We start from the raw sequence: 144179 nt of genomic DNA on the forward strand, positions 1-144179 counted from the left end.
AGCTCCAGGTTTGGTCTGTGTTTGTGACCAACTGGCTGTCAATTGGGATTCCCATGACCCACTCCTCAGGCTTGATGTTTTGCTGGACAGCTCACAGAGCTCAGGGAAACACTCTACTTACATTTACCTCTTATAATGGGAAACGTTACAAAGAAAAATTTTAAAGCAAGTTTTCAGCCCCAGTGCTGAGTTTAGATCCTGCAAGGGATAGGGACATAGTTTGAAGAACATTGCTGAAACAGATACACTCAACGTTCCCTAAGCAAGGATTCCCTCGTGGAAGGGAAGGCAAAGAATATTAAGCGATGTTTCTTTATTCTCCCCTTGGATTTCTTGAAATTTGCTCCCTGCTCATTGCTCCTGCATTCCACATTTTTTCCCTGCCTTTGGGTAGAAGAGCTAATATAAATGAAGCTGAGGGCATGTCAATTCACCCAGCACACTCAGGCCTCTCCTTATTTTAAATGCTTTTCTCTACTCTGCTCCCCACCCCCACCCCCTTTACCTGCTTTGCATGGTCACAGAATGACACAGTGAGAATCAAGGCAGTAAATGCAGTGATAAGAAAGGCACTCTGTAGTCACAGCTGTCCCTTTATTTCCTCCTCCTGCTCCTGGGAGAGGACCACTTATAGGCCACTTAATGCATCCAGGCTCCCTGCGAGCACAGAGCAGCCAAGCGGCAGGAAGTGCTTCCTCTCCAGCTGGCAGAGGGCAGCGGGTCTGCACCCCCGGTCTGCACCCCCGTTGCCTAATAGCCTGCCTTCTTTCTGCCTGGCCCTGTCCACTTGCTGACTGAGGATTAACAAGGCCAGATATCCTGACATTAAGAGCAGCACAAGCCCCCTGAAGGAAGCCAGGGCAGAAGGTCACAGACAGTTGCCCATGGATGGGAACTGCAGGGAAGAGAAAGCAACCAGCAGAGAATTCCCTCTAGGACCACTGGCGAAAGAACAGGAGTTGGGACCTGGGTGGTCTGGTACAAGCATTTTGGATGAGGAATGTTCTGCCTATACTAAAACGCAGAATTTGTTAGCAATAATTAATTTTAGTAGAAATAAGAGAATACTATCACAATAATGCAAGCATCATCCCATGAATAAAGATAGATATTAAAATGATTTGTCTTAAAGTTTATTATAACTTTGTTCATATTTGATTGAAATAAATTTAACCTTTAAAACAAAAACTGAGACGCTGAATGATTTATTGTTCAGAGAAATGTTAATGAGCTGTTCAAGAGAAAAAAACCCAAGAAACTAGATGGGAAAGGCAAGACATGTAGATGGGGGTAAGAGGAAAATGGAGTGAGCAGTGAACCGTTGAGAGGGTGGCCATCACACATGGTCTAAGACTGCCAGGTTGGGGTGGAGGAGAAGTGAGAGTTAATGAATGGCTATTATGTGTAGATTCTTTAGCTTTGCTTATCTTTTATCCCTCCCAAGATCTGTGGGAGATAGGGGGCATTCTGTCCACATTACAGATGAGGATGTTGAGGCACATTCATTGTGGTGGCCTAAATGTGTTTCCACTCCCCCAACACGTGTTGAAAACCCAGCCCTCTGAGGTGATGGTATCAGGAAGTGGAGCCTTTGGGAAGTAATTAGGTCATGAGGGTAGAGACCTAATGAATAGGATTGGTATCTTTTCAGAGAATTTCCAAAAAGATCCCTTCCCTTCTCCCTCCTCCCTTGCCCCCCCGACGGTTAAAATTGAGAATTTGATTGGATTGAGAAAGGCCTAGGAGATTAGTAAAGCTCACTTCTGGGTATGTGAAGGCCTTTCCCAAGAGGAGTAACTAAAAGAGGGAGGACTCCTCCCTGAATGTGGGTTTGCCAATCCATAGGCTGGGGACCTGGATAGAATAAAGGGAAAAGGAGAAAGCCAGCTAGCACAAACACTTGCTCTCTTCTCTTTCTCTCTCTCTCCTTCCTCGCTGGCATGACACGAGTCGCTTTGCTCTCCCACACCCTCCCTGTCATGATGGACTAAAACCTCTGAAATGGTGAGCTAAAGTAAATCTTCCCTCCCTTCATTTGGTTTTCTCAGGTATTTGGTCACAGTGATGATAAAACCAACACAGCCCATCTACCATATGAAGACAACTGTCTATGAATCAGGGTGAAAGCCCTCACCAGACAAGAAATATGACAAGATCTTCATCTTGCACTCCCCAGACTCTAGAACTGTGAGAGATGAATTTGTTGTTTTTAAGCCACCCAGCCTGTCATAGCAGTTCAAACTCACCATGACATTAATGTTGAAGACTGTGGCCAAGTAGCCCAGCTAACAAAAGAATTTTACCTGTCTAATTGTGAAAGTCAGGCCTCTTCCCCTCTATTTAGGTGAATGACCTTCCTGCCAAAAGCGTAGCCACTTCCAACCTGGACCCTCTACTTCCAGCCCTACTTTTTTAGATCTCCAGGGAGCTAGGACTAAAGAACTGACAGCTTACTACAGAGTAAAGCAAGCTCTCTGGTATTCAGGAAAGATAAGTTGACCTCAGCTCGTGTTACTCAGGATGATGAAATGCATACTACTCCAACAATTTCAGACCAAAGAGGATTTCGTGGTCCCTAGAAGTTCTACTTTCAGAACATCGAGGGAATTTCTGCTTTTTAACAAAGAGGACTGAGAGTCCTGATCGGTCTGATAGTGTCTTTGCAGGGTGGTCTGAGGAGTCCCTTTCCACTCTGCAGAGCAGCGCAGAAGTCAGAGTCAGTTCCTCTTCTAAGATTCCTCCAGGACTTCCAAACCAAATCATATCCAAAAACTAGATGCTTCAAAGCCTTATGCCTTTCTCTGGAATTTCTAAAGTAAGCAGGAATCCAGGGAATCCTTGCATGTTCCAGGATTCCCCAGGCATATCCCTTTAGTCCAGTGTTGATGACAGTAATGTTTGAACAGTGTTTGGCGATTTGGGGTCCAGATTCAGATTCAACTAACATTTCTGCACAAGGAGAGTAACTAGCTGAGGGACCTTCACTATATTATCACCATCCTAACCTTACTAGACACTGAAAAGCTCACAATAGCACGATAAAGGAAAGGTAAGATGCATTCACCTTGCTAAGATTTCAAGCTTAAGTATGGCTTGTAATCCTCACCAGTGGTTAATAGATGGACATTCATGTGCATAATCCCCAGCCCAGATGTAAAGCTCTGATATAGTCCAGCTTCTCATAAGCACACAGTGGCTATGTACACAATGTTCGCTCCAGTTACTCCCTCAATCTTTTGATATGACAAGATTCCTTTGAGATTAATCCAATGGAACCTGTAATATTAAAGAGTATGTCAAGAACTGTTTCATTCCTGCTGATTGTCACAATCTTCAGTAATTCTAGTCCCTTAAATTGAAAGATGATTCATATTAACAAATTTCTGAACAGGGAGCCATATATATAAATATACACACACACACACACACACGCACATACATATATACATATGTTTACATATGTGCTTGATCCCTATCTGAGAAAACTTCATAAAACAATAAAATTCAAATTATTGAAATATTAGCTGAACTCCGCTGTTTTTAATCTCAATTTTCTCTAGAGCATCTGGCCACCAGATGACATGATTTTCCAGTTTTGTTCAAGCACTTGTGAGGTAGATTATTAACCAGTTAACAAACTCAATCTGACCCAGCAGCATTATTGTCCAGCTGTGTGATCCAGCTTGACCATTCCAGAAATGCACTGAAAGATGGCATACCCCTCTTTGGGAAGATCTCATTGGCTCAAAAGGCCCTAAGTTATCACTCCAGCTCCTTGGTGATCATGAGGTAGAATAATTAGTGGAGTAAATGCAAACATCACTCCCTGCTGACCAGTAAGCAATTGTTCCATAATACTCAGTGAAAACCATAGAGAAGCCTTTAGTACTTTTCTGCTGATATATATTAATATACATAAGCAACATATTTAATCCATAATTAAACATATCAGCTCCATTTATATTCAGTTTATAAATATGTTTAAGTATTTAAATATATAAATGCTTTTTATTATATATTATATATGAATGTATTCTTTTATACATTTATATTGTCAGTCACAATGAGTTATCATAGGAACAGCTAATAGATTTGTGAAGACAAAACCAATAATCTATATATGATAATGGTTACTAATCTATGCAAAATAAAGAAAACTTGAATTAATTTAAGAAAAACAAACAAAAAGCTTAGTATTTTCTCTTTAAAATTTAGTCAAAAACCAACATAAATAATGTTAGCAATAGATTTTCAAGCTCTTTGCCATTTATATAATAAGACTTATATGGTTTAACTCTTTCAGAAGGTGTAGTCCAAAACGCTGTCACCTTAGTGTAAGTTCTTGCTTGTCACTCCTGGCACACTTACACCTTCAGTTGTGTGGCTGATGCTGCCAGTTCATAGTGATATTTGTGGCATACGTGGGGAGTAAGAACAGAACAATAAAGATAATGAATTTAAACAAACTGGGCACCAAAGATAACCATTAATGTTTTCTTTGCCAAAAGAAGGGAAACAAACTGTGAACAGATCTCATGCAGAGTGTTGCCAAAGAACTTGAAGTGGGGAGGGGCAGTACTGTTACAATCAGTTGGGAAACCAAGGCAGCGGCTTGGGCCTCTGGTGTTGCCACTCATGAGAATGTCGAACAATGTGCCATCAGCCAGGCCCAAGGTCACAAGCAGGATTAGGCCTTGTAAGCCACAATGAACAATGGTGCCCATCAAAGCCTTACATAAGCCACATTCAGCAGAGGGTCGTGGATTGATTTTGAAGAATTGCTTCCACTTTGTGGGGCTCAACAAAATCAGGAGCCTTCTGCTCTGATCTAAACTTCTCTTTGTTCAATTCAGAGGAAAACCAATGCCTCATGATTCCCAAGACTGTGAAAGTGACATTGGCAAGAGGCTTGTTTGTAATTAATGTCGAATTCCTTTCCATTGACATTGTCAAAGTTCAGTGAAGCCTTTGTCTTTCAAGAGTGAAAAAAGAGCTTCTCAAAGGTTTTTAAAAATTCATATGAAGGTTAAGAATGGGCTAGGGTAAGGAAGTCCTTATCATCTTGGCAAATGTCACAGATCGCACCTATACAAGGCGAACCATATGGTGGAAAAGAAGAAATTAGGTCTCCCAGATGTTTTATCTGCACACCAAGCAAACTTCTTTGATTGAATTTTTTACTTTTCATTCACGTGTTTGATGTTAAAGACAAAGTCACAAATATGAGACTATGAGAAGAAAATGAAAGGTGTGCAGAAATACATCATCAAGGATGCTTTTTGATGATAATAAAGTTCCCCTTTAACATTTTAGAGATTTCTCCCAAGCGAGATTTGAAGGCTTTCATATTTATATAGGACATATATTAGCATGTTTGGGGCCTTGCAAAGCTGCTGATCTCAGTGTTTAAAAATCAAAAAGGAGAGAACCACTGACTGAAGTTTGGAATGTCTTCATCATGAAAAGCTTCTTCCTCGTGATTATTTTTGAAAAGTAGTAGTTAAACCAAAGTTGAAGCTAATGCAGAAAAACTAAGATTAAAGAGGAAAAATCACAAAGTCAGAGGAAATGCAAATACCAGAGGTGGCAGAAGTGGCAACCAGAGAAACACAAACGTGGTGCCTTGACAAATCTGTAAGTTTGAGCCCTTCATGTGGAGAAATGTGAATGCCAGACTGAGGGGAAAGCATTTATTTCATGAGGCATGAGGAGCCAGTCAATATTAATTTTAAAAAATTTTTTGGTTTATTAGTTGCTAACAAGAGAAACAACTCTACCTAGTTTAAGCTGAAAGAAAAATGAATGAACAACATAGGCAGCTTTCAGACTCTTCAGCTAAACAGTCAGGTTCTGAGGCTACATCACAAGAGCTGCTATGGTTAAAACATTGGCCTTGGCCACATCTGAGAATCCAAAAACTTCCCACACTGCATTTGACAGAAGAATGGATGTCTGTGTACAGCCACCTCCTTGTGTGACTCACTGTTGGTTCCACATCTCTTGCAGGGATTTCAGTTATCGGTGATTCACAGAACCGGAGTCATACGCCTGAGCTCTAGCTGCAAGGGAGTCTATAATATGAAGCTTTTACTTTAGGAAGGAATGACCCAGACTATGTGAGGATGTTAGGCAATGCTGGACAGCCAAGAAGAACAAATGTCCACTACTAGAGTGATATGACTGATTGTGTTTTAGGAAAAGTAATTTGGCAGATTTGTGTAGAAAGAATTGGCGTGAGGAAAGGCTGGATGTGAGAACACAGGTAGGTGCTGATTGGAACTGTCAAGGAAAGTGGTGTGGGGGAACACAAGAGAGAGGGAAGATTCTGGAATCACTAAAGAGCTAGAATGACAACATCTAGCAATGATGATTCATACCACTTGCAGAGAAAGTTGAGGGTGCCATTCTGAAGGGGACTTGAGTCCAATCTTGACCATACTTAGGGGGCAGCAGGATCCACAAGGGACAAAGCCAGCACACCATTGTAAAGGTAGCTCTGTATCTCTGGAGAGAGGATCTGGATCTCTGGAGAGAGGTATTAGAGTCACCTACAAAGAAGTGGTAGTTGAAAGAACAGGATTGGGACGGTAAAGTTTAAAGTTTCTGTTTTCAGCTAGGCACAGGTGTCTCACACCTGTAATCCTACTTGGGAGGCTGAGATTGGGAGGGTTGCAGTTCAAGGCCAACCTGGGCAAAAAGTTGGAGAGATTCCATCTCAACCAATAGCTGGGCTTGGTGATACCATGCCTGTCACCCCAGCTATGCAGGAGGCTGAAACTTGGAGGACTGTGGTCCAGGTCAGCCTGGGCAAAAGTGAGACCCTATCTCAAAGATAAGCACAGCAAAAAGGGCTGGAGGCGTGGCTCAAAGTGGTAGAGCACAAGCCTACTTTCTCTTGGAAATTGGTTTATTTTTGCATTGATGTCCCTAGTGATCATCTTATTATAATTTTGTAGAACTCAGCCCAGTCTTATTTTCTCCCCCAGCCAAAAAGTACCAGTTGAAATTTTACTATTATTTTGGTGTACTGGTGTTTGAACTCAGGGCCTTGTGCTTGTTACACAGGTGCTCTACCACTTGAGCTACCCCACCAGCTCTTTTTGCTTTAGCTGTTTTTCAAATAGTGTCTCTCTGTCTTGCCCAGACCTGAGCTCTACCTCCTCAGTAGCTGGGATTATAGGATGAGGGACTGTGCCTGGCCTAAAATTTCACTCTTATCCAAGTAACCCATTCTTTTCTGTTTTGAAGACCTTACCACCTGTCTTGAAAACACTCTCCTTTTCTTTATACAACTGTCTTGGAGGGTCAGAGATTTGTGTCTGAGGGTGAGGAACATAGACAATTTCAGTCATTTGTCATCTAAGACAGCATTCAAGGCACAGTTGGTGACCTAGAGAGACCACATCATAGAGGGAAAAGTTTGTGTAACTCTGACCTGAGCAATTCTCTGTCTAAAGGAGAGGGAGGGGCTGTCTCCCAGGTACTATGATGCCGACAGCAAGGCCTCCCAGAACTGCCTCTCTCTGTCTTCTAACACAAGGCCCCAGAGAGAGGGACCCCCCCACCCCAGATAGTGAATGAGAGGTTTGTTATCCACAAAGAGAAAATAAAATTGGGACCAGCATTTCCTTTTAAATCAAGGGACACTTTTGTCCTGAAGGATAAAATTGTGTCAGAGCAGCCCGAACTGCTGCACAGGGAAGGAGCCTAAATCACCTCCTCCCCTCTGGTCAAGATGGCAGGACTCAGCTGGGACTGATCATAGCTGGGGTCATCGGCCCCTGGAAGGACACTGAAGCCAACACCACTCTGGAAAATGGAAGCAATGAGCTGCTCCAAACCAGTGACGTGCCTCAACGTCACAGTCGCCCGCCTTCCTCCGAGAACTCACCTGCTAACGTGGAATCCTCCTTGAAGATGCCAGAAAGAGAACAAGGTGCACATGCAAATGGAGGTCCTGTTACAGGAGCCATGAAAAGAGTCTCTGTAGTCCCCTAGCAGGAAGGAAAGCGTTGACACCAGGCCAGCCAAGCGGCTTTGTCTGAGGCACTCTCTGGTCCCCTCCATGCGAGTTTGCTGGGCACTGGCTGAGCCCTCTTCAGAACTCCCAGAGAGCAGTGGGAGCGCAAGGCAGCAGGGCACAGTCACTTAACGCCCTGGAGCACCATAGCGTGCGTCCTTCTCAGCAGTGCCACCTGACCCAAAGACCATACAACAGCTCGGGCCAGGCCGGGCAGGGGTCAGAGGCTCCCTCAGGCTACAGGTGCCTGCCATCAAGGTTCAGGGCCAGGGTTGGCATCTTGAGATTGGCTAAGATCTGGAATACACTCCTTAAGTCACAAAGCGTTAAGGACTGCTTGAAACCTGGCTTTCAAGAATGGGCATGCACAGAAGCAGCCAGCTCGCCAGGTCAGTGAACTCTTGATGTCACAACCTCAAAATCCTCCAAACAGGACGTGATAACTCCTTCCAAAAGAGCCACCTGTGAAGAGGAGGATGACTGCAACTCATGAGCAGAACCTACTTCTTACTATCCAGTCAACAAACAGCTTCTCTTTCCCTCTCTATAAAGTACTCATACCAACTGATCTGGGAGGCCGATTTAAGGGACTTTTTTATGTTTAAATAGCTCCTGGCCTCCTTTCTAGTGAATGTTGCAGTAAAGTCCTTTCATTTTGCAAAAAGAATTGGTGTCATAGTTTTGGCTTCTATGCACCTCCACAGTGAGTCCTTGCTGGGGTATCAATCTGTACTCTGCTGAAACCTATATTTTACACTCGTCTGTACAAAGGGAACATTTTGCTGTCAAAGGTTTTATGAATGGCTCTAGGTGTGGCAACAAATTATTATTTTTTGGCAGTACAGGGTTTTGAACTCAGGTCCTTACACTGGCAAAGCTTACCCTTTGAAGTGTGGATCTGGGTTTTAGATTTTTGCAAATGTAATTTGAGACCAGAAGAGCACACAGAGACACTGGAAGAGAGATGTGCTCTGGGTCAGTCTTCAAGGCGGATGGCCAGAGGGGCAGAGCCCCAAACATATGGGACTGGGCACAAGGAAGATATCATTAGGAGTGCTGGAATCAGCATGGATCATTTAATTTCCTCTCAAACTAGAGTGTCTTTTCAGTCACTTTTCTGGGGCCCCTGGGAGTCCCAGCAGCAGCTGCCCTTACATGTTGGCCCTGATGGTGCACTTGGGGCTCAGCCTCACAGGGCGTCTGCCCAAAAAAGCTGTGATAGAGAAAGCACCTGACATTTGCTGCGGAAACCTGCAAAGTCTCCCAGCAGTGGCAGTGCCAAGTCTGGGGTCAGCTTTTCTGCACCTTGGTACGACACAGGCCTCAGGAAGGAGTGGGTGACTCATACTCCTGCAGTTCAAAAAGTGTTCCAAGTGTACCTGGCTGCATGATAAAGGAAAAGTCAAGATGACAAGGAGGCAGAAAGTGTAAGAGGAAAAGTCTCAACTCCCTGCTTGTTCTAGGATTGTGTAAGATAAAAAAGCAAAAGGAAAAGGGGATTCTGGGGGTGGAGGAGCCGCTCCAGGTGGCTAACCCTGGGGGCCAGGCTTCACTCCAGCTAGAATTACACAAAGCTGTCCTTTACTGCCAGTCTTTGAGCAAATGTCCCTTCTTGGGTGGTCTAATCCAGTCCCTAGGTGGAGGTGGAGAGCATTAGACAAAGGACAGGATGACCTGAGCCAATGACCTTTCACCTTGTCACACATTCCAGGGTGGTCTCATTCCCACTGGGCCAAACAGCTATCTCAGCACTTCTCTCCCCATCTTGGAAGGTTGCAAGCATGGCCCTAATACCTGTCTCTATTTCTTCTGACAGGCAGTTGATAAGAGCGTCCTTACCTAGAAAGAGTCTTTAACAGACCACACCACACATACCTGTTAATCTTCACCTCACCCCAGGGACCAGTTATCATTGTTCCTGCTGTGGCCTGAGATTCAGAAAGATGAAGAGGTTATTTGCTCAACACCAGTCTACTAAAAATTTTTTTGCTGGTTAGGCACCAGTGACTCATCCCTGTAATCCTAGCTACTGAGGAGACAAAGATCAGGAGGATCACAGTTCGAAGCCAGCCCGGGCAAATAGTTGACAAGACCCTATCTCAAAAGTACCCAACATTAAAAAAGGGCTGCTGGAGTGGCTCAACTGGTAGAGTGCCTATATAGCAAGCATGAGGCCCTGAGTTCAAATTCCAGTACTACCAAAAAAAAAAAAAACCTTGTGTAGGCATCCAGCATGAACAGAACACTTTCCTGCCTTCAAGTGAAGTCTTCTTGGAATTTATTTTTTCACCTTTGTAGCAACCCAGTGTTACAGGTGCATTATTGTCCTTGGTGTGCCAATGAGGAAGCTGAAAGGCTTGCATCTTGCTCACCAGCATCAATAAAGTGTGAAACAGGAAGTCTATCTAGCTTCACAGTCCTCCTTATTGGTCATAGGGACATGTTTCTGCCACAGCTGGAAACTGATAGAGGCAGAATTTGAATGTTGGTCCAAGACCACCTTTCCCATCAGACCAGCATTTCTTGACATTGAATGTGCATAGGAATCACCATCCGGATAAGATGCAGTCTCACCCCACAGCATATGGCTCAGGGCTCTGTGCATACACATGTGTATGTGTGGGGGGGGGGGGCTGGGAATTAAACCCAGGCCTCATGCATGCTAAGCATGCACTGTATCACTGAGTCACATTCCCAGCCCAGGTTCTGCATTTTTTTAAAGCAGATGGGCTGCAGATCCCATCATGAGTGATGACATTCTACAGTACAGCCTCTTCTTCTTGTTATCTCTGACTGCACAGTTACCCCCAACCCCTCTCCTGCACACATCACTGCCATACTAAGGCACCTTTCTCTGCAAATCCGACCTGTTCCATTCATCAGGGCAGTGGCCCTTTACCAAGCAGTCTATACAGTCATTTTGTGATCTCACCTCAATTGTGGAAATTCTGATTCAATATTTTGGGAGTGGATTTGAAAGTCAACATAGAGTGGTCTCTGCTCTTTCCAGTATAAATCAACCTATCTTTTTTCTGATCCTTTCAATTTGCCCATTAACTCAAGAAATCCACCTAACAAGACCCAAGAAATGGGTTAGCAAAATCGAAATTCTACTAGGTGGTGGATACTTAGCCTAATTTGGGCCACTATAATACCTGGATAGGTCAACTTCTCTGCTTTCTTTCCTACAGCTCATTCCCAGTGACACAACTTCTAGTTGCTATTCTCCTGCCATGTGTAGACTTGGCCCATAGGCATAAATCTGAGCCTCTGTGGGAAGGATCAAAGTCACTTCCAATCTAACAGTGTAAGAGTGAAGTTGCATTAATGTTTTTCTCTTCCCAAGTGCTGAACCCCAGTAATATAGCTGTTTTGAGCCTTGGCTGAGAAATAAGAATTCTTCAAGTGGTCTCTTTTTGCTTTAAGGATTTTCAGAGACTAGTTCCTTGTGTGGTTATGTTTTTCCTGACATTTTTTTTCTGCAGTTCCAAAGAAAGCCTCACATTGAGAAGAACCAGAAAGGAACGATTCAGTGATGTCAAACGCTCTCTGGATTCCCTCCTTCCAAAGGCTTTGTTAATTGTAGCCAGCATCTATAGTGATAAATTTAAAGACACACGAAGCAGTGGGATTCCAAAGACACTAGACCATTGTATTGGCCATTAAGTTAGAACAATGAGCAGAGTCTGGAGTCTGTCTCCAGGGCAACAGAAAATGCCAGTCACAGTCAGGTGGGACTTGCTGACGATTTTGCTAAAATAGTTTCACTTGCTTTGTTATTTTAAAGATGGGAAAGTTAATTCAGAAATATTTAGATAAAATTGCAAATTCTTTGAGCTGAAATATCTTTGATTTCATTGCAAGGTTGACTGATGGCAAAATAAAAATTTCTCATATGAGGAGGGAAAAAAAAAGACCTCATTGAAAAACCAAAAAAGCAGTGTACAATTGGTCCTCCGTATCCACCGGTTCTACATCTGTGAATTCAATCAACTGCAGATCAAAAATACTTTTAAAAAATTGTGTGTGCCAAGCATGTATGGATTTGTTTTTTTTTTCTTATTATTCTCCAAATAATATAGTATAACAACTATTTACATAACATTTGCATGGTATTAGGTATTATAATTCATCTAAAGACAAAGTGTACAGGAGGATGTGCTCAGGTTCTGTGCAAACACTATGTCATTTTATACAAGGGATGTGAGCATCCACAGGTTTTGGTGTCCTGGAAGTAGTGTCCTGGAACCCCTGTGGATATTTTGTATTAGCAAAAGTGAAAAAAAAATTTAAACATCAATTTTTAGTATTTAAATATCAACAGGTCTGTTGGCAAAATACTAGTGAAACTGGAGGTTTAGGATCCTGGTCCAAACTCCTATTCCACATGTCAGGTCTGGCCCATTCAGCCCTGTCCACCAAATAGACGGTGAAGAGCAGAGAGAGATGACCCAGAACATGCCACGGGAAGAGGCAAAGTGAGCATTCAGCCTGTCTTTGGGGTACAGACCTGGGCTTTACCTCTAAATAAACAAAGAATTGGGAGTAAGGGGAGAGAGGAATGCATAATTAGTAGAGTCCTGGTCACAGGTGTGGCCTGGTTAGTCATTATCTCAGTCCTCTTTTCGGGAGAGATTCCCCAAAAAATTGTGATCGCTGTTATCACTAGCCAGGATAAACAAGTCATTTTTGCCTAGCAGGTGGTCTGTTCTGGGGTCTCTGCTGTTTTTCTCAGGGCTCAGTTTTCACCATCTCTCCTTATAAAGATGTTATGATCAGTCCTATCCTTCCTTGATTCCAAGATGGCTTAGAACAAGAAACACAGATACAAAAATGGAGGCAGAGAAGAAGCCAAGCTTTCCTACATTTAGTTACCTTGAGGGCCCAAGTAAGGAGTCAATGCTTTTTAGCAAAAAAAAAAAAAAGCCGCTTATAGTATAACCTGCTAGGCATTCTGATATGTGGTCTTAAAAGTTCTGTCATCTGCCATCAAGCTACTTCATTTTGCTCTGAATTTTTTTTTTTTTTTCAGTACTAGGGCTTGAACTCAGGATCTTCACCTTGAACCAACCTTGTTTTGTGTGTGTGAAGGGTATTTTCGAGATGAGGTCTCGAGAACTATTTGCCTGGGCTAGCTTTGAACCATGATCCTTCTGATCTCTGCCACCTGAGTAGCTAGGATTACAGGTTTGAGACTGTAATCTGTTGAGAGGGTTCCAGGGTGATGGGTAAAGAAAATTTAGATTCAGGAAGTCAGAGAAGTATGAGAAGAGACTGTAGAGACCCAAGCAAGGTTCCACTGTCCCGTGCACACATAAAAGCCAATTCCATGGCACTGTGATTTGCAAAAAGAAAAGGCTTTATTGCACCGTCACCTGGCAAGAAAGTCTGAAAGTGTAAGCTCTGATCTGCCTCTGGGGTATGTTAGTAGCCGCAGACTACTAACATAAGGGAGAGAGGAGAAGTTACAGGTTTCTTGGATGGCAAAAAGGGGGAGTTTCAGGCATTGCAGTCATTCTTCCCTTCACAGGATGCTCCCATGTTTCTTTTCAAAGGATTTTGAGCTTGTGACATCAAGAGTTCATTGACCTGGGGAACTGACTTCTTCTGCACATGTCCATTCCATTCTTGAAAAGTTGGTTTCAAGCTTTCCTTGAGTGGAATCAGGAAAAACAACCTAAGTATTTTGTTATCTAAAGAATTTATGTCAAGTGTGTCTAGACTCCAACTGATTTCAGTAAGAACCACTTTCATTATGGCACATGTAGACAGAGCCAGACTAAATTAGTTGGCTGCTACCACTAGAGATTCACTCCTTTGGTATCTTCTTTATTCTTCACACTGGAAAAGAGTACATAGATTATAATGGGGGGGAGGGTGCAGAAAAAGAATTGTAGGGTGTGGAGATACAGGTTGTCAATACTGTCATTTGACTTGCTATCTCCCCCTCAAACAACTCCGTGGGCAAGAAAGAGGAAGAATAAGGCCCAAGAGCCCCTCACCATGTATCATATATCATAAGAAGTACCAGAATATTTTAAAACATTACCTATTATAGACCTAATATAGTGTTGAGTCCACATACCAACACTGTTGGGTTATTTATAGATACCTGGTTTTAAGAAGAGTTTCAAGGCCAGGTATGGTGGCTCACTCTGTAATCCTAACTACTAGGGAGGCAGAGATCGGGAGGCAAGAGGTCCAAAGCCAGTGTCATCCCAGTGATGCAAAAAGCATAAATAGGCAGGTGTAGGCACAAATGGGAGACAGTATTAGAAAAATAACTAAAGCAGAAAGGGCTGGGGCATGGCTCAAATGGTAGAACACTCAAATGGAGAAAGATAGAGGGAGTGAATCTTACTGAGATATATTCTAAGCACTTTTGTAAATGTCATAATGTACCCTTAGTACAACTATAATATGCTAATAAATAAATAAAAGAAAAAATAATATTCTAATGTGTCAGAATTAGAATTGAATACATTTGAATTACTCTGAAGTGTGTTCATCCGTCATGAATTTAAAATGAATTTGGAGGCTAGTGGTATCGCTCAGTGTTAGAACACTTGCCTAGAATGAATGAGCCCTAGGTTTGGTCTCCAACACTAAAAGTAACAATAATAAGCTGGACACTGGTGGCTCATGCCTGCAATCCTGGCTACTCTGAAAGCAGAGATGGAGACAGTCACAGTTTGAGGTCAGCCTTGGCAAATAGTTTGAGAGACCCTATCTTGAAAATACGCAACACAACAAAATAAAAGAAAAAAAAAAGAAAATATCCAACACAAAAAACAGAGCTAGCAGAGTGGCTCAAGTAGTTGAGCCTAGCAGACATGAGATCCTGAATTCAAACCCCAGTACCACCAAAATAATCATAATAATTTTTTAAATATCCAAAGCAAATTTTCTCAGGCATTTTTGGCTTAATAAGCAAACCCTATCACTCCGAGAAAAACTTTTCTTTTCCTTCCTTCTTCCTTCCTTCCTTCCTTCCTTCCTTCCTTCCTTTGTCTTTATCTTCTTTTTTCAGATGAGGTCTCACTATGTTACCCAGGCTGATCTTAGATTCCTTGGCTCAGTGATCCTTCTGCCTCAGCCTCCACGAATGGCAGTCACATGCTGCTACACCCAGCTGACATCATCTTATCCACTTGTTTTTTTATTCATTCAATAGCTGCTTTTATGTGCCCACATAAGGATTATCTAGTCTTTGAAGAGGAAACAGTCTGTAAGCTTGGTCTGTAAGTTTGACAGGTGCAATTCCAGCATTGGACCTGCACCTTCTAGAAGACTCCTGGCCCTCCCTGGCTCTGATTCGTGTCCTCCTGCTGAATCCAATCAGTCAGAATTTATTTTGCATGCCTGCCATGATCTGACTATCCCTCCTTACAAACTCGTCAATGTTATGGTACTGAGAGGGGATTTTAAGAGATGATCTGTCCAAGAAGGCTCTGCCCTCATGAATATGTCAGTCAGACTTTTTTTCTCTGTTACAAACATCTGAACTTAAGGGAGGAAGGATTTCTTTTGGCCCATACTTTCAGAAGGTTCAAGTCCATGGTGAGCTGGCTCTATTGCTGTGGCCCTTTGGTGAGGCAGAACATGATGGTTGCAAGAACGTGTGGCAAAGCAAAGTTGCTCCCTTCATGGTGGCCAGGAAGCAGAGACAGACAGAGATGGGCCCATAACAAGATGTGATCCCCAAAGACACAGTCCCAGTCACCTACTTCCTCCAAAAGTTTCCACCACTCCCAAGAATACCATCAAATTATGAATCCACCCAAAATCTGTCCAGTGATTAGGTCAGAGCCCTCAGGATCCAATCACCTCCTAAAAGCCCATCAGCTGCCAACCATGCCTTTAACACATGAGCTTTTTTTGGAAGATACTTCCTGTCTACAGCATAACGAATGCTGTTATCACAGGAGTGGGTGCCTAATAAGTGAATGAGGTCATCCCCTCCTCTCTCTCTTTCTCATGTGTGTGTACACACATGTACGCAAACACATGATCAGGGCCACCTCAGCCATGTGAGGATGCAGCATACAGGTCCTCACCAGATGCATCACCGTGCTGTTGGAACCAGGAGCCAAGTTCTCTATAGCATATATCTCTATAACTCAGTCTCTGAATTCTGTTACAACAGAAGAAAACAGACAAAGACAGTGCTTGATTGAGGAAGCCCTAAGCAATAATGTTCCACAGACAGAACTTCCCTTGTCTCTGGGGAAAAGACAGAGCTGGTTTCTGAAACCCCCATGGAGGCCCTGATCCTCTGGAACCTCTTATTGCTTCACCAACCTAGTGTATCACTTCATGATCTAAGGTCTGCATTCCAGAAGACAGAGAAGGAAAGGGGGAAGAGCATTCCCTCCCCCTTTTAGGAGGCTTCCTCTTCTCATTGGGCAGAGCCTCATCACAAGGCTACACCCAGTGGCAAGAGAGGTTGAGAAATCTCATCCTTTTCCCTTCCGACTGCTGGTGCAGATGTAAAGGTTTAGAAAAGACAGAGGGCAGACATCCAGCAGTCTCTGCCACCTACCAAGTACTGGGCCCAGAGCACCATCCTAGACTAAATACATTACCTTCCAATGCAAAAGCAGTAGCCCCTGCTTTCTGAGAACAGAAACAGAGCTGTTCAGCTGGAATGATTTTATTCACATCACTGACACTCCATCACAGTGCTAATTTATCTTTTCAATGGTTACTTTTTAGTATAAAGTAGGAGTAAAATTGGTATCAGTGGGCATGACCATTAAAGCATTCTGATATATTAAGACAAAGTCCTTGCCAATGCACTAACAATGCCACAAAGCACTAAAAGTGGTAGAATTAGAACATCTAAGTTTTTACACATCTAAAAAACAGTAAATCAGTCATATTGACTGTGTTTTAAATTTCCAATTATCCTGCTAATTGCAAAATCTTAGACTAGGACACAGAAAGTGGGGAAATAAATTGATGTTGCCATGAAAACCCTAATTTTTTAGAGCATAATTTTGAAATAACCCCATGTTTTTAGTTTTATTAATAGAGAGAAAAGGGGGAGCAGAGTGGAAAATGCCTGTGTGTATGTATGACACACCCAGTGACCAAGACCAGGGAGGCTTGGATGTTGATGCCTGACACAGTTAGGGAAGAACCAGCTCATTCCTCACTTGCTGCTAACACTCCATCTGGGATAAATAAACCACCATTGGGCATTCCAAACAGAGAGCAGACACATTTTCTCACAGGTGTTCTGCCCAAATCATACCCCAAACATATGCAAAGATCTTTAAATTATGACTTGTTAAAGGTAACTGTCTATGTCCAATGTTTTACTTGCTTTCACCTGGATGACTAATGTCAGATCCTGATCTGAAACAAAGTCTCCTTTTCCCATTCCTAAATGTTTCTTAATTCCCATTGAAAAGTCTGCTCAAATTTCAAGTGATGGCTGCCATGTTGTTTCTTTTCTCAGCCTCCCTCCCCCATAGGCTGCTGCATGTGCCCTGGCTGCCTGTGGCACCTGGCCAACTCTGCTGGCTCCCCAGTCTCTTACCTCATTGACAAAAATCATACATAGACTTCTGGCCCAGACTGCCTATAAAATCAGTAGGAACAGTGGGGCATGAGGGAACCCCACAGCTTAGATGGGTCGGGTAATTCTGAGGCAGACTCCCGTCTCCCTGTAACAGAACCCATAATTTTAGCTGTGCACTTGGCTATCTCAAATAAAAACCAGTTTCTAGTTTCTCCCACAGTTAAATGCAAAAGTGCATGTCTAAGTCTGACCATGCAACATAAATAGAAACAGAAACAAAGTGGTATGTGCTCCCTCCCCTGTTTCTCCTTTCTGTTGGTGAGAATGTAAATGCAAAGTCTGGAGCTTCAGTGGCTAATTTGGGTTGTAAAATAACCTGGGGAATGGAAAGTATGAGTGAGGTAGAAAAAAAAAAAGGCTGGGTTCTCCTGATACTATGGGATTCACCTGCTTCAGGACTGACTGCGCTAGATTGATAGAACATGGGAGAAACTGTTATCTTTATTGCTTAAGCCACTGTTAGTTACAGCTACATTTAATCCTAGCTATCTGCCAAGAATACAGAGGTAGGCAGAGTCCAAAGAGTGACTAGGTGAATTGATTTCTCATCCTCTAGGTTTCTTTTTATGATCCTTCTCCACAACCAATCCTCAGATGTCATCTGCATGGATGCCTTCCAGTGCAGCTCCTAAGCCCTGCAATTTTGGGGGTACTGGGGATTAAACAGAGCCTTACACATAGTAGGCACACTCTGCAATTTAAAATATTTATTTATTTATTTTTGAGACATGGTCTAGCCACGTAGGCCAAGCTGACCTTGAGCTTTCGATCCTCCTGCCCTAGCCTCCTGAGTGCTGGGCTGACAGGTGTGTACCACCATGCCTGGCTCCTCTGAAAAATTTTAATCATCGATCTCGTATCCAGATTTACCCATTATATATGTAATTCCCTCAGGAGCTGAAAGGTAACTGGCTAGGTGAGGATGTGGTGATAAAAATCTACCCTAAATTATTAATGGAAAATAATGAATATTCTTATTCCCATATAGCATGATCACAGGGGCTTGGGTGACTAGGCCCAAGGAGTGACTAACACAGGCACCTGGCAGGTAATTGCGGTAGGGATTTTCAGGCAGACAAGCTTTTGACAACTGATATGAGAAATACAGTTGGGCAGACTGTCAGGGGCTCTGAGTGTACATGCATAGCCTGTCAGACTCAATTAGGATTGCCAGGTACTCATCTCAACTTTCTTCTTACCCTCTCCTAGTCCCAAATCATACGAATGCCGTTCAAAGTAGAATACACGGACTATGGTATGAGGAAGAAAGGAAGCTGACAGTGGGAAAACTTCAAGTTTCCAGAAATGATATTATTGTTTTGGTTTTGCTACTATACAAATTTGAGACAGTGTTTGAAAAAAATCCCCACGTCTAACACAATATGTGTTGGAGAGTCTTAGGATCTCCCATGACCCCCAACACTCCAAATGAGCTTCCAACCTAAGTAAAAACTGCTCTGTATGGAAACAAGACTCCAGACAAGTTGCTTGACTCCTGTTCCTCTGAGAACATGGTGAGCCCAGGGCCCTTCCATTTAGAAGTTGTGGGTGAGGCACTGTGCCAATTTTCTTACTACTTCAAATCATCCACACCAAACCTACTTGGATGGAGCAGTGAGTGTTACGGTTTTGGTATCTTGCATCCATGGGCTTTTCTTGAACATCACAACGCCTGGATAGCTACCAGGGAAATACACAATAAAGCAAATACTGGGTCATCAAATACTGTTTGGATCAACAACCACTTTCCTTAGCCTCATCGGCATCACTTCTAGGAGAAATATTGTAATTTGAGCCTGTGTCTCAGACCCCAAAACAGCAGCTTCTGAAAGACATGTAATTGTAAACCAACTTCCTTAAAGATAGCAGTGCCCTGCAATGCAGGGCTGACCTTTGAAACCAGGAAAGTAAGTTACCTCCTGTTAAGCCTTCCTGCCTTCCTGGCTTCCTGCGTCCTTATCTGACCATTATCTTCTCATTGCCCCTCTTTTTCATCTGGTCACAAAAAGGAATGCCCTGCAGGAAATACGTTTTTTAAAAAACCTTTCAAAATAAATTATTATCCACTAAATATGTACTCTCTTTCTCTCCATGTATGTATGTATATATCATGTATCATATATATATCATCCTGTCTTTTATGCACATATATGTATATGTATGCACACATATATGTATATGTGTATATATCTTTAAGAAAAAAACATATATATATATTTAAGAAATGTCCCTTAGTATATAATTTGTGTTGTTTTAAGCCCTTATCTCTGGAGCTCAGCAAGTTAGAACACCCTTTTCTTGAGATCAAAGTCCCTGGGCACACACAAATGAGAGCTGGAAGCAGGGCTGTTGGCTGTCAGCATACTCCTAGGCATCGTGGGGGAGGATAAGGTATCTTGTGTGGTGTGACGGTCACAATGAACAGACAGTCTTGTGGGAGACAAGGCAGAAGGGATGAAACAACCACAGAGCAATGCTGATTGAAGGTAATGAGCAATGATGTCATGATATAAATTGGTTCTTGAAATCATGTCCTATGTGCCTAAAAATAGATCCCAGGTGAGTAAGGAGCTAGGTGGGCAGAGAGGTATAAAAAAAGGAATGGCTCCATCAGGGAGAGGTGAGCCAGGCCTACCTCAAGGCCTGTTTAGTTGTCATGAATCCCTTGACAGGTTTTTTTGTGAGTTTTCATGTTGCAGGCATTCATCACTGATTAAGAAGTCTCTGATGTGGGGCCCTTCTTCCTTCTGTAGGAGTAGGAAAGCCACTCAGGTAAAAGCATAGGAATGTCCCTTCAACCTTTTCTATACCCACCTGGAAAAGGGCTTGGGGTGTTCTTGTGCAAAATCCTTTGAGATGCAAGGAAAGGACAGAAAGAGAGACACTTCCACTAAAAACTAGAGAGAAAGAAGGGAAGAGGAAATGAGGATTCAATCTTACTTCCAAACCCTCTTCTGCATAATAATGTCTAATTCTAATCCTTTTGTAAAATGAGCAATAATTTAGATGCTCTAAAGTCAATATTTAATTACCCGTGAATTGAAAATAATTTGTCCCTGTGCTAATGTAAAGTCTTTGCCATTAGAAGGAAAAACCCAGTGTAAAAGGACTAAGATTTTGCTCTAATTCTAGATTTAAATAAAGATCGTTTTAATGTGGTTTAAGTTATGGGCTCATCAGTTCCTGGTTTTGTGTTGAATAAGATAGAAAATGCCCGGCTGGCTGCAAAGTACAGGGCTTTTGTTATTTTTTAACAAAACTATGTAATTAAACTACAAAGTGCAGTGGTACAAGTTTATTGAGCATTCCAAATTTTTCATTAGCTCTCACCTCCCATGTTTCTCCATTTGAAAGAATTGAAACTGCACAACGGGAACTACTTGAAAATGGTTGGTTTTTAAATTGTCCTGCACACTCCTGATAATGTCCCCTATCAAGATTCTGTGTTGGAACTGTCTCCTTCATGTAGCTGGATTTTATCTTCGCCAAGATCTCTGCTCTGTACCTGGTAATGATCTCACCACATCTAACAGGTCGCATTAGCTGTCAAGCCACTGTGCTCCTGCAAAGTGGAGGTGTTGTAGCACACTGATTGTCTGTCTGTCCTTCATTTTTAAAGAAATTGCTGTGGCCCCATTGATGTCTGCAGTAGTTGTGACCACCTGTGATCTTCAGCCTTTCTTTACCTTGGCTATTTGCAGGACGGTACAGGCTCTACCTAATAGAAGGGCTCTCGGCAAATGTAGGTAAAACCCAATTATTCTAAATGCAATGGAGCTTTCAAAGCAAATCCTCTAGTTGCTTCTTTGTGAAGTGAAGGATTCTCTTACAAAGCCATTAATTACTTCCTAATGCATGGGGTTTGCAAATCTGAAATTTAATCCATCAGCTTTGCTTAAAACAGGTATCTGCTAATCTGAAGGTTGGTCTTTGGGTTTAATTTTAATTTAAAGAATGGAAGAATCAAGGGGAGATTGCTCTCTTTGTACTCTTCTTTTGGCAGAGTTGATGATTGCTGGGTAGAGAGAAATGTGATGCAAATGGAAGGGAGGGGAATACCAGGAGGTGAGTGGGTCAGAGCAAAATGGCCAAGATCACAGAACAGCCAGGATGGGAATAGTAGTGTTTTTTTTTCCTCTTTACATTTACCGGTCGTACAGGAGATGACACCCTATAAAAACAAACAAAACCCGCAATATTCCACATCCACAAAAGAGCAAGGATAAGTCTGCAGCCAATTCTGTTCAGAGTGGTAGCAATAAGGGCTAATGAATCTATCACAAGGAGCTACTGAGGCAGAGCAAGCAAGAATCTGAGTGGATGATGTCCATCAAAGTCACCAGGGTGGAAAAAGACCCAATTAGTTGGAAAGGCATGTTTTCCTACCTTGTAGAGTGTAAAACTAAAAATATGCGCTCCTTCCTATCAAGAAAGGTGGACTGTGCCCTCTAAACATACCCTCTCTGCCCCCCATTCACAGACTTCTATCCAGTCTGGCTGCCATCTGATCCTCCAGGGAGGGAAAAAAATCTTGCTTTGTCCCTGCCAGACCTTCAAAGCCAACATAGCCCTTTGTTTCAGAGCTCTTTCTCCTTCACAAAGTGCTGATGGTGGGAGTGGGGGCAGGTTGAGCAAAACAAGAATTTTCCTTCCTGCCACCAAAATAGGATGCATTTAAAGTTATCTCCCGAGGAATCAAGACCCTCTGGTCTATGCCAAGCAGTGTAGAAATTGGGAGAGGGCAGAGAAAATTGATGCTACCTAAACACTCTTCCCCTCTTGCTGTCTAAATTTGTCCCAAGATTTTTAGCTGAATGTTCTGTAAGGTGATGCATTTTTCAAAGGAAACCTCGGATTCTGGCTGCTCAGCTCAATCAACCTCTTTGAACCTTCCTTTCGGGTTTGCTAAATCCCCAGTGTGCTTGGCTGCTTGAAGGTGAGCAGGAGACCATTTCAGGAGATCAATCAAAGATAATAGAAGACTCTGGAGCTTTTCTAGTATAAAAGAATGCTGTCTTTCAGAAATTGTGAACAAGAGGACTATTATGACCATTTGATTATTTCTATGAATATATTACAAACTCCTCCATCACTAGAATGTCATAACTAAAATCTGTCTGATAATGGAATTTAAATGAATTTCATTCCATGGAAATGAGACTTAAAAACAAAGCAGGCAATCAATGTTTCCTCCCCTGTTGGTTTCTGAAAACTGTTGTGCCACCAAAACAGAGTAGGAATGTGTCCCTGATAAGAATGACATGCTGTAAACATAAGTAGCATACCAACTTTCAGACTCCAGTTCCATAATATTCTAGGGCACTTCCAACTACTTAAGAATATTGTGAAATCCCTTTTTAAAAAAATCCTAACTAAAGCTAAACATACTTCAGATAAAAAATGCAGATACATGGCATGTAGGCTTTTTAAAGGAAGAAGTACACATCACCAGTTATATAAATTTAATTGTTCTACAATGTACATACTCAAAATAGAACTTTGTCAAGAGCCCAAAAACCTGGGGTCTTTTTTTATTTTTGCATATCAAAAATAAAGTAAATGAAATTTCAAATACACTCACAACTTTATTATTTATGCAATTTTTTGGACCTTTCCTTTTTCTTCTTAATTAGACTTGAATTTTGGTCAATTGTTTCTTAGGATTTTTCTAGAAGGTTGGTTTGGTAACAGAGAGATTTGGAAGTCCTATTCAAGTATCTGTTCCAGCTCAGAGAAAAATGTTTAAAGGGGAAGTATATTTTTCAAAATATTTATGTTGCAACATGGCCTTATAATGGAAAGATGTTCAGCCATTCATGACCCTGGCAGTGTTTATGGGGTGAAAAAAGGCAAGACAGTAAGTTTTACATACAGCATGAGCTCGAATAGTTAAAAGAAATGTAGAAGCTAAGAATAAAGACTGGGGTAGGTGGGACTGGGGTTCAGGGTAGGGTTTGTTTTTTCTGGCTCTATGTCATTTCACATTTTTCTAATGAGAATGAGAATGTATTACTTTTGTACTTGTGATTTTTAACCAAGTTTTAAAGGACAAATTCATTTCTATGCCTTTTACGGACTGACGAGTTCTAACTCATCCTTTTGTTATTTTTGCAAATGTTAGAAATAAAGCCCTTTAGGAATTGTCATGGAGATTCCCTCAAGAACAACAGTGGTCACAGATCACACAGAGTGGATCCAAAGGCTAGCTAGGGCAGGTTTCTGTCTAGACACAACACATCACGCATCTCATAGCCACATTCCAGTCAATGATGCACTGCATCCATGACGGTGGTCCCATAGGATTACATCACCTAGTGACATAATTGTTACGAGGTGCCATGTCACTAGGTGCCGTCTCAGTTTATGTAACTGCACTCTATGACGTTTGCACACTGACAAAATGACCTAACAGTGCGTTTCTCAGGACAAGCCCTGTCAGTAAGTGACACCTGACTATACATTTGTATACATGTAAAATGAATGTCACTGGTGATTAAGGGTTATACCTTAAAGGATAAACAAAAGACACTTTTTTATTCCTCCAGGAAAAAGCAGATGGCTTAGAGCCCAACAAACAACAGCTCAAAAGGGAATACAGACAGGAAAGAGAGGACACTTCCTAAGGAGAGGCTTACTTATTTTTGTGGAGGCTGAGCCCCGGAAGAGACCTCTTTTTTGGGTCAGGGACTTGAACCAGGGGCAATGCAGGAGCAACAATGCTAATTACATTGGTGTTCCCTGCCACCACTGCAGGGGCTCCTAGGAAACAGTCTTTTCTTTTCTTTTTCTTTTTTTGGCGGTACTGGATTTTGAACTCAGGGCCTCATGCTTGCTAGGCAGGAGCTCTGTCACTGCGGCCATGCCCCAGCCCTTTTTTGCTTTCATTATTTTTTCAGATAGAGCTGGCTTCAGACTATGATCTTCCTACCTATACCTCCTGAGTACTGGGATTACAAATATGTACCACCATACCTGCCTAAGAAATAGTTTTATACATTTCAACATGTAAGCCTGTGAGTGATATCACTACTGTCTTTTCTGTGCTCTTTGCACTTGTATGCTCTCCTGCTATGACTATTGTAGGGGCAATTTGGCTGGTCCTATTGCCTCTACCTTAAACATACCAAGAATCCAACCACCTGTCCTCATCTGTTCCCTCCCACCCAGATAGTCAAAGTCATCATCATTTCTTTTTGTAAAAAAAAAAAAAAAAATTTAATTAAGCTGGGCATAGTGGCTCATGCCTGTAATCCCAGGTACTTGCGAAACTGAAATCTTGGAGGATTGCAGTTTGGAGCCAGCTGGATGAAAAGGTTTGGGAAACCCCATCTCAATGAAAAAAAGATGGATGTGATGGTGCACATCTGTCATCCCAGCAATGGTGGGAAGCTTGAAATAGGATTGTAGTCCAGGTAGCCCTGGGCCATAAGGGAGATCCTATCTCCAAAATAATCAGAGTAAAAAGGGCTGGAGGCATGGATCAAGTGGTGAAGCACCTGCCTGGCAAGCATGAAGCCCTGAGTTCAAACCCTAGTATTGCCCCACCCCCCAAAATAATTGACAAATAAAAATTGAACATATTCAATGTGTACAACTTGACAACTTGACACATGTACACACTGTGTAATGATCATCACCATCCAACTAATTAACACATACGTCACCCCGGGCATTTACCTTAGACACTTGGGATTTGTTCATTTTACAAATGAAAGTTGGTGCCCTCAGACCAGCATGTGCTCATCCCTCCCAGTCCCTGTCAACCACCATTCTACTGTGCTTCTATAAGTAGATAAACTGACATCATTTCTTACCTAGATTATAGTAGAAATTCCCAGGTGATCTCCTTGCATCTTTTAATGTCTTTCTATAATCCATTCTTCATGCAGCAGTCAGGGTGACTTATATAAAATGTAAGTCACATGTTGATTCTGCCATACTGCTTTAGTTGAATCTGGGATGTCCTGCGAAGGCCCATGTATTAAAGGCCCTAGTGTGGCACTGTTGCGGAGTGGTGGGACGTTTAAGAAGTACAGCCTAGTGAAAGATTTTAGGTCACTGGGGGTGTGCATATTGGGACTCTGGTCCTTTCTCTTTTCCCTTTTTTGCTTTCCAGCCATGAGATAAGCAATATTGCTCCCCCATGTGCTCCTGCCATGGTGTGCTGCCTTGCCACAGGCCCATAGCAATAGACTGTGGATTGAAACCTCTGAAACCACGAGCCAAAATAAACCTTTCCTCCTCATAAATCGATTATCTCAGGAATTGTTACAGTGATGGAAAGCCGACTAACACACCTGCTTAAACTCTGTAAGGTTTCCCTGTGCGCAAACATCAACCTAGACCTTGGTTGTGTCTCCAAGGACCTACATGACCTACTCAATTCTGACCTTTCTGAAGTCATCCCAAGTCATTCCCTCCCACACCTGTCACACCCACACTGCTCCAATCCTTCACCTCTTATTGAACCCACCAAGACTGCCAATCTCAGGGGTGCAGCACTTCCTGGTGGCTTTGCTGGTAAAACTCTTACCCCTGCTCTTTTTTTTTTTTTTAAAGCTGTGATTTTTGTCATATATACATTTTTTTTAATTGTAGGTTTTTGAAGACAATGACCATATTTCAACACTTTGAAAAATCCCAACATTGTGCTAACTAAAGTGATCACAGTGCATTTGCAACCATGTTGAAGCCTAGAAGCACAGATCATGAGGCAGGGGTCTTGCTTGGGGAAGAACACATCTGATAGCCCCCAACAGGCTTCTTGGGTGACAACTTCTCAGCAACATTACCAAAATCCAGGTTCTGGACCTCAGTTCTTCTTTTAATCTGGACATGTCTCCTTTCAGTCAGTGATCAGCGTAAGTGGCCAGCCTCAGAGAAGCCACCCCAGCCACCCCATCCCATCATGCCTGTCTTCCCATGTCATGCTTTTCACACACTCAGCACGATGTGAAGTCGCTGTGTTTTTGTTCTTTTTCAGTTGTTCATTTGGAAACAACCCAAATCCAGAATCAACCCAATTCCAGATTTGCTAAAGCAGGATCATTGCTTTTGTTTGCTGCCGTAACCCACACACCCAGGACTAAATCTTCACAGGTAATGCCAAGGGTTGGTACTAAAGCTTTCAACAGTCAATAGCTTTGCATTTTTAAAATTACCTTTCCCCAGTCTACCCCATTTGACCAAAATATTTCCTCAACTGCATTGATAAAGTTTTCCCTAATAGATTTTTCCTATGAAATGGTTCATGCCGTTGTATTTCAGTCCAAAGTCCAAGAAATTTGATGCTTGAGCTCCTTCAACTGTCTTATCAGTCATAGATCTACAAATCCTATTAACTTTTTTTTTTTAAAGTGTTGACAGTATTTCAAGCATTCCCCCTTGCTCTCTTTTCAGATCCCTGGTGTCAACAAATCCAAGCTGGAAATGTCGGATATTAACTGTGAAGTACTTTGCCACTCCAGAGCCTATGATTCCATGGGGCTGTAAAACTAGCATCTGCTAGCTGATCAAAAACTGCAAATGTCACCCTTTATCCAGGAGCATGCTTCTTTTTACTTTTCTATATGGATAAAGTGAATTTAAAATCCACAGCCAGTTGGGTTAGCTGAACTAAAAACAAAGGCTAATACAAATGAAAAACCCAAGGTCTATCCATTTAACTAAAGAACCCATGGCAAATCATACCGTACACATAATCCATTCCAAAAACGGTCCATCCCTATTCTTGATATGAAAGTTTTGTCATATCTTGCAGTCAGCACAAAGTTTTTACAAGAATGAAAATAAACACATCCGTGGTGCTCTAAACAAAGGGTGTACAGTGAGCCAGCTCAAAGGCATAGCAGCACTACCCAAAGGGTCACCGAGCAGCTGTTCAGAGTCACAGCTTGCCCGGACGATGGTTTATAATGAAGAATTTTAATTTTATACTTGGCTTCATAAGAATCATCACTCATATGATTTGTTTGTTAACTTGAGCCTTTGCACATCTGATTTACCACAGAAACAGAAACAAAATAGCACGTGCCTATACTCAACTCTAATTGGAGTTTAATATTTTGAAAAGAAAAACACCTCTAACAATAACAACAAAACCTCCCCAAAGAACTGTTACAAGTGCTAGTTGGCATATTCCAAAGGAGTGGACTGACTTAGAACAAGCTAGTCTGCTAATTTAACTACCCCGCAGTCTTAAGCCCAGTAGAACCAGCAGGTGGAAGGTGAAACATACTCAGGCTTCCGACTAAATCATCATTCATTTGGTTCAGTGAGCAGCCTGGAAGGGAATTTGAATTTGAAAATTAACAAGCACTTCTTTAGAACACTTTAGAAAAAGAGCTTTGAGCCACTTGCTTGTGTCCTAACAGAAGGCAGCTGGCAAGAAGAAAGAATAAAAAGTTGTCACTAAACTTGTTCAGTCCTCCAAACATTTTATAGTGTCAGGAGACATGTCGAAACTTGCCATTGCTTTATCCTAATGAATGTGAGTGCTGTGGTTAATTCTAAAATAAACAAAAATTTGACTTCTTTTCTTTCTTTTTCTTTTTAACTAGTTTATGATGAAGAGCTGTGGTTAGTAGTTTTATTCGTGGGGGCACTTTTTCAAAGAGAAGAGTGGATTTGATGAATAGATGGTAGCCTTAAGAGAAAGCAAACTCAAAGACCAGCATTTTATTAAACTAATAACTTATTTCTGGGTTCCTGAAGCAACTTGCCTCTTTTTTCTGTTCATGGAAGAAAAGCATATGAGTGAAGGAGAGGGAAGTTCACATTCTTCTGAGGTTTTAACTCAACTCTGTATTAGTGACTGAGGGCAAATTGCCATGTCACCTTTTTAAACTGTCCCCTTCCCTTCTCCTTAATCCTTCTCAGAGTGAAACAGACCTGAGTATGAACCCCAGGGACTGTAAGAAAATTATTTAACTTCTTAGTCTCTTTTCCTCACCTGTAAAAAGGGGCACAATGATGTGATTTATGGGGTTGTTAAAATGATTGCATAAATAATGTTTGTAAAGCACCAGACAGTGCCTGACACATGGAGGTTCTCTGGGGACCCTCCCTTTCTTCCTATTCTTCTCCTGTCTTATGCTCATTTTATCCTCACCTTCTACATCCTTAAAATGACAGATGTGTGGTAGAGGACAGGAACGTGAGGGGCATAGTCTGTGTTCTTTCCCTCTTCTGCCTGATTGAAGTCCCAAAGAAGAAAAAAAAATTGGCTGGGGCGTGGCTCAAACAGTAGAGTGCTTGCATAGCAAGCACAGGCCCTGAGTTCAAACCCCAATACCACCAAAGAATGAAAAATTGCCAGTAGAAGACTGTCACCTATCCATTCATTTCCATGCCCTTAGGATGGGTGCTTTTCCTTTTGGACAAGGTAACTAATAGATCAGGTACTGTGTACAAATGCAGGAGTTGAGAACTAGGGTGATGGAGAGGCCACACTTGCCCTGATTCCTCAGAAGAAAAGCAAGACAGGCAAAAGGAGTCCCAGTCCTCCTCTGCCTCTTGCACAGAGCACAGTGTCTGCTTACTGCTGCTGTTTTCCAGGGGGAGACTCTTTTGAAAACTTTATGCTTCTCATTCTTCCATTTCCCTTCTGTGAATGTCCAGCCTGCATACTTTGTAGCACCCATAAGTTTCTGGAGTAAAGTGTGCTCTAATCTCCCCAAGATCTAGGGAAAAGACAATTTGTAAATAGACAACCAACAATGGAAATTCTGATCAGTAATGGCTAACATAAGGCAATTTAAATCTTCAGACTAACATCTAACATCACCCAGTGTATCTGTGTGCAAATTGCTGCTGCTTTGAAGCAGTTACAAAATAAAATGCTTTATGAAAATTCTTCCTATTAGGTTTTCTTGACTTGCAAGCTGATTTAAAACCTGTGTGTCTTTTAATTTTCAAGCTATTTCTGTTCTGTTTAAATACAGCAGGACTTGCATTTCACTAAGTAGAACTGTAAAATGTGCTTCTGGGACTTTGAAAAAAAAATAAAATTGCTTTGTTAACAATTTCTTCCATAAGAGCCTGACCTCACTGAAGTACTTTTAGTTCTACTTTAATGTCACTTGGGTATAAGAGCAGGGATGGACAAGTGACAATAGGGAAAATAGCATACAGAGGAAAACTTCATGAAAAAGTATCCACAAAGACAAAATAGTAAATTCCTCTCTAAGTCCCTAAATAGCCTTGAAACTCTCAGAACTGGGCCTACTCAGAGTAGAGGCAAGCTTTGCTTACAAGTCACAAACAGCAGCTCCAATGGCTGTTTTCCTTAGTTACCGGGAACAATCCAGTGAGTCTCAGGAAGCAGTCCATTCCCAATGCGGGATGTTAGGAGAACCCTAAGAGAGAAAGATCCAAATAAAGAAACTTCCTCTTTGGCAGCTTAGCAATCCAATTCACAAGCATTTACTGAGCAACTATTATTCTTTTTTCTGATACCAGACAGCATACCAGGTAAAGGGAGGATTTTAGATGCTTGTGTAGAATACTTTCTTTTGGGTGGTGAGGGGAGGGGCAACACTGGGGTTTGAACGCAGGACCTCACACTTGGTAGGCAAATATATATATATATATTTTATAGTACTGGAGCTTGAACTCAGGGTCTTCACCTTGAGCCACTCCACCAGCCTTATTTTTGTGAAAGGTTTTTCAAGATAGGACCTCACGGAACTATTTGCCCAGGCTGGCTTTGAACCTCCATCCTCCTGATCTCTGCCTCCTGAGTAGCTAGGATTACAGGCGTGAGCCACTGGTGCCAGGTAGAAAATACTTTCTGTAGGTGACAAATATCTGGAAATTTCTGCCCCTTAGCTCTTTATTAGGCAGGATTTTTCTTTTAATTCTGCACATTCCATTCTGCACAAATATCTTTTCCAAGAACTTCTCATCTACCACCCCCACCCATCACTCTTCATATCATTAACCCATTTTATTTTATTTATAAACCTGACTACCTAAAATTATCTTGCATATTTATTTATGTACTTGTTGGATTTATTAGCTGTCTCCCTCTAAAATGCAAGCTGCATGACAGCTGGACCTTACCTGTCCTGTTCTGTGTACTCACTAGGTGCCTGACACACAGGAGACACAGATGAAAAGCAGGGTCACACATGAAGCCATGGTCCTTTAGAGTATGAAACTACAATTGATCAAGGTTTGGGGGAGGTGGCTACTTTCTTGAGGGCATTGAGGTCCAGAAGATTGGGCAAGACTTACCCAGGTGACCAAGCAGGGAGAAGATACCCCAGGCAGAGAGAACAGCTCATAAAAACACATGATCACTTGCTTGAAAGAATTTAGCATTCTTAGATTTGTAAATTTTTGGGTGTAACTGAAGCAGTCATCAAAGGGTAAAAAATTAAGTGAAAGAGAGTGACAGAAAGATAGACAGACAGAGGAGGCTTAAGAGATATTTGGGATGTGATTAAAGATCTTTAAGCAAGAAGCAGTGAACAAAGTGGTAAACAACAATCCATGGCTTTTGAGTCAGTCAGAATGGGGTCTAAGTCCCGGTTCCACTACTTACAAGCCATGTAACCCGCAGTCTGTGTCTCAGTTTCACCATCTGCAAAGTGGGGATAATGACAGAACAAATATGTGACGAATCACATATTTGTTCTAAAGATTCATGCTTGCAAAGCTATTTAGTCCTGTGTTAGGCTTAGAAAAGTATGTGACTGCTTTTAGTTTTAATCATTATTATTGGGGAGAACATAATTGGCTTACACTTTAAAAAGAACCTCTAACACAAGTGCAAAGCAGATACAGATTTTATAACTAGAACAACAGGTTAAAAAAGACTTTATTGAAGTTTAATTGATCAGTCATAGACACACATGTCATGTTTAAGTACACAATTTGATAAAACTTTTTTGGAGACCAAAATTTTATTATGGTCCTCTCCCAGATGACCGCAAGGCTGCCATCATGGAACCTAATGGAGCCCATGAAGCCAGGGTCTCCAAGCCACCAGTCAGGACCTGCTAACGGACAACACGCACACAGGTGCATGTGGAATTTGTAGACTAAAAAGCTGCTCCATATCCACAAGGTGATGCTCATCCCAGTGAAGCCAGAGTGAGAGGTGGGAGGCTGCACTGCACTTGTTGCTGGGTCCTCAGTATCGACCACTTGGCCCACTGGATGATCTGTGACTGTCAAATAATGCATTTGTACTGTGTGTAAATAATACATATATTAATATACATAATAAAGATGATCATTTTCAAAAAACATTTTAACATCAGAAAAGTAAGGAGTATTTTATTTTTAAACAAAGAGTGAGTTTTGTTTTAGCAGTACGGGGTTTTGAACTCAAGGCTTCACACTTACCAGAGAGAAACTCAACTGTTGAGCCCAACCTCCAGCCCTTTTTGCTCTGGATATTCTGGAGACAGTCTCAAATTTTGCCCAGGATGACCTGGACCTCCATCTTCCTATTTTATGTTTCCCACTGTAGCTGGAATGGCAAGAATGAACCACCATGCTCTGCTTCTTTTCAGTTGAGATGGAGCCTTGCAAACTTTCCTTTTGCCAGAGCAGGCCCCAGAACCATGATCCTCTCTATCTTAGCCTCCTGCATAGCTTGGGATGACAGGTCACTTGTCTCAAATATTTAAATTGAAAAAAATGGGTCATGCAAAACATTGCATTATTTTCAACTTTTTCCCCCTAATTAGTGAAAACCCTACCTGAGTTTGGTGTTTGGGAACAGCTAATGCTCAGACTTTATATCAGAGTATGAACCTGCAGGCAGAGAGGCAGCAGGGATGACAATTGGTCCCAGGAAGAACTGTGAAGAAGTGACTAAGGTTAAGGAAATAGGTTAAGACATGTGGGTGATCAACTGAAGAAGGTAAGCTCAGTAGAGCATGGATATTAGGGCTGAGTGATGAAGGAGGAACAGCAAGAAGGAGGAGTGTGGGGGCAGGCACGTGATGTGGTTTGTAATGTGTTGGCTTTGGAGTTCCAGCTGGACAACCCCATAAAGTCTAGTGGGAAGTGGGACGCGTGGTCTGGAGGCCCAGGGAACAGTCTATGCCTGTGATGCAAAGTTGGACCTCACCAGCTTCAGTGAGGAGTTGGCAGCCAATGGAGTGGAGGGCATGCAGACTGAGAGGAGAGAAGGGAAGGATGAGCAGGGGATGAAAAAGAGACCTAAGCTACCACTGCGAGAACATTAACACTTAAGGGTTAGATGCACTATAGACATTAGTGATGGAGATGGAGAGGGGACTGAGAAGAGGCCAGGAAACCTGGAAAAGGTGCTCTTGTAGGGAATTGTGTCATTTTTAGAAACACAATGATCTCGAGCATTTCTGGGGCACTATCTATCCGGCACTATGCCAAGCACTTTCCAAAGTCTTATATCCTCTGGCCCTCACGATCACACAGATACTGTTAGTCATATTTTACAACTGAGATGCTCAATTTTACCCAGATTAACTAAACGTGCCCAGGGTGCTAGTGAGTGCTAGAGCTGGAATCCAGTCTGACTCCAGAGCCCATGCAAGGGAGAGGGAGTGACCTATGATGACAAGGAACCAGAGCATTGGTCAAGGGTGACAAGGCCTCAAAGGTGTCTGTGGTATTTGGCAATTGAAAAATTCAACTTGAGAGCGGGGAGTGTAAGACAGAGGCAGGACACCTCTTTGAGAAGAAGAGGGTCCCCATGTGTGACCTTGACAATGGGCGTGGCATGGCTCCAGGGAGGTACCATTTACATGGATGACAACATGACCCATTGCTAGGGTTGTGTGGTGTACAGCCTGCAGGCCCTATGCAGCAACCTTGCATGAGGGCTACGTGAATGCATGAGAAACACTGCTATACATATCCACGGGGATTGGTGCCAGCACCCCCACAGACACCAGAATCAGCACTTGTTCAAGCCCATTACTGTAAGATGGTATAGTATTTGCTTAGAACCTACACACATCCTCCTAGCTTATTTATAATACCTAATGCAAAGCAAATGCTATGTAAATGATGCTGTATGACAAGGAAAAAGTCCGCATGTGTTCATTTTTTTTTCAAATATTTTCCACCCGCAATTAGTTGAATCCATGGAAAAGGATCCCACAGTTACAGACGGCAGCTGAACTTGAAGGATGCTTGATGTTAAAGGAAGGAATAAGAGAAGGAAGGAGTTGGAGAAGAGCACCTACAACTTAAGACAGCCAGTCTTTTGTTGTCGTTTGTTTGTTTTTGTCTTTTGGTGGCACTGGGATTTGAACTCAGGGCTTCATGCTTGGTAGGCAGGCTCTCTTACCTCTTGAGCCATTCTACCACCCGATTTTTTTGAGATGGGTTTTTTCCGGATAGGGTCTCTTTGAACTATTTTCCCAGGGCTGGCTTTGAACTGTGATCCTCCTGATCTCTGCCTCTTGAGTAGCTAGGATTATAGGCGTGAGCCACTGGCATCCGGCTTATTTCTTTTTTTAATAGATGAGGAAAACAACCAACTTACCCAAGCATCTAATAAATGTTATAGTCAGGATTTGAATCCAGGGCCCACTCTGGATGCTATGTGATTTTTCTCTTTCTCCATTTCAGGTATTCTCTTTTCTTTGTAGCATTAAGTCAAAAGTCAGCATTGTGATAAACTAATCATGTCCAAATCTTCTAAAAAAGATGAGTTGCTAATCTGATATGCAGGTTCCTGGCATGCCAGAGTAGATGCCAAGCGAAGGAAGACGATGAGTTCTCATATTCTTGCCACCTCTGCCAGACAGTGAGGCTGGGTTCTTTCCTGAAATCTGTGGTCAGTGTGCTGCAGGAGACACATGCTAACTGGATTATTCAGTTTAGGAAACACAGCCATGAAATCCAACCATGTGGGCTTTTGTCCATTAAGGCTGGCCCAAGAACTGAATCAGCAGTCACACAGGTCATCTCTGGTTGCTGCCATTCTCCAATGATGGCCACCTCTCTCAACATGGAAGCCTTGGAGAACAAGCTCAAGACTTGGAGAAACTTCTCCTTAATTCTTGATGCTGATCTGGTAAGTATTAACATAATGCCCCATACATTTGTTGATAGTGTTGTTATTTTCCTTGGTGAATACAGAAAGATACAAGTTGAATATGTGGGATCATTTCACTTGATTGTCCAATCAAAAAACTTGTGTCAAAAAACGATATTCCATGGCCATGCTAGAGTTTATAAGGGCACAAGAGAAATAGAATTTATAGTTCCCGACATGAAATTAGTGTTAAAGAGAATTCATTCCCTTGCCCACACTGAGGGGAATATAAGGCTTAAATAGAATTTAAAAAAATTTAATAGAGCTTCATTACTTTTGACATTAAATTTTTTTCGCTGAATAGCCCCATATTGTTCGCTGATTTCTATTACAATGAAAACCAGAAATACTTACTATGCTTTTAAGATACCAATTTGGTAATAAGTTCTATACTTTTTTTGGCATATTTGTCATGTTTTAACTTAAAATTATATAATAATTCAACATTACATAACGCCACTAGGAATCATTCTGCTTTTGTTTCCTGGACATCTTAGAGGAAATGCATTCTCAGGTACATTTGAAAATGACAAAGAAAACGTGGCCACTTCTCAAGAAGTCATTCCTTCCTCATTTGTTAAAAAGAAAAGGATGGAGATGATATCACTTTTGAGCTTCCTTCCTCTCCAGCACTAGAGGATTCAATGAACCTGGTGACCCCACAGTGTGGGCAAAAGTGGTGTCAGGTCAGGAAGAAAGGCATTGTTGGGGATCAGCAGGAGACAAAACAGAAACAATCCATTTCTGCGACCTATGGATTCTTAGACTGTCTAATTTACACTATTGTTAGAGTGACCTGTGGTCACAGACTCCATGCTTTAAGTGATAATCACACTGTTCTCTCCCCACCACCACGTCACTGTATCCATTTAGTAACTAAGACATTGAGCTCTCCCTGTTGCAATCTAAGTTTCTGTCCCAAGATGTCCCTCCTACCTTTGCTGAGAGTCTAGTAAGAGACATCAAGAAGTAAGGTGAAAATTAAAATTCCAAACAGTGCACAAATAAATATTACCACCAGGATAAGTACTGGGCATTTTGAAAGCTCATATGAAAAAAACCAAGGTCAGCCTTGAGGTGTGTGGAGTGTGAGCAGGTGAAGGCCAGGTGAACAGGTGGAGTTATCAGGAAAGGACTATCTGGGCCCAGAGGCCAAAGGATGTGGGAGGGGAGGTGGCTGGAGCTCAGGTTGCTGATGGGACTGGGATAGTCCTGGGAGTCAGAAAAGGGCAGAAGAAAACTGGAGGCAAATCACCAAAGGCTTTGTGATTTAGGCAGAACAGGATTTACTCTGATAGCAATGGAAGTCATTACAAAGTTTTGATCTAGGGACTGTCCCGATAAAGCTTGTTTTCCTAACAGCATGGTAAATGGCTTCTGAACTCTATTTTTTTGTCTGCATGTTCAAGTGAGTTGTCTTGTTGCCTGAGTGTAGTATGATTTTACAAAGAAAATTTTTTTTTCTTGTACTAAGCTTTGAACTCAGGGCCTCATACTTGCTAGGCAGGCATTCTACCAATTAAGTCACACTCTGAGCCCTATACAAGAACCTTTGAAGTGACTCTTAAACTGGCTGAAATCAGAGAGGAGACCTAGCTGAAGAAGCACTTTAGATATGGCCCTGGCCTCTGTGACTCATAGGGTCCCAACTGCTGTTCAATGGGAAATTCATGAGGTTCTGGGTAACTCCAGACCATATCACCTTTGGCAAAACCAGTTAGAGTTGAGCAAGGCTCAGATCCCTGACTCCACCAGCCCCCCTTCCCACACCAGGCATCGTAGTAGCCTTTCTCTGCTTCTTGTGTCATTGTCTTACTCTCTGATGGTTTTGTAAGTGACAACAAATGGCATAATAAGATAATTGAATTGACTGAGGAAATACCTGATGAGTGGTTACGGGTCTCATTGAAAGTAATGCTTCCGTCTGTATTTATTTATTTATTTATTTATTTACAGCACTGGGGTTTCAACTCAGGGTCTCACACTTGCTAGGCAGGTGCTTATGCCAGCTTTCCATTTAGTTTAAATTCATGATTTTCTTTGAGACACTTAGGGAATAACCCTAAGACTCATTTTAGGCCCTTTACCTGACAGAGAAGATATTTTTTGAAATAGGTTTATTGAGATATAATTAATGTATTAAAGAATTCACCCCCCCCTTTTTTTTTTGGTGGTAATGGGGTTTGCACTCAGGGCTCACATTTGCTAGGGCAGGTGCTTTACCACTTAAGCAGTACCCCCCAGCCCAAATGTACCCATTTCTTTTTTTTTTTGAGGATGTACTGGGGTTTGAACTCAGGGCTTCATGCTTGTTAGGCAGGCACTCTACCACTTATGCCACTTTGCCAGCTCTTTTTTTTGTGTTGGGTATTTTTGAGATAGGGTCTCATGCACTATTTCCCTATGCTAGCTTCAAACCGCCATCCTCCTGATCTCTGCCTCCGGAGTAGCTAGGATTGTAGGTGTAAGTCACTGGCTTCTGGATCCACACATTTCTTAGTAGCCAAAAGATGACAGCAACTCAAGTCTCTATTCACAGGTATGTATGCAATAAAATATTATTCCGTCTTAAAAAACTGAAATTCTGACACAAGCTATACAGCAGGGATGAAACTTGAAGTGAAATAAGCTAGTCACAAAAGGACAAATATTGTACGGTTCCACTCATATGAGATATGTATAGTTTTAAAGGGTGTTGGACTGGGTGTGATAGCTCAGGCCTGAAATCCCAGCACTTCCAAGGGGCAGGCAGGAGGATCATGAGTTGGAGGCAGGGCCAGGGACCAGGTCTGCATAGGGAGATCCTGTCTCAGAAAAAAAAGAAAAAGTTGAAACAAAAAGTGGAATGGTGGTTGGGGGCAGATGTTATTTAATGAATAAAGCATTTCAGTTAAGGTGGTAAATTTTATGTAATGTGTATTAGACACAATTTAAAAAATCAGAATCTTAAGGCACTTAATTCAGTGGTTTCTAGAATATCTGCATAATCTAATTTTATAACATTTTCATTATGCCCTTCCCCTGACATCCCCACTAAGAAAAACTCCATGGTAAGGGGAGTTATTTTTCTAGTATTTAACACCCATAGACTCTTAGAAGGGCCCCTAGAGAGTTAGTCTAACTTCCTCATATGAAAGAATTGAGGTGTAGAGAGACCAAGTGTCTTAGTGAAGGTCATATAACTGATTCCTGACAGAGGCAGGTCTTTGATTCCTTGTGAAGTTATTTTTCCTAACAAAAATAACAAACATGCTGTGTCATTCACTTCCTCCTAACTGATGCTGACAATAGCTTCATGGTACAGAGAAGATGTTACCCTTCCCTGTTGTGGACAGCTGGGCTCTTTTCTGCAGCCTTCCACCTCACGCTCCTGAGCCAGGGAGCAGAGAGCAAAGGGAGGACTGCAACTGGGCTCGATAATGCTCCCTCCTGCCTTGCTCATGTCAGAGAAGAGTTACAATGAATTTTATGGAGAATAACGTCTCAGCTTCTCTTAGAAGAATAATCGGAAACATGCTACGTGCAGTGACCTCACTTATGAAAGATGTGGCCTTTTGTAGAGGTGGCTGTGGCAACTGGTAGCAAACAGCAACATCATGTGGCAGAAATGCCAAGGCCTTGGGCTGGCGGTGGGGGTCATTATATCCCCGGCCTCAGGGCTGACAGACAGCAGCAGAGATGGAAGAGTGGGGGCTTTGATGTGGCCTGCTGGTTTTTGCTTTTCATTCTTATTTACAATCATCATTAGGCCTGGCTGAACCATGGCCAGGGCAATCACTGGAAAAAAGTTGGGGTTATGAGTGGAGTGGCGGGATTAACACTGTGAGCACCAGTATTCCTTCTGACTCCATCCATCCATCGAAGCATTTTTAACTACCCTTACTTCTGGGAGGATTGGTGGAGAGGCCGAGGGGCTCTGTGGTGGTTAAACATGGAGAATGGGAAATCAAATGAAAGAAGACATGGAAAATCATGTAACTACAGGCTCAGAAATACTGGAAGTCCTGAAGCCTAATCGTGGCTCTCCCTCCTCTGCTATTTGGGTTCCTTAGGAGTTTGGTCTGTCCTCTTTGGGGTGATGTAGGCCCCTAGGAGTGCTTGGAATTTCTGCAGACAGGCCACTCAAGAGGCAGGTGCTTTAAACACCCTATGAGTTTCCCTCCGATGAGACAAACCTGCCTGGAGAGGTTGCTGTGAGGAATAAGACAGGCTCCCAGACAATGAGCTCCCTGACTGGAGCCCAGGGAATGACTGGATCATTCATTTTTAAACTCCCAGTGCCTAGCAGAGTGCCTGGCACATTTGTTTGCTGAATGAGAGAATGAGTAGGAACATTTCACATCAAATGATGCATTGTTATTTACAAAGTGATTTATTTCCCATGCATGAACTCATCCTCACAAGTGCCCCTACTTCACCCCTGGAGGGTAGGCAAGACTGTTTCATGGATGAGGTCACATAACTAACTGTAGTTCAGAGAGGTGGCTTTTAGACTCTAAATCCTCTGGCATTTTTATACAGATGTCTTGAGCCTGCCCTTCCTAAAGGACTAAGGTATGAACAAGGATTCAGATAGACATTTGTGCCTTCTGTATAGTGTTCCTAAACCTGGGGTGAACATATTTTTCAGCTAAATTTTTCAATAATGACATTATTTTCTGCTATTTCAAACTCACTCTTCGATTCCATTACGAGTTAAACAGAATTTAGGGGCGAGGCTGGTAAAATGGTGAATCCACATGTAGTTTGTAGTAGCTATTTCCTGCTATAGATCTGGCATGATAATACTATTGTATCTAATACAGTTTTTGGTAATTTCAATTAAGTAGACAGTAGCTTTATGGCCCTGGGTCTTCAAGAAACACATGCTCAAACATTCTCACTGTTTAATGAGATCCTTGTTCCTACTGAACTTCTGCAACCTTATTGGAAATCAATAATTGCTTCTGATCCTCCAAATGTAATGCTGAGGAGACGCTGATGAAATCACTCTACAAGGTTTGAGATGGCAGGATGTGGAGAGCGTGCTGTAATTAAAATGAATGCTTCTGGCTTGGAGGAGGTAAAATAGGATATATTTTAACCGTGTGCACATTGCGCCTGAGGGAATTTCTCCTCGCAGAATTATCTTCCTCCAACAACTCGCGTGATCACTAGCATTGCTGTTAACAGGAATCGCCTAACTCCTGGGCAGCGGCTAGGCTAAAGCCACGAAAGACAGCTTTCCTTCCCTAGCAACTGTTGCTATGGGGGGCGTGGCTTCGAGTTCGACGAGGAAGCATTCGGAGGCCCCTTCTCCCCTCCCCCGCCCGCGCGAACTACATTTCCCGTGATGCTCGAGGGTGGTCTCCGTTGTGACGCACTCGGTGTCCGCGGAGAGAGAGAGGGAGGAAAGCGAGGGCGGGGGACGCGGGGGGTTGGGGCGCTGTCTCCGTGTACCCTACTCGCGCTCAGGCCGCCGCAGCCGCCGCCATGTTGGCTTGAGAGGCGATGACAGGAGGTGGCCTCGGCGTGTGGGGCTGAAAAGTGGAGGAGGAGATACGAAGCTCTGCGAGGGCGGAGGAGAGGGAGGACCCGTCCTCTTCCGGGGAGCAGCCGTAGTCGGCGTAGCCGGAGCTCGGGAGGCCGGGGAGGGGAGAGGCGGGGGAGGCGGAGGCAGGAGCGAAGCCGGAGAGACGATGCGTCCCGATCCCCGCTGCTGCTCTGAGGCGGCACCGGCGGCCTGAGCCCGCAGGGACCGTGGGGTGTCCTGCCGTGCCCACGCGCTTGCCGCCCGGGCTTCGGCTCCGGCTCCGGTTCCGGCTCGTAACTAGTTAAATGCCCTTGAGCGCGGGTTTCCGCGGCCCGGCTCTCCGCCCCGGCGGCGCGAGTTGAGCCGTCGTCCCTGGCGCCGCGCGCGGCTCCTGGGCAGGGTGCGCGGCCGGGCGGCCGCAGCTCGGCTGCCACTCACTGCTCACGCGTCCATGTGTAGCCACATAGTTATCTATGTACATCCACGCCGGGGCATTTTTCTCCTGCTTAATGAGGACTTGACTCGGGAGCGAGTGTGAATCACTGCCGGGGCTGGGAAAGGAGGAAGGCGGATTTAACCCCCTCCCACCCCGCTCCATGTCCGTGTGTCACTCGGCTCCGTCCACCTGGCGCGGCCGGTCCTGGGGCTGCTGCTGCTGCTGCTGCTGCTGACGACGACGACAAGGACGACGACAGGGGCTGCCACGGCTGTCCCGAGACTTTCCTCTCGCTCCGGCCACACGGCTCTCGGGGATTGTTCCTCTTCGCAGCAGAACCTCGGTCAGCCGGACACTTGGGCTCCGAGATAACCTACACATTTTTTTTGTTTTGTTTTTTGGGGAAAGCACATCACGAGCCAATCAGAATCGCGAAGGCTTTAGTTCTGAAGCTCGAAGACTTCTGCTCTTTTTATTTGTTTTCTGCAGTAAACATCTGGGTCTATCTCCAACGGCAAGATGTCCAGTAATGTCCCGGCGGATATGGTGAGTGTGTGATAAGTTGTGACACTGATTTCATTGTGGTTTCCAGGCTTATTTAATCAGAGGGGACGCAGGCGCGGGGCGAAGACTGGCCGGGCACGGTCGGAGAGCCACCGCGCTGGGAGATTTGGAGAAGTTGGCGCTTCTGGTTTCTCCCTTTTCGAAAGTACTGGCTTGAATATGGGTGTTCTCGTTCGGTGGGGTTTTCGAAGTCATCGAAGGCCGTGGGGTAGGAGGGAAAGGTAGCGGGGGTTCCGGGTGGAGGAATCCTGGCCCCGTTGGCTGGCAGCCTCCGAACACTCGGCGTTTTAACGCTTCTGAAAACGTCAGTGTCCGCGGGGCGAGGACGGCGCCGTCCTGAGTCCTGGGTGACAGGGACGCGGGGTCTCCCCGCAGCTCGCCAGTGCCGTGGGCGCACACTTGGCATTTGTCAAGAACAGGGATGCGCGTCCCCAGGAAAAAGTAGACCAGAATTTGCTGGGAGCGATTTTGAAGCGTCTGGATGATCGAGTATGGCAACAGGAACGTTAGGATGCTTGGAATTTTCACAAATATAGGCTGACCATAGATCGGTACTTTTTACAAATATCTCAAGGCTTTTGAGTGACAGATATGTAGTGGTAATGCAGTTTAGCCGATGAAACGTGTTCTTGAGCTTTGATCACTGAATGTTGAGAACTGGGAACAAAAAGTACTCTTGTTATTGACACTTTTCCTCTGGTTTAGAAAGGTTATGGTTTGAGTGTTGATTGACTGTTATTGTGTGGCCCTACAGTGCTGGAGGTGGTTTGTGGGAGTGTGAAATTACACTTTGCAGTCCTGAGGACACATAGAATGCAGTGAACAGGAAGATGAATTACCCTGTTTATGAAAGAATTGAAGTTAATGTAATTATGCTCTCTTTCATTAAGCTGACATTTGAATGTTTGTGAACTTAATGAAAAAAAAATTGAACTTTGCTGGTGATTAAAATTTTAAATGTCAGTTTTTTCCAGAGGAGGAAACCTCCTTTACAGATTTTAAAATAAGAAAAGTGACTCTAAGCGACGGATCTTTTTGACCTTGGTTTAAAGACATTTTGCTTGCTTGATTTCCCATTTAATGTGCTATTTAAATGCAAAGGAAACTGTTGTGTGTCGGGGGTAGGCACACAGTCACCTTACACTTTTCTTCCTGAGTCTTAGAACTCCTGCTTTGTCCTTTCAGTTTTCCCTTCCCTCCTGGTTGAGCGACTGACTTGGTTTCCTCTACTACTCTGCTCTTGGAAGTTGCCTGGGGAGGTTTCTAGACAGAGCTGTACCCTGTTTGATGAGCGATCTGTGGGCTCATCGCCTCAGGCAAAGATTTGCTTTCTCGAAAGCTTTCATGCACAGTACAAGATATTTTCACCTGAGTACCATTTATTCTGTCACAGAAGTTATAATGAAGTAGATTTGTGTTATTAAAGCAGTGCCACTACTTTCCTTAGGCCCAAGGATGAAGAAAAAAACTGGAATGTACATAGAGTCGGTCACAAATTGAGATGATTTGGGGGAATGCGATTTCCAAGACTGAGAGGGATTGGAAGCTATGTTGGGATCAGGGGACTGGAAGTAGGGGCAAGGTTTTATTAGTAGCTGCAGTTATAAAAGCTGACTACTTATCTGTTTCAGCCTGTATGATTCTGTGGTGCTTTGAGATCCCTTGATTAAAGGTGATATGCAAGGACAAAGCAGTATTATGTAATAAACACATAATGCCCTGATGATGCGATTTTAGAGTGTGTATGGAGGTATGCACAGCTTAGATTGTTCTGAGTGGTTTTTGTGTCTCATGTTCAACTTGTTGGAGGTTTTAAGATTTTTGTTGTGGGAGCCTTTTTAACCTTCCTGTGCCATTCCTGACATTGCATTTTTGCTTAAGAAGTGTCTTCATTTGACATGTGCTTAGAGTTCCCAACTTTTTGAAATATAATGTACTAAAGATTGGCTAGAAGTTGTTGATTTAATGCTTCCTATTTGCCATATTTTTCATATTAATGATTGACAATTTGCATTTATATTCATGAGAACCATTTACCACTCTGAATTTGAAAAGCTGGTCTCACCACTCCCACACCCAACATTTCCCTGGCTGCATAACTAAATTGATTAGGGTACATACTGTTACAGTCCTCTTTTTTTGCAATTATGGATGCATTTTTGTAGGTGCAGTAAAATGTTAAGCTTTCTAAGTGTTGACAGCTAGTATGTGCTATTTAGAAACAAATGTTATGCTCTTTTACATTTTAATGGTGCATGTCAGCACTGTAGGAAAATCCTATCCAGGAGATGGGGTGGGGTGGTGAAATCATAAGCTCTGTCATGTCTCATGTTTTTATTAGCGATAATTCTTTTTAGAGCTATAGTATTAGTTAAATCAATTGATGTTTTTGGTTCCATTTTATGGCTATAATTGTGACTCACTTTAAAATTGGTATTTTAGCACTGTTCTTTGTTTTTAATAGAACCCACATTTAAAACTTATTTCTAAACATTCCATAAATTTTTGTGTTTACCAAAAGGAGGGTCTCATTTTTTATAATGCAAACCTTAGTCAGTTTTTTGAAGGGGGAGTGGCCCCTTTCTGAATGGATTTGCTGTATTCTTTTTAAAAAGAATAATTTGCTGTTGGTACATTTCCAGTCAACATTCTGTAATGTGTATGTCCTATAAGTATTACAAGCACACTTACATGGAATGCTGTCATGTTCATTTGCTGAATGGTTGCATTTGAAGTAGATTTACAGACACCTGAGTGGTAACATTTATGGAAAATATCTGAAACTGAACAAAATATCATCATAATACATTATATTTAAAAGACATTTCTTAGTTTTTTTTCAGCTAAGGTCATAGTTTATGATCTTCATTGGGGCGGTATTTTTAATTGCAGCATGACTAATGCCAGCAAATGTAGGTTTTCTGCAAGACGTTTACTGTTAATGTTAGAAATGAGGACTAAGATTAGGTAGAGAAGGCAGTAATTTTGCTTTCTGGATTGGAAAAGTTATCAAGAAATACAGTATTGTATTTATAAAAGTATTTTACATAACATTTGGAATACTACTTAGGGCTTTAGGAACTAAAGTTATACTTTAAGATTTCTAAATGCCACAGTATAACCCCACCCAGCACAACAGTTTTTTTTTAAAAAGTTATCTATTACATTGAAACTGACCTAAGAGAGAAATTGTGTGAGGACAGTGGCAAAGCTGGTATTTGAAACATTTTAGATAATAAAACTGTTAAAAGCCCTAATTCTTTAAAAAATGATTAATGTGCAAATTATTACAAATGTAATAGTTTTGTAGTCGGGGGTTAAGTGAGATAGACAATTATTTTTGTCAGTACATTTCATAATCTTAGTATTAGAATATTTTAAAAATAATTTTTGTAGATCTGTTTGTGGAAGAAATATTGGAGCCCTCTTGTGGACAGGAAGTTACTGAAATGAATTTTCTTTCAAAGTGAACTTTTATACACTTTTCCAAGTTAAAGTGAAATGACATATAGAATGCCATGATAGGAAGAGATCCAGAGAATAGAAAAATGTTAATATTAAGAAAAGTATACCGAGTTCTAATGCCAAAGATTTTTCTCTTTACCTGCAGCTCCTTTTTTTCTTTCTTTTGCTGCACTCTGTATTTCAAGTATTAAGTCTTAGGTTTTGTAAAGGATAGACTAAACACTGTTTACATATATGTGTGACTTGTTGAATACCTTAATAAATAATTTGTCTCTGATTGAATGTTTCTCTGAATTGTTTTCCTTGAATAAGCCCTATATTTGGTGTTCTTAATTAGATATTTTTATTGAGAAAAATTATTTTGCTCAGCTTTGAACATTTTCTTTCTTGTTACCCCATCTTATTTTCCTTACCTCTATAAAATAGTTTTTAGTTTGTTCTAGCCCACTTTTCCTTTCTTCAGTGGTTTTGGCATTCTTACACTTACATCAAGTTTATATGGACATAAATGCTTAGATTTGTTAGGCCTTTCACGGTTTCTAAAACACAAGAGCCATTTAAATATTTGTTGAGTGAGTTTTCTTGACTCATAAAGTGTTACTATCTTTGTTAATTATGGAAACAATGAATATTGTTCCATACTACTATGAGTAAATACGAAGTTTATGATGTTTTCTTCTATTATCACTTTGAGTATAAAAACATTTTAATATTAAAGCTTGAACTTATTTAAATAGTGGATAAAATACTGATGGCTCTTGTAGTTTTCATAATATGGAACTGTAATGTTTTAGAAGACTGAAACACCCACTTAAGTATGCTGTTTGATTTCAAATTCTCTCTTTCTGGGGGAAAAGTTGAAAGTAATTAGGTTCATGGACACCTTGGGTAGCAAGTCATTCTGATTCACTGAATTCTCTGAGTACATGAAGGTTGTAGTTTGAAATGGCCAAATCTAATAGGGTTACTATCTTATTTGTTTAAATGGAATATATTATGCATAGTTTAATTTTTGTGGTTTTTTAGGGTTTTTTTTGAGCTAGGTCTCAATATATAGATGTGGCTAGCCTCAGACCCAGTATGTAGACCATGTTGGTCTTAAACTCAAGATCTTCCTGCCTCATCCTCCCAAATTCCAGGGTTACTGGAATGTACCACCTTGCTCAGCTTGGTTTAACTTATTTTTGGTTTAACTTATTTTTGATGACTTAACACCACCATTTGAATAATACTGATGCTGTTCAGTGTTTGTTGCATACACTATGTAATTGAATGTAATCTACATGGTATATAGATTGTAAAGCTTTGTATATATTACTGCACCATTAGTTTACAAAGTGAGGTGAGACAAGTCAGTTGAGGTGTCAGAATGAAAACACTGGAACTTACGTTTATTTTGTGATCCCCAAAGTGGGGATGAGCTCTTGTATTAACATCCAGGTTGGCCCTGAGGTTTCCCAGGTCCACGCTCAGGTTTAAAAGTGAGTGGAGACTGCTGAGGGCTATGTGGGAATTTTGTGATGCAGAGGCCAATAGCAGCATGATGAGTTCCTCAAGGTTTTAAGAATTTTTCTATCATAGTATAGTCACTAAATAGTAGTTTAAAAAGAAGAAACTGTGATATTTGGTATGATGATGATGAACAGAGGTTTACTGTCAGAGAATCTAAGAAGTGAATTCAGCCAGGTGCTAGTGGCTGGCACCTATAATCCTAGCTCTCAGGCTGCCTGGGCGAATTGTTGGCAAGACTCTATCTTGAAAAAATCTATCACAAAGAAGGGCTGGTGGAGTGGCTCAAGGCATAGGCCCTGAGTTCAAACCTCAGTACTGCAAAAAAAAAAAAAAAAAAAAAGAATTGTAGAACTCAAAGATGAGCTGCACACTTTTGTTAACAAAAGATTATACTTCTAGATGCTGATCTTTTCTGTGATAAGAGACTATCATTAGTGTGCGATGTAGCAGTTACTTGTGAGAAAACAAATACTAAGTTATTTCTTTATGGCAGAATTGGCATTTTTAATTCCAAGTTAAGAGGTACCTGCTTTCCAGAAGAAACTAATGCTAAGGAGAGACCATTTAAAAACCATGTTTAGATATTTCCAATCTGTTGAAAAAAATCTTCCTTGCAAAGAATTCCAGTGGATTTGGACCCATTGATTTATTGGAAACACAAAAAGGAAAATATTTACTTTGCAAAAATATCTGAAATCAGGAAAAATGAAATTTTAATGGACATTGAGATCAGGTAGCTGACTTTTTGCAATAATTTTTACATATCTGGTGATAAAAGGGAAAAGTACTAGTCTTATTTAGTAAGCTGGTTTGTGCCATGTTCTACTGTATGGATCTATGCATCTTTGTGAGGTAGGTTTTTTAGTTATGACCTAGGACAGTTCTTAAAACCAAGTGTCAGAACTGATTGAATTTCTCAACCTGGGAAACCAAGACTTTAAAAACTAAAGAGGCATATTCAATAACAGTGCTCTCACTTAGTATGTTATTGGGAATAATGTTTTAGTGATTATAAGAGTAAAACAGATTAAGAGTTAATAGTTAATAAAGTAAAAATTAAAACACTTTTAAGTTTTTACTATATGATTCATAAATGGATATACACATGCTGGAGTATGTACTCAGCCAAGTATTTTATAGTTGGGATGTTCAATCAAAAAATTTTAGAAGCCACTGTAGTAGATTGCTAAGCATTTTAACTTGTGTTGCATATTTGTGGGTTTTCTGTCTTCTGCCTTGTTGCGTAGTTATTTCTTTCTGTGGTCAGTATACCTGCCAGTCCTTCTCTACTATTTGCAGTTGCTGATTCTGATTTTCTGTGGGTGTAGAAACCTGTTCTGTAAACTATAAACCATGTTAAAAATGAGTAAAATGAGTAGGATTTTCAGGAATCTCCTTATAGTTTTTTGAGATCGAAGTCTCACTATATTACTCAGACTGGCTTCCCAACTCCTGGATTCAAAATTCTGGCCTCCTGAGTAGCTGGGCTACAGGCATGTGCCACCACACCCAGCAAGATGATAGATTTTTGACAGTGAAGAAGTAGGTAGAAGAGGACAAAAAATAAAATAAGATTGCATGTATAACTTTACTTTGAGCTCACAGAGGGAGAACTAATGTTTGTCCTGTTCTTGCTATTTACTAGGCGGATGGTTGGCATTTTTTATTACCTTACATTTACATTCATTTAACCCTCAGAGTGACCCTGCTTAAAGATAGTTGGTATGTGGATAAAGAAACTGCTAATGCCTACCAGGTGAAGACCACCAGAAATGCGTGTGTAGTGAAATAAGTTAAGTTTAGTGGTTTGCAGCAAGGAAGAGCACTTGCCAAGGGAGCCCTGCAGTCTCAGAGGGAAGTGCAGGAGTTCTTGGTAGGGTTTGGGCTATGCTGCATGATTCTAATTAGAGACTAGGGTAGAGATAGTGGTAAATAGGTCTCTCAGTGATCTTTGTTTAGAAGGCAGGAGAAATGAAGGTGGCTGGGAAAGTCAATGGTGAAAAGCCATAATCCCTCAGAGAAAAGGAGTATTAGTCATTTTGAAGTTGTAGTGTGGCCTTGGGAGAAACTTTGTTACCTATTGATCTATTGGACTTGTCTATGTCTTTCAGACACACAGTCTGATTATCAACAGAGGTTATTTTTACTTTCTCACAGCCTAGGTTCAGAGAGGATAAGAAATTTACAGGCTTAGGCCTGTAATCCTAGCTACTTGGGAGACTGAGATTGGTAGGATCAATGGTCAAGGTCAGTCAGGCCAAGTCGTTCTTGAGACCCCAGTTGTCAAAATAATCAGAGCAAAGTGGACTGGAGAAGTGGCTCAAGCAGTAGAGCACCTGCTTTGCAAGCATGCAGCCCCGAGTTCAAACCCCAGTCTGGAAGGGAGGGAGGAAGGACTTACTTGAGAAAAAGGAGTTTCTTAGGAAAAAGTTGAGTTAGAATAGGAATGTAGATCTGATTGGTACAATGATAACATTCTGTGTGCCCTTCCCCTTCCCCTACCTGAACAAACATTGTTAAATCCCTCAGGCACATTTTCCTAAGTAGGATGCTTCAGATTCCTTCCCAACACCTTGTTGCAGGAAGTCACTGATGATTGGTCGGAGTGAGCTTGGTAAGATGAAGCTCTTTTCTATATCCTTGTAATATACTTTGTAACTTCAGAATTGGAATGCTTTTAATGAAGGTTGATAAAATTAAAGAGTTTCCTTTAACCTTCTTGGAACTTTGAGTCCTTTTGTTACCTGTAGGTGAAGGCTAGAGAGGTCTCAAAGACAGAGCAGATTGAGACTTCAACCCAGAGTTTCAGGTTCTTGTCACCCTCAGAGAAAGAATTCAGAGACAAGGAACTGGGAGGAAGTTTTATTACAGGGCCAAAGTATGCACTCAAGAGGAGAAGTATGCAGACTTCTCGAGAGCGAGCCAATCATCTGGGCTTTTTATAGCCTATTTTATGGAGAAACTTTAATGGAGGGGAGATTATTCACAAGTTAAGTGGGGAAGGGGAGGTAGGAGATTACAGGAAGAGGGTTTTCCAAGAATAGGATTTATTCCCCTTTACTGTCCTAGGGGTTTCCTGGGGTGTCATGGATGCATGATAGCAACAGGCAGTTTTGCAAAGTGAGTGATAGGGAGATGCCCTTTTGATGAAGTAAAGGAAAGTTAGTGGTGGTCTCCTTTGGCCTTGTTGATTACAGTGAGTTTTGGATAGTCCTGGTATCATGCAGCTTTGCAGTTGCAGCGGCTGTTAGCCACTATGCCCTTTTCCTTTCCCTGTGTTTATCTAGCTTACCTTACTTCTGTGTACTTATTTATTACACTGTACAGTTTTCCTGGAGATGTGACCCTTTGAATGTATCAGTGTGTGTATATGTGCATAACAAATAGATTGATTCCTAAAGGATTGTGCTTTCAGGGCATTTTGTTTTTGTCTTCATACTGTAACTGTTTGTATGTGTTTGTAACTGCTTATAGTTTCTCTGTTGATTAATTCAACTCTAGTAGCATTTTTTGTGGTCTGTTTTCTATGGGCAATTTTCAGTGACAATTTATTTTATGACTAGGTTTAAAGGAGAAAATGTTCTTGATGAAGAATATTGTCAATATATCTCATTTATGTACTTAAATTAAGGTGGCAATTCATTGTGTCTAGACAAAATATTCTCATGATATGCTTAATTTCCTTTAGTATAAAATAACTTTTTGTCTTAGGAATATGCTTGTTTTTTCATTTAGTTATATATTATGAACATCACCCTTACGAATTAGTATAGAACCACATTATAATTTTGAACTAATTCCAGTAGATGTGTATAAATTATTTAGCTAATTTCATATTCATTAATATTGTTTTAGTCCATTTTCTGCTGCTATAACAGAATATCACATATTGAGTGAAGGAAGGGGGGAAGGGCATGGGAGGAGGAAGGAGGGGAAAGGGGAGCTCTAGCTGTTCTACTCCTTGATCATGACCATAGTCTATCCAGGAGGGTGGTGCCCCATGGTGTAATCACCTCTTAAACTACCTCTCAACACTGTTGGAGGAGGGATTGAGTTTTCTACACATGAATTCTGGGAAATACATTTAAAATAGTTTATTGCTTTTTCAAAATTGAATAGACATATTGAAAATAGTTTATAATTTAAACCTAAGCGTATTAAAATTTTAGTATTCTCTCTTTGTTTGAGTATTCTCATAGGATAAAATTCCTAGAATGTAGTTGCTGTGCCAAAAGGTATATGCTAATTTTGGGGGGGATGAGTGGAAGAAAGGTACATATTTCCTAATTTTTAAACATTCTTGAATTTCTAAATCTGGCTTTTTCACTGTGTATTACTATGTCTTTTTAAATTAATTATTTTTGAGATAGGGTCTTCTATGTAGCCTGAAAGTCACTTTGTAGCCCAAGCCAGCCTCTAATTTTTCATCCTCCTCCCTTAGCCTCCTGAGTGCTGGGATTACAGGTGTGAGCCACCCTGCCTGGCTGCATTGTCTATTTTAATATGCTAGATACTACATTTCAAATGTTTGCATTTTTGTTCATGGAAAAAGATTACTTGCCATTTTAATTTCTTATAAAAATCTTTGACAGATTTTATAGGTTACACTGACCTCATAAGATGAGCTGGGAAATGTTTTTTGAGTCTGCAAAGTTTGTGGATTGATTTTATTTCATCTGTTAAGTAACCAAAAAAATTTACTGGTGAAGTCATTTGGAATATTCTTGTGAAATTATTGATTGTTTCTTAATTGCATGTAGGTCTATTCACATTTCCTATTTCTTCATCATTCTTGACAAGTTTTGCTTTTAAGCGTTTGTCCATTTTATCTTAAGTTTCCAATTTGGCTTTTTCACAATATCTTTTTATTACCATTTTGATGTTTCTAGTAGCTATAATGATGCCTGCTTTTTAAAGTTGCTTATTGGTAATCTGTGTCTCTTTATTTCAGTGTTTTTGAAGAGCCAATCTTGAGAATTAAAATTTTCTTTACCTTCTGTTAGTTTCTACTTTTACCTTCTTTATTTCCTTCTACTTGTTAAAAATTTAATCTGCTGCCCTTTTTGGTTTCCTGAGGTGGGTACATTAATTATAAGACCCCCTCCCTTTTTTTTTTTTTTTTAGTGTATACATTTATATATATTTACCTCTAAATACAATTTTAGATAGATATCATAAGTCCAATATACATTGTTTTTATCATCATTTAATTTAAAATATTTTAAATTAAAAAAAATACTTCAAAATATTTTAAAGTGCCTATTGTGGCTTCTATTTTGAACCATTGGTTACTTAGAAGTATATTGCTTGTTATTTAAGCATTTGGGTATTTCCTAACTATATTTTTGTTATTGGTCCCCAGTTTAATTCATCTAATGATTTCATAAGATGGGTAATGACACCTGCATGGGGTCAGTTTTAGAAAATGGAGTGTGGTATGATACATATATCAATTAAGTCAAGCTTATTAATCTTTTTCTTTTTTTTGTAGTGGTAGGGATTGAATCTAGGGTCTTATGCATGCTAGGTGCACCTCAAGCCCACTACTGACTTTTTTTATCTTTTTTATTGTTCAGGTAAGAGAAATGTATTCAGATCTCCAGCTGTGATGACTTGCTTTTACGTTCTTTTAGGTTTCTCAGGTTTTGCCTTACATACTCTGAGGGTGTTATTAGATGCATATATTTATGATTGTTGTATCTTCCTGTTGGAAGATATTTATATTATCTTTATCATCTTTATTTTTCTGTCCTTTTCCTTTAATCTTTTCTTTGGCCTTAAGATCAGTCTCTTTAAGCATGATATACTTAGTTTGTTGGGGTTTTTTTGGTAAGTTTGATAATCTCTGTTGTCTTACATTTAATGTAATTATTGTACCATATTATTTGTGTTTAAATTTACCATTTTTCTGTTTTTCTGCTTCTACCATCAGTCCTTTATAACCCATTTCTTGCTTTCTTTTGGATTAAACATTTATTCCACACCTTCCTGTCTTAGTTTGTCTGTTATAAATTCTATTATTATCTTCGCTGGTTAACTAAGAGATTACAGTGCACATTTTGCCTTACTTGAGTCTGGCATAAATTACTGCCTTTGCAATTTCCAGGAAAATGGAAGGGTCTTTCCACACTTTAATCTCATTTGCTTTTCTTCTATCTTTTGCTTTTTTTTTTTTAAACCTCAAAGACATCATTGTTTTTGTTGTTGAAACAGTAGTAAGAGTGGCAGTAATAATAATGTAGTTGTTAAAAAAGTTGCTACTCATTTTAGTTTGTATTCACATTTACCCTTTTGGAGGTTTTCATTTCCTTTTTTACACTGTATTTGGGTCATTTTCCTTTCATCTAAGGAACTTCCTTTAGTATTACTTTTAGTGTGGTTTTCTGGTAGTGAACTCTCTATTTTTGTTTGCCTGAAATTGGTTCATTTTACCATTTTAAATTTAGGGTCTCTACTTCAGGACTTTCAAGATAATTTTTAATGTGTTCTGGCTCCCACCATCCCTGTTAAGTCAGATTTTGGTCTTATTGTTCCTTTGAAGTTAATACATTTTTTTCATTAGCTGTTTCTTAGATTTTTACCTTGTTTTTGTCTTCTGTAGTTTTGTTGTGATGTGCTTGTGCATATCCCTTTTTTAAAGGGGTTTGCAGTATCTTGAGTTTTGAGTGAGCTTTTTGCCTTGCTATCTTGTCACTTTAAGAATTTTCTTAGTTTGTATTTTTTCTGTTGTTGTTGTTGTTATTTTGTATAGTTGGTTTTTGTTGTTGTTTTTTAGAAAGGGTTTTGCTATGTAGCCCAGACTGGCCTTGGAGTCATGATCCCTCTTTCTCAGCTTCTTAAGTGCGGGGATTACAAGCATGTACCCCATGCCCAGTTGATTTAGCTTATATTCTTAAAATATTATTTTTATTTAGTTCTCTTCTCTATCTCTGGATCTGTGTTAGGTCATTTAACTGTCCATTGTTTTTCTCCCTCTGTATCAATTTAGATATAGTAATCTACCCTGTCTTCAGTTTACTTATGTCATCTCTGTCCAATGTCCAGTTATACCCAGTTATTGAATCCTTAATTTCAGTTTTTGCATTTTAAGTCCTAAAGTTTATATAGGCTCAAGGTCATATGATGTTTTCTTGGGCAATTTAGTTATTGTGGCAGATTTCCTGTGTGGAGATGAATATCCAAATCAACTCTGGGCTTACTATGTTGTCTTTTTTTTGATTATTTAATCCTTTTTCCTTGGACACCTTGTACTGTTTTATTGACATCATGACGACAATTATAGATGATCTGAATGCTAGTTATCTTTCTTCAGGTAGGGTTTGATAGTTTCTTGGCAGGCATTTAGGAAAACATTGACCACTTCGACTCATCAGTGATTGGTATGGCGTGTGGCTGATGGTTGCAACTTCCTTTTGTTGGGTTTTCCTGAATTTCAGTCCATGCTGTTTATGATTCAGCACATTCCCAGAGGGCAAAAGTTGAGTAGAATGTTGGCCTTTTTTTTTTTTTTAACTGGGATTCTTAATTCCTGGCTGCTTTGGCAGTACAGAATTCCAGTTTTTGTCTTTCAGGCCCAATGAGACTGATGGGAAGATGCTCTCTGTTTGCCATTTTGTTTTCTACTAGTAACTGGCAAATACCTCAAGGATGGGAAAGGAAGATATCCTCTAGTGTGCTTTCCTTCGTTTCGGGTTCCTCGGCCCCTCACGTGCTGGTTCTCTCTCCTCCTCAGCTTCACACAGCTGGGAGGTGTTTTAGGGAGAGGGGATTTATAGCACTTTGTAGTTGTTTTGGTGGGAAATTTGGTCTGATGCTACTATTCCCTCGTGACTGGACCTAATTTCCTTTTCTTTTGTGCCTTGGTTTCAGTTTCTGCTATTTTGTGCTATAGGATCACCAGTTCTACCTCTTTCTCTCCTATCCTTCTGGTGGCTAAGAATAGCAAAATTAATTAAATATTTAACGGTGCTGCTTAATATGGTGTCATCTGGCAAGCAGCAGTAAAATCCAACATCTCTAGGCGTCAATATCACCATATCCAGTCTCTTGCAGAGTACATCAGGCTTTTCCTTCTCTTACCTCCATACTACCATCCTAGTGCAAGCACCATGTCTTTCTCTTCTGGACTTCTGCATTAGTCTTAGAACTAATTCTTGTACTGCTGTTCTCATTCCTCTGTGATACCTTGTCCAAAATTAGCTTGAGTGTTTCCATTGAATAAGTTTTCATTAAGTAAAATAACAAATCCTTTCCACAGTTCTTCAGGGTCTTGTATGATCTGGCCTTGCCCATCTTCATAGACTCATTTCTTTTGACTTAATGTGTTTCTGTTACACTGGGCTTCTCTCAGTTCCTCAAACGTGCCGCAAGCTCTTTCCCATAGCTGGCTGAGCCTTTGAACACACCAGATTCTTTGCCAGGGACGCTTGTCAATGGGCTTCTCTATTCTCTATGTCTGGATAGTGCTTCCTTAGCTTTTCTGTCCTCAGAGATACTTCTCTTGGCCGCACCTAAAATTGATTGCCCTCACTCCCTTGGTTTCCATCTTAGGACCTTACTCCCCTCCTCTATGGCATGTATTACACTTTGTAACTTTTATTTGTCCTCTTCAATAGGCCATAGAGTCCAGGAGAGTCAGTATATATTTTTCCTTTGCCTCTATAACTGGTACTTAGTGTGATGCTTTTTGAATAGTAGGTTCTTCATAAATGATTATGGATTAAAGGAATAAATAATCAATGGGCACCGTGCCAAGTTCATTAGTTTTTAAAACAGATTTAATCCTACAAACATCTTAGAACAAGCCTATGAAGTAGGTAGATGTTAGTATTAACCACATTTTATTGATGAGGGAAGTGAAGTTTAGTGATGGGATGTGATGATGGGCTTTTTTGTTCTCTTGGATTTTTACTTTCCTAACCTTCCAACTATTTATTTATTATTCACTTTCTTTGTGTCATATCTTTATTATATCTTAAAGCCAATGGTCTGACTATATTAATATTCCGATATTTCAACATTAGCTTCTTGCCTTTGTTTAACACTTGCCGATAGCCACAATGGCAGAAAATAATTCAAAATTTATAATGGAAGTTAAGAAACTGTTTATTGAGGTTTGATGCTTTTAATAAGGCTTAAATACTTGGAAGTGATAAATTTGCCATGTGGCTATCAAGTATTGTGATTGAGTTTTCCGGCTATAAAATCTCTCATCACTTTGTGATAAGTAGAACGATCTTGCTGTAACTAATTACATGTATTTGAACATGTTATATTTGAAGAAAATATTTTTGAGGCTTTTATACTTAAAGAACTATTGTGTAAATTGTCAATTTTATCACTCAAAAATGTCAGAATTACCATGTTAGATATAATTTTATATCCATGCTTATTAGATTACATGTGATTCTGCCTTTTATTTTTATATATTGTTTATCCAGTCAGTCAACAAGTATTTGTTAAATACGTCCTGCAGGCCTGGCACTTTTTCTTAAGTCTGTGGTTGTACAGTGCTAAACCAAACAGACAAACTCCCTACCCTAGTAGAGCTTATGTTTAAGTAGTAGAGATATTGACATTGATAAGTACTACAGGAGAAAAATAAAGCAGGAAAGGGGAAAGGAAAGCAGTGTGGGGAATGCTAAGAGTATGCCTGTGTTGTGCAGTTTTAAATACTGTGCTTAGGAAAGGGCTCATCAAGATGTCAGTGTTGTGCAAAGGCCGGAAAGAGATGGGGAGCAAGCCTACAGCTGTCTTGGGGAGTTGTATTCTAGGTAGACAGTACTATGGCCTCATCAGAATTGTGTCCTTTCAGTCTCTCTGTTTCTTTTGCCAGTCCTTTAAATTTTTGTTTTGCTTATGGTTTTTGTTTTCTGCTCTTTTCTGTGATCTAAGGTGTTCTCATTACCTTGGTTAGCAAACATTTTGGATGCCTGTGTGCCAGATAGATCTTGTCAGTAGCAAGACCCCATTATATTTTCCTCCAGTCTTTCTCAAATCAGTTTCCTCATCTCTGTCTCCGCCACCTTCAACCAGGTCTGCATGCAGACTTCTTTCCCCTTTATGTATCTACTACTGTATGCCTTCCTCTCTTTCTCCAGATGTCTTTTGAAAACAGAGATCTCATTATCACACTGCTCTACTTAAGAAGGTCTGGTTATCACTCACAGGCTAATCCTGACCAAGCCCCTTACCATGGCATTACAGCAGCTCTTGGCAGTTGGGCTGCAGTCCCACTGCATTTCCTGCTATTGCCCTCCTGCATGGACTTTGTGTCTGAGTTACAGTGAACCTCTGCCTGGCCACAAATCTTACTGTTAATGTTGAGTTACTCTATAGCTTTGTCCAGTAGAATTTAGTACAGTGGTAGAAATACTGCGTGTTTTGTTATGCAGTAAAGTAAGCCATTAGCTACATGTGGCTATTAAGCACTTGTAATATGGCTAGTGTGACTTAGGAACAGAATTAGTGTGTTTAATTGTAATGAAAATAAGTACATGCGGCAGTGGCTACTATATTTAAGTACCTGTGGCCAGTGTCTACTATATTGAACAGGGCAGTTACATGGTTTTTATAATTAATCTCGGTGAATTAACTAAATAGATCTCTGACTTTTTTTTTTTGACTTGTATTGTACATGGTGCCAGATAGCTACACTTTTAGTTTTACTTTTTTTGTGATTTTTGTTTTTTTTTTAATGTCACATCCATTTTTTGCTTCTATTATGTAGTCATTAGCATTTCTTTTAATTTCGCTGCTTTTAGAAAGATATGTAACCAAGCTTGTAGAATAATGTTTTTAAAAAGAGCAAGTAGTCTAGGAACCTGGGAGTCATCTTTGGTCTCTCTTTAACTCCAGTAAGAATGAAATTAGCCATCAGGAAAGAAATAAGGGCTGAAAAAAAAAGAAAAAAAAGTAGGAACATGGAGCCATTCAGTTGAAGAAAAAACATCAGTATGAGATTAGAGGAACTCACCAACCGATGGAGGCTAGTGCAGAAGTACACCACCTCTATTTGGAAAGAGGGGAATAAAAAAAAGTGAGAAAACAGAGTTATAGGAAATTTAAAAGAAAAAAAGGTCCATCTGTGGAAGTACGGTAAAGGCCATATGGGTCTTAACATCCTGCCAAAAATTTTGATGTGGTCAAAACAGTGCTTTTCATGTAACTCTCAATAGTTTATAGTGTGCTCGGTGTATAAAGATTCAGTATGTCCATGTTTTTGAAGTCATAATTTTTCCAGTTTTGTGCCTATATTTACATTTTTCCAGCTCTTTCTAATTCTCAAAATATTTTTGCTTTCCTACTGTATATAATCTAGACAAGCATTACTAGTACTTGTTTTTTGCTATGAAATTGATAATTTTTAATGCTACACAGGTGAATTTCTCTATTACCAAATAGTAGGGCTGTTGGTTCAGTAAACCATTCAGTTCATGCTTTGATGCAAGCTTTACATAGAGATGTTGTTTCTTGTTAAATTCTTCCTACCCAGAGAAAGACTAAGCAATCGGAAGTCTTACCTTTTAGATTCTGTCTGACTCCTAGCTGGCATAGGAAGTGAGCAAGCAGCTCTTTTCATTCCCAGGTACTGTCTTCTTTATTCCTATGGGACTAGACAGGCTGCTAAGAAAAATTTCAAACAGTGCAAACATTCCATCAAATATCTTTATTCTGGGTTCTAGTATAGAGTGCAGGCGTAAGCTTATTATATTTCTGTTTTTTAAATTATGCCAGCACTTGTGTCATTTCTGAAAGAAATGCTCATGCATCTACTTTTTAAAACCACTAGAAAGAGAGCAGAAATCTTTCTGAAATAGTTCCAAGTGACATTTCAGGATGGATAAAAGGGATAGCAGTCTACTCTGAAACTATAAGACCTTTTTCTTGTTTTCCAAATGAAACTTGGATAATTTGTCAAAGCTATACTTACCTGAGAAGTGCACCAACAATAGCCACAGGTGCAGAAGTGAGGTGCTCCTGAATAGATACATCAGGTAGCGCAGTCAGGATCTGTGGTACCTACTTCCACTTTATTTGTATGTATGTAATATATTGTCAGCTTCAGCTAGAAGAGCAGCTTTCTTACTTGACATCCTTATCTTAATATTTTAAAATGATACAAATTTCTTACAACCATATAACAGCTTATGTAAGTAATTTAATAAAGTACAGTTAAGGTAATTTAACATTAAAAACTTTTTCAAAGGAAAAATCATAATTGTACAGTATCATAATTCTGAGTATACCACTCAGACATGAATTAAATGTAACTTACCATCTGTGATGTTTATCCTTTCTGTAATGTCGCAGTGTTCTTGACCTTGACCAGTTAGTTCGTAAAGGGAAATGTATACGAGGATCATTCCATTTTGCCCTCTTTTGGCCTCATACTCCATCCATTTTATTTCTCTGCATTTTAAAAATGTGAACTCTAGTTATCTTACTATTTTATTTTAATTTTGTTAATTAGGAAAGCAATAGAATTTTTATAAAACAAACATTTTAAAGAAAATAGTATTTATAAAATTCTATTTCTTAGATAAATATGCTGTTAATGTTTTTCTTCTATACTTTTTAGAATTTTGCTGTTTGATGTGTGTGAGTGTATGTGTATGCGATTGATGATTCATTTTAAAGTGTTCTAACTTGGGAAGTAAAGATCAAATTTAAGTAAGTGTCCTTTCGTAGGCAGCTGACATTCACTTAGTAGATAGCCTTCAGGTTTTTGAGTTTTTCTAAAGGTATTTAAAGCAAACTTCTTTTTAATACATCATATCTACACTATTTTTCATTTTTAAAATGCAGTCTTTCTGGGTATTCTACAGTTTCATATAGTCGCACCAGTGACTAAACGTTTTGGTAATTTCAGTTCAGTAATTCTACTAAAATGAAAGCACAGTAAAAATTCAAGCAAACTAGACTACTATTTTCTGTTGAGTTGAAAGGAATTTTTATATTTGAGATTTGCAGGAATGCTTATTTTAAAGCCTTTTTTATTTAATAAAAGCTCTCAACTTTTTTAAGCCTCCCCCTTCCTCTAAGTAGTACTTGACGTTGTTTTGTTTCTAGGCTTGAAAATACATATATGGTATCTGTATACAAATCTGTAATATGCAATATTTTTTTCAAAGAAGTACTTTAAATTTTATTTATATTTTATTTTCTCCTCTTCTACCTACCAAAAGTAAAGTAAAAAAAATTGCCATATGATTTACAAAATGTATACGTATTTTCTGAATCACATTTGTATAAAGTTATTACCTACCAGTTTATAAGCTAATTTGCCTGCCAGATATATTCAACCAAGGTAGCATATTTCAGTTATGTTATAATTAAGAACATCAATACTTTCTTAAAAGTTTTGAATTTGAGCAGGTTTCTTTATCTTCTAATTTAACAAATAAGTTTTAAAAGACCGGTTGCCATTACCTGGCACCTACTTACAAAACAATTCCTAATTTTATCTCACTGAGAAGCCACAGTTTATTGATCATTCAATTTGGGGGATTTATGTGCAATCAGATAATTGACATCTTTTTTTTTTTGAAAAATCAGTAGAACACTATAGCCAAAAAAAGCAAAAAGTAAAAAATTTTATACAGCCTTGTAGTAAACAAACATAAAGCAAATAAAATGTTTTCATTGGCATACTAGACTTGTGTACTTGTGGAATAAATTATACACATAGAAAATGTCAGAAAACTCAAGCAAAGAAGTTAGGAGTTCTTTGGAAAGCATAGTATCTTCATGTCCCAGACGGACCTTCCCATCTGCAAAGCAGTAGTAGCCCAGCTTCTGACTTGAGAAGTTGTGAAGTTAGATCTGCCCATTAACATTGGCAGAATGATTGCTAGAGGTGTAACATTTGGCTTCATGAACAATTTGATTGATTAGTTACCCAAGAACCATGATTATTATGAGATGACATAGTATAGCAGTAACAGAAAACACAAGTTCTGTCCTGGTATGTGGAGAGCTTTCCTGTGTCACAAGGAAGTATTTAATTTTTTTTCTGTGATGAATTTAGTATAATAAAGCAAACATAGATAATGTTACAAGGAAGACATTTTCTTTTTTCTCTGTCGTGAATATTGTGTAATCAAGCAGATAGTCTTTCAAATAGGTTACAGAAATTGTAAACACGTAGAAGTACTGTTCAGATTTCGTAGTTTTTGCTATAGGTCGTTTTGGTGTCTAGGTCAGTAAGCCTTTTTTTTTTTCTTATATTACTTTCAATAATTAAATCTATCAATTGCCCAAATAAGCACTATTCTAAGTGCTTTGTACATATTAACTCAATAAACGTTGCCTGCAATTCTCTGAGCTCAGTATTATTCCCATTTTACAGATAAGGAGGCTGAAACATAGGGATTTTTAAGCATTTTAGATTCCAATCCAGGCATTCTGTTTCAAGAGCCTATCGTGACAATGTAACATCTCTAGAATTCTAGGAAGGTGTCCTGTACTATTAAAAACTACATTTATTAGAAATGAGGAGCTCATTTCATAGATGTGTGTGGCAAAATTATAAAGCAAAAAAGGCAATATTAATTTAACAAATAATTGCAAATAAGCTAAAGGATCAATTAAAGTATCTTTAGTATGTGGTAATTTTCCTATTTGTATTGTAGTAGTTACCTAATTTACTGATTGGCCACAGCATCTGTAGATAAGTCTTTAGGATTAGGAACAGAGGTAGAGTGGAAAATAACTCATAGGAAAAAAGCTTGAATGTACTATTTTTAAATTTTTAATGCAATTTTAAGTGTAGGAACTATGAGTGGAAAATTCCAGATTGCAAGGAATCTGGGAAGTATTCTAAACCTAGAGTGCATTATGTGTTGTTACTGTCACTGAGATTCTCTGGTACATCTCTCCTGCAGGGTCAGTAGCATACTACTACTATCACTAGGAACTTCTGGAAAAGCAATAAAATAGCATACATTAGAAGTGCTCTGAGTTAAGATTCATTGTTAGGCTTATTTAAACTTTACGAATCACCATGTAAAATTTATTTGTGGGACTTTTTCTATTTCTGAAGAAGTTAACATGTTATCCTTACAGTTGTCTGTTGAAAAGTTCTGGGAGTGGCAAAACATTCTTGTCCTTGAGATCTCATTCCCTGTGACAGAGTCTTTTAGTCTACCCTTTGACATTAATGAATGATGGTCATTTCATTCTCTGGAAGAGGGAGGGCATCCTTGCATTCTTTCTCAATTGTTTCTAATTTGCTAATATGGTTCTCTTCTAACTTTTCCCTTTTTTAAAAAAGGATGGACTTTCTGGTGGAAAAGCACTTTTTATTTTTGAGAAATGCTCTGAAAAAGAAAATTTACATAGTTTACAGTGTCCCCGTATTTTAATTCTTCATTATAAGTAACTAGTAATTATCCAGGGACAGTTACAGAAAATAACTGCTAAATCAAGTTTTCTAATGCTGTGATTTGGTAGAGAAGCCATTTTACAATGGACCTGGCCAAATCTTGTGTTCATAGGCAGGTGTTGCCTTTGAACTCTATGCCCATATTTCTGTATTCCAGAACATCCAGTGTGAATAAATCAATAAAATAACCTTGCCTGACCTTTCCTTTCCATCTTAAATTGCATATTTTTTATTTTCTGTCCCAAGAAAGTAAATGACCATCTTTACATGGAATTTGACTCATATCTTTTAGATGTTTAACAGAGTCACTGAGGGTAGGATTTTGTAAATACTTTTAAGTTTTAAGAAAATTGTCAAACATGTATAGAAATGAAGAGAATATTATAGTAAATCTCCCATATATACATGTCCCAGCTTTACTAATTATTAGCTCATGGCTCATAGTGTTTTATCTCTATCCAAACCTGCTCCTCCTGGGTTATTTTGAAATAAATCCCACTTCACTATACTTTATTCATAAATATTTCCATATATATATTATGTATAATGTACATTTTGGTGGTTTTTAAAAACTATAGTGCTGTCATCACAACTTAAAAATTAGCATTAATTATCTAATATTATCAACCATGCAACCACAAAATATAAAGACAAAATTTTATGCTGCCTTTCAGCAATTTGAAATGAAGTATTGGAAAACTTTAACATTTCAAAATGTGTTTAATGCTAAAGCATTTTTTCCCCTTAAGAGCACTGAGAAAGGGAGAAGACAGAAATTTCTGTTATAATCCTGATGCCAGGAGCGCTTTTCAGTGTTACATTACAAGAAGTAAAAAGTCCTACTTTGCTGTCAAAAGTCCAACTTTGTTATACATTGGCCACTAAGGTTGAGCACAAACACATTTGTAACATACATGTTATTTGAAGTAAGAACTTTTTAAATAGAATAGGAATTTTTTTTAAAGGTTAGAAAAAGTGCAGAAATAGTTCTTGAACAGAAATGCCTTCTTTAGGTGTTCAATTGGCTTTATTTGAGAAATCATTAGGCTTCTGTCTTCCTTTTTTACTGGAAGGAAAAGGAGGAAGATAAATAGTATTTATACCTTTGGTCAAGTGATCTCAATAGTTCTTTTTCCTTTGCTCCAGAGAGATCAGTAGTTATTTAAATAATTGATGTGAAGTGTCTCTGAATTCCTGTGGTTTGAAGGCTTTACAGATACTAAGTTTCTCTTCCTGACTGAAAAGGATGTGTGTGTTAGTATCTTTTATTCCTCATGTAGTCTAAATTTAGACTTGATCATGAATCAGAAAGCTTGTGAGTGATAGAGTATGGCTGTTTTCTTATTTTTAGCCTTTTTTTCTCCCAAACTTTTTTCATTCCTTGATGCAGTTAAGGCTGAGAAGAGCTAGCTGCAGCTTCTTGGCCAGAGCATTTACACATATGTTCTATATGTGGGGCTTGAAATAAAGGCCTAAAATAAAATTTCTGAATGAACCACACTAATTTGCTAAACTGGCAACTGCATCAAATCTTAAAAATAAACATTTTGCAAGCAGTTCAAGCCAGAGCAATTTACTTTCTAGAACTCAAACTGAATAAAAGCAAAAGTTTTTCTCTGGATCAAATCTAATTTTGAATCTTTGACTTACAGAGAAAATGTTTCTCAATGTATGGTTGCTATTTATCCAGCTTTCTGCTCCCCCTCTATTACAAACCTGACTTGATTGGAATTGGAATGAAGATAGACTATACACAGAGGTTTATATATGCATACACAAATACATGTGAATTTGTATTTAAATATTCCACTTAACAAATGTGATTTTAACATTGACCTTCTGCTGATTGAACTTTTTGATTACCTATGATTATGTTTTGCTTTTAGATTTGGATTATAGATTATACTTTAAAAAAGTAAACAAAAACAACATAGCAGCATGGGTGGGATTTTTATCTTCTAAGGATGGTTCCATCCAGCTAAGATAACTTGTACTGTACATCTTGAATCGAGATATGATAGTAACTTCTAATTTACCTTGTGATCATCCCTCTGCTCCCTAGAGTTTAGCCAAGGCTAAGAGAATAACAAAGGTCTTCTTCGAAACAACAAAACTACTACATGGATTCTCATAACAAATTTATAAAGTACGCTCTTAAATGTTTTCCAGAGTTCAACACAGAGGGTGTCCTTGCCTTTAATTTCCATGTATTTGCTGGTATTTTAATAGCTTAATAGTTTAAAACTGATTATCTCAGCCCATAGAGAATTTGCTTTAGATAGTCACAACAATCAGTGTCTATGATAAAAACTATTAGTTGATCCCAAAGTAAATACCCTAAGCTTCATGGTTATACTCTGTAATCTAGAGAATGTCTTCAGTACTACATTTGTTTGAGGGGAAGAAGGGACTCTACATCAAATAACACAGTGATAACATTAAAACTATTAAATGATACTAATAGAATTGCAGTCTATTTGCAGGATGCCCCAAAGCTAAAATGCTTTCATTCAGATAACATTTCTCCTAAGTTAGAGTCTGCTGACAGTGAAAGAAAAAATCTGAAAACGCTGGCCAAATCTTAGCTAACATCCTGAAAGTTTAGGGGAAAATATTTCTGAGAACGTGTCTAGGTCCTAAGACATCATTGTGTAATAATTATGATGCTTTTATGCAGAAACTGATTATTTGATAGATACTGAAGGGTACTAAATTTATCTGCATTAGAAAATACAGATCATTCAACTATTCAGAAATGGGGTAGCCCCAGAAGATAAAGCTAACAGTAATGCGTGAGTTCAGCTCCTTCATTGCAGTAAGAGGGGCTCTTCTAGACATCGTCATCCATGGAGTGTCTCTTTCTCTTTGGGTTATCATCTGCATGATCACCCTATTAGTGACATAGCCTGTTGTTTCCTTAAGTATGGAAACTCATCTGGAAACTTAAAGGTACATTTATTTGTAGGCAGTTTGAAAAGTACACTGAGAATTTCCCCAAAATGTTAGTAACGTTGCCTGAAGTTCTGTTTTGTGGTGGGCTGGGAAAATAGTACATATCTGGGCTAAAGCGCCATTCAGAAGAGCAGAATCAAACGAGGGGGAGCTTGTAGTACCCAGCCATGCTAGACACACATTTCTGTTGCTGCTGTGCTTGTTCAAGGTGAGGCCAAATCGTGTTGCTTGGGAACTAATAATAATATTCTCAAATATTTGCTCAACATGTATTTAATGAAAGAGAAGTAAACTGATTTTCTTGTTAAAACATTTCTATAAAGAAACAAATACCATACTATTTCATTTATAATTGCCAATTCAAGGCTAGCTTTCTAAATATAATTAACCAAAACATTTTCTAAATTTTGGTAATTTTAATTTAAAAAAAAAAAAAAAGACACAGTCTTGCTATATAGCCCCGACTGGCCTCAAGCTTGTGATCTTCCTGCCTCATCCTCCCAAGTGCTGGGACTACAAACGTAAGCTATCATACCCAGCTTAATTCCTTTTATTTCATGATTTTCCTAGAGCAGACATTTTAAATCAAGATAATAAAGTTTATGAATGCTGTAAAAATAATATATATATGTACTACTCAATTTTGAAACTTCGTCTGACTGTCATGACACATGACCAGTATATTCCAGTAGTGCCTCAGTGTCCCTTACAAATCTATATTTCTAGACAGTAATCTACCTGAGCAATATTTAATCAAATTCTGGTCTTTCCCACTAGCCTGCATGCTACAGAAGCTGGGAACATGTGCATCTCGTTCATTCTTTTATCTTGAGTTTATTACAGTGCTTGGAAAAGAGTGTGTTCATCTATATATAATTAACTATTGAAAAAGTTGGTTTTTCTCCCCTTTACCCAAATGCCAGTTTGGACTGGGACTTCAGAAATAAAAAATTTATCATTGTGTTTCTTGACATAGTTGATGTATATCTCTGTATATTAAATGCTTCTCTTTATAGCAACAAAAGTACTTTTTTTTTTAAAGCAGACTTCCATGTTATTACCATGATTTTCTATCATAAATTAAGTTTGTTGTTTGGTAGAGTATACATTTGTTTTTCTTGGTAGCATCTGTAAGTTTAGTTACTTTTGCATTGCTGTGACCAAATATCTATTAAATCTATATTCATATTGATTATAAAATAAATGAGATATCACAAAACAAAACCTTTGGCAAAATAATATTACATATTCTTTATTCTTAAAAAGATTCTAAATTGGGCCCAGAATACTGTTTTCTCTTAGGTTAGGCCCAATCGCTCAGAAATAACCATCTTGAATACATTGCAGAATCCTGATTTGCTTTCCTTCTTTTGTAATTCTGATCATTATTTCACTATATAATCAGAACAGTGTCACTAGTATTCACTAGTGACATCTTTTCCTTTTCAGTATTTTCATCTTTATTGAAAAAAATTCTCTTTCCCCAGTGCATGAGTATTATTTGTTGACTGAAGGTTGCTTGAAAAGAATGAATTAAGCAGAGTGAATTAAAAAACAGCAATTTGAGTCATTGAATACAAGTTTTTATATTTCATTTAAGTAAGTTTGCCTTTGTCTTAAATTGTTTTTTAGTGTTTATCCAGGCTCTGCTTTCTTATTGACAATAATTTCCTCCTTTGTTGTGTAAAAGATTTATGACTTTAAAAAAGTTATTGTTCTATGTCCTTATTAAGTTTTTTACCTTCTCTGTCTTGAAGTCTTATGTGCTATTGCCACTGCCTGGAACTTTCTACCACCTGTTCTGCACTTGTGACTTCTACCTCAGTTCTCAGTGGAAGTGTTACCTCCTCTGAGTGGCCTTGAGCAAAAGACCTTGCAAAAGTTCCTCTCCCCAAGTTCTCTTTTCTAGAGCACGTGTGTTTCCCTTAGAGCATTGTCCCACAGGCTGTCTTTGCTTGTTTGCTTGCCTTCTTCCCTCCCATGTTGTCAGAGGCCTATGTTTTTACCCAGTGTACCTATTAGGTCTACAGTATGTGCTCCAAAATCATAGTTTTTTGAATGCATGATTAATACCATGGAGAAATACTTGTATTCTTTTGAGGAAAAGAAAGGAAAAGAATTTTTCCCCCAGTACTGGGGCTTAAACTCAAGGCCTACGCCTTGAGTCACCATACCAGTTCTTTTTTTGCATTGGGTGTTTTCCAGATGGGGTCTGGTGAACTGTTTGCCCAGACTAGCTTTGAAATGTGATCCTCCTAAGTAGCTAGGACTACAGGCGTGAGCCACTGGTGCCCAGCAAAAAAGGAAATTTAATATTCTGTTGAATGTTATCATACTGCGCTAAAAATTGTTAGTCTTTAAGTAGTTGGTATTTAATTTTTTTCAACTAACTTTCCTAATAGAAAAAGACATCTCTCTTAACTTGTAGTTTTATATAGAGACATAGTTTTGTAGATTACTGAATGCAACCACTACTCCCTATAAGGGGATATAGATAATGATGTGCTACTTTTCAGTTTTACAGAAGTTTTGAAGTTTCAAAATACTTTCACATGCATTGTCTCATGTGAGCTTCAGAATACTCTTTTGAGTAGATAAGGTAGATGAGTTAATTTGGAAAATAAGAGAATGAGGGTGGTTTGTGTATCCAGTGGATTAATGTACATGAAAATATTGTGTAACTCTACAATATGAAATAGATAATGGTACAGGTTGAATATCCTTTAACTAAAATAATTGGGACCAGAAGAATTTTGGGTTTTGGATTTTTTTCAGATTTTAGCATATTTGCATATATGTAATGAGACATCTTGGGGATAGGACCCAAGTCTAAACATGAAATTTGATTGCAATCCAACACATGAAGTCAGGTATGGATTTTTTACTTATGTCATATTGTTGCTCAAAACAGGTTCCAATTTGGTAGCATTTTGGATTTTAGGTTATGGATTTTAGATACTCAGCCTGTAGTAGTGGTATTACAACTGAGAAACTTAACTCCCATCACAGTTAAGTGCCATGTCCAGGATGGAATGGTCGATAACTAAACCTAGACGGTATAGTAAAATGCCAGAATTGGGTTGGAGTAGTAATACTGTAATGTTTTAATAAGTCATGAGCGTGTGTGTGATCTAGATTAGACCATTCATGAAAGCCACCCAAGTAGTAACTTCATTTCCCTTATTTTTCCATTAGAAAACATGCACTGAGTGGCAGCAAATATACCTAATTCCTCCTAGAAGTACTATAAAACTGTTAATGCATGTATGTTTATTAATGATGATTGTACTTTTCACCCACTTCAAATAATTCATTAAATGATTATTACAAAATAAAACATTTATCCATTAAATAGCAATAGCTAATTCCTTTAATAATTTGGAAAATACAGGAAAGATTAAATGGCAGAAGTCACCCATATTGTTACCAGCTGCAGATAACTATTGTAATATTTTGGTTGTTTCTTGCCAGTTTTGCAAATAATCTTTAAGGTAAGTCTTGCATTATCTTTTTGCTTCTCTACAGGATTCCTGAGTTTGTTTTCAGAATAAGCACAGATGATTGTTGTTAGATCAAATATAGCCCCTCAAGCTAGAGGTATGCCTTAGTGATGTCCTGAGTTCAAATTCAAGTACACCAAAAAAAAAAAAAAAGCCCTCAAGGAAGCAATAATGCTATGAAGACTTTCCAGTATATACTCTGATTACAATTATGAGGCTAGCTCATAATTCACTGAAAGCAATAAAAGCAGTTACTAGTTTAAAATAACTACTCAATAAAAAAGAGCTTCAAAAATTCATAGGACAAAGTAAAATTGTGGTTGAAGCCAGTAAGTAATATAGAAACAAGCAGACAGGAATGAAGGCAATGAGAATTGGTGTGGTACTAGAATCACAGAACTCAGGAGCAGTAAGAGAACTAGACTAGCAATCTAGATTCATGTCCAGTTTTCGTTTTATGAATGAGGGAATTAGGCTCTCAGCAGAGAAATGACTTAGCCACAGTTGAATAGCCAGTTAGTGCAAAAGCCAGGACTAAGAGAATCCAAGGCTCCGGATTTCCATAAATGGGAATATGCTATTTCCCATACACAAAGTAGCCTGATTTTATAGAACATGAATTCTACAGATGTTAACATTATTGATGTTTGTGGTACCCATTTTCTCTTTAACAATAATTAGTTTCTGTGGTAAAGGATTAAAAGTACTATTTTTCAGACTCAGACACCTAAATTCAAATCTGACCAGTTCTTTGGCATCGTTACTCTTTATTTGTGATGTCATCATTTTAAAATATATTGCATATTAGAATTGTTGATAACTATAACTGAAGTGATATGGTATAAATACTGATTTGGAAAAACTCCACAATGGGGGGAAAAGGTAGTGGTTATTAGAATGCCTAAAAATGGCACCATTTGACACACAGCTGCTAAGTAAAGCAATGCTGGTCACCAAAGACAATAAATGGAATTGTGAGCATGCAGACATATCACTGGGTCAGAAGTGATGACAAAGTGATGGCTAATATATCTCTTCATGTATTAGCCACATGAAGCAAGAAAATGCTTTTCAGTACATCTGTATTTAGGCCAAAGAACTTCTCACTTAGTATTTAAAATGAAGCAAATATCTTGGTTTAATTTAAAAAAGGCATTAGACTCAATTCAGTGAATTTATGACAACCTTGCAAATTGGTGTTGTACACATTCTCATCCTTGGCCCCTTAATCCCTACCCTTTGTTCATGGCAGACATGGATAATTAATCACAACTTATTTCACACTGAATCCAGAAATGACTTCAGAATCTTTCTTTAATGGTACAGTTTTTTTTTTGGCAGCCCCTATAATAGGAATCAGCAAGAATATAAACCCTGTTTTCTAGCCTGATATTAGATATTCTCTGGTTATTTTCCTTACTAAAGCAGATTAATGTAAAGGTTAGTGACTTAATCAATCTTCATACTGAAGAAGATTAACTACCACTAGCTGACTAATTTTTTTTTCCTCCATGGCACAATGTTATCTGATTGGATGGTTTATATATAATTTGCTGTTAAGGATACAAGGTGCTAATTTGGATGCATACCAGTTTATTCTAGAATGGCATTGCTAATGTCCCTTGTTTTCTAGAAATCCTTAGTAGTTTTAAAAAACAGTGGAGTTGCTTGAGAACTTTGTTTGAATACAGAATGTATATAGTTTTATGTTAGGTGATCACATGAAAATCTTGTGTAATGAGTACTTAAAATTGTGCTCTATCTTCTCAACATCTTAAATGTTGTTTCAACAATTCATACACAATAAAAATAAGGGAAGACAAATTTTCTGAAAATACAAGAGCAGTGAAGTTTGTAATACAGTTCTTCCAGTTGCACCAAGGAGAAGTGATCCTCCACATTAGTGGGAGGAATCTTTCTTATCAAAACATGTAACCACGTTTCTGAAAGAGATGCCCTTATTGATGGTATAAGGACCTTTTCTAATACCGTAACCTGTTTATAGAGTTTTGTTTTGGTTTGATTTGGTTTTAATAGTTGGCATAGCTTAATTAAATGGCCCCATCCAAATCAGGTGGCAATTCTGATATTTAATTTTCTGAGTCTTTCAAGTTAGTTCTGACGTATTGTATAACCAAGTTGTATATGTGTATGCTTGTATATGTGAGGCCACATAATGCATGTGTTGTATGATCAGATCATTATAATATGGGGTGACTGGATGTATCATAAGCTCTCTGCTTTCATAATCTCTGTTTATGAAATTAAATCATGCTCATTATAGAAATTTTTTAAAATGTAGAAAAGGATAAAAATTTGAAATCACTCACTATCCTGTCATCCAGAAATAACATTAGTATTTTACATGTTCCCTTATTTTTCTCTCTGTTATGCTGTGAATATAGTTTTATTACTTTGCATTTTAAAATTATTAAAATGTAATTACTAGCTGGGAATGGAATGGTGGAACACACCTGTAATCCCAGCTGCTTAGGAAGAAAGATTGCAAATTTGAGGCCAGCAAAGTTAGCAAGACCTTATTTCAAAAACAAAAAGGCCTGAGGTTGCAGGAGGCCCTGGGTTCAATCCTCAGTAGTGGAAAAACAAAACAAAAACACAGTTACTAGGCTTATTATCCTAAGAAAATAACATGTAAGTTATTTAGCATATCTTCTGGTACCTTAATAAGCATTCAGCAAGTAAAGATCCTTTCAAGTTGGAAAGGTCTTACATGGTGTCCTAAGTCTGATCTGGTCTATATCAAGCAAGTAATTTTCTGACTGTCTGCAAACATACTTATTGGGATTAGAAACTCTTTTCCTCATAAACTAGACTGTTTCTTTTATTTCCAATTTTGAGGAGTCATCGTCCCAGGTATGCCTTGAAGTACTAAGATTAGTCTGTACAGAAAAGGATGCCCGCTATCTCCACTCCTATTCAACATGGTACTGGAATTCCTAGCCAGAGCAATTAGGCAAGACGAAGGAATAAAAGGAATACAAATAGGTAAAAAAAACTGTCAAAATATCCCTATTTGCAGATGACATGATCCTATACCTTAAAGACCCAAAAAACTCTACTCAGAAGCTTCTGGACATCATCAATAGCTATAGCAAGGTAGCAGGATATAAAATCAACATAGAAAAATCATTAGCATTTCTATACACTAACAATGAGCAAACTGAAAAAGAATGTATGAAAACAATTCCATTTACAATAGCCTCAAAAAAAATCAAATACCTAGGTGTAAACCTAACAAAAGATGTGAAAGACCTCTACAAGGAAAACTATAAACTTCTGAAGAAAGAGATTGAGGAAGACTATAGAAAGTGAAGAGATCTCCCATGCTCATGGATTGATAGAATCAACACAGTAAAAATGTCTATACTCCCAAAAGTAATCTACATGTTTAATGCAATTCCCATCAAAATTCCAATGACATTCATTAAAGAGATTGAAAAATCTACTGTGAAATTTATATGCAAACACAAGAGGCCACGAATAGCCAAGGCAATACTCAGTCAAAAGAACAGTGCTGGAGGTATCACAATACCTGACTTCAAACTATATTACAAAGCAATAACAATAAAAACAGCATGGTATTGGCACAAAAACAGACATGAAGACCAGTGGAACAGAACAGAGGACCCAGATATGAAGCCAGACAACTATAACCAACTTGTCTTTGACAAAGGAGCTAAAACTATACGATGGAGAAATAGCAGCCTCTTCAACAAAAACTTCTGGGAAAACTGGTTAGCAGTCTGCAAAAAACTGAAACTAGATCCATGTATATCACCCTATACCAAGATTAACTCAAAATGGATCAAGGATCTTAATATCAGACCACAAACTCTTAAGTTGATACAGGAAAGAGTAGGAAATACTCTGGAGTTAGTAGGTATAGGCAAGAACTTTCTCAACGGAACCCCAGCAGCACAACAACTAAGAGATAGCATAGATAAATGGGACCTCATAAAACTAAAAAGCTTCTGTTCATCAAAAGAAATGGTCTCTAAACTGAAGAGAACACCCACAGAGTGGGAGAAAATATTTGCCAGCTACATATCAGACGAAGGACTGATAACCAGAATATATAGGGAACTTAAAAAACTAAATTCTCCCAAAACTAATGAACCAATAAAGAAATGGGCAAGTGAACTAAACAGAACTTTCTCAAAAGAAGAAATTCAAATGGCCAAAAAACACATGAAAAAATGCTCACCATCTCTAGCAATAAAGGAAATGCAAATTAAAACCACGCTAAGATTCCACCTCACCCCTGTTAGAATAGCCATCATCAGCAACACCACCAACAACAGGTGTTGGCGAGGATGCGGGGAAAAAGGAACCCTCTTACACTGTTGGTGGGAATGTAAACTAGTACAACCACTCTGGAAAAAAATTTGGAGGCTACTCAAAAAGCTAGACATTGAGCTACCATTTGATCCAGCAATACCACTCTTGGGGATATACCCAAAAGACTGTGACACAGGTTACTCCAGAGGCACCTGCACACCCATGTTTATTGCGGCACTATTCACAATAGCCAAGTTATGGAAACAGCCAAGATGCCCCAGCACTGACGAATGGATTAAGAAAATGTGGTATCTATACACAATGGAATTTTATGCAGCCATGAAGAAGAACGAAATGTTATCATTCGCTGGTAAATGGATGGAATTGGAGAACATCATTCTGAGTGAGGTTATCCTGGCCCAAAAGACCAAAAATCGTATGTTCTCCCTCATATGTGGACATTAGATCAAGGGCAAACACAACAATGGGGATTGGACTTTGAGCACATGATAAAAGCGAGAGCACACAAGGGAGGGGTGAGGATAGGTAAGACACCTAAAAAAATTAGCTAGCATTTGTTGCCCTTAACGCAGAGAAACTAAAGCAGATACCTTAAAAGCAACTGAGGCCAATAGGAAAAGGGGACCAGGAACTAGAGAAAAGGTGAGATCAAAAAGAATTAACCTAGAAGGTAACACACACGCACAGGAAATTGATTTGAGTCAACTCCTTGTATAACTATCCTTATCCCAACCAGCAAAAACCCTTGTTCCTTTCTATTATAGCTTATACTCTCTCTACAACAAAATTAGAAATAAGGGCAAAATAGTTTCTGCTGGGTATTGAGGGGGGAGAAGAGGGAGGGGACAGAGTGGGTGGTAAGGGAGGGGGTGGGGCCGGGGGGGAGAAATGACCCAAGCCTTGTATGCACATATGAATAATAAAAAAAAAAGATTAGTCTGTACACATTCCTCAATGTGGTACCTTTCAACTCTGTCTGAAGGTAGCGCTCATGTCTTTTTTTTTTCTTTCCGCACCCTCCCTCTCCCCCCAACCCCCTCAATACCCAGCAGAAACTATTTTGCCCTTATCTCTAATTTTGTTGACGAGAGAGTATAGGCAATAATAGGAAGGAACAAGTGTTCCCTGGTTGAGATAAGGATAGCTATACAGGGAGTTGACTCACATTAATTTCCTGTACATGTGTGTTGCCTTTAAGGTTAATTCTTTTTGATCCAACCTTTTCTCTAGATCCTGGTCACCTTTTCCTATTGGCCTCAGTTGCTTTTAAGGTATCTGCTTTAGTTTCTCTGCAGTACTTTTTTTCCTCTTATGCTTTGCTTCTGTGGATGTTTTCCCCTCCCAACTTTTATTTATTTCATAAACTTTTTTTTTTAATCAAAATAGACAAGCTACTTTTTTCATGTGGTAGGCAAATACTCTACCCCTGAGCTTATACCCCCAACCAGCCACATTCAATTTTTAATGAAAATTTCAGTTTTAGCATTCTCCTTAGTAGCAGATGAGTGTGATATAGCTCTAGACATTTCATTCATGAAAATAAAACACATCTTCCCCTCCCCTCCACACACACTGAATTAGTCACTGAATTTTATGTTCAGATTTTAAAAATGTTTCTACTTCAGTAATACCATGTGATCTCCCATTCAAATTGAAGTCTTCATGTTGACTTGCTCATTTGGTTGAAATTTAAGCTGTATTTGGTTAACAGGTTCAGGTTGGTTGCCTGCTGACTCCTCTCCAAGGTTACATTTCTAACACAAGCTTATACACTAAAGAAAAAACTAAAAGGATGTAGTTTTTAAACACTGAAAATATGTAACAATCGTCTTTTTAGTATTGAGTCTTGGGTTTCTGTTCAGCAATTATTGTGTGGAATTTTTCCTAAGTCTCAGTGTGCCCTCTGAAAGAGTATCACTTATTTCAATACCCTATGTGTTGTTTAGGGTGATGTTGCTTCAACAGTTTGACAGACTGGCACATAACATCACACCAGAAGTTTGACTTGACTTTTCACATGCATATTTTTCCATATTTTATAATTTTTTATGGCTGCATAATATTTCACAAGTTGATATGCTATATAGTTTTTTACTTTGCCATTTTTATATGTTAAACTCATTTGTAGGTTCCTTTTGTTTGTTAGAATTTAAGAAGAAAACATTTTTGTATGTCTTTTTTTTTCTAAGTTTCCATTGAATTAATTTCTAAGAATGGGGTCTGTCATTTAAAGAGAGAGGGTACAAGCCAGATGTGGTGGTGCAGGCCTGCAATTCCAGCATGTGGGAGGCTAAGACATAAGGATCTATAGTTCAAGATCAGCCTGGGTACATAGCAAGACCTTGTCTAACAGAAAGGGAGAAAAGGAGAGGGAGAGAAGGTTGTTTACAGCTAATGATGCTGATGAATGACTTGCCAAAAGGATTCACCCTGTCTAAACTCACCTTTTCCTGAAATCTGCCTACTAGGCCATCACAGTTCATTCATTCATTCAGCTTAAGGTGAGAAGGGGAAACAAGAAGCAGAAATTTAAACCTACTAGTCTTACTACATTGTTGGTATCTCTTGTCATATATTCAATAGAGGAAGAAGATGTCAAACCTAGTATATTTCAAAATCTATTTTGAAATTATATATGAAATCCAATGATTTCTTGATTTGAATTGACCCTAGGATATTTGCAGAAGTACAACTCTTATATAATTGTAAATATAAAAATGAAAGGTAACTATTCAGCAATTGGGTTTTAAAACACTCTGCTGAAACCTTACCCTCTTCCTCCCACCCCCTGGTCAGTTTAAGAAATTGGGGATTCTGCTATTGCATAAAATGTTTCCATTTTTTAGACTTTTTATTTTTCAGTGTCTGCAATTGTAGCAAACTTTATTCTTTGAGATTTGGACTTACTTTGAAAGCAACAAAAATCATTCAAAACATTTTGGAGTAAAATGGTGATTAAAAACTGCATATACTATTCTAGGCTTAAAAGAAAAAAACAATTGTTATTTGTAAAATAATAAGGCATGGTTTGTATCTGGTTACTATATGGAAAAGAGGCAATGGAGCATAAAAGAGGAGAGTTGTCCTCAGCTGGGTCTGAAAATAATTCTAAAATGTATGATTTGACTTTTTGCCCTTTCCTTGGCAGCACTGTGTATAACTGGCCCAGGGGACTCCTGTGTGTCAAAAGTTCTGGTTTTGTTATAGACTCATGATTTTATAGTCTTTGTATATGGAAACAAAGAAAATATATGACAGTGTAATGAGGTTAGATCCCATGAAGACATTTTTACTTAGCCAAATAATGTCATAAGTCATAGTTTCAAGTGGCTTAAGATACCCTTTTTTGAAATTAGTCTGTTGCCCTAGCTTTCTCTGTGAATGTGGTCTTTGATGTTCAACTAATTAAAGAGCTTAGCCTATTGAGTCCTTAACCAAGGCAATTTTTCCACCTTTGGAGACACTTAGCAATATCTGGCAGCATATTTCTGTTGCCATGACTTTGGTGAGGTGGGTTGGGAGTTGGGAGTGAAATACCACTGGCATCCAGTTAGAGGACAGGAGGGGTGGTCGTGTACATCCTATGATGCATGAAACGACCACCACAATGAAGAGCTATTTAATCTAAAATATTAGTCATGGTGAGATGAAGAAGCCCTTTCTTAGTCTAAGATCTTGGGTTCGGGAATAGAGCTGAAGTATTCCACTTTGGCAAGATGTTTAACTTCAGTGAAGTATAACTTTCCTCGTGTGGAAAATAAGGATAGTACCTACTTTGTATAATTATACTTAGTGCAATTTTTGACACATGGTGATCAGTCAATAGATACTATCTTTCCTATTTTTTTTTTTTTTACCACCAAGCATGTCAAAAATTACTAGAATGATAAACTTTGGTAAAGTACTAAGATTGGGGTGAGTACTAAGATAATTTCCATCTTTTGATAAATAATACATATCCTTTGCATAATAGCTGTGATGCAGCAAGGCCAGTTAGGAGTTTTTGTGTTTCACATATTTTCTAATCAGGCTACCTTATTCACACTGAAATTATCAAAATAATAATTTAAATACTTTGACTGTGTGGGGTGATTGCAGACATTTAGAGGCTTGACCCTCTTTGAACCAGGAACTGTCAGTAAGCATGTGGACGGTAGTCCTCTTTTTAGGATTGGTTATCTCTGCCACAGTTGCTGTGTCTTGTTAGCGACCTTGTTCTGTGCATGTGTTTTCTCCTTCTGTCTAATAGCCCCCTGATGATTTTATTGACGCACTTCAGGGAGGATGATCAGCTGGTTCAGTGTCTGCACCATGCCTTCATGAAGGACATTTAATATGCTACCACAGATAACCACTCTCAAAAAAAACGCTGATGGTAAAGAAGAAAAACAGAAGGAAGCAATGACAGGAGGAGTTGAAGGCATTGTGATTCCGCCCTTGAGGAGTTTACAGTCTAGTTGAAATTTAACTTACATACATTTAATTAATACTCAGGATTTATAGGCCTAAATATACAACGAACTTCATATATAAGGTAGGAAGTGATTGAGCAAGGTCAGGAAAAGGACAAATCCACAATAGCCATTTTCTTGAAGCTCATTACTCCTCACATATAAATCCAAGATTAGCAACAGGATAAAGACTTAGAATTTACATGAAATGTTCATATTTATTTTTTGTTGTTTGCAATAGTCATAGAAGGTAAATTAACAGTTATGTAAAGAGCCTCCCAAGTGTATGTGGGTCATGTATGAAAGGTCAGTTAAATTCAGCAACTAAAAATGTTGAGACTGTAAAATTATATTGGAGAATGTCAGTATGGAATTAAAAATGTTCTGCCTCCATCAGCTCTCCTGACCAGTGGAAGTAAATGTATTGGGAGACCTGACAGAGGATGAGGGGGATTCACCGGTAGTCAGGTTAGGAGGAAAATATTCCGTACTGACATTAAATTCTTTGAATTCTAGGAGTCTCTCTATACTCCTCAAACCACATTGCACTTACCAACTAAGCCTGTTTCTTTGACTGTAAGCATCACCTCTCTTTCACAAGGTAGCAGAGTACCTAGCACATCATTTTCTTTCTCTTCTTTTCTGCCCTAAAGAAATGTAGTTTTGATGTGGGAGCAGAAAACAAAGATAACCAAAGCGACAGGAAACAAGTATTAAAATATGGTGAATAATTAAAATACAAGTGTGGGGGGGCAGTGGCTCACATCTGTAATCCTATCTACTGGGGAGGCTGAGATTGGGAGGATCAAGGTTTGAGGGCAGCCTGGCAAAAAGTTCACGAGACCCTCATCTCCAAAATAACCCAGCAAAATGGGTTGAGGTGTGTCTCAAGCAGTAGGGTACTTGCTTTGCAAGCATGAAGCCCAGAGTTCAAGCCCCAGTACCACCCAAAAAAATACATATATTAGGAATGTTTTTCTTTATAATTTGTACAATGAAGTCAAATTTCTATAAAGCATTTCTACTAATCATTTGCAAGTAATTAACTTAGAACTACATTAACTACTTATTCCATGGCACTGTACTTGATATGTCACTGGTTAAAGAAAAGAGTCATTTTAATAAACCATGTTCTCTTTGTATGACACGTTCTTCCTCATCTAATGTTTTCCCCTAAAGTTTCCCTGTAATTTCTCTAGATCTAGAATTTGAAACCTTTGAGGAATAGCAGCTGAATTCAAAACAATGCCTAGTAAAGGTTAACAGAATCCACAAATAATACCTTATACTACAATAGCCTAACCTGTTGTGATCAGAATTCAGACCAAGTTTTGAGACATAGCCAAGATTAAACCATTTAATATTTTTTTTTCTTTTATTATTCATATGTGCATGCAAGGCTTGGGTCACTTCTCCCCCCTGCTCCCACCCCCTCCCTTACCATTCACTCCAACCCCTCCCTCTCCCCCCCACCCCCTCAATACCCAGCAGTAACTATTTAGCCCTTATTTCTAATTTTGTTGTAGAGAGAGTATAAGCTAAAATAGGAAGGAACAGGGGTTTTTGCTGGTTGAGATAAGGATAGCTATACAGGGCATTGACTCACATTGATTTCCTGTGCGTGGGTGTTACCTTCTAGGTTAATTCTGTTTGATCTAACCTTTTCTCTAGTTCCTGGTCCCCTTTTCCTATTGGCCTCAGTTGCTTTTAAGGTATCTGCTTTAGTTTCTCTGCGTTAAGGGCAACAAATGCTAGCTAGTTTTTTAGGTGTCTTACCTATCCTCACCCCTCCCTTGTGTGCTCTCGCTTTTATCATGTGCTCAAAGTCCAATCCCATTGTTGTGTTTGCCCTTGATCTAATGTCCACATATGAGGGAGAACATACGATTTTTGGTCTTTTGGGCCAGGATAACCTCACTCAGAATGATGTTCTCCAATTCCATCCATTTACCAGCGAATGATAACATTTCGTTCTTCTTCATGGCTGCATAAAATTCCATTGTGTATAGATACCACAATTTCTTAATCCATTCGTCAGTGCTGGGGCATCTTGGCTGTTTCCATAACTTGGCTATTGTGAATAGTGCCGCAATAAACATGGGTGTGCAGGTGCCTCTGGAGTAACCTGTGTCACAATCTTTTGGGTATATCCCCAAGAGTGGTATTGCTGGATCAAATGGTAGCTCAATGTCTAGCTTTTTGAGTAGCCTCCAAATTTTTTTCCAGAGTGGTTGTACTAGTTTACATTCCCACCAACAGTGTAAGAGGGTTCCTTTTTCCCCGCATCCTCGCCAACACCTGTTGTTGGTGGTGTTGCTGATGATGGCTATTCTAACAGGGGTGAGGTGGAATCTTAGTGTGGTTTTAATTTGCATTTCCTTTATTGCTAGAGATGGTGAGCATTTTTTCATGTGTTTTTTGGCCATTTGAATTTCTTCTTTTGAGAAAGTTCTGTTTAGTTCACTTGCCCATTTCTTTATTGGTTCATTAGTTTTGGGAGAATTTAGTTTTTTAAGTTCCCTATATATTCTGGTTATCAGTCCTTCGTCTGATATGTAGCTGGCAAATATTTTCTCCCACTCTGTGGGTGTTCTCTTCAGTTTAGAGACCATTTCTTTTGATGAACAGAAGCTTTTTAGTTTTATGAGGTCCCATTTATCTATGCTATCTCTTAGTTGTTGTGCTGCTGGGGTTCCGTTGAGAAAGTTCTTGCCTATACCTACTAACTCCAGAGTATTTCCTACTCTTTCCTGTATCAACTTTAGAGTTTGTGGTCTGATATTAAGATCCTTGATCCATTTTGAGTTAATCTTGGTATAGGGTGATATACATGGATCTAGTTTCAGTTTTTTGCAGACTGCTAACCAGTTTTCCCAGAAGTTTTTGTTGAAGAGGCTGCTATTTCTCCATCGTATAGTTTTAGCTCCTTTGTCAAAGACAAGTTGGTTATAGTTGTCTGGCTTCATATCTGGGTCCTCTGTTCTGTTCCACTGGTCTTCATGTCTGTTTTTGTGCCAGTACCATGCTGTTTTTATTGCTACTGCTTTGTAATATAGTTTGAAGTCAGGTATTGTGATACCTCCAGCATTGTTCTTTTGACTGAGTATTGCCTTGGGTATTCGTGTCTTCCTGTGTTTCCATATAAATTTCACGTAAACCATTTATTATTTTATCATCTAAAAGAATTGAAGCCCCCAAAGATAAGACGTATATGAAGAGATACATAGTCTAGCAAGTTCTTGTGTAGTTTTATGGGAAGAAATTTATGCATCTTAAGATTCAAATAATACCAAATCAAATCAATGATGTAGCCACCTGAGTAAGGGTTATAGGTTTCTTTGAGGCAACAGAAAAATTAGGTGATGCATACATTAATAATAAATAACTGTATTCTGGATTCAGAGTCACTGTATATAGTTATTCTAGATTGTCTCCTTGAAGGCAGGGGTACCATTCTTATGAAAGAGATCTTTGGTTACTTTGAAACTTTTCTCATATTTTTATTATAAGTTTCTATCTGAAAAGATGCATGATTTGTTTTGATAACTTTCTGGCAGATAACACTCAAGTGCCTTGTCTGAGGTAGGGAAGACATGATTTAGGTTCATGGCAGGCTGTCTTTCAAAGGGAGTTTTGGTAAAATGACTATGAAGGAGGAAGTAGGCTTAGCCTGCAGATTTGATTGCAGGCAGGAGTCCATCCTGTCCCACCAAAGTCTCTTGTGTCCTGAAGAAACCTTAGCAACTAAGAAACTGATCCTAGAGCGTTCATGGGAAAGTTGTCCAAAATGGAGATAATGGAGTTGTTTTTATTAGATCTATTTTTATTCCCTGGAAAATTATGAATGCTTGGTAATTCCAATTAAAAAAAAAACTTCATAATGGAAAGTTTCAAACATTTATAAAAGTAGAAAAGATATCCTTTTGTTTTTTGGTGGTGCTGGGGTTTGAACTCAGGGCTTTATACTTGAGAGGCAGGTGCTTTACAGCTTAAGCCACACTACAATCTGAAAAGATGTTCTAATGGACCGCTTTGTCCTTATCACCAAGCATCAGCAATTAAGAACATATACCATTCTTATTATACCTTTTTACCGCCATCTTCTCCCATTAATTGTTTTTAATTCCATACTTTAAAACAAATTCCAGCTATCTTATTTCACCTTAAATTCTCAAATATGAATCTCTAACAAGTAAAAATATTTACAGCCACTTCTTTGTTATCACAGTAACAAGAATCAGCTGCATATAGGGTTAGACTTGCTGAATTACAAGGTAATTGATTAACATTTAAGGACCTACAAAACAGTTTTCTAGAGTGTTGAACCACTTTACATTCCCATCAGCAATATTTGAGGATTAGTTTCACCACATCTTTGCTAACTCTTGTTATTGCCAGTCTTATTTATTACAGCCATCGTAGTGGGTTTGAGATGTTACTAATAACTAAAAATGCTGAACTTTTCTTCAGTGTACCTGCAATTTAAAATATATACTTGAATATTGATTTTGCTTGTAATTTTTAAGAAAAAGGCTTATATTTTCAGTGTTGTATTTACTAGAATCTAAGATTTACCATTTTTTATAAATTTAGTTTCTTAGATTTATAAGAATTATTGGATAATTGGGAAGATTTACCATCAGATAGTTGAAATATCTGAACAGGAAATAGAATCTATTTAATTTATAATTGCAGTTTAAAATATAAGTACAGTTTTTTGTCAGTATTGGGGAATTTGGTTCCAGGACCTCCACAGATACCAAAGTCTGCTAATGAGTTCTTTATATAAAGTGGCAGTGTTGTAAGTAACCTAGTACATCCTCTGTATGCTTTAAATCATTTCTAGATTACTTGTAAGATCTAATGCAGTATAAGTACTATGTAAATAGCTGATATACTTTATTATTTGGGGAATGATGACAAGGAAAGATTGTACAGGTACAGGTTTTTTGTTGTTTTTCCTGAATGTTTTTGATCCACAGTTGGTTCAGTTAAAAGATGTGTTACTCCTACAGAAGGTCAGTTAATGAATCAAAATGATAAATGATATATTTCACAGATTTATAAACTGTGAATAAAAACTTAAAGCTAACTTTAAAAACTAGGTAGGACTAACTTTGAAGTTTGGAATTTTCATAAGTCAAATTTTAATTGAAAAAAACCAAAATGGAAGTAAACTAGTAAATGTAGTATTTTCTCTGCCCAAAAGCCACTCTTGGCACAAAACAACCTCCAATGGCTCCATACCTCCAAACCTTACATCTCTAGCCTTGTAGTAGATGGCTTAATTTTTATCATCTAATTATTTCTGTTAGATTAACTCTAACATGCTTCTCTTTTTGCAGTGGCTCTTTAAACTTTGTCTTCTCTTCCATACCATTGGAAGTTTTGGCTTGTTAGAGATCTTCATGTTTTAGTTTGACTTGTTCTTAGACAGTTGAATTGAAGCAGTTTTGGGTAGGTATTTACTTATAAGAAGCGCAATTTCAAGTAATGCCAGTATAATTCATAAGAAATTACACACCATTTTTAGAGAGATTTGATTACTCTGAATCCAAGGCAGCAGGAGATATTGTCCCTAACTTGAGGCTCATATAGTGTAATCACAGCCTCATATGTTTATTGCTGTTACTCTTGGGAAATTTCCAGCTGACCTGGTCATTTCCACCTTGGCTAGAGGGCAAGTTGCTTCTTTCACATCCTGTTCACACACAAAGTGGCCCGGTTATCCAGAATGATGGTTGGCCTCAGTTGTCTGCAAGTTATGGGGTCAAGAGGTAGTCCATACTTCACCCATGGTCCTCTAGTCAAAGATCCTTTTCCCTCTCATTTGGGAACTCTGTCTCTTCACTCTTTCTCTTTAGTTTTCATTATAGAAAGTTTCAAGATCTTGTAAAAGTAGAGAAGATATTCTAATGGACCCATATCTATGGTTCTCTTCTTTATTTCCCTTCTTTGAAGCCATCTGCTGCTATTTATTTTGCTTTTTGTATCATAATAAGTGTTTTTATTACTGGATTTCTATTTAGTAGCAACTATAGTTTATAGGCATTCAGGCTTAAAAAAATGTAATATTCTGAAGTTTTCACCGCAGTGACTAGCACTAATGATTACACTAATTACCATTGTTAGCTTAGAAAGTATGCATTGATGCAGAATTTTATGCTATATTTTACCGTTAATTGTATTCAGTATTACATAGTGATATTGGTGCATTCATCACTTTCACTTGTCTCTTTCTCTGCTTGTTATGCAAGGCTTTCCTGCTGAATAATTTGTTATACCAATTTTAAGTAAGTCGATAAATTGTTAGAGTTTTAAATTTTAATTAATAATAATTAATAAAACACCATTGTATTCAAGTCAGAATTCATAAGTATTCCAGAGATACTCATTTATAAATGGAAGCCTCAATATTAAGAGCACATGAGGTCATGGCTATCTGGGGCACCACTCAGTGACAGTATCACTAGTCACAGGTTGATGCAAATTGTCTGTGCAAACTGAATAGGACTGCAAAGGACAAGCAGCATAAAACAATCCTTTTCTTCATAAGCAGACAGAGTGTCTTCTTGAACAGGAGAGCTTGCTATCACTTTTCAGCAATAAGTTAACTGACAAACACATTGTCAAGAATAGGAAAATTTTTCTTTTTCCCTCTTCAGGGTAAGTTTATTATCACTGTGGTCTGTTTCTGAGCTTGTATTCTATGATGGTTGAGTGTGGAAAATATTATCACCTAACTACACAACAGTAAAAATATTAGAAAACTTTTTTTCTTGGTAATTGTTGGTAGATCCACTTCCTTGTTATATATAAAGTACCTGTTACATTGCTGAAATATTATAGGAATGTTGACTGTAACCTATCTGGCATACTCTTGTACATTATTCATTCATCGTTATACTAAACACGTACTTTTTCAGGCACTGTGACTGGGGCTAAATGTATAAATTAATTTAAAATACATTCTTCCTTGTTTTGATCTAAAAGGAGGATTTAATTGAGAAAGTACAACAAAGCATCTTGTCTCCAGAATCTTTCATTAGCCACACATATAATAAATCATGCTTGGTTCTATGGGAATGAAATTTTTAAGATTGATTTTTCTACCCTCAAGGATCATTAGAGAGTTAAGATACATAAACTATCTTGCTTCAAAACTGGTGTCATATTGTAGGCTGATCTTATAATTTATTGCCTAAATTGAGGTATCAGCTGGTAAAAGCAGAATGTGTTGATAACAATAGTGATGCAATAAACATAAATGAGAATTGTCTAGGACAAGTGTGTGTAAGGTTACCACTGATTGAATATTCCAGTGACTGGGTAGAAATTCTGAGGAAGTGTGCCTTGATTGGTTACTAGGCTTCACACTGCTCAATAGGCTTAGAACTGCCCAAGCATGATCAGGAAGTCATCCTGGTGATTTCTTGCCAGAAGGGAATTCATGATGAATACATTAGTTTGACTGGAATAGAAATTTGGGTAGAGGAAATAGTTGTTGAATTAAAGGGTTCGTATTGTGATTTTAGAGTTACTTTGCCTGGTTGTCCTGGTTTGTCAATATCTGCAAAGTAGAGATAGACATTTCTAGTTTACAGGGTGTATGATGTTAGCCATGTACTTTGTGCACAGTGCTGTGCAGCACTTAACAAATGATCAGTACACTTTAGCATGGTAGAGAAACACTGACAAAAAAATCTTCAACTTTTGAAAGTGGCCACGTGCAGGATGGTTTGGGCTGAGACATTGGCAGCAGACAGAATTTAATTTGGAGACTGGATGATGAGGGAAAGGGTGGGAGCAAATGATGACTCTAAGCTTTTATGTCTACATGCCTGGGTAGACCAGGAGAATTCATCAGAAATGAGTAAGTCAGGAAAGATACCTGTTATTTAGAAAAATATAAGTGCAATTTTAAACATCAGTTTTTGAAGGGACAGCAAAATACCTAATTGGAAATGATCATCTGGCAGTTGGAGAATTTAAAGTGGTGGCTCCATGGATAATTAACCATGTGTCGCTTTGCAACAGAAACGTTCTAAGAAGTACATCTTTAGGCAATTCTGTCATGTGTACTTGCAGAAATCTATACACCTGTATATGGATGTGTGTGTGTACACCATATGATATTACCCTGTTTGTCCTAGGGCCATGATAAACAAGGCAATACAGATTAAATCAAGCACAAGAGAAAATGATGCAATTAAGAGATGCAGAAGCATGAAATGTATGGAGGTGTATGAGGGACTGCCAGTGTAATACTGTGTACTGTTCACAGTAAACTTTTTTGGTGCTGGGCATTAAACACAGGGAGCGCTCCACCACTGATCTATAGTACGAACTGTTAAACATTTTTTTATACAAGTATAAATAGTACATTCTAAATAATGATAAAAATGTATGGTAAATATATAAACCAGTAACTTAGTCATTTAAGATCATTATCAAGTATTATGTACTGTACATAATTGTATATGCTGTACTTGTTTATGACTGGCAGTGTAGCAGGCTTGTTTTCACCAGCGTCACCACAAACACATTAGTAATTTAATGCATCATACTACAAGTGTGCTATGAAGTTTTATGATAGCTGTGATGTCAGTAGGTGGTAAGAATTTTTCAGCTCCATTAATATGGGACTGCCTTCTATATGCGGTATATTATTGGATAAATCATTGTTACAGAGTGCATGATGGTTCCAAATACATGGATTATCTTTTCAACACGCTGTTAAGAAAATATGGAGGAAACAGTTTTGACTTTGTGCCATGGCTGTTGGCTAGGAAAGAAGATAATTTTAATCTGTGCCTTTACCCTACGAAAAGGAAAAATAATGGTTCTTATTATAGATGACTGTTAAAAGACCCTCCCAGCATTAATACCATGGGATTAGCATTAAACAAAAAGGGCATGTTTTTAGAAATATAACAATTCTGTTATGTATAATAAAAATAATACACACAAGGCACATAAACATTCAGTAATGATCAAGTCATTCTGTCAGTTACACTTGTACTTGAAAGTCATTTTGACATACTCCAGCACAATAGGTCTAAGCATACCATTTTATAATTACAGTTACTTCAACCTTTTTCTCTTTTGACACTGGGTCTCTCTATGTAACTGGCCTAAAACTGACTATGTACCCAGGCTGGTTTGAACTCGTAATCCTGCCTCAGCCTCCTAAATGCTGGGATTGCAGGCATGTACTACTATGCTGCACTTATTTCAGTTTAATAAAAATGCCATACTATGCTATAAAACTGATGGCTTATAAGACAAAAATTGTTTTCACATCAATATATCATGCCCCACAATTTAAAAATCAGTAAAGAAACTTGAATTTCGTGACCTATTTGTCCTCCACTGCTTCCTGAGGTAGTTGAATGCCTTATAGCAAGCATAAAGTACACAGTGATTGTATTTTGATCATTTTTGTGTTTTCTGTAGCATCCAGCCTTGTGCCTTAATATACATTCGTGTATTCAGTCTTTTGAAGTGCCAGTTGAAGTAGAGCAGTTTTGAACACTCTGGTCTCCTTCCCCCCTTGGAGATTTTCTCATAAGTTTTACAGTGAAGAATCTTGCTGAATTTTTAAAATATATTAAACCTAAATTGTGGCAAAAATACACATAATATAAAATTTATCATGTTAACCATTTTTAAAAATGTGCACTTTGGTTAAATTCTTTCTTAATGTTTTACACCCATCACCACCCTCATCTCCAGGGCTCCTTTCATCTTGGTGAAACCTTACATTTACTAATTTATGTATTAGTCACCCTTCATTCTCACCCCCTGAGGCCCTGATGCCCACAGTAGTTGAGAATAGTATCTACTCCTCACAGGTTCCATGGCGTGAAGAAATGTGCAATCTGTTTTCCATTTGTGTGTAACAGGTTGTGAAGGGTATGTTGTCTCTGAAGTTATCTGGATCGTAAAAGAATAGTAAGCCCATCGGAAGTGGCTGTGTGGAAAAGACAGGAATCAAATATTTACAGTGATTTAAGTTGAGAAGGTGTTTGGGGATTGCACTGAAGTATAGCTAGGAGGGAAACTTGGATCTCTCTTTTTTTTTTTTTTTGCAGTACTGGGGTTTGAACTCAGGGCCTTGTACTTGCTAGGCAGGTGCTCTACTACTCAGGCCATGCCCCAGCCCTTTTTGCTTTACTTATTTTTTAATAGGGTCTCACTTTTACGCCTTAGACCACCTAGAGGCTATCCTCCTATGTGTACCTCCTGCACAACACCATACCCAGTTTTCATGGGTTGAGATTGGATCTCAAAGTTTTTGCCTGAGTTGTTCTTGAACCATGATCCTCCCAATCTTCGCCTCCCAAGGCTAATATTTCAGGCTGGGCCACTGCACCCAGCAAACCTGGGTTCTTTATTGTGCCTTGCCACTAACTACTTAGCCTCACAGGGCCTGCCTTTTCTGATCTTTGCCTATTTATGACCTGGATGAATTCTGAGACTCCTTTCAGCATTAAAAGTTATTGTGGGTTGAAAGATTGAGGAATGTTGTGAAAGACATGGAATGTAAAGTAGTGCTGAGAATTTGATAATAGCAAAAAATGGGCAGGAGGAAGAGAGTCTTGGAATCAACACAGCAAAGCGACAAGCGCCTGCCTCAGAGAGGATATTGTGGAGGGCTCCAGTAAAGGTACTAAACCAGACAAATACAAGTGTAGACATCTAGAAGATTCATTCTTTGTCATACCTGGATTTATTGGTTTAGCTAGGTGACTAGGGAGAAGAGAAAGTACTAGATAGTGGGTGTTGAAATATGACCCATGCTAGACTATCCAAAACAGATAATATATCTAAGGAAAGTTTCTTGTACCTAGTCGACAATCAGTTAGTAGTGTGTGTTTCTCTATGATTTCAGGCTGTCTTAGCAAAACAACAAACAAAAACTTCTGCCATCACATTTCTGCTTGGCAGGAGGAGGACACAGGAAAGAGAATTGTCATATCCCTGAAACATATGAAAAGATATTATGAGTATCAGACAAATGTACTTTCCCTTCCCCAGGATCCTCTCTATTGCTTTGCCTTTGCCAGCTGCCTTTCTCCTATCTTTACTGGTTGGTTGACAGGAACAGTTGTCTTGAATGAACACTTGTTCTTCCTTTAGTGAGCCATGAGACCTAAAAACCTTCTTTAGAACAAAGGTTTCCCAAGACACAAACACAGTGTCCCAAAGAGGATGCTTTGGTTTCATTCAAATTTGTTATTTGGTTAACAGGATGTATAGGAAATTAGACTGCTGTCATCGTATATTGAAATCAAGTTAAAGCAGCTAGTTTTAAAGGGATATCCCATAGTCAGGTTACATATTACTGTAGTCAGTTATAAATGCTTTATAAATTATAGGATTTAGAACTTAAAAAAAAATTACAGTTTTAAGAATAATTTGCAAGAATTCCCAAAAAGTATATATTGCACGTCTTCACATAGAATTATCAGTTTCTCTAGCTTATTTTAAAGCAAATACACATTATAAAATAACTTATAGAACATTTTGTAGTATTGTTATGAGGTTTACAAAACTGATGATTTATGAGGATACATAAATTGTGATATTGGCTAGTCACTTACTATGTGTCAGATATGAAATGCTTAGTAATTTCTGATTCTACAATGGACTTATAAAACCCCCAGTATTTCTTTGATGAAAAAAAATCAGTCTACATAGAGAGCAAGTAGAGGCTAATTCACTCTTACTGCTAATTCATCTTGATGACTGAAGATACCTGTGGTGGAGAATGGGGATGGTGAGAATGGTGGAGATGATGCTGGAGAGTGGGCAGAGCCATGGAGACCTTGGTAAATAATTTGTTGAGCCTGCCTGGTGAGATAGGTAAGTACTAGTGCCTCTAAAACCATTCCCACAATTCTAAAATAGGGGTAGAAATACCTGCTAGAGATGGGCTAGCTGGAGTAACTAAATTAGTACCTGAAATATGTATAGTAAGCCATTCAGTAAATAGCAAGTGGTCATTTTTACTTTTTTATTCACTGTACCATTCCCTGCTCTGGACTCTGAGACCTACAGGTGCTTCCTTTGTTTTATTTTTAAAATTCATTCTGCAAATATTTATTAAGCTCTTAAATTTTATATTGTAGCTACCACTCCTTCCCATACTTTTGTGTTCATATACCTCTCATAGCTTCAAGGTTATTAAATCTTTTGTAATCCAGGCACCAAACATAGTGTGTTTCAGAAAATATTTGAATAAGTAAATGAATGAAAGTATATTTTACCACTGCAAAGTTACTTGAATAATTTTTATTTATTTATTTATGCTTTTTTAGTCTCTCACCATGTAGTTTAGACTGGCCTCAGGCTCATTGTGTGTTCCAGGCTGGCCTGGAATTCCCAGTCCTCCTGCATATCTGAGATTACAGATGTGCACTATCATGCCCGGCTAATAACTTCTATTTTAAAACAATCTTACATAGAAAAAGTGAACTCATTTATCTTCTCCCTCATTCTTTATGTTAGTCAAAATATGGCATTTACAAATTCATAACCCTAGAAAAAGAAAATATGCCCATCTATTTTCAGATTCATACATTCTTTTAGTACAAGTCTCTGATGGGTTTATATCTTTTTTTTTTTCAGACTAAGTAGCTATTTTAACACAGTGTTATCTTTTAAAAGTACCATCTTCAAATGGAAATAAGAAAAATAACCAGAAGCAGACACATATTAAATACTGTCTAAGTCTTTAGGAAGCAGAGTACTTGACTTTAAAAAAAAAAAAAAAGCAAAAACAAACTTTTTGTTTTGTTGTTTTTGAGACAGAGTGTTGACATGTATCCCAGGCTGGCCTCATTTGCTTGATCCTCCTGCCTTAGCCTCCCTAGTGCTGGAATTGCAGACATGTGCCATCACTCCCAGCTTAAAATTTTTTATTTGGGAATAATTATAAATTCATGTGCAGTAGTAAGAAATTATACAAAGAAATCCCACATACTCTTCAACCAGTTTTCCCTAATGGTAACATCTTATATAATCACAGTATAACAACAGGAAACTAACATTTGATAAAACCCATAGACTTTGCCCAGATTTGCCCAGTTTCATAAGAACTTTGTGTGTGTGTGTGTTTATTTCTATGTGGCTTTATCACAGCCAGATACAGAACAGTTCCATCACAAAAAGACCCCTCTTGCCACCTTTTATAGATAAAGTAGTTCCTTTTCCTTCCCCTTTCTAACACCTGGCCACCACAGTCCATTCTCCATCACTATAATTTTGTCATTTCAAGAGTGTTTTAAGTGAAATCATACAGTGCTTAACATTTTGGAATTGGCTTTTTTTCACTCAGCATAAGTCCCTTGGGCTAACTTGAAGGCTTTTTAAAAGTGATTTGCAAAGAAGGTCCAGCACCTTTCCCACTGGTCATTTGCTGGTCATTGTCATTCAGCAAAGAAGGCAAACATAAGCAATAAGCACTACAAAGGCTAATGGGTGTCTAGTGATAGTTTTTCATAAGGAAAATTCACAGTGAAGTAGACAACCCCAGTAACTATTCTCTCCATCTCTCAGAGAAGACCGGTCCAGTTGGTTCTATCTTCCATTCTCCTTTCCCTCCCCTCATTTTTTCCATCCAATTTAAAATAACTCATTGTGTGAAATAAGTTCTAGATGAGATTTCCTTAAATTGATAAAATCCAACAAATAGAAATGGCAGTTTGAAAACTTTTTAAAATTTGAAATTACATGTATTGAAGATTTCTTGTTCTGTTGTATATATTGCAAGACATTATCATGGCAGTTTCACTTCACTAATAGTCTTGTTTTGATTTGTTCTGCCTCAAAAGTAGTTATTAAATACATAATTCATTTGGATATCTAAATACCATCTCCTGGGAGTTTTATTACATAATAGCTCCATCTCTTATCAGGACATTCTGAGTCCTGATTAGCAGTTTTCATTTTAGACAGGAAAATACAAGAAAACCTGTCACACGTTAAACTACAAAGACACATCTTGCAGGGCATGGTGGTGCAGCCTGTAATCCCAATGCTCAGGTATTAGAGGTCAGCCTTGGCTACACATTGAGAGCCTGTCTTAAAAAACCAAGGGCTGGGGATGTAGCTCTGGTGGTGTGCTTGCCTAGCATGTGTAGCATGTGAAAGGCCCTGCATTCTCCAGCATTGCAAAGGAAAAAAAAAAAAATTAGTGTTGTGTGGAAGATTTCAATCCTGCCCAAGCAGATTTTTTCAAAGGTATTTTATAGATTGGGTTACCTTAGCTTCCAATCTTAGTAAATATTAGTTAATACGTGCATCCTATTGTAAAAAGAACTAGCTTGTGTTTCTAGATGTTGTCATACATGTACTGAAAGAAATACAGTTGACATTGTTTTATCTTGAATAAGATCTTGAATAAGCCTGGAAAGATTCTTACTGTAATATAGGGCCAATTAACTATTGATCACCCTGCATATTCAGGTGTTTATCTGGGTTATAGCTTTCAAAATTTCTTCTAAAGGAAATTATAGGAATTCAGTATTTTCCTCCATTGACAGTACTGGCTGCATACTAGGCAGATTCACACTTCTAATGTAGGAGGAAGTTTTGCTTCATAGATAGATGCATAGGACCAAGTCAAGACCAAGCTATTAATATAATATATCAATATAAATATCATATCAATAACTCAGTCATTATCATCATTTGGAAACTAGGCACCAAGTATATATGGGGTAGCTCAGAATTAATTTTACTTTTCAAAATGCCTTCCTAAATGATAGCATTTAGATTAATGTGGCATGTTGCTGACAATAGAGATCCAGAGCCCAACAAATTAAATATTGAGGTGCTATGTTTGAACTACCCCCATTGTCCACAGGACTACCAGGAAATTATTTACTCCCATTCTACGTACTACACTGTTCATTTGATACAGTACCCAGAATACTGAAGCCTGTGTTTGAATCTTGCATCCTAAAACCAAAGAAACCCAAATATCAGTCAACAAATGTTTGTTTGTTTTGGTGCTGGAGAAAGGGGAAAGGAGAGGACGGGAGGAGATGAAAGAGAACATTTCCTGTTATAAAACCATAGTCCTATAAATTGCAGCTCTACCACCTTAGGACCTCAGTTAACTTTAATTACCTTCTGAAGACCATCTCCAAATGTAGTCACTTTGGAGGTTAGTTCTTTCACCATAGGGATTTTGGGAGAACACAAGTCATCACAGCTGGATGTGCCTTCTTTGGTTTCCTCAGTACTGCTTAATAACCAGCTTCCTTTCATTTATACATTGTGGACATCTTTCCATATCAGTCATACACATCTGCATTTCATATCCTTTAACAGCTCTCATTGATGTCTATGGTAGAGACACACTTATTTTTCTATTTCCATTGGCATCAGGGAAAATCAAAAGTATGCTTTGGTGTTGCTTTTACAGAATCTGAAGACTGAATCTTTTTCATTTGTTATTTTTTAGTATAATTTGAATAAAAAGTTCAGTGGAGATTAATTTTAAACTTAAAAAAATTATTCCAAGGGATAAATCACATCATTTACATAGTTCTTAGGAAATGTGAATTATATTTTTTTCTAGTTAAACACTTGTGACTGAATGATTATAAGAAATATAATTTCTTGGGCATTAATGACTGAGGGGCTTTATGCAGTTGTTTGGAGACATAAGAAAAAGTTCAGAGCATATTAAGTATTTACTATTCATATGTAAAGAGACAACCCTGGATAGTAATATATCTCAGAAGTAAAATTCACATTGTGTTGCACAGATGTTAGTTGACTTGCTTGAAGATTACTTATTACTGATTTTCTACAGGAAATAAATAAGGTGGTGCTTTTTTGCAGTTTAATAATTCTTACAGACTGCTACTTGAGCTTTTTCAAATGGAACACAAAGTTTCTAGATAATATGGACAAGTTTCCGATATCTGAAGTGGTTGGGACCAGAAGAATTTCAGATTTTGAAGTTTTTCAGGTTTTGGAATCTTTGCATAGTCTTAAATGTTAAACATTTCTAATGCAAAAAGGCAAAATCTGAAATATGCTGAAAAAGTTGGGGATTTCAGATTTCCATTTTTGTATTAAAGATACTCAATCTGTGCTTCTTTACAACTGTGTCATTTCATCAGTTCTTTTCCTGTATAAATATATGTATATAAAATGTTTGTTTTGGCACTGGGGTTTGAACTCAGGGCCTTACCCTTGCTAGGCAGGTGCTCTAAAACTTGAGCCACTCTGCCAGTCCTTTTCTGTTATGGTTTTTTTAAATATAGGATCTTCTGAACTATTTGCCAGGGGCTGGCTTCAAACCACAAATCCTCCTGATCTCTGCCTGCTGAATAGCTGGGATTACAGGCATTAGCCACTGGCCCCCAGCAAGAAAGATGTTTAATGTGATGTGTGTTATTTAGGGAGATAATGAAAGCATCTCCCTTGTGATATGCATAGAACATATCTATAAAAGGATGAGTTTCCTGCCCATCCTGCTCAATATAGATGGGCACCACCACCTCTGCCCCCACTGTGTGTCACTCAGTCCTCTCTCCAGGTTCCTTCATTCACACTGCTGGAGTATGGTGCCTGGCTCTTACTGGATATGTTGAAAAGGCTTTCACCTGAAATAGAGTTGTTGGTTTTTTTTTTTTCTTTTATCCTTTAAAAAAAAAAACTTTTGATGTGTACATACAGTTAGAATATAGGTTCTAATATGGAATCTGATTCTGTTCCATCTAATACAGAATCCAGGTACATTCTGAATTGTTTGTACATATGCATGTTCAAGAGGAGATATTTTGCAATTTTTGACCTGGTGAGGCACCAGGAGTGGCACCACCATAACTATGGTTGAGATGATGAGCAGTGACTGGGATCTTGGTGGTGTTACAGGTACCACTGTGCTCCTTATAGACTCTCACATCCTAAAGATTTTCTGGTGTGTATAATAAGAAAAAAATGTATAATAGTAACTGAAGTGGACAGCTAGGGTAACCTGGAACAGTTGGCACAATTCAAATTGGTACAGTGGCATTCTTTATATATGGAAGCTAAGTTAGATTGCCTCCTCCTGATGCTCAGATCTGGAGAAGACCCAACTTTTAGTGAGGTCTTTTTGACTCTTAACAGGCACAGAACTATAGAAAGACAGGCTTGTATTTCTTTGACTTGTAGGGAAATGAACAGATACAGTGATTTTTAAAATAGCATTAAGTTAATATGGTAGATAAAAATTTTGAAGTGGACATCTGGAAAATATGCTTAGAATGGTATAAACAAATATATTTTGACATAGAAATGTCCATCCAGTGGATCCCAAACTTTTTCCTATTTAGTGGTAAGTCCTGCAGAGACAACACTATTAGTTTTTGTGTAGAAAAATGTGTATTTTTCTATAAGAATAACCTACAGAAGTTCATTTCTGGACATCATTGTAGTTAAAAGTATAATTAAGTTTGGCTTCTTTTGTTCATTTATTATGACAAAATATATCTGCCACATATATGTTAAATAGGAAATAAAGTCATACCAAATTCCTGTTTCTTTTTTTAAACTTAATAGAATTTAAGTAAATAAAAACCACACAGTGGCACTAGCAATAATTAGTATTATTCAAATGAAAAGCCTATGTAAGTCATCTCTTACTTCTTTACTTCAAAATTTTCAAAATTTATGTTAAGAAAGTCATCGTCTTCTTTTCAGATCAATTTGCGCCTCATCTTGGTGAGTGGAAAAACAAAAGAGTTCCTGTTTTCTCCTAATGATTCTGCTTCTGACATTGCAAAGCACGTGTATGACAATTGGCCAATGGGTGAGTGATGTTGTCCTCTCAAGGATGAACAGTGTTAATTCTTTATGCCATGTCTTGTTTCACAAGCATTTTGGAAAAGCTATAAATATATAAAGTGAAAATGAATAAAAATGGTACAAGACCAGACTTAAAATGGATCACCGTATCCTTCCTAGATTTTGCCCTTATCAATAAACCTATTTAAGGGCTGGTGGAGTGGCTCAAGAGGTAGAGTGCTTGTCTAGCAAGCATGAGGCCCTGAGTTCAAACCCCAGTACCAACAAAAAAAGAGTTATATAATAAACCTATTTATACCAAAACACAAAAGGGGAAAAAAAGCTATCTTTAGCAGATTATAATGTATTTTCTATGCATAGTCTATTTAAAATTAAGTTTGAAACAAAGCTTATTTCTAATTTATGTCACTTCATGTGTTGCTTGAACAAGATCAAAAGAGGGTGAAGTTCGTTTATGCTGTGACTTTTCAAGCTAATATCCATAATGAGTAACTTTGGAGAATGTGCACAGTACTTCTTCCTTTCTCTGCTTCTTTCCTGTCTAATAAGATTCTGCCTTGCCTCCTGAAGTGAAGAGTTGTGCTCTTCCTTTAAACTTCCCCAAGTGTCCTCATGATCCTTTGTACAGCAGGCAACATAGGGATAACACTGATTCAGCCTATTTTTTTTTTTTTTTAGCTCCAGTACAGGGCCTCATGCATGCCAGGCAAGTGCTCTACCATTAAGGTTTTTACATTTTACATTGCCAATCCCTTTTTACATTTTATTTTGAGATAGGATCTCACTATATTGCCCACGCTGACCTTAAACTTGTGATCCTCCTGCCTCAGCCTCCCCAGTGGCTGGTTTTATAGTGATTTGCCACCACTCCCAGATATTTTGTTAGCAGAAACAATTTGAACTTTTAAAGGACAAGACTTGTCAACAAAGAACTTAGTGAACTCATTTGATCAGTGTTTTCTTGACTTTAAAAGTGTAGGTGAGCTTTTTTAGAGGAAGAAAATTCTTACAGACTTTTAGTCTATAAGTCTGTAATTTAGTACTGACTTAAATTATCTTTATTATAATATGTATTTTAAAATGTAGACACATAGAGCCAGTTAAAATTCTTTATCCTTATTAACTCATAAAAACCATAACACTAAAATGGATCTATAAAGAAAATGCAAATACAACTCTAAAGCTAATAATATTCAAAGTAACACCATTCATGTGCCAGATGATAGCTTTTTGCTCAAGCCCAGTGACCACTGACACAGCGATACTGTTGAGTGCAGCATGTCTGCATTACCGCACGGTACATGATGACCCAGTTGTCTGCCGTCTTGCCACAAAACCTTTGTTCATACACTGTACCAGATTGTCATTCAGTCTTCTCTCAGAAATAATAACATCATTTATGTGTTAAGTCAGCTTCTGTTCTTTTTCATTAACTCCTTGACAGCTAATGGAGTACTGACTGCTTGCCCCCAGTACAATTATAACCTAATGCATGAACAGGCACTAACATTCCAAAGTTACACTTGGTCATCAAGTGACTATTGGAATCATCTACAGACCTCTTGCAGATGATCATTAAAATGAAAACAGTTCGCAAACTTAAAGAGGACTTTGAGACTGGAAGAACGTGTCTGTATGGATTTGTAGGCCTGAGTTTAAGAACCACTGATTTGTACAAATACTTTAAATCATTCCAGCTTTCTTCTCACTGGTAACCAAGGGACTAGTACCTAATTCAAGAAGAAACTGAAGCTAAGAAGGAATTTCAGAAAAGCTTGGGTATTTTAAAAATACTGGATTTTTTTTTATAGGTAGGTAGGGTAGGTAACTAGTAGTATAAAAAACATTTTTAAGTACCTAAGAGTGATATTGCGCTACATATGATACAGAAGGCTATTTTTATGGATTTGAGGGTGGGAGATAGTTTCTGGTACATGAATCTTATAGACAGGGTAACACAAGACAAAAAGGATTAATCCCTCTTAGATTTACTATATTTGAGCAATATTATAACGAGGTAAAAGAAATGCTTTTACTTTCATAATTATTTGACTTAGACGTTGAAATTAGTTTTCATTCCTAAAAATATCTTGATTAATGATAAGCAGAGGTAAAGTGTAGACCTGTGTCATTAAATACTATCCCAAATGAACAAACCATCTACCAGTGTTGAAAGTTGAACATACCATTTGGATGGGACTTACTTTCAGGAAGAGTTTTTAATTCCTAGTCTTTCCTCAGTTTGTCAGATCTACTCAGCAGTTATAAATGCTACTGAAAATAAAAAATACTTTATATAAAAATTGAGTTAAATTTTAGGTTTATACTATTATCTTGTAATATACTAAAGTTCAGTAAATGTGAATATTTATTGATGCTAAAACAAAAATATAGTAAATATTAGATCAACAAAAGAAAATACTTTGTGTATAAAGAACTTTTGGAAGGAATTAGTTTTCTTTAGCATACCCTTATGTGGTTTCTACCTGCTAATATGTAGAATGATCACACAGACGATATTGGGTATACTTATTACATGCTAATACGTGGAGTTTCTCTCTTAAGCTTTGTTCTATAGGTACCTTTAAATTTTAGATCCTTGGAAAGAGAAAAGGGGATAGCATATTGAGTAAATGAAATACACAGAAATCATGAGACTCTATAAGATAAAATATGTGACTTCAAGTTTTTGCATCTTGAAGAAGTTCTTTAAATATTTTTAGAATACTCGCCCTTTTTCTGTATGACTTAAACAATTACTGTCATTTGTCCTTATATATGGAACACTTAAATCTTGATAAAAATATCCTATTAAACAACTTGAGAAGTGATGAAGTCAAAGTAATTATACTGAAGCATTATTGGCTCATTTGCTCTTTCTTTGAGAAGAGGAGGGACCTGGAAGCAGTAGAATCAGAGGGCAACAGAGGCACACTGGGAGGAGAGAAGGGGAGGGAAAAAAGGCATGGGCCAGGGAACTGATAACAGGTTTATTTCTCCTCCAGACATTTCTGCTGTGCCCAAGTCACTGACAAGTAGTCATTGTATCAAATTCATATTCACTGGTTTTGTTTGTTTTTTGTTTTTGTAGTATTAGGGTTTGAACTCAGGGCTTTGTACTTGCTAGGCAAGTGTTCTAATGCTTGAACCATGTCCCCAGCCTTTTTTTTTCCTTTTTTTTTTTTTTGGCTTTAGTTCTTTTTTAGGTAGAGTCTTTTAACATTTTTATTTCGAGCTGGCTTCCAACCATGATCCTCCTACCACCACGCATGGCTTGGGATTATAGATACACACCACCATGCCCATGGTGTCTTGCTAACTTTTTACCCAGACTGGCTTTGAACTGTCATCTTCCTGATCTCTGCCTCTCAAGTAGCTGGGATTATAGGGTTTAGCCACCACACTATTCATTATTTTGAACACTCAAAAGAAGCCAAAAGGAACAGTCTTTCCTTCCTTCCTTCCTCTTTTATCCGTCTGTGTTTTGTGTTGTCAACTATCGCCTGACATTAGGAACTTCTATAGGAAACAAACTCATCATACTGGAACTTTTGACCAAGATGACAAAGAAATTCTCAAATTGGTGTCAAAATCAGAGCTTAAATTATTAACATCTACAAGCTAATGAAAATCACTAGCTCCACCTGTCATAACACCAGTGTCCTTAACCCATTGTTTTAACACACTGATGTTGATGTTTCTCATCTTATTGTAATGTAAGTTATATGCTAACATTAAATATTCTACAGACTGTTACCAGCTTCTCTTGGTTTTCTGTGTGTGCTCCTCTAGCTTTCGTGTTACATAGTACCTTCTAATATCTATTATTTTGGGGGATTCTTCTGACTATTCACCTTGAATAAAGTGAGTTAAAGTTGTGCCTTCTGTAATGTTTGCCAATTCACCTCAAAAAGACAATAAAATAATGTTACCATTATGTAATGTATTTAGTCCTTGTTAAATCTGTTGTTGCTAGACTTGAATATGTATTTTGATAGGTGCAAATAATGGAACATTATTCTCTGCTAATTACTGATCATTGAAGTTAATTTTCAAATTTTGTACATACAGTATATCTTTACTAGGATTAGGTTTTTCCCCCATTTACTTGTTTTAATTATTTAAACTTCAAGGCTATAATTTAGCACACTTTGGTATTTTTTAAGAGACAGAAAGAAACTAGCCTTTTAAAAAAACTTTTTGCATTTCTTGCTGATTAATGAGAAAAACCCAAAAGAACACAGGCTGTAGTGGGTGAATGAACTATTCCAGTTATTAGGAAGCTCCAAGTGTCTTCTGGGAGGTACTTACCTGATTGGTGTCTGGATTTTAAATAATCAGTAGTACCTCAGTTGTGTGTTGAAGTGCACCTGACCAGTTCCCTGGATTCTTTTCAGACTGGGAAGAAGAGCAGGTCAGCAGTCCAAATATTCTACGGCTCATTTATCAAGGACGATTTCTACATGGGAACGTCACTCTAGGAGGTAATATTCACCTTTGTAATGGACTTAACGTCTGCCATGTGATTGTATTATTTACTTGTTTGTTTTAAGTGCTAGTGTCTTTTAACTTACTAAAAAATGATAATTCACACTCTGAATTCTGCCTATTTGGGTATGCCTACTCCTTTACATTTTGCCTTTGGTCAAACTTTGTTTTAGTACTACCTTACGAAGTAAACTCTATCCCAGTATAGGAGTCCATAACCACTATTCTGTACATGAATATTGTACCATGATTAATATAATTGAGATGTAATGCTTTTAAGCTAAAATTGGGCACACAACCTGGGAAAAGTTTGGGTTTGGTTTTTTGTATGTGATGCAGAAATGTTTTCAGTTTGACTAATTGTGTGAGAATAAAAGTAAGTGTAGTATACTAACTGAAAGAGCAACTGTGGAATTAGACTGTCCAAGTTGCATCCTCGCTCTACTGTGTACTGGCTGTGTGGCCTTGGACAAGTAACTTCACTAAAATCTGTGTCTCAGTTTCCTCATTGGTAACAGGATTACAACAGTGCCTACCTCATGGATTGGGAGGGGTAAAATCATTTATATATTTGGAGCACTTGGAACAGTATTGGCCACGTAGTGAAGACTGTAGTTGTTAGCTATTGTTCTTTATAAGTAAGTGATTGAGGAAATGCAGCTTAATAGTGCCCCCTTCTGGGGTACATTTTCTATCATCATCAGTGTTGTTTTAGTATATGTGTTTCACATATATTCAGATAGTTACACATTTACAGGCAAAAGAAATGATCTGCTTAAAAATGTCTTTGTTTCAATGTAGTCAGACCTTTTTCTGTAAAATTTAATCTATTCGTCCTTAAAGGTTAAATAGTAATTTATTTAGCATATATTTATTGAGCTGTTCTTGTGTGCCAACACTAATAAATACTCAGGGATATAGGGCTGAGTAAGATAAAAGTCTCCCTTCAAGGTTAGGTACTGTAGCTGATACATGGGACAGACATAACATCCACTGTAAAAGTATTGTGGTAAGTGCCAGAACGATGCCTGCAGTGATTTTGACAGTGTCGAATGGGTAGAACACTTTAGGGTATGATTTCACACACACACCAGTTTGGGGGGGAGTTTATAATTGGTCTAAGTAATGCTGTGATATATAAGAGATAACTGCCATTTAAAACTAGAGGGTTTTTTGTTTGTTTTGTAGCTCTTTTTATAATTTTTGTGTAATTAGATGGACCAACTTTTAAGTGAGAATTGACTGTTAGTTCCCTGGCTATATTTAACATTCATTAAGAATGGGGTCTTGGCTGGTGAAGTAGCTCACCAGCCTAGCTCACTTTCCTAGCAAGCCTGAGACCCTGCATTCAAAATAACCCCTGCACTGCCCAAAAAAAAAAAAAAATGGGGTCATGTTTTAAAAGTCTTTTTAAAAGTTCTCTTTGACTTAAATAAGATCTTGAATTAAAAAATCTCCATCTCTCTCTGAATGTTGCTCTCGGTGAGCAATTTCCTAGCAACTCCATTTCTTAATTATCTTCCTATCGAGGCCCCGATGTTCCAGTGTTATCTTAAACATCATAGAATTTGTGCTCAAATCAAAAAGATTGATTCATTCTTATTAAATTATAAGTTTTATCAGTATTTTTAGTGAATTCATTTTGGAGTAATCAGAATGACTCATACAATTATTATTGTCATTCTGTGTTGCTGTCACACTTTTCAGAAACAAAAATAAACCATCTCTGGCCTTTGAGATGTGGACAGGTATTGTGGGAACACACCCTGGACCTTTTCAGTTGCTCAATGTAGTGAGATGTTGATCAGTTTTTCTTTTTAGTCTCCTGTGTTCTTGAAGGTCCATAATAAAGAAAGATAGTACACACAGTGATGTAAGTTATCTTCAAATATTTAAATGGCTGGAAGAAGGCTTGGGCTTGCTTGATATGGTATGGCCCTAAACCTGCTCTTTGTAGCTCTGTGAACTAGTTTTAGGACCAATAGCTGCAAAGCAAAGGCAGGCAGAGTTTATGATGATGATGATGATGATGATGATACAGTATAGGAAAGAATATTTGAACATATTGAGCTACCTAAAGAAGCAATGGGATTCTTGTTATAGGAGATGTTCAAGCAGAGTGTGACTTTGCAGTTGTAGGGATATAGATAAGGGTTGTGGGAGTCACTCACTCTGTGGACAGTTAAACTAGGAGCCTGGCCATTTTCTGCTTTGCCCCAGCTGGCCTCAAACCCCTAGACTCAAGTGATCATCCTGGTTCAGCCATTCTTGCAATCTTGTGGTTCATTAGCTTTTGCATTTAAATTTTTGGTTATCAAGTCTCTTGCAACAGCTCACTGAATCCCCTTTTTTGAGGTGTATCCTTGTAAGTCTCATGAAATATGACTCCACTAAAGGAAAGATGGAGTGTGACAGCCTTACTAATTAGAGGCTGAAGAAGCTTTGATGGTAGTAGATTCCAGCTCATTGTATCAAAAAGTGTGGCTCTGAGAATCACCTCGGATACTCATGTATTTGTAAGTCTTTTTTAGTTAGTTTTTCTGTGGTTCTGGGGATGGACTCCAGGGCCTTGTACATGCTAGGCAAGGGTCTAGCTATACCCAGGCCCTGGGATGCTCATTTAAAATGCAGATTTCTGCATGTCCCCTCTCTTCTACCCCTGTTTTCCAAGTTTGCTTGTGAGTTGAAATCCCAGGTGATTTTTATGTACACTAAAGATTGAAATCCTCTCTTTTGGATATTGTCCAGTGTCATAGTAGAAAGAAGAGGCATCTATAGGGAAGAAAAGAGAAAGCATTTTAGATTCTACTATTCCTCTCCCTTAATCTTTAATATTGTTAGCATCAATATTGTTTCTAGTTAAGATTCAACCAGAAAAGAGAAATAATAGCCCTACCATTTAAATTTGTAATTTCTAATAATAAGCCACCTAAGAGCTTTGGAAATTTAACTTGATTCTGTGAATTAGGACTAATATTGGAGATAATTAGGATTCTAAACAAGATTTGAAAAGCAGGTGGCAGGAAGGTCACACATGCTGAATAACGATCTCAGGCTTTACATTTGTAGTTAATGAAGAGAAAGTAGTTGGAGATATCAGAACTAAAACATCACAGCTACACAGCTCTAGAAGCTGGATATACTCTCTGCTTCTAATTTCATAGGATAGCAAAGAGATTCACCATGGTACTTGAGGCTTGTATTTGTTTTAGTGGTGTGTCAATAACATGGTTAGTGGATGTTACATTATTCTTTCTATTGTCTGAAATATTTCACAATAAAATTTTTACTGAGTGAGATAATCTTTTAAAGACTTGATTAAAAAGTGATTGTTAATACTGAGATAGTCAACCTAACCTTTTAAAGAAAACTTTTCTAATTGAAGAAGACAAGGTTGAGAATAAATGTTTAAAATTAAGTTTGCCCTTTCTTGTTTCTACATGAGAACAGCTTATTCAATGCAATAATTTTATTAGACAATTGACATTTAATTAAATTTAGAAACCTATCTAAATTTCCCTAAGCTAAAAAAAAGTAGGCTTTAAAAAATCTTTTTAAAATACTTTCTTTTTTCTCCTCTAAAGATAGTCACTGGTATTAACCAATTATGTATTTTCTCCTATCTCTTTCCTTTAGTAATATGGATATCATGTGTCACGCCAGTGGCCAGACCTGTTTTAAACTGTAGCAGTAACCTGATAATCTGAACTCATCGCATTTTGTAGAGATGCTGTTTGTGATGAGAAGCTCAGTCTGTTGAGGAAATCACCCAGAAAGCAATCAGTTCTTTAAATGGTTTCAGTTCTAATTAGTGATTTTAACAGATCGCTGTGTGTGTAACGAAATGTCTTCTACTTTTTACATAGCATTAAAACTTCCTTTTGGCAAAACAACAGTGATGCATTTGGTGGCCAGAGAGACACTGCCAGAGCCAAACTCTCAAGGTAAGCTGTGCCCTGGAGAAGTATCTCACTTGAGCCACAAGGCAGCATTCAAAACTGGCTGGTTTTTCTTGGACATTCTGAAGGAAAGAGTTTTCATGATTTGTGAATTGAGCTTGTCAAGCAAATAACCAGACATTTTTGAAGCATGCTAAAATTAAAAGATCGTTTATTACAGGCTTGTAATTTTTAAAAATGCAAACATTAAGAAAAACCAATCTATTTCTGATTACACTTATTATCCTAACCTCTCCTCCCTGCAGTTCCAGCATTCTTAGAATAAGTCTTTTCTTTGTTTTTCCTAGGTCAGAGGAATCGTGAAAAGACTGGAGAGAGTAACTGTTGTGTGATCCTGTAAACACTGTCTGCCTGTGTGGTGTGACGTCTGTCTTTCATGCTGCTGGGACAGAGGAGACCCAGCAGAGCTTCAGAAGCCTTTAGGAAGTCTGCCTGCAAATCCACAGGGCAGAATTGCTCATGCATATTGGCATCTTTTCTCATGAAGTAAACAGAACCAAGAACATTTTTCACTATGATTTTTTTATTTCTTATATTTTTGTTTATGTTGAGCAGTTTTAAAATATATTAGTTTTTGAATGCAGTCAATTTCCAGGGGAAAAGTTAACAAATTGTCTTTCACAGCAGAAACCATTTTGCTGCCACAAAAATTTCCATCACCCAGAACTAACAAATCAAGTGTCTCAAATATAATTTGCACTAAAAAAGATTGACATTATTTTCCTCATCAGCAGAATTGTAAGAGTTTATGGTACCTAGAAATACTCATTTACACAGTTCCACACTGGAAGACACTCAGCAGTCAATGGAGTTAATTACTGGGTCAAGTTGAGAGGAAAAGTGGAGAGGAAACTAAAATGTTGGGTGAATTCTACCAAAGTCAGCCATGGTGGCTGTACTGGCACAGAATATTAAACTGAGTGTGACTATTTTCTCTGCAACAAATGAAAAAACAAAATGTGCCTGTTGTTTAAAAGCAGCACTCAGTAGAGGGCTGATGAAACTAATTTTCTTTCTGTAACACGTCCCTGCACTCGAGTCCTCCGTCGCTGAGTGCTCCTTCAGACAGCACAGAAGGGGTGAGAGTGCGTCTCTAGCCTTAATGGGGGAGGGTGCCAGTCACTCAGAGGCTTTCATTGTCCTGCAGAAACATTCGAAAACCTCAGTGACTGATCATTTTATGTATTTGAATATCAGAAAATTGAAATTTTCCTTAATTACTGCTCATTCATAATTGTGTCTCACACCATGCTTACTCACTAGAGTTCAGATGAGTTCTTAAAATTAAAAAAACTCCATAATACTAATTTCATTTTTTATGTAGTTTGCATTTGGTATTAGTGCTTGCAATTGTATTAAAATCAAAAGCTGACTTTTAAGGCATACATGATTAAAGATGCCACTCTTTCATTTTATACCAATAATTTAAAGATTGAGATGCTAAAAACATTTGCGCAGCACTAAAGCATGAGCTAGTTTCATCTAAACCTGTAAAAAATATGAAAGATTTTATATATTTTTTCACTGGGAAGAAATTCTTCCTGGATGAAATTACAAATATATGTAGAATATATTTAATAAAAGACTTATAAAATATCTAACTGTAGATCTCAAATATAGATTGGCGGGTAGTATATTAGAACAATACTCCATATAAATAACTTTAGCCTTTTTAAAAATGAAGTTGCAGACTGACACTATATTCTCTACGTAATGAGTGTGCTCGGCCTTTACAGACATTAAGTGTAAATGGTTTCAAATGGTCAGCTTTGTCTACATGCAGTCAGGTTATTTTATTCATTGGTAATGCTTTGATGAAAAGGCTTTATATGCAGTAGCTCTACAAAAAATATTGTTCATACTGATCAGAATTAAATTTGTATAGAGCAGAGTTTTAAAATGAATGTAAATAGCACTAAACATTTTCTTTCTGCAACATGTACTTATAGATTCTTCCTATAAACTAAATAAAAAAATATTGTAGTGCATTTTGTTGGTAATTTTAAAGGTCTTGATTAGGTCCATAATTGTTTAAGCACCATCTCATCCATGTTAAAGTTGTTTTCTATTTTTGTTTCCAAATCTCCTAAAATTTATTTACTTAATATTTTGTTATTTTGGGAACATTCCCAGTGTATCTTTGATATTTAACCCGGTTTACTTGTGCATAGTCACAATAGTGGGTAGAATTATGTAGTCTCTGCTATCACTAATATGTTATATTCAAGAGATGTTGGATATTTACGTGCTTTGTTGACTAGCTCAAATGTGAATCTTATTAGTGTTGACTAAAGAATCTAGTAGTTACCTGGGCAGTTGGCCATCAACAGCTGTATTCTTTTGTAAAACAAAATGCTGGTAATTATATTTAGTATCTATTTTGATTCTAATTATTTTCTGTTTTTCCAAAGTTAAAGACTATCAATTATTTTTATGATGGTTAAAATATTGTTTTGTTTTTCAGAATATTTTTCTGTGCTCTCACATTATATAGTTCTCCTTTTCAGGACTTCAATTTAGAGTTTGCTAAATGGGATAGATTGACTCATTAGTAGAGAAAGAATTATCTTGCTTAATACCTAATATCAGAGTTGTGCAAAATGAAGAATAAAAAGTAGAAGTAAAATTATATGCCCAAAACACCAAAAATTTACATGCCTTAATAGTATATACATGGAAATACACTGAACTTTCCCTTTAAAATCAATTCCTTAGACTACCTAATGGCTAAAATAGGATCAATCATATCCAAGGCGACTATTGAAGACCCTCTGCCAAAAACAGCAGCTCACTTACCTCGGTGAGCGCTGCATAGATCCAGTAATGTAAATAAAGCCTGAGTTGTGGGCATGAGCCATTGCCCAGCAATGTGTCTGACTCATCTCTGTTACTTAAAGTGTCCCACGCTCTTAAGAGTTCTGGACAAGACAAAGCTTTTTTTTTTTTAATTATTAAAACCTCAGCGTATATCCCTGATCTGACCTATTTGCTTTCTCTTCAAGATAAGTTGTATCTTATGAAAGATTATCTAATATCATCATTCACATTAAATGAGGTTTTCTTATAACGTTTATCCTTAGTTTTATGAAGTCATTTTGACCAATGTTACAGTAATTTTTAGCTGATTGTGGTAAGCAATGTTTAATGTGAAAAGAAATTAAAATCTCTTCATCTGTTGTAGAATATTCCTCTTCTTTTAAATAACTTCCACTTACAACTTTGGTTTATTTTCTTATTCTTTATCTCTGTATTCTCTCTTTTCCTTTGTCCAGTTAGAGACTTCCATAAAATTCAACATGGTGTCAGCCTTTACTCTGCTGTATTTTTTCAAAGTCAAGAGAAGTGACTAACCGTGACTGACCAAGCTTGATTTAAAATGCTTTTATGTCATCATCATTGTTAACTGTTGCAGGCATTCCAATTTTTTTCCCATTCTTGTTTTGTAATACAGTCACTTGTTAGCCAACAAGACAAGCAGTTCCCTGGGCACCATTTCCACAGGCAAGGTGGGGTGGGGTTTTGGAAATTGGCAGTAGGCCAATGGCTGTGACTCCTGATGTGCTCCAAGCCTATGTACTTTCTTCAAAGGCTTTAACACACCTATGCACCTTTTTTATACCCCTTCTGAAAGGGTTCGGAAAGGTTCTTTACACCCTTCTGAAAGGGTTTATGAACAAAAAATTGAGAAACATCTAGTATTTGACTATCAAAGTTTGTGCCTTTTGACATTGATGTCAGATGTTTGTCGTTGAAACTTTTTTTTAATCTACCTGCATTTGAAAATGACAGCTTTCAAAAAATACAGAGTTAGACATAGTAGTAAATCAACATTTGGGAAAAGGGATTGTCAATCTGTTTCATATTCAACCAATTAAAAAAAATTAGGCAAACTCACAAACACGTTTCCTAAAGTGACTCTGAAAATGAGTTGGTTTTTAGGAGTCTCAGACAGAGACTGGTCTCAGAATGTCGTGATTTCACATTCATACACTATGTAGTATTTGACTTTCATTGTCCACAAATATTTCTCAAAGTTTGTTTGATGTGGGGAAGTTCACAACTCACTGGGACAAACTGCTGTAACAATACAAGGGGCAGAAAGTGACTGGCATCAGCAGAGCTGGGACCTCATGCTTACTTCCAGGCTGCCCAGAGATCTTTAGGAACACCCTGAGGACACTCAGCTCTCAGTGTCAGTTTTCCTCTGTGTTCTGGAGATTGGCTTCCCGCACAGATCCCTTCTCACATGGTTTTCCCTGGGGACATCATTTAACTGAGTTCCATAAATTAGTGTGCTAGTCTCAATGTTTCCGAGAAGCATTTTGAAAAATCTCTGATAATGGTCTCCAACTTGACTGATACTATTATTCAGTCCTCATATTTCACAACTACCAGACTAACTGGCCTTTGGAGTTGGGCCTCCTTTTGAGCAGCCACTTGTCACTTTGGACAAGTTGCTTAACATTTGGACTTCAGATTTTTCATATGTAACATTAAAATAATACCTATTTGATCGGTTTGGTGTAAGGATTATTTTTACATAAATATTTAGGGCACCACTTTTCCCAAGAACTTACATGGCAAGCCTAACAAACAATGTGTTGGAAGTAAAAGTGCCAGGCCTCTTTATGCATTCTAAACTTTATGAAAGTAGCTTACAAAAAGGCCAGAGGAAATAACATGGATGATTCAGTGTTCAGAGATGTTCAAAAGGAAGACAACAAGAATGGGAAAATCTGGGCTGGCAGAGTGGCTCAAGTGGTAGAGTGCCTGCCTAGCAAATGGAAGGTCCTGAGTTCAAATCCCAGAACCACCAAAAAAGGGGGAAAAAAAAAGAATGGGAAAAATCTCAAAATTTAGCCTTGTGTTAGAAGAGTAGAGGACCCAGCAATTACAGTGAGACCAGCCTCAGATGCTTACGTGCCAGACTGTGGAGTTTGGACAGCATGTAGAATTGGACATATTGACAGGACAGAAATCCATCAGATGATTATATATCTACACTTTTCAAAAGGAGGTGAGAAACAGCAGTGTCAAGAAGACACTGACAGTACTTCATAGGGAAGTGAATAATGATGGAAGAAGACAAAGCTATCATCAGAAAATGGATGTCTGAATGAATAAAGCGTCAAAACGCTTCAGAAAAATTTTAAAAGGCCTGGGAGGACCTGGAGTTAGAAAAAAATGAAAAGTATGTGTTTGCTAGATTCAAAACAATGTACAAGGCGAGGATGCACTGCTGGTTCTGTACCCTGACATGTTAAAATCACCTCCTCAGTTTTAATTTTTTTATTTTTTAATGTTTGCCCAGGCCTCACATCTGAAATATGAATGCCTGTGGCTTGCAGCAGAAGCCTCATTTTTGCAGAAGACTGAAAATCACTTAAATAGCAAGAATACAGGGATAAGAATGGTTACTACGGAACAGGAAACCAGGCAAGGTGCTGGAGGCAGGAAGCCAGTGCCCAGCTGCTTTGGGGTCATTCACCAGGCCTAAGGGAATTTTCCTTCCTGGTCAAAAGGAAATGTGCACTCTGAGTAGCACATATATTCGCTGAATGAGAAGATGAACTGCATGCTGGTGCAACGGCATTATATAGCTATAAGCAAATATGTTTTCAAAGAAGTAGGCTTGTGATATGCAAAGGTGAAAACTAATTTATGAACTCCCTATAGCATACTTTTAACGTATGCATATTCATAAAGAGTACCTAAAGTAATTCACCAAGATACTAGGGCTGGAAGTAATTGGCTAAGATTTTTTTCATACTAATACATAAATAAGATATTCTACAATAGATGGATATCAACTTTAAAAGCAGAAAAAAGGCATCGTTTTTAAGAATAGTCTTTGGGAAAATGAACCTATGTTTAAAAAATGGTTCTCTTTTGGGTCTGCCTTGCCATCTGTACAATGGGGCTGTGTTATAATCAACAAACAGTGCTTATCCACAAAAGAGTTCATAAATAATTGTTCTAAAAATATACCCCTCCCAGCACCTCAGGTGAGTGGATGGAGATGAAGTGATAGGATACCCCAGAATGTGTGGCATAGGTGTGTGCTCAGTGAATATCTATCCCTCCAACAACTTCCCAAGTCCCAGGGCTTTTTTCCACAAAAGCAAAAAACTGCCTCCCAGCAGAGCCAGGTTTTTCTCCTTATTCTCTAAACTCTTATTCACATACTTTCCCATCAGGAGAACCCATGTATTTCTTAAGCTTCATGTGCAATTTCCCTCTTTTTTTATCAGTCAGCGTTCTGTCCCTATAACAAAATACCTGCGATAACTAACTCATGAGAGAGGCTTATTTTTTTTTTTTTCTGTATTCAAGTCACTTTCTTTTTTTTTTTTTTTTTTTTTCATTTTTCTTTTATTATTCATATGTGCATACAAGGCTTGGTTTATTTCTCCCCCCTGCCCCCACCCCCTCCCTTACCACCCACTCCACCCCCTCACGCTCCCCCCCTCAATACCCAGCAGAAACTATTTTGCCCTTATCTCTAATTTTGTTGTAGAGAGAGTATAAGCAATAATAGAAAGGAACAAGGGTTTTTGCTGGTTGAGATAAGGATAGCTATACAGGGCATTGACTCACATTGATTTCCTGTGCGTGGGTGTTACCTTCTAGGTTAATTCTTTTTGATCTAACCTTTTCTCTAGTTCCTGGTCCCCTTTTCCTATTGGCCTCAGTTGCTTTAAGGTATCTGCTTTAGTTTCTCTGCATTAAGGGCAACAAATGCTAGCTAGTTTTTTAGGTGTCTTACCTATCCTCACCCCTCCCTTGTGTGCTCTCACTTTTATCATGTGCTCAAAGTCCAATCCCCTTGTTGTGTTTGCCCTTGATCTAATGTCCACACATGAGGGAGAACATACGATTTTTGGTCTTTTGAGCCAGGCTAACCTCACTCAGAATGATGTTCTCCAATTCCATCCATTTACCAGCGAATGATAACATTTCGTTCTTCTTCATGGCTGCATAAAATTCCATTGTGTATAGATACCACATTTTCTTAATCCATTCGTCAGTGCTGGGGCATCTTGGCTGTTTCCATAACTTGGCTATTGTGAATAGTGCCGCAATAAACATGGATGTGCAGGTGCCTCTGGAGTAACAGTCTTTTGGGTATATCCCCAAGAGTGGTATTGCTGGATCAAATGGTAGATCGATGTCCAGCTTTTTAAGTAGCCTCCAAATTTTTTTCCAGAGTGGTTGTACTAGTCTACATTCCCACCAACAGTGTAAGAGGGTTCCTTTTTCCCCGCATCCTCGCCAACACCTGTTGTTGGTGGTGTTGCTGATGATGGCTATTCTAACAGGGGTGAGGTGGAATCTTAGTGTGGTTTTAATTTGCATTTCCTTTATTGCTAGAGATGGTGAGCATTTTTTCATGTGTTTTCTGGCCATTTGAATTTCTTCTGAGAAAGTTCTGTTTAGTTCACATGCCCATTTCTTTATTGGTTCATTAGTTTTGGGAGAATTTAGTTTTTTAAGTTCCCTGTATATTCTGGTTATCAGTCCTTTGTCTGATGTATAATTGGCAAATATTTTCTCCCACTCTGTGGGTGTTCTCTTCAGTTTAGAGACCATTTCTTTTGATGAACAGAAGCTTTTTAGTTTTATGAGGTCCCATTTATCTATGCTATCTCTTAGTTGCTGTGCTGCTGGGGTTTCATTGAGAAAGTTCTTACCTATACCTACTAACTCCAGAGTATTTCCTACTCTTTCTTGTATCAACTTAAGAGTTTGGGGTCTGATATTAAGATCCTTGATCCATTTTGAGTTAATCTTGGTATAGGGTGATATACATGGATCTAGTTTCAGTTTTTTGCAGACTGCTAACCAGTTTTCCCAGCAGTTTTTGTTGAAGAGGCTGCTATTTCTCCATCGTATATTTTTAGCTCCTTTGTCAAAGATAAGTTGCTTATAGTTGTGTGGCTTCATATCTGGGTCCTCTATTCTGTTCCACTGGTCTTCATGTCTGTTTTTGTGCCAGTACCATGCTGTTTTTATTATTATTGCTTTTTAATATAGTTTGAAGTCAGGTATTGTGATACCTCCTGCATTGTTCTTTTGACTGAGTATTGCCTTGGCTATTCGTGGCCTCTTGTGTTTCCATATAAATTTAACAGTAGATTTTTCAATCTCTTTGATGAATGTCATTGGAATTTTGATGGGAATTGCATTAAACATGTAGATTACTTTTGGGAGTATAGACATTTTTACTATGTTGATTCTACCAATCCATGAGCATGGGAGATCTCTCCACTTTCTATAGTCTTCCTCAATCTCTTTCTTCAGAAGTGTATAGTTTTCCTTGTAGAGGTCTTTCACATCTTTTGTTAGGTTTACACCTAGGTATTTGATTTTTTTTGAGGCTATTGTAAATGGAATTGTTTTCATACATTCTTTTTCCGTTTGCTCATTGTTAGTGTATAGAAATGCTAATGATTTTTCTATGTTGATTTTATATCCTGCTACCTTGCTATAGCTATTGATGATGTCTAGAAGCTTCTGAGTAGAGTTTTTTGGGTCTTTAAGGTATAGGATCATGTCGTCTGCAAATAGGGATATTTTGACAGTTTCTTTACCTATTTGTATTCCTTTTATTCCTTCTTCTTGCCTAATTGCTCTGGCTAGGAATTCCAGTACTATGTTGAATAGGAGTGGAGATAGTGGGCATCCTTGTCTGGTTCCTGATTTTAGAGGGAATGGTTTTAATTTTTCTCCGTTAAGTATAATGCTGGCTGTAGGTTTGTCATATATAGCTTTTATAATGTTGAGGAACTTTCCTTCTATTCCTAGTTTTCTTAGAGCTTTTATCATGAAATGATGTTGGATCTTATCAAAGGCTTTTTCTGCATCTATTGAGATGATCAAGTGGTTTTTGTCTTTGCTTCTGTTAATGTGGTTTATTACGTTTATTGATTTTCGTATGTTGAACCACCCCTGCATCCCTGGGATGAAGCCTACCTGGTCGTGGTGAATAATCTTTTTGATGTGTTGCTGAATTCGATTTGCCATTATTTTGTTGAGGATTTTTGCATCAATGTTCATTAAGGAGATTGGCCTATAGTTCTCCTTTTTGGAGGTGTCTTTGCCTGGTTTTGGGATAAGTGTAATAGTGGCTTCATAAAATGTGTTTGGCAGTTTTCCTTCCCTTTCTATTTCGTGGAACAGTTTAAGGAGGGTTGGTATCAGTTCTTCTTTAAAGGTCTGATAGAATTCAGCAGAGAATCCATCAGGTCCTGGACTTTTCTTTTTGGGGAGACTCTTGATTGCTGCTTCAATTTCATTTTGTGTTATAGGTCTATTCAGGTGATTAATTTCCTCTTGGTTCAGTTTTGGATGATCATATGTATCTATAAATCTGTCCATTTCTTTTAGATTTTCAAATTTATTTGAATATAGGTTCTCAAAGTAGTCTCTGATGATTTCCTGGACTTCCATGGTGTTTGTTGTTATCTCCCCTTTTGCATTCCTGATTCTACTAATTTGGGTTTTTTCTCTCCTCATTTTAGTCAGGTTTGCCAGGGGTCTATCGATCTTGTTTATTTTTTCAAAGAACCAACTTTTTGTTTCATTAATTCTTTGTATGGTTTTTTTGGTTTCTATTTCGTTGATTTCAGCTCTTATTTTTATTATTTCTCTCCTTCTATTTGTTTTGGGGTTTGCTTGTTCTTGTTTTTCTAGGAGTTTGAGATGTATCATTAGGTCATTGATTTGGGATCTTTCAATCTTTTTAATATATGCACTCATGGCTATAAACTTTCCTGAGAGAGGCTTATTTTAACTGAAGTTTCCGATCCATGATGGAGTGACCCATTGGTTTGGGCTCCGATGAAACAGCACATCATGGCAGAAGCAGGTGCTGGAGCAAAACTGCTCATTTCATCAGCCAGGGATCAGAAACATTGGGTAGGTCAAGGCCCCCAAATCCCCTTTGGGGTCCTGCTTTCAGTGACCTTCAGGCCCCCCACCAGGCTGCATTTCCCATCTCCTTCTACCTCCCAATAGCACCACCCTGGGGACCAAGCCCTTAACGCATGGACCTTTGGGAGGACACATCCAAACTATAGCAACTTCTTACTCCTTCATCTGTTTGAATCCTACTTGACCTCATTCTCTTCCAGATTATTCTCCTTTGCCTTTTTCAAAGAAAGTATTCATTGACTCTTCAAACTCTTAGAAGAAAAGATGAAACTTTAAACTCCCCCGCCCACTCTTTCTCCTTCTTGTAATTATAAAACAAATATAATTACCTATCTCCAATGGAAAGCTCGAGTTTTGTATTTTCAAGTTCTCTTTAGGAAACAAAGTAATGGTTCTGAGATGCTCTACATCCGAGTGCCTCTGGGACCCAGCCACAGGAAATGTTCTGAGAGAGCACGAGTGTGAACTGAGTTCCACATGGGAAGCTGGGTGCTTTATCTTCCATGGCTGTGCTTTTCTCCCACTTCCCAATTTCTGCTTAATTCGCCTTTCCAGTATGGTTTTCTCAAAATAAGAATTCAAGGCAGTAGGCATGGCTTGGGGTACTTTCTTTAATATTCTGAGCTTCATTGTCTTCGTCAGCTGTCCCCAGCCCTAAGTACAATGGTGAAGTGCACACACAAGCCATGTGTACAAACAGCAGTGAGGACATGGCGTGTTGTATCATCGGCCTCCTACAGGCATGGGCCACTTCCTCTTTAACGTTACATCTTCAGGGTGGGTCAGAAGGTCGGCCCTGTACCTAATTTGGGAAGCGATGTGTGATGGGTCATTTTAGGTGTTGATTTGGCTAAGCAACTGTGTAGTCAATATCTGGCCAAATATTATCCTGGATTTCTGTGTGGTGTTTTTGGATGAGATTCACATTTAAAGCAGTAAACTGAGTGAAGTAGATGATCCTCCCCACTGCAGGTGGGCCTCATCTAATCTGTTGAAGGTCTGAGTAGAACAAAAGGCTCACACTCCCTGGAGAGTAAAGAGGAGGCTTCCGGCCCCAGTGGTCATCAGACTGAGACACTGGCTCTTTCTGGCTCAAGCCTTTGGACTGGAACGGCCCCATCAGCTGTCCTGCACTCTGGCCTGCAGGCTGCAGACTTTGGGACCTGCCAGCCATCATGATTGCGTGAGCCAATTCCTATGATTAATATCCTTCTCCATACATACCCTGTTGCTTCTCTTTCTCTGGGACCGCCATTCATACACTGCAACTGAGAATTCTCAAGAAGCTTCGAGGACTCGACAATATATGGGAGGATGGATGACATAACAGCTTCCAGGAGTGTGATCTGTCGGGGACCTCACCTCACAAGCTCTCTCCCCTCCTCCTCTTCATTGCTGGTGTTTAACTGAGGTCCTTGTGCATTCTAGGCAAGCACTCTACGAGCTACCTCCACAGCCCTTTTTTTCTTTCTTTCCTTTCTTTTTTCTTTCTTCCTTCCTCCCCCCCCCCACCCCTTTCCATCTCTGTCTCCCCGGTCCCTGCAAGTTCTGGATTCTGATGTCTGTACATCAGGTTGCCTGTGTTCTCAGACGTCAGTATCCAGCAGTATTACCAGAATAGGCTGCAGTCCTAGCCAGTAAATCCCCTTCTAAAGTAGTGCAGTGGAGAGAGGGTGCCAAGCACAACTTATAAGCCAGCAACTGTGCTCTAACTTGACAAATAGGATGGCGTAATGCATGAGATACGAGAACACAGTGGGCAGGTACCCAGCCCTAAATAAGGAACCAGCAATGGCCTTCAGAACATGATATCCAAGTGGAATCCTCAAAAACAAGCACGACTTGCACTTCCATGTTCATAGCAGCATTGTTCACGACAGCCAAAAGGTGGAGATGATCCAAACGTCCACCAATGGATGGAGAAACCAAACCTGGTGTCGACACACACACCAGAACATTTCTCAGCCTTAGAAAGGGAAAGAAATTCAGACACATGCTACCATAAGGATGAACCTAGAAAGTATTATGCTAAGTGAGATAAGCCAGGACAAACAATTTCACTTATATGCAACTCCTAGAGTAGTCAAGTTCGTAGACACAGGAAGTAGAGTGGGAGTTACCCAGAGCCAAAGTTACACATGCAGACGTAGCTTAGTGGTAGAACCCTTGCCTGGAAGTGTGGAAGTATGAAGACCTGTGTTCAACTGCCAGCACTGCAAAAAGGATAACAGATAGATGATAGATAGATAGACAGAGAGATGATAGATCATGTAGATGTAGATTTATATTTAAACCCAAGTAGGCATTAGCCAGGTAAAAGAACCTGGTGGAGGGCCAGAGGGAGGGGACAGAGGGACTGCAAACAGAGCAAACATGAATGCAAAGTCCCCATGCGGGGGGGAAGGGCTGGCCAGGAGTTCTGAGCAGCCCAATATGGCTAGAGTATGCAATACAAGGAAAGTGATCAGGGAACATGACAAGAGCAACCTTGACAGGCCTGCTGATGACTGACGTTGGGCCCTTTCCGAAGACCATTGCACAAGTATGGTCTGTGTTCCCCCAGAATGAGCTCTGGTCATGGTCTTGGCATACTTTCCTCCAGTTTTTCTATTGCAATGAATTATAAATTACTTGGTTCTTGTAAAAGTGCCTATTATGAATTCCAATAGTCTTAGATGAGAGGAGGTAAGTGGTTTTTTTTCTAATACCGCAAGCCCGGCATTCAGAAATAAGATCACCAACCAAACATTTTCTATTCCTATAGATCGTGCAAATGGTTAACAAGCAAAATCACTTTTATGAACTTGGACTCAGAAGATAGCAACTGTTTTTAATATTTCAGGCACTTAATTTTAGTATAAAAGAAATTGAAATGAAACAAAAGAAATCCCTATCACATAAAAGCCTCTTTGCTGCAAGAGGTGGGTTTGCTAAGGTCTCTCTTTGCTTAATCTTAGAGATTAAATAATACTTTCAAAAAAGAAAGTTGGCAGGTGGGGAGGAAGAGGGAGGAGAAGGAAGGGGAGAAGGGGAGGGGAGAGGTAAGAGAGGCTGCAGTTAGTTTGTTTTTATAACCGTACTCATCAATTTCAGACACTGTCAATCAACTCCCTGCTCTGAATTAATACTTTTTCCACCTGACCCCTGCAAATGTTGCACATTACATGTTGATTTTAATATTTTCCAGGCATCTCACACTTTCATAGGGCTCTATAATGATGTGTATTCATAAATATTTAGTTTTCCCCATAGTTAGGTGGATACTATGCTCATTTGCCAGTTTCAGCAAGGCTTCCCTACTCCTTTGTTTTTAAATCAGCTGGTAAAGTTTTATTGTCCAATACTTTTTCTAGACGACTGGAGATACATCTTGGTAGAATAATCTTGGGTCACATTTTCCTCCAGGGCTTTGTAGACATTACTCCATCGTCTGACATCTAATTTGTTTCTGCTGTAGTTGATTTGTGTTTTTCTGGATGCCAGATTTCTTAGTTTGTCTTGTACAGAGCACTCGATATCAAAATCTCCAAGAACATGAGGTAAACTTTTAATGAGGATTCAATCTGTATGGGAGATTTTGTGGGTTTTTTTGTTTTTTTTTTCTGAGACGAGGTCTCAGGTTCCCCAGGCTGACCTAGAACTTCTAAATTCAACCAATCCTCTTGCCTCAGCCTCTGGAGTAGGCAGGACTACAGGCACACACCGCCATGCCCAGATTTTCTTTGATTACATCTCTACTCCACTTGCTGATTGCCTGTGCCAGTGACACCATTATTCTTGGATTATCTTGTCTGCACTGTATCTCTAATCCTCTCTTGTTTTAGCATCCCTATCTGCTTTGTGGGCCCCACTGAGAAGACCTCAAGTCTTTCCTCTATGGCAGCTGTGTCTAGCCCTTTGGTTTGTAAAACTTTACACTCTGGTGCTCTAAGTACAGCAGTCTGGAGTTTGAGGCAGTGGGGAGGGCCGAGGAGGAAGGGAAGCAGCTCCTCTGGAGCAGCCTCCTCTGGAGAAGGTATACCCTGCTCTCTCTGCCCAAGTGAGGCCCAATTTCTGGAGCCAGGGCCACTCCACCCGGCTTGGGAACTCAGGCTAACTTTCCCACATGGAGTTACCTTCAGGCTTCGGATGGTTCTCCCAAGTCAGGTGTGGTCCTGGCAGCCTCATTTCTACTACCAAATGAGCTGTCTTCATTTCCCCCATCTCCTCCATCCCTCTCCTCCCATCCTCCCCATCCCTCTCCCCTACATCTCCCACATCTCTCTCCCCTATCTTCTCCATTCCTCCACCCCTCAGCTCCCCCAGCCTTCTGTCCCTGTCTCCCTCATTCCTCTCCCCCCATTTCCTCCATCCCTCCAGTCCCAGCTCCCCCTTTCCTCTCCCCTCCCAACGCCCCCCAGCCCTCTCTTCCCAGATCTTCCACTCCTCCCCCACAAGCCCCATAGCCCCCTCATCCCTCAGTAATGGGTTTCACTGGAACAGTTTCATGTGCCTAGAACATACTTTACCATATTCACCCCCCACTGCCCTCAAATGTCACCCCTTCTACCTCCCATCCCCTTCCTCATCCTTCTACTTTCATGTCTTCTTTTTTCCTCTAGATTTCACATATGAGCGAAAACGTGATATTTGTCTTTCTACATCTGGTTTATTTCACTTAACATGATGATCTCTGCTCCCATCCATTTCTTTGCAAATGACATGTGTGCTTTGTGGCTGAATGATACCCCACTGTGTAGACATACCACATGCCACTCCATTGATTGACACCTCGGCTGAATCCATGACTTGGCTGCTGTGAACAGTTCCGTGGCAAGCATGGGTGTGCAGGTGTCTATCATAAGCTAAAGTGAGTTTCGGGCTCACACCTGGAACACATCACTGGATCATACAAGTTCCAGTTTCAGTTTTCTGAGAACCTCCGTACTGATTTCCTGAATCGCTCTTAATGATCACTTATCATCTTGGACTTGACTTTCTCACTCATTTGCTGACCATTCATGGGCACCTGCCATAGGCCACACAGCAGGAGAGGCTGGATTCAAGGACAAGTGACACAGTCTCTGCTCAGGGAGCTTGTGACTCATCTCATTATCTGTGTTATTGGTCTTCACATGGTCTTAACTTCCTCTCTGCCCCCCAAACCCTGCTCCAAGCCCCTGCCATCTCTAACATATGCCACAGCGCTAGTCTACACACTCCTTTCCCCTAGGGCTTTCTGGTCCTGAATCAAACGTGCACAATGTATTTAGAGAAATCTTTGCAAAATCACTTTCTGCATGACCCTCCTCTGGTGAAGACATCAACAGTGCTTCCCTGCTGCTGACCACACAAACCCGGCTCCTGAGCACAGTTCCCCACAAGCTGTCCACAGGCAGTGAACACTGTCACCTGCCTCACCCCCTATCCTCTCCTAATCCTCCAGCACTCCTTCATATGCTGGACACAGAAGCTAAATATCACATTTTCCTGACCCTCACACAGCCAGAGTTGCAGCTGTGACTTAGGTTCCTCCTGTCAGACCCTTAGGTGTGTGAAAAGGGAAAGTGGTAGCAGCGATTGAAGTGCTGTGGTTTGCAAGTCATGCTTTCTTGGTTTGTAGGTGTCTTTTTTCTTCTTTTATCTTTTTCCAGTACTGGGGATTAAACCTAGGCCTCATATTTGCTAGGTAGGCACTGTACCACTTGAACCACTCCCCAGCCTTTTTGTTTGTATTTTGTTTTTGACTTAGAGTCTCACTAATTACCCAGGCTGGCCTTGAACCCATGCTCCCCCTGCCTCTGCCTCCCAAGTAGTTAGGATTACAGATGTGCTTTTAAATAGGCAGCTTTTAAATATGGCTTCTTGTTGACAATCACACAGTCCTCAGCCCACAAAGGACCTCATTCTGCAGTGTGGTCCAAGGAGTCTTTCTTGGAAGCTCAGATTACAGACTGTGGCTCCTTTGCATTGAGTGACAGGCACAGATAAGTCCTTTCTGCTTAAACCAGCCAGCCCACACTTAGGTTCTGCTATTTCAGTTGGCCCCTGTGGCTGCAGAGTCTTGTACCCAAGGATTTAAAAACAAATGCACCTGTACTGAACAAGTGGAGTTTTTTGGTTTTCTTTTTTCAGTGTTGGGGATGAAAGCCAGGGCATTTACATGCTAGGCAAGCACACTGCCACTGAGCTGTCCCAGTCCGAGACCGTTTGATATCATTATTCACTAAGCAGCAAAAAGCAATGAGTGTTTACACTGTGCTAAGTGTTACATCTAACCTGGAGGTGACTTAAAGCATACAGGGGACCGTGTGCAGTCTATGCAAATACTACATACAAAAATGCATTTGATGTAAAAAATAAAAAGGCTATGGGAGGATTCTGGTAAACCTGGGGAATCCTGCAGCCAGTCCCCCAAGGACACTGAAGGTCACTGCTTGAGGTCTGATCCAAGTACTGTTCAACTTTGATTCTCACTTTCCCTGAGCCACTCAGGCAGGTCTCTTCACGGCCACCAGGAACACGTCTACCCTTTCCTGCCCCTGTGCCTGTACCCACTTTTGCTTCCCCCCAGTGTAGCCTTCACAACCGGGCCCACTAATTCCAGAGAGCGATGGATGTCTCCCAGAGCCTCCCTGTGTTCCGCCGACCAGCCTCGGTGCACAGGAGGGCGCAGCACTGAGTGGGGCACAGTGTTGCCATCTCTGCCATTCTCCCAATCAATTGTTTGTGATGTTGGAATAACCCATCCTTGGTTTCCTTCATAAAGAAATGTGCAGGTTGGGTTGGGTGCAGTGACTCATGTCCATAATTCTAGGAGGCAGACATCAGGAGGATCATAGTTCAAGGTCAACCCAGGCAAAAAGTTAGCAAGACCATATCTCAACAAATAAGCTACATATGGTAATTCACGCCTGTAGGCCCAGCTATGTAGGAGGCCACAGACAAGAGGATCACAGTGAAAGCCAGCCCTTGGCATAAACTCGAGACCCTAACTGAAAAAAAAAAAAAGTTCAGGTTGAACCAATGAGTGCTATGTTCTCTTCCAGTTCTAAAGTTAAGACTCCAAAACTCCAAGAAAAACCATTTCCCTATTCAAGAGAGCTGCGCTGCTCTTTGATTTCAAATTCTGTGACATCTTTATTTCCTAACACCTATTTCCACAAGGTTGATTGTGCACATGTGGAATTGTTTATTTTAATTGTTGGGAAGAAAGTTGTGCCGAGGACAGAGCCAGATGCAGAGTAACGGGAACAGAATCATTTCTTCAACAGGCCCTTCTTCCCCAGAACGCAGTCACTGTTTATGGGGAACACAAACAACTTGCATATGTTCAATTACCGGCTTGTTTCCTGAGCCCTGCTGACACAGCGGAGGCCTGATTGGTGACCAGGCCCAGAGGACAGAACACAGGCCATACCTGGTTTCATTGTAGGCTCTGCCAGTTAGCACCAAGGAGCAAATGCTTACTGAGCCTGGGGGATGATTGGCTTGGCTGGACAATTAGGTCATTGTGTGACATCGTGTGGCTTTTTTCCTTCAGAGTAAAATAAAATGTGCCGACTTATACCCCACAGCAGACGCTGCCATGGTCATCTGGCAGTCAAGGCTCCACGGGGAAATCCACCAAGGGCCTCTGAGGGGCATGGGTCTGAGAAACGCTTGCTACCCATGGGTCCCATCCATTCTTAGTCTGAGTTCCCACTTGTAAAGCAGACACTCTACTGCTTAAGTCACACCTCCAGTCCCTTAGCCTGCTTTTTATCCAAGGGCTATGTCATGTCATTGCTTAAGCACCCGGGGGATGCCTTCGTAGCACTGGATTGCTCTTTGTCTTTTATCAAAGGATGATGTAAAAAAAAAGGCCAACTGGAGAGCACTCTGCCTGCGTCCTTGTGTGCACCTGGATACTATTTACAAAGCAAAGCACATCAAGATGTAAGCAAGGATTAACTTCAGATTTACTGCATGTTCATCTACTTTGATCTCTTCAAATGTTGGTGCCTTCTTTTACACACACACACACACACACACACACACACACACACACACACACACAGTATACCTGGCCCACTCCCATGTGACTTGGAGATGGAGTCCCTGGCACTGGCTGACACTATGCTGGCCTCTCCTTGGGGTACTCCTTCTAGTACCTGCCATTCACCCCTACCTCATACCACATGCACCCCGGACACCTCCTACAGCTGAACCACATCAGCGTGGTCCCCTCTTCCCAAAGAAGGGAAATATTGACCATAACTATATTGACCCCATAACTACAAAAGAGTTTTGTCTTAGTGTCCCCAGCAAGTTTATTTTTCTTGATAGATTTCTCTATGAGTCCATTTTTCCATTACTACAATAAAAAACCAAGACCACTAACTTTATAAAGAAAAGAGGTTCATTTAGCTCAAAGTTCTGGAAACTCAAGGGCCTGACACCAGCAGCTGCTGGGCTCTGGTGAGGACCTCGGAGCAGATGGCAGGAACATGTGCAGAGGGATAGACCGTATATCACCACACAGGAAGCCAGAGAGCGATTGGCAATTGGGTGCATTCTTATAAAAACTCACCATAGCAGAAGCTCAGGGGTCCCACTAGGCTGGTGATGACCCTGAGACCTTCCACTAATGTCTACTTCTAAAGGTCCCATTACCTCAACACCTCCACACTGGGAACCAAGCTACCAACACACCAAACCCTGGGGGACAACCACAGCCAAACTACAGCCATTGCTCTGACTCTCAGCCAGCGCTCGGCAATCAGTGCCTGGGTTGCCTGGAAAGTCTCAGCTCTGTTTTCTATCCATGTGAAGCCAACTGTCTCTGGCCAGTTTTCTGTGTACTACTCACATGCCCAGCCTTCACGTAGTCCCTGTTGGTATCTTGGAGAAAGCACAAGGCCAACTGTCAGACAGATGAGTCTGAATCCTAGGCATGCCACAAGCCAGGTAAGTGACCGTGGGCACGTCGCTTAACTGCTGCAGGAGAGAACAGAGATGCAATGCCTTGCCTCCACATGGCTCTCATCTCTGTTGATTTGGTAAGCTAGCATCTGCACAGAATCTGGCACAGGAAAGTGCTCACAATATATGAGGCCCCTTTCCTTTTCCTTTTTCCCCTTTTTCAATGGACCCATCCTAGCCATTTTTTGCTTCTGTGTTCACGGGTGCATTTTGAAGGTAGGCAGGCTACAGAACAAAGAAATAGACATGAAGATTGGGGCTCTATGTTGCCTGACCCACAGCTGCTAAGATGCCCAGCACTTAAGCAGAGAGAGTCAGAAGCCAGCCCTTGACAAACGAGGTAGGTGTATGAGCCATAAATGCAAATTTGTTCTCTGGTCTCAGTTCCCTAAACCTAGTATGGGGATCCCCAAAACTGGCAGCCAAGTTCAAAGTTTAGCAGAGGCTGTAAATAGTTGAGCATGCTCTGCAAGATCCTAAAAGAAGTGAAAAAGTGTGACAGCTAGCCATCAATGTGACTGCACAACATGTGCCCTGCCCTGGAACTGACGCCGAGCCGTGTGAAAACACGCTCTGGGCAGGATTGTCCTGGGAACTTGAGGTACTGAGCCCTGGAGCTCACGCCTTCTAGTTACTGGAATGCTTTAGTTTAAGCAAATGACAACTTTGTTACACTGCAGGAAGTATTTGATCATCCATGCATTGCAAGAAACAGGCTGTAGGCCTGTCACCTAACTCCTAAACATTCTTAAAAAAAATTGTTTTGTAATCATATCGTTGTTTTGGGAGTACATTGTGATGTTTACAAAAGTGCTTACAATATGTCATGGTTGAATTCGCCCCTCCATCATCCTCCTTTATCCCTTCCCCCCCGATTCTTAGAACAGTTTCGACAGGTCTCATTTCTCCATTTACACACGAGTACCTGAGATTTCCACCGTATTCTCCTCCCCCTGCACATTCTTCACCAGAGGAGAGACCGTGAAAGCGGGGAGAAACCAGGGAACTCATACTCGGCAATATTCCCTAGGGGAAGCCACGTGTCCAGGTTTGCCTGCTATCGGGTGGGGTTAAAGGGCCTCCACACTGTGTTGGATTCCTCCTGAGTGGGCTTGCCATGCACAGCAAAGCACCTCCGGCCGGGTGGGAAGACTCACAGTCCCCCAGGCCGTCATATTCCATCTCCTGGTGGCCACACCACTCCCTTCTGAGCTGTGATGGAGAGTGGGCTCAGTCTTCAATGTTCCTTGGCTTGTAGGACAACCCTGTCTTCATGTTCGCGTGGTAGCCTCCGTGGTGTGTCTGTCCAAATCTCTCTTTTTATAAGGACACCAGTCCTAACGGATGAGGGGCCTGCTGTGACCGCATCTGAACTCATCACACTAATCCACAGTGAGATCACATTGGAGATGTTGGGGGTCAGGAGAATGGGACACTGGTCAACCCATAACACCCACTAGGTGGCAAAATTTTTTGTTTCTTTTCTGTACCAGGGTTTGAACCCAGCGCTTTGCACAAGTGCTCTAACACTTGAAACAGGTTCCACCCCTTTGGTTTTGTGCTTTGTTTTTGAGGTAGGGTCTCCACAACTTTGCCAGGACTAGCCTCAAACTCTCGATCCTCCTGCCTCTGCCTCCTGAGTAGCTGGGATTACAGGTGTGCACCACCACATCCTGCTATGGAAAGGCTTAGCTTAGCTGGATGTTGAGACATAGAGCTGTTAACAGGGCTGTTAAAACCAATATGCTGTGGAACTTGAACAATGTGACTTAGAACAGAAAGTGGAAATACTGTGTTATGGCCTGAATTGCATTCCCCAAAATTCATATGAAGTCCTAACCCCCAAAACCTCAGAATGTAACTGTTTTTAGAGGGAACTCTTTAAAATGTAGATTCAGTTTAAAAATGAAGGCTTTAGTGTAAGCCTTAATCTAATAGGACTAGAGTCCTTATAAGTGGTGAGGCCATACTGGGAGACCCCATGCACACAGGAAAGGCCACGTGAGGACACAGAAGACAGTGCCCACATGCCAAGGAGAGAGGCCTCAGATGACACCAGTCCTGTCTACACCTTGACCTTGGATTTCAGCCTCTAGACGGTGAGAAAAGACACTCTGTGGCTTTAGGCTGCCAGACAGCAGTGTCTTGTTCTAGCAACCCTAGCTGACGAATAAATAATGTTATTTGCTTAGAATCTTTAGGGGAAATTTTGTTGCTTATTTGTTTTTGTTTTGCTTCTCAATGTTTAACTTGGAAATAATATGTAAATATAGCCCCTTTCTACTCAAACTCCATTTCCTCTCTCTCGTTTAGAGTGTGCAAGTGTCTACATATGTATACATGTTTTTCTTTTTTCTATCAATATGAAAGTATTTATGCATAGTACTCTGCTTGGTTCTTGATTGCTTAGTAAGAAAGCTCTGAGATCTTCTATTTCACATTTTTCTTATTGATGTACTCTCAAATGGTTTCCAGTGTTTGCTATTAAAGGCTTTACTTTTTAAAAATAACTCTTTGGGTCTAGCTGACAGTTTAGTCTGGTTTCCTTAAACTTACACAGGGAATACAATGGCTATCTCGAATATGCTGTCCACACCTCAGGAAATTGCAAAAAATAACTCACACCTTCAGTTTCTTAAGAATTCCCTAATTTTACATTTAGCTTCCAATAGAACAATGCTAGTTTTTCCAACACATAGAACTTGCACCCAGCCTAAATGGATTTCTAATTTACTAGTGCTTAATTCCCTAATGTGTGGATCAAGTGTTGCCCCCAAGCTGTGGTGGCTCTCTGCTTCTTTGGTCTTTTCTATGACCTTGGGAATATACAAAGCCTGTGGCCTTTTGCGTCTTATTGTAACCCACTATGGGTCTGGATTGTTTTGAGTTAAAGTCAACCTCTAGGCTAAGAAAGGCTGACACAGTTCACTTAGGCTTTGAGTGACATACCAGATGTGACAGCCTCTCTGCTTTTTCATCACCTTTGAGAGATTTCATTCTAAGTGTTTTACAATACTTTTGGAGCCTGCACTTGTGGTAATTCCAGAGGAATTTTACTTTAACCAGAGCCATGCATGTTTGGGCAGTTACTACTTGTACATTTTACCCATTCAACGTAGCACCAAATAGCTTTTATTTGAAGCCTCAAACAAAAGCAAACAAAATAATCTGATAGGATGTGCACTGAATAAAAATATCGAGGAACTGTATTTAAAAATCAATATGAGACAATGTCGTACAAAATGTCCTAATGCAAGTTCATACAGTAGTAAGCACCTATTAGCTTGTACTCAGAATATATAACCTTAAAGATACCAGTAATTTAAAGGCAATTCTTTCACATATTTACAATGTCAGATAAATTGCAAACCTAGCAGTTGGAAGGACAGAAAGCCACGAAAGCTTTCATTTGTACCAGTGGTCCCATCCCTCCCTCAAAGCCCCACCAGGTCCTCTGCAGGTGCTGAACTCACCACTGCGGTGAGGACAGTGGTAGGGGCCCCCAGGACGCCAGCCAGCAGTAGCCTCGAGACCAGGAGGATTGATAGCCATGACAGCAGTGTGGATCCAATTCAGTGAGTAAGACATCTGTAATTAAGATTGTACATGATTTTTGATATTTACAGGAATTTAAAATTACAGAAAGCCTCCAGGGGCAGTCTCCTAAATGAGGTGCTTTTCTCTCCTCTGGATGGGTCAGCCATCCTTGGAGCAAGAGCAAGAAAGAGAAAATCCTCCTCCACTTGGCATCCGACTGGCAGCAAGCACACAGGGAGGGCTCCTCGCCATGCCCCACCACAGCTGGGTCCACTAGCTAACCTAGGCAGCTATGAAACTCCAGCACAGCCCCAAACCATTCTGACCCATCTTCTTCTCTCTGAGAAAGGGTGGAGCTGGGGTATTACAAAAGTGCAGTTTCAGGCATTTGCTGCCATAGGTGGTAGTAGAGTGGCCTGGGCTCTGCTCTTGGTTCCCATGGTCACGAGCTGTGGGATCCCCTCAAAGCCTGCTGTCCTTAGCTGAAAAAGTGTCAACGCCACCCACAGTATAGGGTCACCATGAGTACTACTAACCACAGCATAGGCTCACTATGGTGCTTAAAACAGATGCGTACTACATCCCTGCATGAAGGATCTTCCTCTTTCCTGGATAAGCAACCACATGACCTCAATTTGGATAGGGCACACTTGCCCAGTCAAGATCAGAAGAAGGGGCTATGGACACCCGGGTCATCCTACCTTGACGGCCATGAAGCATCAAGTAATAGACAGGGTACCCTCTGCTGGCAGCAGCTGGACATTGCAAGCATCGGGAGCCATCCAGTTGTCAACCACGACAAAACAAGGTTGTCATGACCCCGGCCTCTGCTTAGAGTTACTCTACCAGCATTCATATGGATGTTTTCATGAGTGCAGAATTTTTTAAACAAAAAGATCAGTGAAAACAAATATTTAATACTTTACACCTCAGAAAAATCATAAACGTATTTCAAACTGCAAGAAACATGTATAATAGTTACCTTTTATCATTCAAACATTAAGTTATTAAAGACAATTTCATCAAAAATGAAGTGTTTAAAAAATAAAAACTTCACAAAATGAAGAGCATTTAATCGTGCATAATTGAAAATGTTCAATGTCTTTTCAGAGTTCAATTTTAAAACACAATATTGCTCAATCGTGTCGCTATTCAATGGTGAACATGTTTTTGTTAAAAACTCTGAAACCATCCACAAAGCTCTTTTCCAGCTCACACTACATGGAAAAATTGTGAGAAGACCACTCACCCAAATACCTCCTTAGGCTCTGTCTTTAAAAAAACTCCATTTACTGCTTGATACTCTGAAGAATTCTGCTTAGATAACTTCTTGGGGTTTTGGGGGTGGTCAGGGACCACTACCAAGTCATTATTGAAAGCAAGCTGTGGATTTGTTTCGAATAAAGTCTCAGTGTTGTCCTACCCTTTCTCATTTGATCACACACATTCTAATGCCGAGTTTCCATATCCACTTCAAGAATATTCTGCTTAGTATCTTGCTAGGAAAAATTTTGATTGGAATAAGACATAATCTTTCTGTAGGAGTCTTCCTCCTCTGAGCCCGTCTAAAAAATCTTGCTTTGGATTGGGGATGAAGTTCAGTGGGAGAATGCTTGGTTAGCATGTGAGAAGCCCTGGGTTTGATCACTGCAACACACGCGCACACACGCAATGTAGCTTTGTTCCATTTGAAAACTAATGTAGAATGGAGTTCTCTGAAAATATCTTAAGACAACATGATCCCAACTTCAGATTATTTAAACATTTCAAAAAATGTTTCACCAACAGAAAGGTACAGTTCATTTCTCAAAATCAGAGCCTAGAATAATATACTATTTATCATTAATATTTTTTGAGGCAGAGTCTCGATATATAACCCAGGCTGGTCTTAAACTAGTGATCCTCCTGCCTCAGCCTCCTGAGTACTGAGATTACAGACATGCTATTTTTTATACATTCAAAAAACATTCCTTGAGCACATATTTGCCAGGTTCTCTGGTAGTCCTTAAGAATAAATGGAGGTTGTGACAGGTATCCCCCCTTCCCTTGGGGTGCTTCAGGTCTAACATAGGCATGATATACAAATAAATGATTGCTGTGGTGATTTGTTCTTGAAGAGAAACAGCTTGAGTGCTAAAGCAGAGGATAGGAAGGTCAATATTGGTTTTCTGAGGATGTGATATTTGTGCTGAACCGAGCCATTAATAATGATAAGAAAGAAGATAACAGTAATTAAGAAAATTGAGCCAAATATTCCAGGCAGGGGCATGGGAGAGTGCAAAGGTTGTGGGGCAGAAAAGAGTTTTGTGACTTCCAAGAATTTATGGATGGCCTTGTGACTGGCGCAAAGTGAGAGAGCAGGAGACAGTCATGGGACAAGTTTATAAAGTTAAGAGGGGCGAGAACAGGCGGGACTTTGTGGGCATTTATCTTTAGGGCATTGGAATTTCATTGAAGGATGTTAAGTAGGAATGTGACATAATCTGCCTTTCAAAGAATACCTTGTGGACAAATGATGGGAGGAGGCAAGAGAGGTAACAGTGAGGCTAGTTAGGAGACACGGTAGCATTGACTCCTATGGTTATGGTGCAAAGAACGATAGGCTTATACCACACACATTTTGAAATATGCCCAACAGAGTTTGCTACAGGGTTAGACAGAGGAGAACAGAAATACAAGGAGCCTGGGACTATACCAGCCATTAGGGACCCTAGAAACCAGGCAGGTGCTGGTACCTCTTACCAAGACAGAGACAAGTGTTGAGGATCAGATTTGGACTGGGAGGGGCTTTCAGCTCTGTGTTCACATCCTCACTTGAAATGCCTATGAGACATCTAAGAGGAAATATTGATAAATGAAACAACTTAAAGAGAACAAAGGCAGAGGCTAGGGAGAGGGCCAACATCTAGGGGGGGCATAGGCAGGAGGAAAATGGAAGACACAGATAAGTTAGCCAAAGCAAAACAAGGACAGTGTGGAGCCTTCGACACCAAAGTAGATGATTAGATGCTCAGAAGAGGAGATGTTTTCAGAAGAGAGGTTCAACTTCAACTTGTCTGATAGAACAAAGCAAGGACCAAAACACATCAGAGTTGGTAATATGGAGGCCCTTGATGGTCTAGTCATTTCTGAGGTAGGTACCTGGTGTGGTTGGGGCCCAGAGGAAGTGGGCTGGAAAGGAAGGGCAGACAGCTGTTGGGCAAGCATTTCCAGTTTGCCAAGCAGGGGTGAGCAAGACAGAGCCTACACTGCCAGAAACAGAGACAATCATTTTCCCCAGTGAACCATTCTCCATCTCTCAGCCCTGGGACTGTTCCCAAGCAGTAAGCATCTTTTCCTCCAGGTCATCCTGGCCTGGGTGAAATCGGAGCAAGAAGGAACCATTTGCTTTGGTCTCAATGACGGACCATGAATTGTGATGTCTAGGACCGCTCTCTTCTTCCTGTTACCAAGCCCACCCCTGCCCACACTTCTTTAGTCATTTGCCAGCTCCAGTTACAACTAAGAGACCCTAACTAGTTCCCTTTTTCTTCCCAAAGGGTTCAAAGCCATTCTTTGTGAGCTTTCTCATTTAGCCAACAATGAGGTAAGACATGTCTAAGAAATATCAGAGAGGGGAGTTCAGGAGAGCTTGTAAGAATGCAGCTGTGCTCATGATACTTTGATTTTTCAAATCTTATTTTGTTACAATAACCACACTATGGGAAATTGCCAATGGAGGAATATTGACTTTTCAAAGCAGGGCAGTGCTTTGGAACATGATTACACGGCTTTTATTGAAATGGCAGAATAGCTTTATTTTGTACATGTCCTCTGTAATGGCCTGGGGAGAGGGAAGGTTGTCCAATAAATGTAAGAAAGGGAATAAAAGGAATTTCATTAAGGGCAGAATGCTAGGAGTGAGGAGTCCAGCTCTTGTGTAACTGAAGAGGGGAGAAACTGGAGATCAAGAGCAAAAGGAAGTAACCAAAATAAGATGCAGCCAGTGTAACCAACTCTCATGTTGGCAGCCAGCTAAACTCTCCCTTGCAAACCAGACATCTTTTCTTATTTGCAGCAATGCCTCAAAGCACCTGGCTGGCCATCAGGCCATCAGACCATTGCAAATGGCCCTGAAGATGTTTCCTGGCCCAGCATCCACCTCACTTCCCTTCCTCCCTCACCTCCCATGTCCTGCCACTGAGAATGAAGAAAGATGGGAAAGGAGAGTATTATTTCCTTCCTCCTTCCATACGCTCTAACCACCCCACCCCCAGCAACACCGTATTTTCCTCAACTCTCTTATAGTCCCCATTTCCTGTCACTTCCAGGCAACTGTGAGCCACAGGCATGGGGCAGATTCAGGGAACACGTGATTTTTTTCTATAAACTGCTTGCGAGAAGTTCTCACTGTTCTCTAGGGTAAACCCAGTATCTGTTTTGTTTATTCTATATTTCCCGTGCCTGGCACATGGTAGGCACTCAATAGCATTTCTTGAATGAGTGAGGGAAGCTTGTCAAGAAGACACAGTCACAAGCTCAGCACTCACTTCCCATGTCCACGTTTTCATTTAGCCCTCAATGCTGGACGTGTGGGTCAAGTGGTAAAGCAACTGCCTTGCAACTGTGAAGACCTGAGTTCAAATCCCAGTACCAGAAGAAATTTTTTCTCTGGTTGATTTTGGTGTCTTTGTTCCTTGGAGGATGGGGGATCAAATAGTGAAAGGCTTTTTACTAGATAATGTAGCATGAACGTAAAAAAACCCAAAGCTTGGAAAATCTGTGACACCTCTGATGCCTTGAATTCCCTCTCAGGGTCTCATCCATAGTCCCCATCTCCATCCGACTCTCCAACCCTCCTTCCTCTCTCCTCTCCACCCTCACTTCTAATTCCTCTGATTTCCAGGACTCAATCCTCAATTCAGCTCCCTGTCATGTAGTTCATGAGAACTGACTTCACCAAGAATTATTCGGATTTCAGTAGAAGATTCTTGAGGACCAACCCAAAGGAATAACACCCAGTGGTAAAATTTCCAGAGAGTGGGGGCATGTGATTTAGGAAGTCTTAATTTCTCCACCTCAAAGCATCCCAAGTAGGCAGCTATATATTTTGGCCATTCATAGGCTGCACCTGCCCACTTCCCACTCTGATGGACCAAAGTGAATTAGGACCCAGAGTTGCAAGATTATCGTTCATCTCGCTACCATCCTCATATTCATCCACTCCACCATCTACTTCATTCATTCACTGAAGGCCAGTGATGAAAAAGAGAACTACATATCAGTTCTCCAGCAGCTCCCAGACCCACAAGGGAAGAGAGATAGTAACCAATAATCCCAAAGGTGAAGGAGTCCCTCAGGTCCGGCTGTGGAGTACACCCCAGAGGAACCCCAGGAGCTCTACTCCTCTTTTCCCTGAGAAAAGAGGAGTAGGAGTGAAGGGTGGAGAAAGGGAAGAAGAGACCCAACAGGGGAGGGAACATGGCTCCCGCAAAGCAGGCTGGAGTTCAAACATCCACATGGGATTAGGAGAAAGGAAGGCAAAAGCTAAACATGTGAGTTTCCTTGGGCCATGTTTAAGATTGTGTATGTGTTATTCAGCTTTCCATCACCACGACAAAATACGTGATATAACAACTTAATAAAAGAAAATTTTTGTTTTGGTTCACAGTTTTAAATGTTTCAGTCTGTGGAGGCTTAGCCACACTGCTTTTGAGACTGTGGCAAGGCAGAGCACCATGGTGGGTATGGTAGAGCAAAGCTACTCACTGAATAGTTGGGAAGCAGAGAGAGGGAGAGAAGGGGCTCCTTCAAGGGCATGCCTCCAATGACCTAACTTTCTTCCATCAGGTGCCACCTCCTGAAGGTTCCACCACCTCCCAGAGTGCCACAGGGTAGGATCAAGTCTTCAACACAGGGCCTTTGAGGTACATTCAAGGTTCAAATTATAGCATTATTTTAAGAGTATTAGGAAGCCCTGACTAGTTTCAATTAAGAGAGGAATAGTGACATTATTGTGCAGTGACATATGTTAAAGTGGACCTGTGGACGACTAGGCTTTTCTTTGGCACCCCAAGGGCAGACCATCTATTCTGGGGGAAATTACAACTGGGCTTTCCTGGAAAGCAAATACAAAGGCAGGGTGAAGGTTCTACCATTCCACTTCAGAAATAATGGAAATAGAAAGCCAACGTTCTGATTTGTACAAGCAGAGCTTTTAATGTGTCAAAAGACAGAGCCCTAGAGAGAGCAGGGCGACAAAGTTCATGGAAAATTGAGCACACAGGGAGGAAAGAGAGGATTAAGAAGGTGAGTGCTGAGGACAGAGGGCTTGCTTGACCATAGGAACCATATGAGGAGGAGAAAAGAGGCTTCCTGGAGAAACCACCCAGGTTTGGCCTAAGATGATGGCAGAACTCCATGTGGGAAGCCAGCTGACATCCACAGGCTGCCCACACCTGCTGGAGAACATGCTGCCTGGTGGTGACTTGGGCAGAGGGGCTCTTTCTGGATGCCTGTAGCTCAGTCATCACTTGTCCAGTGGGAGTGATTTCATCATATGTTTAGCATACCCAAACTATCTCCCACCTCAATAGCTCAAGATGTCACACACCCAAATGAGGCAGTGAAGCTGGAGATGGGCCCCCCTCCCCTGCCACCATTGTCTTTATGTGGGTGAAAAGAACAGGACCACCTGGGCTAAGACAGTGATGACACCCAGCCCTGTTACAAACAAGTTTGGCCTTCTCCAAAGTTCACCTTGCTGCTGGGTGGAAAGCCGAATGCCAGAAGTTGCGAGAACAGGCAGGTGGTTACTGCAGGAGCCCAAGCAATGGGCCGTGGGGATGACAGAAGGATTGGGTGCCTGAATGTTACTATGATACAGTAAGAGGATTTAATAAAAGAGCAAATGTGAAAGTACTAGATAATTGCTTCTACTATAAAGCAGAGTTCCACTCTAATACTAACAACCTGAATTTCCAGTGTTCCAGTAGTTAGTTATTTTTCTTGTGTCTAGGTCTATAGTTTGCCTGGGGCATTTCTGCTACAGGCTTCAGGTAACGCTCAGGGCATCTCCAAGTACCTCTTATTTCAGGACCTGCAGATACATGGGGCAATTTTCCCATGATGCATGGCAGAAAGGCAAGAGGCCAAACTAAAACCCATAGCACATTCCAAGTCTCCACTTGTTCCAGGCCTGAAAAGTTAAGTGTCAAGTCTGTAATTCCAGCTACTTAGGAGGCAGAGATCAGGAGGATTGTGGTTTGAGGCTAGTTCATCTCAATGGAAACACCTGAGTGTAGTGGTGCTCGCCTGTCATCCCAGCCACAAGGGAAGCCTAAGTAGTAGGATTGCACAAAGCGCTGAATTCAAACTCCAGTACTGCAACAACAACAACAAGAATTGATATTGATATCAGGGACTGAGAGAACAGTAAAGAAATTGCACATGGAGGCTGTAGCGAAGCTTGGAGTAGTGAAGTGGTAGAAGGTTTAGCAAGGCTTTCTCCTGCAGTGATACAGTGACTAGGAGGCAAGCCTAATGATATTGACCTGTGGGCAACTGGTTTATTTTTTGTTGTGGTAGCTAAAGGATAGATAGAAAAGAGCTAAAATAGGAATTGGTTCTGTTTTCAAGTAGGATTTAAAGAAAATATGAAGAAGCTTTCTGGGCTCAGAATTTACCTGTCTCATATTTCCATATTCCCCCCAGCAAATTATTTTCAAAGTAAGATGACACAGAAGTAAAAGACTCTCCTAAAGACGTGGCTCTAGTTGAAGACTTCGGGAGGATTTAAGGGCATCCACAGACCTCACAGTTAGTCAAAAGACTTCTAAGGATCTTACAGCTATTCTTACTACATCCTATCTCTTAGCCCAAGCCATGTAGGGCTGTCTCAAAGAATATTTTGAGTGTGGTTTTGGTTACCTCCCAAGTGATTCCTAAGAAGTGCATAATGCTTTTATTAGATTTGTGTAGATGGATGCACCATCAGCTTGCACTAAATGTGACAGAAGTGGTTCAAAAATGGAAAACAAAACCCACTGGACTTCAAAACTTATATGGGTAGGGGGCAAGATACAGAAGCCATTCAGCAGCAAATATGAGCTGTTTCTTTTAGAGGCAGAACCAAGAATCATGGAGAATAATTCCCTGAGAGCAACAGTGTTCCCTAACTTAGAACTGAAGACATACTGACTGGATTTCTTCAGAATTACTATGACCAGTGACTGCTTTGCAGCTCCTATCCATCCCCACCTACCCCATGGGCAGGATTGTCTACTACAGTTACCCACACACCTCACCTTATGCTGGGTATAGGTGGTGGAAGGGTTCAGAGGCTCTGTCTTTTTAATTCCTAAGTGCTCCTATGGAGAGGAAACTCTTAGAGGAAACTCACTTGCATCTTGACCTGATTTACATGACAAGACCCTGGCCTTCCAATCTGATTCTGACAAGATTTTGGAAGTATCGAGAAAGGATGTGAATTATTGTGCCCAAAGGGCAGATTGGGACAGATGGTATTTTCCAAAGATAACCACAACAGAATCTCTATTCCACAAGTCTGCACTGTGAACTTACTCCTCCTCATCAAGAGGTGAAGATTACTTCTATCTAGTTCTTTCAACTGGAAAAGGCCCTGTGTCTGCTTTGATGGATATAATATGCAGAAAAGATGCCATGCTTATTTGGGGCATAGTCCTTACTGGCCTGGCAGCTTTCGGTTCCTGCCTTTGAGATCATTTGCTGTTCAGACTTCCTCTTGGAACATAGCTGCCAGGCAATGAGAAGGCCAAATCACACGAAGAGGACACAGTTAACAGTCAGCATCACCTGCCAACTGTATGAGTGCACCATCTTGAATGTCCAGCCCTAGTTAGTCCTTCCGATGGTGGCAGTTCTAGCCAACACTTTACAAAAACTGTATGAGAGACCCCATGTAAGAGCCACCTAGGAACTTAGTCATCACAGACCGTGAGAGGTAATAATAATGGTTGATTGTTATACCACTAAGTGGTTCATTAGGCCCTTAATAGTTCTTTATTGAATGTGTGACCAAGTTCAGCACATTTCAGAAGTTTTCAAGGAAACAATAAAATAAAGAAGAAAGAAAGGTACTTATGCTGTAGGTTAAGTTATAGGATTATCAATTTAGATGTAGGGTCAGGCAATAAATTGCCCACCAGCAAATGGCTTGGATGCTTGTTCGTGTATAAAAGGTCAGATAGAAAATATTTTAGGCTTTGCCTTCATTGCCAATACACAGCTCTGCCATTGTAGCTCAAAGGCAGCTATAGTTACTATGCAAACAAATGAACATGGCTGGGTCTCAATAAAACTATCTGTCAGGCTTGGGGCAGGGCTCAAGTGGTAGAACACCTGTCTAGCAAGCACACCTGAACTCAAACCCCAGTGCCACCAAAATAACAACAACAAATACTACTTGTAAGACCAGGCAGAAAGTCTGTTTGATCCATTTGCCTCCTAGCTTAACCAATGCTTGGTTTGTTGACAAGAAGGGCCGGTGATGAAATGGGCCAAAAGTATCAGCATGAACATGGACTCTTTCCACCTTTCTGTTCTTTCATACTTAATTTTGTGGGTTTTGTCCTCAGGCCATTCCTCTCACAGTCAGAAGCAATGGCTGGTACAGCTCCAAATTTAAAACCCATGTTCCTAGCAAGGTGAGAGAATTGTTTTCTTGTGTCTAAGGCCCTCTAGTAGACATCTCAGACCTCACCAGGCAGAAGTGTACCTCATGTTGGTTTATAAACTGCAACCGACCATGACTGTCTTAACCTTAGACATCAGCCCTTGGAAGCATCGCGCAAAAGAGGAACAAGATGGCTTAGCTATTGAGTAGGTGACCACCAGTGACTGCCACATAGAGTTACCAGAGGAAGTTGGAAAGGAAATGAAGGAGCAGAAACAGGGTTTTGGCAGAATGGGATCAGAAATGATGTCACCTCCAGATGGACAGAGGGTGGAAGAGGAAAGTACAGTGCACGCTTGAAAAAAAAAAAGAGAAAATGAGAAAACCCACCTCTTGACATGAGTCTATAAAGGAAACTGACCTGGTGCTCAGCCAATGCTGTGTAGAGAAGGGATCTGGCCACCAGGCCACCTCCCTTTCTTTACTAAGGGACAACAGTCATGCTGGAATGAATGAAGCTAGGGAGTTGTGCTCCTGAAACAAAGTACTGGATTCCCCTCCGATGACCCCAGCTACCCTCTACCAGTGTCTAGGGAGCCCACAGCTTCACTCAAGGGTGGGCAAAAATTGTGCAGGGGGCTGGGGATTTGGAAGAGCTGGAGCCCACCCTCTGGTTGTTCAAGGAGAGCAGACTTCTGTAGGATCTGCAGGAAGGAGTTTGTTGATTTTGGTTTTTCGGAGTTTTGTTTTCTGTTTTTGTGGTACTTGCACAAGCCAGGCAAGAGCTCTATCAACTGAGCCACACTTAGCCTTTAAGAGTTTCAGTGTTTACTGATGAACACAGGCAAGGGAACTTTTTATGCAAATACCACCGGGGCAGCTGCCTAGGGACAGGAGAGCTATAGGGAGCACTGCATGCTGCCCCTCTCCCTGGTGGCCTTCAGATCTCTTGGCAGCCAGGTGCAGTCAAGCCCACACATACAGGAAGCTTCAGCTCTTTAGTGATGGCTAGTGACTCCTTGTGTACTGCCTTGAGGCCACCTTCTCCACATGGACTATCCTCCCACAGAGGACCCTGCCCTTTTCCTCTGCTTGTCTCCCTCCTTCTCTGTTGGGCTCTACACAATTTGCTTTTGGCACCTACCAAAAAGCACAATTTGCTTTTGGCACCCCACAAAGCTGTGACTTCCTCATTTTGATGTCACCAGTAGCACTGCCATTGTGACCCACAGAAGGCTCTGGTCTGTACCTGATGGATGCAGGACAGAGGACGATGTCACCCTGTTGATTCCCCTGGGCGGTGCTGATGGGAACACAATTCCTACCATGCATATTCTGCTTTGCTGAGTGGTGACATAAAGCTTGCAGAAGCATGCCGGGCCAGGCTCTGCAGACTGAGAAGTCTCTGTGGCTTGCTTACCCTGTGAGTGTGACCCGTTAGGAACAGTGTGGGCCCATTGCCCTAACTCTTGACTCCTCCCACCCTCAGCTATGCACAATTGCTTCCTAGTAGAATGTTACAAGGCCTCAGACGGTGGCCCCTGGAACTCCTTTGCTGGCACCTGCAACCCTGCACAGGCTGTGTTTGGTCGGTCTGTCTCCAAGCTCTAAGATGATGGGAATGCTTTTGGAATCAGTTCTCAATCCAGTGCCTGAAAAGTATGAGGTGAACATTTGGTGAACAGGTGGATGTTAGCTGTGTTTCTGTTACCCACGCACGCACGCATGTGCACACACGCTCCCACCATTTCATGGTCCCAGAATCAGTTTGTTGGAGAATGTTAGTGTCTCTGCTCCTTAGCCCAGCCTTCTCCTGAGTATCTCTGGAAGGGACCTGAAGCTGCCCACCTGGTCCTAGCACAGCCTTGACCCTATGAAATGACTGCCTGTCCATCCACCTCAGTGCCTCTGAGTCCTGCTCAGACCCTGCTAAAGCTCACCTGGCCAGAACTGCACAGACCAGTGTGTGCCACCTGGGTGGTGTTGGCCACCAGCCATGAGCTTCCAGCAAGGTGGAAGAGAGCCCAGAGCCAGCTCATTCTCACCAGTGTGCTCTCTGCACACAGCAAAATAGGAGAGACCATGAGCTCTACAATCCACAGAAATCCTGGAGAGGCCACATCAGGTTGGAAGGGGAAGTACGTGTGGGAGCTTTTCTGGAAGGGGAAAAGATGTTTATTTCCATATAATAATCAGTTACTGAGCAGGTAGATGGGACCAGGCCCTGAGCCCAGCACACAGCTACCGTTACTTTACTTCATACAACACTTGACACGAGCATTTCATTCAAGTCACATTCCCATTTCACAGAGGAGGAAGTACGGGCTTGGGCTTGGGATACTTGTAAGAGACCACACAGCTTGCAAGCAAGGAACCCAAATCCGAGCCAGCCCAGCTATGGCAAGGACCATGTTCTTCATCCCTGGAGGACATTACTGGCAAATAATCAGTCAGTCCACAGTCTTGCTAACTTCTCCAGGGCCACAGCTGGGTTGAGGTGGTGACCCTCTTAATACGGGGTGGGCCACCTCCCACACAGAGCAAGCATATGACACAGGGTGGGAGCTGGCCATGGTGGACAGCGAGTTCAGTTCAAGTGGGCACAAGCCTGGATTCCAGGGTCTCTGTGGCCTCAAGCCACCCCCATCCTCACTGCCCCCTCACCTTGCACTGCTCTTGTGTCAGTACCCTCAGAGCTGAGGAACCAGGCTCCTTGGTAGCCACACTGATGGCTCTGTTATGTTACGTCGCCTCTTTCCCTTACTTTTTTGTGGACAAGGGTAGATGCAGGGCAACACAGTCTGGAAATAGGTCCAGGCCAGAGTTTCCAACTTCTTAATGTAGCTGTGCATCGAGCCATTATGGCCACTTTCTTGTCCACCCAGGAAAGGAGTGTCATCCTTGGGAAGCTCAGAAAAGCCGGTAAAGTATCCCACAAAAAGTTCATGTGTTTAGGGCTTGGTACCTAGCTGGTAGACCCAATTATGGAGAGGTGAAGGGATCATGAGAGTTTTGACCTAATCAATGGATTAATCCAGTCATCAATTCATAGCTGAACAGGCTATTAGAAGGTGGAGACTAGTTGGAAAAAATAGGTCATTGAAAGAGTGCTTTGAAGGCTAGATCTGTCCCTGGCCTCTTCCCGTCACTGTTTCTTTGCTTCCTGGTTGCCTTGAGGCAAGCCTCTGGCCTCCTCACCACCCCTCACACAGCCTGCCATGACGTTCTACCTCCCAACACGGTCTACAAGCAATGGTGCTAGCAGACCATGGACTGAAATCATGAGCCAAAATAAATCCTTCCTCCTTCTAAGTTGTTTATGTCAGGTATTTTGTCCCAGTGACAAAAAACTGACTAACATACGTGTGTTCACCTACCATGTACTAGTCATGAGAAGAGTCCTGACAGGCCACCACTGCCAACATTTTTGGGGTTGACCTCTCTGGGCCAAAGCTTGGGATGTTGAGTTTCACTAGAAATACATGCAATGAGCCTCGTCAGCCAATCCCAAGCTGTCCCCAGAAGGGCCTTTGATGGAGATCCATCAACTCTGGCCCAGGCCCCAGTGACTCAGCCTCAGGCACATGTGTCTCCAGTGTCACCAGGCACACCTGGACCAGCCAAGTGCCCTTGACCTTCATACTGTCTCTACCTTTCTCCAGAGGTCTATGAAATCAACAGCAGCTCACAAGATGTGCAGCTCTGTTTCTTGTGTCTAAGTGGTCCTGGACAAGGTCTCAACTTATCTAGAGGCCTCTATTTTCTCCTCTGAAAAATGGGAGTGATGACAATCAAATGACACAATTCACAGGAAGCACTTTGCATACTGCATGGCACATCACAAATACTCCTAAACATCCTCCCACCTTCTCGTGATGACATTATCATGTTGACCCCATAGCTTTAACAACTCAGCCAATGCATTAGAGGAGCAGTGGTGGCTTGTTTTCCCTGACAGCCTAGAAATCAGACCATGGTAGATGATTCACATTCCTTTATCCCCCGCTCTGTCCCTTCAGCTCTCTTTGGATCCCTTGGTGAAGGCACTTTTTCCTCCTTCCACCCACAGAGGTCATGTCAGGAAAGTGGTTTTTTCTGGTTCTCTGCTTATCTTGTAAATTGGAATATTTGCCCCTAGCCTGCATCTGTCCTAGGACTATGACCCTCAGGGACCCTTCCTTCTCAATGGAAAAGTTCAGTAAAGCCCTTCCGCACAGCAAGGCACCCACACCACTGCTCTCCACAGTACTCGTATCTGCCTCCCTCTCCCCACACCCCGACAGACAACGCCTCACTCTGCTGCCCAAAATACATCTTCAGGAAAACTGAGTAATCCTTCTGTATTATTTCCTGAAACTGTGTATGTACAAATCCCAAAATTGAAGCATCAATTTAAAAAGATGCATTACAGCTATTTGGTTGGATGAGAAGTTTATAAAGTAATAACATGTTTATTGGTTGCTCCAGTCGTGCCAGTTACATTAGCTCATTTGCTCTTATATACCAGTGTTGCCCTATTTTACTGAAAATGTTAAGGCCACAAGAATAGTGGGGATTTGGATCTCTGAGCCATCAACCACAGTTCCCCCCGCCACCCCCCCCCCCCCCGCCCAGGAAGGACAATGTGGCACAGTCAGGATTTGAACATGGTGTGTAACCCTCCAGCCACCTTTTAGGATATATTGTTAAGTCACCAGCATGACAGCACTAACTAAGAAGCCACTGTTCAGGGACTCCTGTGTGGATGAAGGAAGTGCTCTGGAATTAGATGGTGGTGATGGTTGGTGCACAGGTCTGTGGATACTCAGTCAGCCCTCCATGTTTGTTTTCTGTATCCATGGATTCAACCAACCAGGTATCAAAAGTATTTTAAAAGTTGCATTTGTTCTGAACACGTATAGATGTTCTTGTCATCATTCCTAAGCCATAGACTGTAACAACTGTTTGCCTAGCATTCATGCACGCAGTATAGGGAATCTAAAATGATTTAAGGTTCACAAGAGATGTGCTCTTTGCAAATAACTATGCCATTTTGTATAAAGGACTTGATTTTGGCAGCACTAAAACCAGACTTCACAGATAACACAGTGTTCTATAAAAACACTTTGAAATGGTGAATTTCATTGTATGTGATTTATATCTCAATTTTTAAAACCTCTCCTCTCCCCAAAAGTTATTGTCACAGTCTGGTGCCAGAAATTGACCTTCGACAGTGTAGTTAAGATAATCTCTGAGGAAGAATGAACTTATTAAATGAAAGTGGGGACAATGGCAAAGACATTGAAGATGGCTGAGGTCTTGAGCCAAGTGACAAGAAGAGAAAGGAGACTCAGAAGAGCATAAACGTTGTGTCGAATGTAAGGTGACAGCAGGCTCTCTGGGGATTTCCAGGGGACAAAGTGAAAGCCTGGCATTTGGAAAGGTGGTCACAAAGGTTTGGGGTCCAGGAGGAATTGAGCTGCCACAGGGAGGCAGGCTCAAGACAGAAAATCATTCATTAGTAGGAGATGGGCTGCAAAGAATTTATCCCAACCAGAAACAGACCTCAGCCTAGGAAATCTGCCATCCACCGTGTGCTGAATTCACTATTTTCTTGTCTCTTTCAAAGAGTGAAGCCAGATTTGGAAGAACATGACTCAGAGGAATAAGTGAAGGAAAAAAATCCACCTGATGAAGTCCATTGCCTGGCTTCTCCCATCCACAGTGACTATTGTAAGATTTTCTGTTGTCATGAGAACACAGAAAGACAACTTTTGTGTTAAAACTTGATATTCAAAAATTTTAAAGTAAAACCCAAGTTTTCCCAAGTTTTTAAGTTAAACTTAAAAAAAATCTTACTATTTCACTTAGAAATCTATTTAAATTCAGGCAATCATTTGTCAGAAGACTTTAGAACTTAGTTAATTAGCTTTTCTTGAACATTTCAAGTATAATTATAATTAAAATATATTTAGTTTTCTCCTTAAGCACTTTGGTTGTCTAATAAGCAACCACTTCCCAAACGCTTAAATAATGCTTGCAAGGTGAATAATTCTTCCACATAAGGTGGGGATTGAATACTCTTTTTTTTTTTTTTCATTTTTCTTTTATTATTCATATGTGCATACAAGGCTTGGTTTATTTCTCCCCCCTGCCCCCACCCCCTCCCTTACCACCCACTCCACCCCCTCCCGCTCCCCCCCTCAATACCCAGCAGAAACTATTTTGCCCTTATCTCTAATTTTGTTGTAGAGAGAGTATAAGCAATAATAGGAAGGAACAAGGGGTTTTGCTGGTTGAGATAAGGATAGCTATACAGGGCATTGACTCACATTGATTTCCTGTGTGTGGGTGTTACCTTCTAGGTTAATTCTTTTTGATCTAACCTTTTCTCTAGTTCCTGGTCCCCTTTTCCTATTGGTCTCAGTTGCTATAAGGTATCTGCTTTAGTTTCTCTGCATTAAGGGCAACAAATGCTAGCTAGTTTTTTAGGTGTCTTACCTATCCTCACCCCTCCCTTGTGTGCTCTCGCTTTTATCATGTGCTCATAGTCCAATCCCCTTGTTGTGTTTGCCCTTGATCTAATGTCCACATATGAGGGAGAACATACGATTTTTGGTCTTTTGAGCCAGGCTAACCTCACTCAGAATGATGTTCTCCAATTCCATCCATTTACCAGCGAATGATAACATTTCGTTCTTCTTCATGGCTGCATAAAATTCCATTGTGTATAGATACCACATTTTCTTAATCCATTCGTCAGTGCTGGGGCATCTTGGCTGTTTCCATAACTTGGCTATTGTGAATAGTGCCGCAATAAACATGGATGTGCAGGTGCCTCTGGAGTAACAGTCTTTTGGGTATATCCCCAAGAGTGGTATTGCTGGATCAAATGGTAGATCGATGTCCAGCTTTTTAAGTAGCCTCCAAATTTTTTTCCAGAGTGGTTGTACTAGTCTACATTCCCACCAACAGTGTAAGAGGGTTCCTTTTTCCCTGCATCCTCGCCAACACCTGTTGTTGGTGGTGTTGCTGATGATGGCTATTCTAACAGGGGTGAGGTGGAATCTTAGTGTGGTTTTAATTTGCATTTCCTTTATTGCTAGAGATGGTGAGCATTTTTTCATGTGTTTTCTGGCCATTTGAATTTCTTCTTTTGAGAAAGTTCTGTTTAGTTCACCTGCCCATTTCTTTATTGGTTCGTTAGTTTTGGGAGAATTTAGTTTTTTAAGTTCCCTGTATATTCTGGTTATCAGTCCTTTGTCTGATGTATAGTTGGCAAATATTTTCTCCCACTCTGTGGGTGTTCTCTTCAGTTTAGAGACCATTTCTTTTGATGAACAGAAGCTTTTTAGTTTTATGAGGTCCCATTTATCTATGCTATCTCTTAGTTGCTGTGCTGCTGGGGTTTCATTGAGAAAGTTCTTACCTATACCTACTAACTCCAGAGTATTTCCTACTCTTTCTTGTATCAACTTAAGAGTTTGGGGTCTGATATTAAGATCCTTGATCCATTTTGAGTTAATCTTGGTATAGGGTGATATACATGGATCTAGTTTCAGTTTTTTGCAGACTGCTAACCAGTTTTCCCAGCAGTTTTTGTTGAAGAGGCTGCTATTTCTCCATCGTATATTTTTAGCTCCTTTGTCAAAGATAAGTTGCTTATAGTTGTGTGGCTTCATATCTGGATCCTCTATTCTGTTCCACTGGTCTTCATGTCTGTTTTTGTGCCAGTACCATGCTGTTTTTATTATTATTGCTTTGTAATATAGTTTGAAGTCAGGTATTGTGATACCTCCTGCATTGTTCTTTTGACTGAGTATTGCCTTGGCTATTCGTGGCCTCTTGTGTTTCCATATAAATTTAACAGTAGATTTTTCAATCTCTTTGATGAATGTCATTGGAATTTTGATGGGAATTGCATTAAACATGTAGATTACTTTTGGGAGTATAGACATTTTTACTATGTTGATTCTACCAATCCATGAGCATGGGAGATCTCTCCACTTTCTATAGTCTTCCTCAATCTCTTTCTTCAGAAGTGTATAGTTTTCCTTGTAGAGGTCTTTCACATCTTTTGTTAGGTTTACACCTAGATATTTGATTTTTTTTGAGGCTATTGTAAATGGAATTGTTTTCATACATTCTTTTTCTGTTTGCTCATTGTTAGTGTATAGAAATGCTAATGATTTTTCTATGTTGATTTTATATCCTGCTACCTTGCTATAGCTATTGATGATGTCTAGAAGCTTCTGAGTAGAGTTTTTTGGGTCTTTAAGGTATAGGATCATGTCGTCTGCAAATAGGGATATTTTGACAGTTTCTTTACCTATTTGTATTCCTTTTATTCCTTCTTCTTGCCTAATTGCTCTGGCTAGGAATTCCAGTACTATGTTGAATAGGAGTGGAGATAGTGGGCATCCTTGTCTGGTTCCTGATTTTAGAGGGAATGGTTTTAATTTTTCTCCGTTAAGTATAATGCTGGCTGTAGGTTTGTCATATATAGCTTTTATAATGTTGAGGAACTTTCCTTCTATTCCTAGTTTTCTTAGAGCTTTTATCATGAAATGATGTTGGATCTTATCAAAGGCTTTTTCTGCATCTATTGAGATGATCAAGTGGTTTTTGTCTTTGCTTCTGTTAATGTGGTTTATTACGTTTATTGATTTTCGTATGTTGAACCACCCCTGCATCCCTGGGATGAAGCCTACCTGGTCATGGTGAATAATCTTTTTGATGTGTTGCTGAATTCGATTTGCCATTATTTTGTTGAGGATTTTTGCATCAATGTTCATTAAGGAGATTGGCCTATAGTTCTCCTTTTTGGAGGTGTCTTTGCCTGGTTTTGGGATAAGTGTAATAGTGGCTTCATAAAATGTGTTTGGCAGTTTTCCTTCCCTTTCTATTTCATGGAACAGTTTAAGGAGGGTTGGTATCAGTTCTTCTTTAAAGGTCTGATAGAATTCAGCAGAGAATCCATCAGGTCCTGGACTTTTCTTTTTGGGGAGACTCTTGATTGCTGCTTCAATTTCATTTTGTGTTATAGGTCTATTCAGGTGATTAATTTCCTCTTGGTTCAGTTTTGGATGATCATATGTATCTAGAAATCTGTCCATTTCTTTTAGATTTTCAAATTTATTTGAAT

General features: G+C 39.7%; 1 protein-coding gene across 1 annotated transcript; it reads left to right on the plus strand.

Moving 5' to 3' along the window:
- The first annotated feature begins 40573 nt into the window (after positions 1–40573).
- Ubl3 (ubiquitin like 3) lies at positions 40574–106320 on the plus strand. Its single transcript, XM_074043620.1, has 5 exons — positions 40574–41144; positions 94457–94565; positions 98959–99045; positions 102916–102993; positions 103296–106320. Exons 1-5 carry the CDS (start codon positions 41118–41120, stop codon positions 103346–103348), a joined length of 354 nt encoding a protein of 117 aa, XP_073899721.1. The 5' UTR covers positions 40574–41117; the 3' UTR covers positions 103349–106320.
- Positions 106321–144179: the final 37859 nt, after the last annotated feature.

This window comes from Castor canadensis, chromosome 10 (genome assembly GCF_047511655.1).
Source record: "Castor canadensis chromosome 10, mCasCan1.hap1v2, whole genome shotgun sequence".
Classification (NCBI taxonomy): Eukaryota; Metazoa; Chordata; class Mammalia; order Rodentia; family Castoridae; genus Castor; species Castor canadensis.

Excerpts from the sequence above, each read along its gene's own strand:
- Ubl3 (XM_074043620.1), top strand. The coding sequence starts at position 41,118 with ATGTCCAGTAATGTCCCGGCGGATATG. Across the intron at positions 41,145-94,456 it reads GTAATGTCCCGGCGGATATG|ATCAATTTGCGCCTCATCTT; the intron begins GTGAGTGTGTGA and ends TCTTCTTTTCAG. Across the intron at positions 94,566-98,958 it reads GTATGACAATTGGCCAATGG|ACTGGGAAGAAGAGCAGGTC; the intron begins GTGAGTGATGTT and ends GATTCTTTTCAG.